This window comes from Bicyclus anynana, chromosome 10, assembly GCF_947172395.1.
Source record: "Bicyclus anynana chromosome 10, ilBicAnyn1.1, whole genome shotgun sequence".
Lineage (NCBI taxonomy): Eukaryota > Metazoa > Arthropoda > Insecta > Lepidoptera > Nymphalidae > Bicyclus > Bicyclus anynana.
Genome location: NC_069092.1, coordinates 16,558,370 through 16,702,548, shown reverse-complemented (window position 1 = coordinate 16,702,548; position 144,179 = coordinate 16,558,370). Strand labels below are relative to the sequence as shown.

The window sequence follows — 144,179 nt, the reverse complement described above, 5'->3', positions numbered from 1 at the left end:
GAAAAGTGTAATTGGGCGGCGAACGGACGTTGAGAGGGAGATAAAGGGTTTTATTTCAGTAGTGTAGTCCAAGACAGACTATATTATTCTTTAGCTTGATATGCTTGAGCTAGGCTTCGATCATGACTGAAAAAAATTAGACGTTGCAGGTCCCAATGTGCTGGAACCCTGTCATGGAAAATGCATTCTTTTGTCGACGTCCCACTTGGTAAATCAATTTTAAAAATTCCACCAATCGACAGTTACTTTATCAGCGCGTAATATAGACTATATTTAAACCCCGACGCAAACAGAGGGATCTCTCTGTCAGTCTGTCTGTCTGTCAGTCTGTCTGTGGCATCATAGCCCCCGAACGGATGCAGTGACGTCAATTTTTTTTATAAATATTAAATATCAAATATCAAATCCTTTATTTGCTGATACAGTTCACAAAGTTCTTAACAAATAAATATAATCTGTTCTGTATCAAAAGGTGACTTATGCGCGAGTGTTCTTAGACATATTTAATGAAAATCGGTTGAGCCGTTTAAAAGTTATGGGGATTAAAAATGGAGAACTAAGAACCAAAACTCGGGTAGTGTCTCAAATGAAAACGTAATGAAAGAGAATATTGATAACTTGTTCAAGAGAGTAATTAATATTTTATCAAAATTTTCAAATAAAAGTTATGTAAATATAAAGGATCTCCGCTAGTCTATAAAAAACGTGACTGCAATGTTAAACGACTCCATTAAAAGATATCAAAAATCTGTAAAACAATCCATCCATATAGATAACTGAAATACGTAAATATTTAGACAATCGGACATCTCGTCTGTATCTCGCAGGCTGAACAAGATGATTTGGCAAGTTATCTTGTCGAGCAATATCTCGCCAGATGTTGTGTTGCGCTGATTTGTAATAACGCGTTATCTGTTGATGCGTCACCCGGATACGTCTTCGATGGTGTTGGACAAACAAAAAGTTTGGTAAGGGAAAAATTTGTGTGGAAAATTTATTCGTGAAACGTTACTGTGTCAATTTTAATTTTACAGCATTTTCTGCGGTTCAGGAATTTTTCAGGCACTGTAGAAGATTTTCCAAATTGCTGAAAGGAGATACCTAGTCTCCATACAAACTCGGGCCCAAATTATACGAATGGTACAGAGCTGAAAATTAGTTATAAATTAGGACAATTAAGGACAACTCATGAGGCTAATTTTCAAAGAAATCTTTATTTGCCTAATCGGTTAAATTAAGTGTCACAGGTGGGCAATAATTTGTATACCTTTGACAAAAAAAAAAAAAATTGTATTATTAGTGTCAAACTGACAGGCAAAAGTTTTAATAAAGATTTGACAATAACTTGACACATTTAGTGAAAATACGATAATACATAATGTCAAAACCCTAGGAAAACTGACATAACATTTGACAATGACATTTCATTCATGGATTGACTTTGACATTGACAGCCCGCGTTGGCAAAGACAATTGACAATCAGTGAAATGCGCATCTAAGAGTAGGTATTCATAAATAACTACGGTTGGTGTGAAAATAATGAAATCAGCCTGTTTTCCCTGTTGGCGAATATTATTTCGGCTAAGAATCTAATGCAGTAATCTAGTAAAATATACAAGATCTTTAATCGTTTTTCAGTTCCGTATCGTTCTGAAAACTGGGCCCAATTTTGGACTCAATCTCTTTTTTAGGGTTTCGTAGTCCACAAGGAAACCCTATAGTTTCGCCATGTCCGTCTGTCTGTCCGTCCGTCCACTACTCTTTAGCTTTTAAGCGGTTGTTTATGTATACGTGAAAAAACGATTTAATATTTTTAGAACATGAAATATCTAACGTCTACTGAAAATGAAAATAGGACGTGGACACTTGCGCCCGAAATAATATATTTATCATTTTTACTTTATCGTAATTCCGTGATAAGATGTAAATGTCAAACAAATCTTCACATTTTATACATTTTGCACGCACGCACGTAGGTAGGTACCTATAGGTAGGTACTTATTGTACATTGATACTGGATATCTACTTCACATCGACAACAAAAATCACAGGTGATATAAAACATAAGATAATAATAAAAAAATAAAGATTACCGTAGACAGGAGATTACAGTTATTATTGGAGTTACACTCAATAAAGTATCGGAAATAACATTAAATAAAAAACCAATTACCTACTTATTAGATGCAATCGAATCATCCATTGATATTACAAGGTGTTGAGTGATCTTTCTGATTAAACATTAAAAACTTTGTCATACTGATCTTGGGATCTTACATTGACAATTTTAGACTTTTTGAAATTCAAACTTTTTGAAGACAAAACGAACCATGAACCGTATATCTTATTTGTAATTTTAATAACATGAGTACTTCTACAAAATTTTGAACCTAAAGCTAATTTTTGAATCATTGAGTGTTTGAATTTTCACTACAGTGAATTTGAGCTTGAGCCATTGTCACGATTACTTACCAAAACTAATTTATTTTTCTTAATTAGAAAATGTATTTCCAAGAAAGCTCTAAACAGTATGAAAGTATGTAAAAGATTGGAAGCCAGAATATGTACAATTTCGTATAAAAGGCAAAACTTATTTATCCCCTGAAGCCAGAAAAAAAAACACAAACATTTCGCGTCCCGCTATTGTCCGGAACGGAACAAGTTCATCCCACCGGAGGCGTCACGGACGATGGATGGCCTCTCGAGGGGTTCTCGGGCCTTTCATCCCTTAACAGAACCTGCCAACAACGGCTTACACGCGATTGTTAGCTCTAACACCCTCATCATACGTTGCATAATGGAATGATTGTGTTTGATTGACAGGCTGACCACTGTGTATTTTTTTCGTCAGTGCTTTTGGAAGCAACGTCTTTATTTATGGATATTTTTTTATTTAAGTGAAATGAGTGAATCCATTTCATTTCAAGCACAAAATATTTATCTCTAAAAGTACGGATAGCCGTGATAGCCCAGTGGATATGACCTCTGCCTCCGATTCCGGAGGGTGTGAATTTGAATCTGGCATGCACTTCCAACTTTTCAGTTGCGGCATTTTAAGAAATTAAATATCACGTGTCTCGAACGGTGAAGGAAAAACATCGTGAGGAAACCTGCATACCGGAGTATTTTCTTAATTCTCTGCGTGTGTGAAGTTTGCCAATCCGCATAGGTCATCCGTGGAGTATTGGCCTAACTCCTCTCATTCTGAGAGGAGATTCGAGCTCATCAATGAGCTGAATATGGGTTGGTAATGATGATGATGATAATGAATGAAAACGATTGGGACCAACAGCTGAACGTGCTCTCCAAGGCACGGGGATGTAACACCACCAACTTTTTCCCTAAGATATTTTACTGAATATGTCTTAAAAGAATGTCTCAAAACCCAGGATTCAAACAAAGGGACTCATGATCCGAAGCAATATAGGCTAAACCTAAAGGACCAACAATAAATTCAAAACTCCCGGAAACTGGTCTTCTTCTTTCCTGATCAGCCTTTTTATGAGCACCAAATGCTAAGAACTCTATGTAGGTATCATGTAGTTAGGTATAATTAGGATTTCTACTGTGAAGCTTATTTTTTTTTCAGTTTTAAACCTTTGTTTTCGTTATTATGAAATATAAAAGATAGTCCCAGTTTACGTAAGCTGTAGATCGTAAACATAAAGCAGTATTTTTTCCGCTCGGCGGTGATCCGTCACCGTCTACTGTCGGGTAACGCCGGGATGAAATTATTAATACTTTGCTACACCCCCGCACCCCGCACCCCGCACCCCTGCCTCTCCTCCCTGCACTCCCAGACCTGTCATATTGTATTTCGTTTTTTTTACTTCACTTTTTGTAAAGTAGCTATTTAGTATTTAATTAACTTAGCCACGTTTAATTAACTTGAGATTTAGCAGTGTAATTATGTAGGTATTGTGAGGATAAAAAACTTAAAGTAACGGAAAATACACGTGAAATCCTAATTATAGCTAATTACGTGATTAATTTAAATATAGCTAATTATAGCTAGAGTTCTTAATACTGTACTGTTGAATCTATTACGAAAGATCATTTTTACCCCATATTACATATCCTCTGACTTTTAAGTTTGAAACAAATACTTGTCCATCAAATACTTTCCAAATAAGTAAATACACTTCCACTTTTCTACTTGTTACTACTTTTTCCTATTAGACAACCTTCGGGAGTATAGGAGTAACTGGTAAAAATCTTTTTTAATAGAGAAATATCCTAATTGTTTAATAATTCACTGTCTCTTTTCTGTCACAAATTAGTTCTAATTTATTCTTTACAAGTTAGCCCGTGACTATAATCTCACCTGATGGTAAGGGATAAGATGGAAGCGGACTAACTTGTTAGGAGGAAAATGAAAATCTACACTCCTTTCGATTTCTACAGGACATCATACCGAAACGCTAAATTGCTTGGCGATACGTCGTTGTCGGTAGTGTGGTAACTAACCACGGCCGAAGCCTCCCTCCAGCCAGACCTGGACCAATTAAGAAAACCGCAATCGGTCCAGCCGGGGATCGAACCCAGGTCGGACTTGTAAATCCACCGCGCATACCCACTGGACATCGTCACCCAAATCTCTTTAGGAGAAATTGACCCGACAATTTTCTATGTAGCTACATCATGAATTTCTACAAAAAAAAAACTGCTACTCAGATTGCGCCTCATTATCAACACATTTTCGGCTCACTGCTGAGCTCGAGTCTCCTCTCAGAATGAGAGAGGTTAGGCCAATAACCACGCTGGCCCAATGCGGATTGGCAGACTTCACACACACAGAGGATTAAGAAAATCTCTGGTATGCAGGTTTCGTCACGATGTTTTCCTTCACCGTTTGAAACACGTGATATTTAATTTCTTAAAATGTACACAACTGAAAAATTGGAGGTGGCATGCCCCGGACCGGATTCGAACCCCACCCTCCGGAATCGGAGGCAGAGGTCATATCCACTGGGCTATCACGGCTTCGAGATGCAGATTCCACCACCATATTGTAATGTCGTTAACTGACATTTCCATGTCAAAGGCTTTTAACTATCGTGTTTAGTAACTTAGCCAATAAATTAATTAACAGGAGCAGTAGCGGCCCCACAGACCCCGTCCATCCCTCGGTGTAATCCTTTCGTCCCGACAAAGCAATCTGTTACAATGTAGCAGTAACATTCGTCGGCGGTGTCCGGTCCGATATTAATTCGTTTTATTGGACGCACTTTATTACATTTTGTGACAGACACATTCGCGGTGTTAGGAAATCCTTGTTAATACCAACATGTACAAAATACTATTGTATACACCTATTTGTTTTCGTTAAGATTTTAAAGACTTATGTCCGACATAATTAGGAAACACTTTCTTACATTTTCAGGAGATATTCAATTAAGCATAATACTATACTATCTCCAATATTTTGATAACTGAGCATGGTATTATAAAACAATGATAATATTTTGTAGGGTTTTTATTGCATGGATTTTGCTAGTAGGTAGTTCGGTCAATTAAGACATTCGAAGGTACATAAAATCTCAACAAGCTGAAAATCAGTAAAATTGTACAAAATATAATTATAAACAATGTTTAAACGTTCCCCATCATTCCCGTGTATAATTGTCACGGAACATAAGATAATTTGCCCGTCAATATGAATTGTAGCTCTCGTATTCGGCTCACTATTGACGAAACTCCTCTCAAAATAAAAAAAAATAATAATTTGAAGAAGACTTTTGAAACGTATGTTTGTAGTTATGAAAGCAAATGAATGAATGAAAAAGAAAGATTGATGTCCGATCCGACAAGAAATAAATCTGCCGATTTTTGCAAACTATTCAATTATAATTATAATTAAAATACTTAAAATTATAATTACAATAGCAGTATATCGCTGAATCGAACAGATATCCGTGTATTATACTTGTACGTAGTACACGGCATATGCTGAGCTGTACACCCTTTCTTTTTAAGGGTTACAGACAGACATGCTGTCATAAGGATAGGGTACTGACTGTCTGTAACTTTTAGATTTGAATAAATTTATTTTCTTTCTTTCTTTCTTCTTTCTTTCTGTTTTAATGTCGAATTTGATTAATTGTCGAATTTTTGTTACTTTTGAGGAAGTCTAGTTATTGGTTCTTATTTTTAGGATTGTTTAATTTATACCGAACATACCAATGATTATTCTAAACTATAGATCGGTTACGTCCCTACAAAATCACCGCAATAAGTGATCCGAATAATAGGATACAAAACTGAGCGTACACATGCAGAATTTTGTCTTTAATTCCATTATTTATATAAATACATATAGTTTTTACACTTCCTGAACACACAACTCGACATTGTAGAAGATATTCAGGTATTATTTGTTTAAATAACGTTCGTTGTTGACCACAACTAACATTGAGATGTGGAAATATCCTTTTTTGAGTGCCTCATTTTTCATCACCTGGTACCTACCACACATCTAACAATATTTAACATCATTATTTTATACTTCCTAAACACATAACTCGACATTATAGACAATATTTAGGTATTATGTGTCTAAATAACTTTCGTTGTTTAATAAGCGACTAAATGAAATTATTAAGACAATTATGCACATATTTTATCCGCCTCAGTTTTGATGCGCTAGTGCCCTGTCTCTAGTATAAAATATCATTCACGGAACCCCAAAAAGGTGTTGGTGAGATGAAGCAGGCCGCAGCCCGCACAGATCCCTTGTGCAAGCGCAGTGTTTGCGCATCAGCACAACCGGCCACATCACTCGGCCCGCTGTTTGCGCAGCGCACTGCGGCCGGCGGCACGTTTCCACTGTAGCACGAAAGTCTTACTACGCAAACTCAACGTCAAATCAGTGACGGTCTAACAGCCTGTTCGATGATCGACCAAAATATTACGTGTAGTAGCGTGAACTTTTGACATGCAAAAATGCACTGCCTATCCTGTACACAATACAAACCGATGGTGGACCACAGAATACATAGTTTGGTCAAGGAACTTCCCAATTTTTATTCAGAGTGCATACTCTGGTAAAAACCTTGTTATCGCCACTGGTAAAAATTATGTCCCAGTTGATAGACACTTATTAGCTTCGTGGCAAACGAAGTTTTTTGAATGGGTGCAACGAGGCTAAGCGACTGTCAAGTGGCAACTTCGTATGTGGTTTATTAACTTTTTATCACAAATTGGCTTTCGCTTGATTACAACGCAATGATGAGGTTTCAGTTAGAGAAAGTTGAATTTTTTTTTAATATATCCGGAAAATAAATAAAAAAATACGTTTTATATTTGAACAGTCGACGGTCTGGAATCTTAAAAACAGAATTCCACGCGGAGTTGCGAGCATCCGCTAGTATCTGCGGTCTCTGAATGAAAATGAATCAATACCATCAGAATGATTACGACATATTGACGTGTGTCAACGGAAACAAGCCCTTGGAGCGGCCGGCATGCGCACACGCAGGTCTACGTCAATATTGACAGTGACGCAAAACCAAAGACAAACTCTTCTGTTTCGTCTATGGCCTGTCCTCAGAGCTGGTGTCGTGTTTCTTTGTTTTATATCCACTCCAAGGATACTTGTTTATGGATCCAATATTTGGTCCTAATATTTGTATACTTTTATATTAATTCAAAAGTTGTGTTTATAGCATGAAAGATAAATAATTTTAAACCTTTGAAATGACTATCGTCATAATAACGAATTTTTCAATAGAATCTTCTATCATACAATAAGTCTTAGTTTCACCCGTGACTTCATTCGCAAGAAAATCGAACTGTGTTGTAGATTTATAAAAGAGAAATATCCATAACATGGAGAAGTTGAAGAGCAACGTTTTCGATGAAAGCTCCCAGACGTACGACTTGCCGATAATAGGTATTTGATACCGATGTCCACAGAAACTTCATAAATTATATACCTACTTAAACATTCCTAATCACTCTTAGGTCTTTAAAATCTATTCGACACGACGCGACGGAAAACTTTGTTTTATAGCATGTATATAGATCTTGTTTTTTTTACGAGGAGGTTAGGCCAAGCTTGAAGTAAAACACAGGCCTTGTTTTATTGATATTACAATAAGACAAAGCTTCTCCGATTTGCTTGCAACTACTTCTACGTCGGGGTATGGTTCGTACTCGTACGTAAACAACGTAGTTTTTCTAAACTAAAGAGGATTAAGATAGAAGATAGGGAAAGGACGATAAAATTTATTGTTTTTTATTACGAATTGGCTACTGGACTGATTTTAAAAATTCTTTCACCAGTGGAAAACTACATTTTCAGCGAGTCATGTACGTTGTTTTATCACTGTATTTCCACGGGAGAACGAATGTAAAACTGCGAGGGATCTGCTAGTTTGTTATCAAATTAAAATTGGTTTAGGTAATAAAATAAGTACAAACGACCAACGAGATTTGGAGAATAAAACGATAAATCTAAAGATACGATCATACAGATCTAGTGCCTAGTGATAAATCTAAAGATACGTGCCTAGTGGGAGTTTTCAATGTTTTCATATACCTTGACGATCGCGTAAACGTAAACGCGAATTTCTAAGGAATCAAAACAGCGCCATCTAGTGGCACAACTGTACAACTGTTTCAATTCCTCATAAATTCTCGTGTACGTATGTATAAGCGATAGTCACAGTATGAAAACATTGAAAACTGCCACAAGGCACACTGGCCATAACATACGATTATAAAGAGATTTAACATCAGGTGACCCGCATAATCGTTCGTCAGCAAAAACCGAACTCACAGATATTCAGTTCTCCACGCGGTCAACAGCGAGCGCGGCTCGTCAAAGGCGCCGCGTGTTTGTCTGTTTGTCTGTAACAGTAGAAGGCCAGCGCGACACCACTAATCCATTACGCGAATGTTTGCGTTGCGTAGCTTGCGCGCTTCGGCTGACGATTTGCGACCCCTGCCATCTCTATGATATGCGCTGTATTTTAATATCTGCGTAGATTTGAAACGGTTGTAGTACAGGGGTTTTTAAAGCTCGAGACATCATCATAAACTTTATCAGTTCATTTTTAATAGCCCATGAGACTTGGTCCTGTAAGTCTCTTCAGAGGGTGTATGGAGGTTGGACCCCACCATCTATCTGCTCTGTTCTGGTGGGCGGGCTTAGTATAGGGTGTTTATTTTGTATAGGACCACTATCATAGAATAGATTTGTTAAATTTATGGTGTTACTCTAAGCATGGTGGTGTAATACCACTTCAACTTTCGGGCTGAAATTAATTGGAATTTTTCCGAAAAAAGAAAATCTTTACATTTCATGGACCGACGCAGAATATGACTGCCTTCACTTAGGAGGACATAGGTTTGAAGTCAGAGGCATGCACCTCCAACATTTTATAAATTGAATATAACGTGTCTCAAACGGCAAAGGAAAAACATCGTAGACCTGTGTACTTGAGAATTTTCTTAATTCTCAGGTGTGTGATTTTTATCTATAGATAGGTACGCATTGGGTGAACGTGGTGGACTATTAGCCTAACCCCTCTTAATCTGAGAGGAGCCTCGTGTTCATTCATCAGTGAGACGAAAATAGGTGGTTAATGACGATGTTGACCCAAAACCTATAGTGATACGAAGCCACGTGTGCTAACTATTGGGCCGCGGAAGCAGTTTAAAAACCTTCATAATACGTAGCTGTATAAGTTAACCACTGCGCCATGGGGTAGCATGTGAGAGGTAACCCGACCGCGTCACCGTCAACGCCGAAGGTCGCTACAGCAGTAATCCATTACGCAGTGTTTGTTAACGCAGCTTGAGGTGACAGCGACGGTAACCCTCGCGCAGGGATTACGCAATGATGATATAGACCTTCTTCTAAAAATGCTTATGGTTTTTATGTATGTTTACTTATACATATCCATGACATCTCTCTCTCTCTCATTACTTAGATTCTAGTAATCGTTTCTTGCTATGCAAAATACATTAAACGCATTTTACAACAACAATCTTTCAAAGAAAGAGTCTGCTCTACGCCATGACGTATTTTCGGAAATTGTGTCTATTCAACTTAGCAGACCACGGTCTTGAGCCGCCTGCATCCTGCAATCGGCTCGATATCCTCGGTCAACCTAGTGACAGGTCAACCACTACACCATTTTCACTATTCCAGCACCTTGGGACCCCATCTTCGGCTCTTCGAACCATAAGCCCATTGCCACTTCTTCTTTGTGAAACATTGTCGGTAACTTTGGTTCCTCTGCGGATCTCCTCATCAAGCAGCGATCTCCATCGCGCGCTGAGAGATTCTGAATTAAAAGAGTAGTCCTTTAAACTAATGTAATTTTAAAAAGATCACAAATAAAATATAAAACAAGGACAAAATTTTGTTACTAAGATGTATTAATATGCCTATGTCTCAATTACGTACGGATACAAGGCTTTAAATAAATCCATTCAGATTTACATTCGAAACGCCAAATTCCTTAATTGAGCAACCCCATGTAACAATAACCCTTTATTTACCAACCAATGCGGGCACGCACTACACAGCCATCAATAACTTCAATATCTGAATTACGCGGGCCATTCCATCAGGCTGATTGTCGAACACTGCACAAAATGTATATTGTCAACGCCCTATACGAAAAAAGATTGAAGCGACTCGGACTGCGCGTTGGTACCGCCACAAACTAGACAGAGATGGAAATAGAACAACATAAATTATTGTATACAGCTCTAATAGCATCTATCTCTTTTGCGACCGATGTATAAATTGGACACGCCGCGCAGACAATGGTGTGTCATAAAGAATTCCAAATTCTGACAGCTAAATGACAGCTAGGGGAGCGCGAATGGATGTCATTGGTTGAAAATTGGACAATACGGCAGATGTGTCGTAATTTTTTTCGTCGTACCATCGCCGCCATATTTGCCTAAATTCTTTACCGAAAAATGGGTGTAAACAGAATGTGGATGAAAAAAATGACCAGCTGACGTCTCCATTTGGTACGGATCTGACATCTGATACATGCGATTACGCATTGAAAAGGTGTTTCAATTTTTGAATTGTTAAGTTCAAGACTGGTAGTGTAGGGACTGTCATTTGTGTTACGCGTCTCTGACATGTTGGAATAAATTACTAATTAGCTAATTAAAATTATCTGAATGTAACTTCATCAAATAATAATAAATTCTTACATAACCAGAATCGTAAAATGTATCACAGCTTCACGAGCGAAGACGTATCCGATTTTCATCATCATCCGAATGTTGAAAATTTTCACATTACATCTGTAACTAAATACCTATATTATATTATAGGTACTAGTTGAATCGTAAAAATTAATATTTTTGTCTCGTATTAGTTTGTATTTAAAGGGGAACTTTGTATGAAAGTCTATTCGTTAAAATTCGAAAGATTAGGGATTTCTACGCTCGACGTCATTAAATTATAATACCCACTTTAAAAACTCAAAAAATTCAAAATTCATTTATTTCAATTAGGCTTTAGTTTACAAGCAGTTTTGAAACGCCAAGTTATGTCATTATTTAATAATGACAATTAAAGTCAAACATTTACAATTAAACTACGCACCTACTAAGAGCCTACGAAGAGCCTAAGTCAAACTCAGGTTTGAAACTGAACTCAGATCAGGCCCACAAAAAATACTATAACACCCTACTATACTAACACGATATACCTACATCAAATATTAAAAAACTAACGGACGCCCGCGACATCGTCCGCGTGGAATTCAGTTTTTCAAAAATCCCACGGGAACCATGGATTTTTCCGGGATGAAAAATATATATGTGTTAATCCAGAGTAAAATCTATTTCCATTCCAAATTTCAGCCAAATCGCTTCTGTAGCCGCAGCGTAAAGGAGGAACAAACATACACACACAAAAACTTTCGCCTTTATAATATTTGTGTGATGTGATATATTAGATAAAATACTCTATTCATAGTAGCTACTTATCCAAAATTAATAAACAGAGCAAACAGGGGCTCCTACATACAGCACTGCAATATACGGCGCAGTACGTAATCCCTTAATCCCGCAGCCGCTCCCGAACTAATATCGCTGATACGCGGATAGTTGGCGAACCACTCAGCGTATCATATACACATATGCCTACAATACGCGCCAAAAAATAGGCAATAATATCTCTGGCACTTTGATAGAGAAACTATTCATCAATCGTTTAATTCTCACACCTTAACTTATGAGTATCATTGGATGGTCAAGCCGGAGCATCGCTTACCATCAGACCTATTAGGTAAGCGATCATGCATCGAACGATGTTGGTACTGTGTTTGTTTAGTTGTATTTAGTAGTAGCCTATATCATAAAAAATGTGAAATTCGCGACAGCTTTTCGAGAATCACCGTTAACAATAAAACTTTAAGCTAAGGGATCTGGCGACTGGAGGCATGATTTCTCATGATATTATTAGCTATATTTAGCTACCGTAATCACCTTCTGGGCTTCCAAACATTCAGCCTTTATAAAATGAAATATGTCTGATTCTTGTTCTAATATTCAGAATCTAGACCTCTATTAATGGACTTTTATAGCGAGAAAATACATGACATTTGACTCTAAAATTTAATCTACATAAAATGGCGCAGTGGGTAGTGACCCTGCTTTCTACTCGTATCTGCTATTATTAAAAGCAGCTCTATAGAAAAGTCTTAGATGATAAAAATAACTTGATTTTGAATTGCACTATACGTTATACGATATGACCTCTGCCCCCTTTTTTCTGGTGTGGGTTCGTATCCGGTCCGGGGCTTGCATCTCCAACTTTTCAGTTCTGTGCATGTTAAGAAATTAAATATCACATGTCTCAAACAGTGAAGGAAAACATCGTGTGGAAACCTGCATACCAGAGAATTTTCTTAATTCTCCATAGGTGTGAAGTCTACCAATCCGCATTGGGAAAGCGTGGTGGACTATTGGCCTAACATCTCTCATTCTGTGAGGAGACTCGAGCTCAGCAGTGAGCCGAATGTGGGTTGATAATGAGGATGATACAATTGTGTACTTAGTTCTATATAAATTTGTAAAATAAACAAAAAAGTAAACTCTGTCTGAGTTTGTTGTGGGCTCATGTCGCACAAGGCGCAATTGGAACCCTCGTAAATTTAATTTTAAGTTTACGACCAATTATTATCATCATTACCTAATAATAATAATAATAATAATAATTTCGAATTTGAATTTATCTCAGTAAGATAGTGATGTGTATTAATTGTGGCATACTATAGTGGCATTTACACGGCTCTGATGAAGCGTAAAAGTGAAACAACATGACCCCTCGCCCCGCGACCCCCTACCCCGTGCCCCGCACCGCTCGCTCAGACAGCACGACACGTAGAACTCAATCCGTGTTTACTTTTCTACAATAATAAACGTCAAAACTTCACATTTACCGTGAAGCGACTGCAGGTTAGGCACTCCTGCGCAGCGGGGCGCTGAGCTTAAGGTACGCTTTGCTGAGGACGTCCCGACAGTTTCCACACTTAAAACAACTAATACGCATTGAACACAGTATGATAAAAGATGCTCGTAAACTAAAAATCTATCTGATTGCATCCATCTTCGTTATCAAAATTGAAAGCCATTTCATTTCATTTCAACAAACCATTATTGATATTAGAACCTAATTCCTTCTGACTGCAATTATCAAGAACAGAATCAGCATTTCAATTTCAATGAATAATTTCTTTTTAACATTCATTCTGTACCAATAGTTGAAAATTATAGGTACATTTATACGTACATGTGAAACATTGTGCAGAAAATTAGAATTCAACGCGCGTGTAAACTATCCCATAAACAGATTCAAATAAATTACGCACGGTGCGTAATGTTAAAACATGGAGCTATTCTACAATATATATTATAAATATAACGTTCTTATAACGGATTGTCAAAAACCGTAATGTAAAGAAGTTGGATTTTTCTGCTTTGCCTTGACCAAAGTATAAACTGCCGCACAAGATTCCAAATCCAATATCTCAGGTTGACTAAAGACTGCATTGTGTGGCTTTTACTAATGTTAATGTAATGTTTATAAATATTGTTATCGTGTGCCTAATAACATGAGTGGTTAACTTAGGTTATAACATTAATATTGGTGGGTTGTACCTATACGAATGATAAACGGTACTTTGATAACCTATATGATAAAACTAGCGGACGCCCGCGACTTTCATAGCGGTCGCCTAATAACTAATTAGCTGATTATAAACCTTACCAAATTTCAAGTTTCTACGTCAAGCTGTTTTCAAAATATTGCGAAAGAGTGACCTCTCGCTTTTATGTCTTTAGATACATTTACTCTGTACTGCCCAGATTCCGTCGGTTTCCAAAAAACGCACCTTAACAGCCAATATCTTTTATCTTTTCCCCCCGGAATTAGAAAAAATTGACACCTGTCATTGTATGCGAGGCGACTGGCGAGCTCCCACCGACATCTCTTTGTAGCGTCGTAAACATATTATGAGACGTGCAAACAAACCCACGGACCTGCGACTGCAAAATTTTTTTTTATTATTTAAGCAGAAAAAGTTTGCGGAGCGACGGCTATTGACATTTCGTTGTGGTCAAATGACATCGACTATAAAAGCCACTATATTTTTTTTATACATCCTTCAGACGTTATCTTAGCCGAAAACTTAAATTATTGATAAAATTATGACTTTAATTTGAAACTACGATCCAATTGTGAATCTGTACCAAGTGGCACGACGATTTTATTACTACGATCGCAATCGCTTCGAAAACTAGAAAAGTGTATGACAGATCTTGACCACGTGACCTGTCGATAGCATGTCAATGCCATACATTTTTCTAGTTTTCGAAGCGTTTGCGATCGTAGAAAGAGAATGCCACTTGGCTACAGGGGCTGGTACCCTGAGACAGAAACGAAAGAACATTCCTAGAGCCCTCTAGCAATGCTACCTACCGAGTCAAACAGAAAACGATCGGTTCACCCGTTCAGAAAATCATTTTTTACAGAATAAGCTAGAAGAGACAGTTCAACTTCTAACATGCTTTCTATTTCTTTCCAGTGCCAAAACTGATGATCCCGCCCGCAGACTTCGTGACCCAGGGTGTACTGGGCAGCCCACAAGACGGCCTGCGAACTCCAACCGGAAACCAGATGCTGGCAAACCCCCTCCTCAACCTGAACAACACGGGGAGAACCAACTTCACAAACAAACAGCTAACAGAACTAGAGAAAGAGTTCCACTTTAACAAATATTTAACAAGAGCGAGGAGGATAGAGATAGCGTCCGCCCTGCAACTGAACGAGACGCAAGTCAAAATATGGTTCCAGAACAGACGAATGAAACAGAAGAAGAGAATCAAAGAAGGTCTTATCGTGGCTCCAGAAGTGGCACCGAGTACCAGTCATACTGCAGTAGGCTCAAATGAAAATAGTCGAGAGTCCAGCTAAATATTACTATACATTTTGGGTATCAATTTCAAAGACTATTTTCGAAGCATTTTGTGTTTTAGGAATTTCTAATTTCCATCTACGATTACTGTAGTCACAAGTTATGGGAAATGTAGATTTTGTCAAATAATTAGAAAATATGGGAAATAGTAAACATAATAATCCTAAACTTTAAAATCTTTGTTCCGAAATCATAACAGACATGAATTATGTTTCTATTTGCATAAAATAAGCAATAAATTTATGAACCTTGAATAATAGGAAAAGTGACAAACTTTCTTAACATAAATTCCAAAAATGTAATAATAATCGATAAGCCTATTATTTTGTAATTTTGAAACAATAATAAATAATTAAAAGGTACTTTATATATTTTAGCAAACTTCAAAAGGTTATTGAGATTACTTAAAAGTTACTTAGCGTAGATTATTTTTTTAAAACAAATGGTTTAAAAATAAGTTAGTAATTAATAAGTAACTGTAAATTATTATGAGATTTCGTAATAGACAACTCATCGTTTAATTTATTCTTTTTTTTACAATAATTTTAAACGTTAACGGTTAGATGTTTTCGTTCTTAAGTATAATTTATGTGACGTCATAAAACCAAAGCTCATTTTTTATTTATTTAGTTAAGGTCAGCAAACTTGAAACAGCAATTTTTGTTTTTAATTAACAAAGAATTATTTACTTCACAAATCCGTGAAGAGCTGAGGTATCCAAGCAAATATACAATGCTCAAGTAAAAAAAAACCTTCTCCTTTTTGAATGGTTTCGGAGTGAAACGTACGTAGAGGGATTTTGGTCAGGACTGGGCGATATTGCCTTTTGAATCAAAATAACGTCCGCGTATATTAAATATCGATTTTTTTAATTTTCATATTTTATAATTACCTATAATTTAGCAAATTATTGATGTAAGTACCTGTCAATACGTACCCATTATAAAAAAAATTGTAGCAAGTTTATAAAGAAAATTCTCGTATGTTATGCACCTACAAATAGAAATGAGTTATCTGCTGACCGTATTTGTTACATAGAATCATAGGTCATTTTCGACATAGAGAAAACCACATTTCTATATTTATTATTATTATGTTATTACTTATTTTCTTTCTGGTTGTGTTGTACTTAGGCTTGGTTTGTTTGTGAGCAGCAGCGCAGAAGTACTAAGATTCTAGAACTAGGCCTATAAAAATGTTGCTGTGTCGAGGTCCAAGTCTCACAGGGGACTCAGACCTCGACTTAGGGAACCTTTAAGACCTCTGGGGTTACTACAGTAATAATATTCATAATAAAAAAATAGAAAAAAAATAACTAATTTTATTTTGTGGATATTTTCAGTAAATAAAATAAAATTTTCCTTTAAAGAAAAATTGTATATTATCTTGTAAAAACATAATTCATTTGCTAACAGTTCGTTACATGTGGGATGGTGCGGGTGACAGTTCGTTTCATTCATGATATTTTTACGCGATTCACGATAATAGTACGTATAATGAACGTCATACAGGCGACTGTCACCGTACCCATGCTATTTGAAAAACACTTTCATTTCTATTTTTCTATTGAAAATGGCCGCATTTAGTATATAGTATTAATAAATAAGTAGGTAATTTCCTATTGTACAGTTTGTCATGATATAATTTATCGCTAATAGAGTAAACAAAATTAAATGTATATATAAACAGTGAAGTTGCAGTAGGTAGGTACGGTTGTGTGTAAATTTTTGTATCATTAAGCAACTAACTTTTAATCAGTAAATTAATTATAACTATTTTCAATTGAAAGTTTTTTATTTATGGTATTTTAACCTTTTATGGTCTTAATATATTATCAGCCCATTTTGACGGCGAACTACAAGGAGAGGGGATATGGGGCTTAGACCCACCACGCTACGCCAATGTGGGTTAGCGAGCTTAGGATGACAATGTTTCACTCCAATGACAATAACAGATGTAATGAATAACAAAGGCACGGGGTGTAACACCACCTACTTCCCATCAAGTGATAAGAAACTTCATTGAAAATTTCTTAAAAGAAAGGGACCTTCAGTACCTTCTAACACGACCCAGGACTTGAACCCAGAACCTAATGATCTCAAACCATATAGTCTAACCACTGGACCAATCGGGTAGTCATCCATACCAATATTATAAACAGGTATTATAGGGGGTTCTACTGAACTGATTTTGAAAATTCTTTTACCACTATCAGATCAGTCGGCATTTGTTTCTTGATTTTATATTTGCTAAATTGTCTAAGGTCCTGGTCTGCTGTGTATAGTTACCACCCTACCGCCACGCGATTTAGCATTCCGGCACGACCGACGACGATAAGTTTGTACCTCTCTCAAGCTAGTTCACTTCCATTTCAGACTGCAGCTTTACAAGTTAGCCCTTGACCACAACCTCACCTGATGGTAATTGATGATGCAATCTAAGATGGAAGCGGGCTAACTTGTTAGAAGGAGGAAGCAAATCCACATCACCCTTTTCGGTTTCTACACGACATCGTACCGAAACGCTAAATCGCTTAGCAATACGTCTTTGCCAATAAGGTTGTAACTATCCACGACCGAAGTCTACCACCAGCCAGACCTAGACTAATTAAGAAAACCTCAATTGGCTCAGCCGGGCATCAAACCCAGGACCTCCGTCTTGTAAGTATACCACTATGCCACGGAGGCCGTCAAAAACTCAGCTTTGGTACAGGGTTTGACATAATTGTGCTAACACGGAAAATTAAATGAAACGTAACTGTTCAATCTATAATAGAGCAAGAGCCCACGACAGCCAGACCTTCGTTATTTTATAAAAGTTGAAAGTTTCTCTGTAGATGTCTCCTATACAGGTAAGAACGACCAGCGACTATAAAGTTTGGATTGTGGTTACCTGGGCAGGTAACAGGTAGTAAAGGTGTATAAAATAGTACTTGAAATTCGTTAAAGTATAAAGCTCAATTTTTTAATATTTCCTTCGGGATAACTTTAAAAATCTCGTCATCCATTGCCGGACACTTATGACAGTTGCTACCCCCTGCCAGACACCCCTAAACTTTAATAAATTATAATTATACTTTCGTTATAGTATAAAAGCTAAATTTTATATATGTTACTTGGGGACTTATAAAAAGATGTTACCTCAATAGCCGGACAGTTTTCGTGGTTTTTACATCTTGCCAGACACATCGAAAGTCCACTATAGGTGCGAGTGCGAACACAAAAAATATTGCACAAGATTTCCTGACATAAATACAAAAAACAATCACGTCAAATCGATAAAGACTTAAGGAAAGTCAGCTAAATATGTGTTGTCATTGTCAACGGTCAGTGTGATGGATAGCTACTGTCCGCGGGAATCTAATCTTTTGTTGGACAGACTGATAACTGCAGACTTGCAGAGACCTTCGGAGTTATTTTAAAAAAATACCCAAAACATTGTACCTAATATCTTCTACAAGATTTCGTTTAAAAGCAATCGAGCGCATACGAGCGATATTTTCGTATATTTCATTAAAATTAAAAAATCGTAGAAGGCTCTGTAAGACGCACTTTTGAAACGTCAAAATTTGTTTGTAATGATTTTCCGTTTCAAATCGCCTTTGCTGAGAAGAGCCGGCAAGAAGCTCAAGAAATGCCCTTTTTAAAAATATTTTAGTTATAAGATTATTTTTTAAAATTTGCATGCTATTTTGTAGCAAATTGTATGCCAACATTCATTGTATCAAGATCTGTATTTAACAATTTGCAAATAAAGAATTATGAATTATAAAAATCACATAAAAAAATAATAAAATAAAATATGTTTATTTCAGGCATAGTTGTTAGTGTACAAAAACAAATATAACTTGTAATGTATGTTAATAATGTAAATACAAACATACGTGCCCCGCTCATTGCCACTTCAGCTTCGCAACTAAAATAATACTTACTTAATTTAAAATACCTGCCCCTACAGACAAACGCACAGGGCAAACAGGGATGTGTGTATACAGTGCCTAAGTATGGAGCAGTCAAACTTTACACTAATCACATAAATAATGAGGATACACACACAGCGCCTGATCTATTGGAATATAAGTTCCACAGCTTCGTCACTTAACATAAGATGAGGCCAAAGCATATGTTTTCTGTGGCCAAAGTCAAACACTAACGTGTTTACGTGTCACTGATGAACAAATAAATAGTCTCTTCTCACTCAATCACGGCTTTACGTTTTCTCTATGATATCAAATTGAAAATTATTTTTACAAAGATTTTTAATTAAACTAGTGTTTCGGAACGCCACTCCAGGAGTCATAAAACCGCATCTGTAAAACAAGAAAACTCACGTTTTAGGAAAATAAAGCAGTAGTTTATTGTCAACTCTGTAATATATATAGTTTCTATACTATAATATTTATAAAGAAGTAAAGTTTGTGGTATTGTCGGGGGGAATCTCTGGATCTACTAAACCGATTTTGAAAACTTATTTACTACTACAAAACCACGTTATTTGTGGGTGTCGTAGGCTATATTTTATTCCCATATTCTCACAGGAACAGGAACAACGTGGATGTATATAATATAATGATAGAGAAGATAGCATTTACGCGATGATGAAAATTTGCTGCATATTTAAGGTAGGCGCTGTAATAAATTTATACAAAATCACAATATTCGTGTAACAAGTCTCTCACGAGAACGGGAACTACACGGGTGAAATTGCGGGGCATCGGCTAATATTTAATAAACGCATTTAATACAAATTCACAGATTTACGTATTGTGTATGCATACATAATAAATAAGTAGTATATTTAGACGGTATTTTGATTATAACTTCATGTTGTCTAGTACCTATAAAAGGCGGACAATTTGTAATGTCGCTAAGTATTTTTAGGTTCTGTGAAACCCGATAATCATAGGAGTTTAGAACTTCATTTAACTGTCACAAGATGTACTTTCGCAAAATAACGCTTGCTTTTATTACTTACATAAAATATGGTGCTTACCTATTGGGTATTTTTTCCTGCTCCCGAAGTATAGCGAGAGCAGAGAATATGACGATCACAGCTGTGCCGACGAACGGTGCATCCCTTCCAAATACCTGAAGATTAGTAAATGTAGTTACCCCTTCTGTATGTATTATAAGTAGGTAAGTAGTTTTGGTTAATTACCCGACTACGTGGTAATAATTTGAAAATGAATAAATTAAGAAATCACCTTTCATCTCTGGATATTTATTAATAGTCGGTCAGTCGGGTCGGGGATTACCCAAAAATACGTACCTTCTTACTCGTAGGTACCAGCGGCGAAGGATTCATGCAAGCCGATTCCCGCTGGGTAATTTTCAAAAATACGTGCATATTCATTTTGTATTATCTAGGATATATGAGAAACCGGGGTTTGTATCACACTATATAAATATCCTTTTCTTTGGGATGGCTTACCTTCATCTAAATTACATCCTTCGCCACTGGTAGGTACGTATAATTCATACTTAACTAAGTCATACTTAACTAACTAAGTCATACTTAACTAAGTCATACTTAACTAAGTCATACTTAACTAAGTTAAAGATCTTGATTTTTATCAAAGGTCACAATTTTCATCTTGAAAAGGCATCATTTATGTTAGGGTATTTTTTTTTAAAACAAAGTAACATTCAACAACTAATGTTTAGTTTATATGTACAAATATTGACTTACTCTAATTCTCCCAACGACATTTCGATTAGGCGGAGTATTTTCAATATCAACCCCTTCGGTCCAACCTTCTCCTAACATATCATATTGGAGGCACAAATCATCCATTACTCCCTCTTTAGGGTGATTATACGTCACAATACCAAATGAACATAGCCTTGGATAATTCAATAGCAAATTCTTTGTACATGATACTTTGCTAAGAATAAATAAAATGGCACCAATAAAAATTAGGCCAATAGCATGGAAAATATTCAAAAAAGTTATGTAGGCTTTGTACTGGACTGGTCTTCTTTTGTCTGTAAATAATAAATTTAGTTGGGTTTTCTTGACAACTTCCACATCAGTGTTTGGAAAAAGAAGACACCATTTGTTTAGGTTTTTGTGGATGAAAAATCTGAAATTAATAAATTATAATTTACTATCTAACTACTTGACAAACAAGGAACAAAAGGTTTTATTTTGTTCACTAGTTGCTATGATTTTAAATCAAGAAATAATAAAGAAAAACTAAATCACAATTTACACTTTTACAAATTGCTACATCATAAGATAAATTAATTTCAAGTATTTTTACCTTTTCTTTAGTTCAGGTTTGAGCTTCGGTAGCAACGTTTTTTGAGGTTTTATAAGAGTCATAGCAGCCATGCTGAAAAACAGAACATAGTAATTTAAAAGCTGACTTTTGTTGTGGTTTTTCAAACATTTCGATTTTATTTATATATCAAAACTCACGCTGTACCTACCTGTTTATCATGGACTCCCAGCTGCTGTAGCGCACGGTTCCTTTCGTCCTCTCAGATGCCAATTTTTGTGGACACTCAATTGTTAAATACGACTCCACGGAATTCAATGTACCTAAAATACCACACACGAAAGATTTTCAATTTTTCTTTCTAACTAAAGTGTAAGAAACTACTTTTTTTAATAATAAATTAATTTTAAAAAAAGAAGTAATAAATAAATGAGAGAGATAATAAATTATCTAATAATAAATTACTTTTTTAACTCTCACTGCCTCGTAGACAGTGGAGGAAATCCAGAGAAGAGATGGTTGAAGTGTGTGAATGAAGTATGTGTGTAAAAAGATCAAGCGTATGATAGACGTAAAAGGACAAGGATGACAATTGTGCCAGCCGTACTTGGGTAACAGACAGTTTCTTCATGTAAAACTAAAGTAACAGTAAAAGTAGTAAGTAGTAAAGAAAACTTTATTTTTCAGTGAATAAGACCGTCACTTTTGATTTATGACGTTACTTTGATGTTGTTACTTGCGATGAAGAAACTGGCCGTAAGTGTCTACGAACAAAACGCCTTGTGGAATTATAAAGCAATCGCGCAGTTGTATGTTCGTGGCTAGGCAGCTTATTCAGGCGTTTTACCAAAAAAAAAAAGTAAAAGTCTTTCTGGACTACTTACTTGGCACCGTAAGACGCGTCTCTGTTTGCTATAATATGTAATTGCATTATATGCAATTGCTTAAAAATACAGTCATAGTTCAAGTTTGCTTTTGGCCATCTCATCCTTACAGTAAGTGATGTGATGATGAAGACTCACCACCGAAGTTGTCCTGCAAGTGCACGACGCCCAGGTCAGCCGGCACGCTGCTCAGGCCACACGTGGGCACCACACACACGCCCGCTGCGCGCGCAATTTTGTCGTACTTCTCCAAAATATCCACAAACTGCAAGAATCAAATTAACTAATGAACGAGATGAGTGCCAGTCGAAAAGCGAAATTATTCTTGACCATGCTGCTCAAACATTGTGAATTCGACATTCATGACGTTTTCGTTTCGTTAGGAAAACGCTATCTCCTAGACTTTGGTCCTATTAATAAATATGCCGCCTGAGAAATGTTCTTTAGCTAAGTATTTTTAAAATTCAACTGTGGTTGTAATTTTAATCAAACTAATAACAAACCTGAAGACGCTTGCATGCAGGCAAACGGATACTACGAGTACATACGTAAGCTAACAGATTTCTTAGATTTCTTAGATAAGCTTGACTATAACCTACCAACGTGGCTACATACATACTCTCGAAAACAACATTCGGCACTCAGGTAAACAATCGGCCAAGTGCGAATTCAACTCACGCACGAGGGTTCCTTATCTACCTTCCATTATTTATAAAAACGGCAAGTTGATAGAGGTACCCAGTAAAACAAATATTTTTTGTGTCTTTAGTATTTGTTTTATAGCGGCAACAGAAATCATCAATCATCTGTGAAAACTATTCAACTGTTTAACTACCATGGTAAATAGAAACAGCCTGGTGACAGACGGACGGACGGAGTTTTAGTTAAACTCACCATCTTTTCGCCACTGACGTCAACGTAGTGCGCGCCGCAGTCCACCGCCGCCGCCACCACGGGCTCCCCGAGCCGCACGAAGGGCCCGCAGCAGTTGACCAGCAGTCGCGCCTGGCTGCACATGCTGCGCAGGGACAGGTCGTCCGCCACGTCAGCTACCATCACGCGGACTGCTGATAGATCTATTCCTGAAAATCAAGGAAGCTTAAGCCGTGACTATAGGCAGTGCTGCTGGCGTGCACTTTTTTTTATGCTTTACAAGTTAGCACTTGACTACAATCTCATCTGAAGATTAGTGATGATGCAATCTAAGATGGAAGCGGGCTAATTTGTTAGGAATAGAATGAAAATCCACACCCCTTTCGGTTTCGGCTAAATTGTTCCGCGATACGTCTTTGTCGGTAGGGCGGTAAATACCCACTGCTAAAGCCTACCACCAGCCAGACCTGGACCAATTAACAAAACCTCAACTGGCCCAGCTGGGGATTGAACCCATGACCTCCGTCTTCATAGTTCTTCGTCGTTCATAGATGCAAAAAGCACTTCCTACCCTAAGGACTCAATACAAACCTATGTTGGACCACAGACTACATAATTGGACAAGGAATTTCCAATTTTTACTTTTAGTGCATACCCTAGTTAAAAACCTTATGCATGCCACTATCCCAATGCCTCGGGTCCAAGAGTTCGACGGGCCCTAGCTTGGTGAACGAATCTAACAAATGAAAAAAATTATCTGATGATTTTCTGGGCCCCATCCAACGAATCCGCCACAAGCTTCCAGTGATATATTGAGGCCACTGGAAGTAACTACCTCGGTAGGCCAGTGGTTGTCATTGTTTGCGTATTTTTCTTGGGCTATTTTCTCTTTGAGGAACTCTCAGTAGGTAGCACGAGACTTGGGAAGTTAGTACTATTACAATTCCGTGAATCGGAGAGCACATTAAGCCGGCGAATCTTAGCATCAACAAAGTGAAGGTCATTCCAATATACAGGACTAGATTTTTGCGCCGATATCACTGCTACCCAACACCGGCACTATGTCCTAGATTTTGGTTCGTCCAGTTTAATAAATATGCCGCTTGAGAAATGTTTGACAAGGTTACCGCTTGATTTTATATATCTTTCTTTAACTACTAGGCTAGAGTTTTGCGCCGATATCACTGCTATCTAACACCGGAGCGTTATTTGTAAACTCTATGGTTGTACCGCCTCTATCAGTCACCAGAGCTTCGACGGTCAGCAGGCTGCACCACAATCAGCAGGACTGATGCAACTAACGACATATCTCGCGTAGAAAAATAGAAAAATTTCAACCAATAGCGACGCAACCGGAACTACCGCCATCTCTTCCATTGGGCAAGAAAAATGTTTTACTATCGGAGAGCCGCGACTCCGTTAGCGTGAAGTTCTGTTTATTTTAATTCCCTGGGAACCATGTATAAGTATGGAATTGGTTGTTTCTTACCAGTTTTCAAGGAGACGTCCCGGAGAAGCGCGACCAGTCTCTCCCGGCAGCGACCAGCGACTGCCCAGCGCAGGCCGGGGTACTCCGGGGCGACGCGCGCTAGCTCCTGCACCACGAACTTGCCGGTGTAGCCAGTGGCGCCGAACACTACGATGTCCACTCGCTCAGACATCTTGACACAGTACAACAACTTGCTTTAATATTTAGAAAGAAATAAATATCATCATCATCATCATCATTATCAGCCAATGGACACACAGGACGTAGGCCTCTTGTATGTACTTCCAAACATCACGGTCTCGAGCCGCCAGCATCCAGCGGCTCCCTGCAATCCGCTTGATGTCCTCAGTCCATCTAGTGGGGGATCGACCAACGCCACGCTTTCCTGTGTACTTTTTAAATGGTCTTTTCAAGATCTTTTATGTGATATTTCAGAAACAACAACTTTATACAAAGAACATACAGACGGACAGACAGACAGACAAAAATTTTACTGATCGCATTTTTGGCGTCAGTATCGATTACTAATCACCCCCTGATAGTTATTTTGGAAATATATTTCATGTACAGAATTTACCTCTCTACAGGTTTATTATAAGTATTAGATAAGCACACTTATGAAGAATATTTGGGTATACATATGTACCGACTTAACTTTCAGTTCAGTTTCTAAAATAAAGGGCATTCAAAACTTAAATTATTATTAGTGTTTAGGAAAAAATAATTCATGTGAGTTTTGAGGACGATTATGACTTCTGATTTTATTCGTACATACCTACCGAGCTTCTAAGACAGACATCGAGCGGAAAATTCAAAATAACTTTTTTATGAAGGTCGTTTGGGATAAACAAAAAATGTACGGACAATATTTAGAACTATTAAAATCAAAAACGGCAAAAAGCTACCAATTATCTGTTTACTGCAAGGCTTCAAGATGCATTTTATGCTCACACAAACACAGTGCCCACTACATACCATTTCAGTTTTTATATTGGCATACGAGTAAAATGGCATCCAGGCTAAATTTTATTTTGAACTAGCGGACACCCACGACTTCGTCCGCGTGGAAATCAATGTTAACTTTCAAGCCCTATTTCACCACTTTAGAGTTTAAATTTTAAAAATTTTTGAATTCCATTATATTTCGTATTTTTTTTATCATTTATGAACAAATTTTTAAAACAAAAATGAAGAAATTTCCATACAAACTTTTAACCCCTGTTACACCCCCTTCTTATTTTATTTTCACAATATAAAGTATACGTATTATTGTCTTAAACCGTGCCAATTTTCATTTGAATTCATTCAGTAGTTTCAGCGTGATGCCCGAATAACAAAAAAACACGGACAGACGTCTGTCTGTCCGTGTTTTTTTGTTATTTAGACATTAGACAGAAAAAAAATCTAAAAAAAAAAATTTTTAGCTTCAGTATCGATTATATGTATAATGCCCCCAACACAACTTTCAAAATATCTTCAATGTACAAAATGTACAAAATTCGTATTATAAGTATAGATTCTGGCTGATTCTGATATGTGCTGGCGTCTGATAAGCCCTGGCTTGTACATATATTTTTTGTGGCACGGCACAGAAAACATATGTACAAACACACGGTAACGTTTGGTGTTACAAATGGTATAAGTGAAATCTCAAATTGCGAATTAATGTATACAATTCGACCAGTTTTAATTTTATTATTTTATTATAAGTAAAGTATAAGTAAAGATAGATAGACAGATATAGATTTTTTTATGTGACACTTACTAAAACAAAACATTTGTCTACTTTTTTAACCAACTGCAAAAAAAGGAGGTTCTCAATTCAACGCGTACCTATGTTTTATTTATTTTAAATTTTTTTTTAAATATTTGTTACCGCCATCGTCATTTCTTAACCAATTTTAAAAAAATCTTTTTTGTTTGAAAAAGTAAGTATACTTCCAGATTGGTCCTATTTAATTTTCATGAAAATCGGTTAAGTGCTTTGGGTTATAATGAAAATAACGAAATTGCACGTAATTAATTGCTCGTATTCTCATTTTAACACAAAATAGAAGATAAAATCTTTTGAACGAAAAAATTTAACCGATTTCAAAATCACAAAAATAAACATAAAAACGAAAAATAACATCGTATGTGCTCCCTTCTGATTACTTTGAAGGCGGTGCCAATACAGTGATGCATTCACTAAAGCCGATTAAATTGCGTGGTTCTTTCAGAATCGGCTTCAATTAACACATCACTGACTTGGCGCCACCTTCAAAGTGATTAGAAGGTAGCACTTATGATGTTATTTTTCGCTTTTTAGTATATTTTTGTGGTTTTGAAGTCGGTTAAATTTTTTTATTAAAAAGATTTTCGTTAGCAACCCATATTCGGCTCACTGCTGAGCTCGAGTCTCCTCTGAGGATGAGGTTAGGCCAATAGTCCACCACGCTGGCTCAATGCGGATTGGCAGACTTCACACAAGCAGAGAATTGTACAAATTCTCTGGTATGCAGGTTTCCTCACGATGTTTTCTTTCACCGTTTGAGACACGTGATATTTAATTTCTTAAAATACACACAACTGATAAGTTGGAGGTGCATGCTCCGGACCGGATTCGAACCCACACCCTCCTCCGTTTTTAACGTAAGTTAGCATGCTTATATAATCAAAAATCTGTCACAGATAGTTTTTGGCGAAACTTTAACCGATCACCATCGATCTCCTATTAAAAAGTGGATGCACAATCAGCTACCAAAAAACGTCCTCACTCAATGAGTGCAATACACAACTTCTTGGCACTCAATTCGAGTAGTCGCATTTGCAAATTCAACCTTAAACTAAATCCTTAAGGTTGAATTTGCTCTGGTTTTCTTTTAATTTCATATTTTACATGTTAGCCCTTGACTACAATCTCACCTGATAGTAAGTGATGATGCAGTCTAAGATACGAGCGGCCTAACAAGTTAGGAGGAGGATGAAAATCCACACCCCTATTCGGTTTCTACACGACATCGTACCGAAACGCTAAATCGCTTATCTTTGTCGGTAGGGTGGTAACTAGCCACGGCCGAAGCTTCCCACCAGCCAGACCTAGACCAATTTTTAGGTATAATTTTCTTTAACAATAATTCTAAAACTGTCAAAGTAAAATTGGCCAGTTTTTAGGTGAAATTTTCTACATGATTGTGCGTAATTTTATATTATAAGAGGTCAATGCCGATCACGCGCATCACAGCGCACGCAGCGGAAGCTCTCGAAAGGTTTATTTTAACGTTTTTGCTACATTTTTTATTGATACTCCGCTCCTGTTTGTCGTAGCGTTATGTTATATATTAGTACCAAGCTGAATTTTCAAAATCAGTTCAGTAGATCATGAGATTATCCCTACGACTCCATCACAAACACACAAAAACCTTAACTCTTTATAATGTTAGGTTAAAAGGTACTTACGAGTAAAAACTGCCACGAAAACTAATTCGATGTTTTTTGGGACAACTTAATATAATAGCACGTCATCTTACAATATCCGCACAGAACATAAAGCAGTTTTACTACCCGCTAATGATATTTTTTTCTTTCTGTTGTTACGTTTTTAGTGTTAAATATTGTATACATAATTGCTCGTAAATATAACAATTAACAACCAGTGCAAGGAAAACCAATTGTGGTTCATCTTGTTCTTTGGTTAGGCTTAATTTCATTATGTATTATAATTAATAAATGAAAAGAAAACACATTGGCATCTTTTGATCCCGGAAAAATAAATAGCTCCCGCGGGATTTATAAAACACTGAGTACACGGACTTAGTCGCGGAACACAGTTAGTCATAAATATATTACAAAAATATAAATGATTGCATTTAATCTTTCTGATTATTTATTGAATTTATTTATTGAAATATATGGTATTTGCAATGCACGTTGTTTATTTTTTCTAAAATGTGTATCTTGTATTGTTCTCAACGTTTTGTAATAACCATTCCTGTCCACAGAACCACAATAAGTGACGGCCTCACGTGGCGCAGTAAAACGGAGGTCCTGGGTTCGATCCCCGGCTGGGCAGATTGAGATTTTCTTAATTTGTCCAGGTCTGGCTGGTGGGAGTTCGGCCGTGGCTAGTTACCACCCTACCGACAAAGACTTACCGCCAAGCGATTTAGCGTTCCGGTACGATGCCGTGTAGAAACCGAAAGGGGTGTGGATTTTTATCCTCCTTCTAACAAGTTCCATCTTAGACTGCATCATCAGTTACCATCAGGTGAGATTGTAGTCAAGGGCTAACTTGTAAAGAATAAAAAAAAAAACAATAAGTGTGATTCAAAAATAGAGAAGAAAATTCGTAACTACTGTGAGCCCACGTTTGGTGCTGCGTTAAATATGGCGCGCTTTTCTCCAACAGCCAATTAAATAAGAGTTGAACACAGACTACAAGTTATTTCGAATGCTAAACCTACCAAAGAACAATAAGCGTTATTAGACATCAAAAGAGTAGAAAATGAACACCATTAGTTTTAAAACAAGCCCGAATTTTCTCAAGCTAAGCTAAGATGCGTAACAACGACTGACTATTAAGGAGGTAATAACCATAAAAAATAACATCAGCAATAAAACATTGCGTTTTTCTGAGTTACCTTGTACATATGTATTCTATGGTTATGGTACACAATTATGGGTTATTTTATGGTTTACGATCAGCGGTAATCCCATATTCTTATTAGTTTATTAGCAGACGCCCGCGACTTCGTTCGCGTGAAATTTAGGTTTCCACAAATCCCTCGGGTACCATGGATTTTTTCGGGACAAAAAGTAGCCTATGTGTTAATCCAGACCATAATCCATCACTACTTCAAATTTCAGGTAATTTGGTTCAGTAGCCGAGTCGTGAAAGAGTAACAAACATTTATTCCATCAAAATCATCAGGTTTTCGCAAACTTCGGTAATCCATGGATTTTGTCGTTATATAAAGTAGCCTATGTGTTAATCCAGAGTAAAATCTATGTCCATTCCAAATACAATAGTACCTAACAAACATCCGAACATAGATCCAATACATCCGTTTACAATACTCGTATTAGTAGGATTATCTTTTTTTATTTTCTCATTAAAAAAAAATAATGGGAAAGTTGCTTAAAAATTTTTGTTCCCAGCGACGTACCTACACAAAGTGTTTATCCAGGCTAGGCACTATGCGTACCATTTGTACAAAATGGAAAATTCCTTCTGCACTGCGGAAACTAGTCCTCAGGTAAGACAGTGTATTTTGTACCTATGGAGTGCAGGCCAGTACCTGTTCTTCCCTATTGTCCACTACCCGTGGACCCGTCACTTGCCCGTGACGAATAGGGTAGTTAACACTTTTTTTAGAAAACTAAATTTTTCATTATTATTATTCTACTAGATTGAAAAACAATATATTTTTTTTCGAGACATGAATATATGTCATAACATTATAATTTTTAAATATTTTTTGAAAATACGAGCCATAGCACTATCTGACACGATTGTCTTTATTTTATCTGTGTCATAAACCTTAAACCGAATAGTAAGTACTATATAGTAATTTGGGTACGATGCTCCTTCTATAATTATTTTGGGGTTATGATGGAAATCATTTCTGGGTCGTCAGTCGTTATTCTAGTTAATTTCGGGGGGTTTTTAACATTTTTTATTTTAGCTTGTTTGTTTTGTTACGTCAATTATTATCTACTTTAAAGAAATTCCTCAAACCGTAATCTGGTGAGTCAATTGTAATAGACAATAGTAAACGATGGAATTATCCCGACAAGATTACAATTATAGTTATTTTACCCATTTAGTATGGAAATTATACTGAGTGAATGGGATTGTTCAAGGCAGCAGGTACTACTACGGAAATAAAAACGTGCAAATAGACTCGTAAACAGTAAGTTCTTTTTTCTGATTGTGTAAGTGCATGCTAAGAGCCGCGATAGCCCTGTGGATTTAACCTCTGCCTCCGATTTCGGAGGGTGTGGGTTCGAATCCGGTCCGGTGCATGCGACTTTTCAGTTGTATGCATTAAATATCAAATATCACGTGTCTCAAACGGTGAAGAAAAAACATCATGAGGAAACCTGCATACCAGAAAATTTTCTTAATTCATTGCGTGTGTGAAGTCTGCCATTCCGCATTGGGCCAGCGTGGTGGCCTAACCCCTCATTCTGAGGAGTCTTGAGCTCAGCAGTGATCCGAATATGGGTTGATGATGATGAAGTGCCATGCTACATAATGTGACCTTACCGGCGTCACCGGGGGTTTAGGGCGTGTGCAGAACGACTCTGGGGCGTCTCCTGAGACTAGTATCTCGGCTTTTTATACTATTGCATTAAAAAAAAAGAACAAAATGTATATAGAACGACATACTTACCGTGTGTTACACGAAGCGTCCACTTCACAAAACAACCAAGATGATACTGCTGACTGCAGTTGTAGTGGATTAAGTTTGTAATTAACTGTAACGTTGTTTACAAACTGCCATAAAGAGCGCGGACTGCGTCACAGCCAATGCTTTTGCCCCATTGTCACACCGTGGCAGCGTCGACGCTGCGACGTTTTCCATATAGTAATTTTAAATGATGTACCACATCAAGGACGATGCCTCATTAGTACGTTGCTTTCAAAAAGTAAATTAATGTTGCGTTGCATCGCGTTGCCGCAACAGATGTCACACCTACGTTGCGGTGAAGCACGACGTCGCAGCGTAAAGGACGACGCACGCACCCAGTAAGTCTCAATGATACATACAAAAAAAATATTTTTCATGGAACACTGTCTGTCGTCGCACCAGAGCTCGACATCGATCCGTTGAATAGTTGCATGCAACGCAACACACTAATGAGGCTCGCCCTAATATCTAAGTCGTAAGCACTTAGGCTTGACCTATGCATCGTAAGCACTGTATGGGTAGGCAGAGGAAAACCTTGGATTACCTTTTTTCCTGTTGTCGTTTTTCTTTTCTTCCGATCTTGATGACGCGACGTTAATCCAAAATGTACAAAAATATTTCGTAGGGTTGAGAGATTTCTATTACAAAATCCCCATAGCGATGAACCTCACATGCATATATTTTAACAAACAAAAAACAAACCATAAAACATTATTAACTGCGCCATAGGTAGATTTCATGAAGGTGAGTCAAAAGATTAGCGCAAACAGAGTAGGGACCTTTAAAGAAATTTTAAAAATAGTTGTTTGTTTTGTTTCATTGCTCTTTTTCCACCGTCCTATTTCGATTTTTTTATCAAATCTATGATTTTTGACAATTTTATTCAAAGTAGGTAGCTAATAGCACTGATTATTTAAAATGTCTCGCTGCAGAGCAACACCAGGCTGTATTAGTTACAAAAAATAATATTTTAACTAATTACATAAATAATTAATTATAGATTTCAATAATGGGCATAATAATTATGTATATCAAACCCATTTTACCAAAGACAGATGTGGTAACTAACAGTAGCAAATTCCAAAGGGTCTACGTGCTGCTGGATTTTTTTTGGAACGAATAAAAGATCAACATTTCATAGCCCAACCAAGGGTGATTTTTTTTTATTCTTTACACATTAGTCCTTCACTATAATCTCATCTGATGATAAGTGATGATGCAAACTACGATGGAAGCGGACTATTCTTACTAGGAGGAGGATGAAAATCCACACACATATGACATGAATTGTATAGAATTGAATTTATTTATTTATTTATTTGGTCCACCAGTGACTGTTGCAGCATTTACACAAATACAATCTAAAAAAACACAAACACAAGGCTCTGCACAATCAAATGAAGGTAGACACGGCATGTACATTTCCCTAATACTAAAATAAATTGACGATTACATTAAATCAGTTTACATAAGAAAAAAAAGACATTTTACAGTAACAAGAAAAGGAAACATTTTACAACTACTATTTGAATATACTATATAATACAAAAAATAAAATGGAATTGGTAAAAACAAAAAGAAAAATTAGTTTAGCAAATCTAGCAGAACTAACTTGCGATATATCCTTGGTGAGTCTTTGTGGATATCTATAGACCGACTAAGTGCGTTATATAATTTACATAGCCTGGGCATAGTAGAATAGGCGCCAAAAACAGTTCTAGTGCGTTGCGGTAGGTACAAGTAAAGTAATAGCTTTGCGAGGGTATCTACTAGGTGCCCTAAAGTTAATTTTGCTTAGAAGATTTGGTGCGTCGATCTGGTTTCTCAGTAATTTGTATAAGAATGTGAGATCTAAAGTCCCTTCTTTTATCGAGCGTCAAAAATCTAAAGTGCCTTATACGGTCACTATAAGAGACGACTGTTTTGTGAATATTTGCTGCATAAGATAGATGCCACATAAATCTTTTTTGAACACACTCCAGTCTTAGATAGTGGGTAGCATAATGTGGTCGCCAAACCACACTGCAGTACTCTAGATGAGGGCGGACCAGAGAATTGTATAATATAACTTTAGTATTGAGTTGCTTGGAAGGGAAGGAAATAAATCCTAGTAATTTTGATGACTTTTTAATTACACTGTCCATATGATTAAAATAAGTTAACTTGCGATCTAACAGAACACCTAGGTCTCTGATGAGGTCTACTTCAGTAAGCGTATTACCATTTAAGGTGTATTGCGTTGTTGTGGTCGGCCTTGACGCATAATAAATCCTAGTAATTTTGATGACTTTTTAATAACACTGTCCATATGATTAAAATAAGTTAACTTGCGATCTAACAGAACACCTAGGTCTCTGATGAGGTCTACTTCAGTAAGCGTATTACCATTTAAGGTGTATTGCGTTGTTGTGGTCGGCCTTGACGCATAATAAATCCTAGTAATTTTGATGACTTTTTAATAACACTGTCCATATGATTAAAATAAGTTAACTTGCGATCTAACAGAACACCTAGGTCTCTGATGAGGTCTACTTCAGTAAGCGTATTACCATTTAAGGTGTATTGCGTTGTTGTGGTCGGCCTTGACGCATAATAAATCCTAGTAATTTTGATGACTTTTTAATAACACTGTCCATATGATTAAAATAAGTTAACTTGCGATCTAACAGAACACCTAGGTCTCTGATGAGGTCTACTTCAGTAAGCGTATTACCATTTAAGGTGTATTGCGTTGTTGTGGTCGGCCTTGACGCATAATAAATCCTAGTAATTTTGATGACTTTTTAATAACACTGTCCATATGATTAAAATAAGTTAACTTGCGATCTAACAGAACACCTAGGTCTCTGATGAGGTCTACTTCAGTAAGCGTATTACCATTTAAGGTGTATTGCGTTGGTATGATGTTACGATTACGTGTGAATTTGATATGCACACATTTGTTTAGATTGAGTTGCATACCATTTGATTTGCACCAAGTTGATAATCTGTAGATATCCTTTTGTAATAAGGTCGAATCAGACATGAGAATCAGATGTGTAGAATGTTCAAAACAAGAAATAATGTCATTCACAAATACGTTAAATAAGATTGGCCCGAGGTGGGAACCCTGTGGAATGCCTGATGTAATTGTATGCGATAGGGATGTGAAACCATTTACTACTACATAAAAAGATCGATTGTGTAGGTATGATGATAGCCACTGTAATAGTGTACCTGAGATTCCATAAAAGGAAAGTTTTTTAATAAGAATTTCGTGTGGCACTTTGTCAAATGCCTTCTTGAAGTCCGTGTAAATTGTATCTACCTGTTTTTGTGAATCAATAGCCTCTGATTATGAGGATGTGAAACTAACTAGGTTAGATGTTGTTGAACTGCCAGGTAGGAATCCATGTTGATGATCAGAAATATAATGTTTAAGATGCATTTGAATTGAAGGACAAACTAGAGATTCAAAAACTTTAGCAAATATAGAAAGTATTGATATAGGTCTGCAGTTACAAACGTTTTTTTCATCGTCGTTCTTGAAAATTGGTACGACTTTTGCTGTTTTCCAGATTGCTGGAAAGTTACCAGAGCGCAATGAGGCATTAAAGATTCGGTATAACGGTAAGGCCAGAGAAGTTGCACATCTTTTAATGAATATAGTGGGTATATTATCTGCTCCCGCGCCTTTATTTATATTCAGTCCCTTAAACTTATTCGAAATATCATTCTGACTTAGTTCAATATTAGCAAGATTGTCATTAAGACCCAGATAAAGAATATTTTGTAGATAAGAATAAGGGAGGTAGCGTGAATATTTATAAGTGTCATCATAGACTGACGCAAAATTGTTTGCAAACATGTTACATATGTCGGCTCCCTTACTAGAAGTTTTAATTCCATCACTCATAGTTGCCGGATATGAATTACTATTATTTCGTTTACCTTTAAGATAAGTCCAAAAATTTTTCGGATTTTTTTGTATTTGACTCTCAAGACCACATAATTATTGTAAGCCTCACGTGTAAGTTTATCACACCGATCGCGGAGTAATTTTAATTCTATTTCGTCCATCGGGTTCCTAAACATTTTAAATCGTTTTAGCATTTTATGTTTTTCTGCAATTTTTTTGACTACTTCATTTGTTATCCATACTGGATATTTATTTCCTCTAAATTTTTTTAGAGGAACATGTTTCAGATAATAGTTTGTAGAGTGTCATAAAAATTTGCAACCATTACATCGATGTCTATAACGTTTAACAGTGTTGTCCAATCAATGCCGTTTAATTTTTCGCTAATAGATGTATAATCAGCTTTATAAAAGTTAAAACTCTGTTTGAACGTATTGTCAGCTAGTCTTCCCGGTATTATATTAGGTATATTTATATCAAGCGGGGGGTGAAGAGGGTCAATGTTACAAATGTGACTATATGAGTAACTGACTGAGCATATAGGAAGATTAACGAGGACAAGATCAAGTATTTTTTCCTTATTGTTTAATATTGAGTTACATTGACGCATACCATTTTCAGATACAAAATCAAGTAGCGTTTACGCCACGGGTGTAAGTTTTATATCAGTTGAGTTTGTATGCGTATTCCAGTCAATACAACTTAAATTTAAATCTCCGATGATACATGTCGGCATGTTATGTAGTTCTGACATTCTGTTACAATTATTTAAGAAGTGATTTAATATAATATATATTTAATAGTGGCGCAGATTACAAATCGACCTATGTTCTTAAGATTAGGTGCTTCTATTACTATCCACAAATCTTCACAATCGCTGTCCCAATTGCTCATTCTATTCGAAATTTTAAGCTTTTTTACGGCGATTAAAATTCCACCCCCGTCTGAATTTTTACTAAAATTAGAAGCCTCCCTGTCTCTTCTATAAACAATATAGCGTTTATCAAAAAGTTCATTACTAATAATAGTGCTATTTCCGTTAAGATAATAATGTCGTAATTATTTATCACTATGTTACGAAAGACATCATGTGTTTTAGTCCTAAGCCCGCGTACATTTTGGTAATACAATGTTATTGAGGCGAATATGATTAATGTTGTGACACCAGTACAATCTTTAACTTACTCACTAAATTAAGCTATTTCCCATGTCATACAAATTGGTAGAAATTGTATGACATGGGAAACGGCATGCCTTCTGCGTCCTCTCTGTTAAAAGAAATCTATACTTATAATAAATCTGTAGAGAGGTCAATTCTGTACATGAAATATATCTCCAAAAAAATATATACGGTCGAATTGAGAAACCTCCTCCTTTTTTTTGAAGTCGGTTAATAACTATCAGGGGGGTGATTAGTGGTCGATACTGATGCCAAAAATGCAATCAGAAAATTTTTTATCTGTCTGTCTGTATGTATGTTTTTTATAGAAACAAAAACTACTCGACGGATTTTAACGAAACTTGGTACAATTATTCTTGATACTCCTGGGCAGGTTATAGTATACTTTTCATCACGCTACGATCAATAGGAGCAGAGCAGTGAAGGGAAATGTTGGGAAAACGGGAGATGTTACTCAATTTTTTAACCTTTCGCCGAGTGGTATGTTCGTTATTGAAACAAAAACTACTCGACGGATTTTAACGAAACTTGGTACAATTATTTTTCACACTCCTGGGCAGGTTACAGTATACTTTTCATCACGCTGCACTCAACAGGAGCAGAGCAGTGAAGGTGAGAAAACAGGAGAAGTTACTCCATTTTTTAAGCTTCCGTCGCGGTCGCGTGGTAGGGTAGGGGTAGAGTAAGGGTAGGGTAGGGTTAGGGTAGTGATAGGGTAAGCATAGGATAGAGTAGCCTACGGTAGGGGTAGGATAGGGGTACGGCAGGGATAGAGTAGGGGTAAGGTTGGGGTAGGGTAGGGGTAAGGAGGGGTAAAAGTAGGGTTTCACGCGGACGAAGTCGCGGGCGTCCGCTAGTTATCAATAAATAAATATAATAATAAAACAACAAATTTTATTTTACAAACATTTATTTTACTAAAATATTTATAGGCCTACCTACTTAGGCTGTTACATAAAATGTGCGCTCCATAGAAACTTTCAGGCATTTAGAAAACTAAGTAAGAACATTGTGACATAAATAATACGCGTAGTGTTGTATTAATTTGTACTCTATGCTAGAGTACTTACTATAACAACTTGACATGGTATACAAATTGGGAATACAAGTCTCTCTTATGGCAAATCTTTAAGAGCTTGTTCATGTTGAGTGGCGGGCGAGGTGGCGGGCGCGGTGGCGGGCGCGGTAGCGGACGCGGTGGCGGGAGCGGTAGCGGGCGCGGCAGCGGGCGCGGTCTCCAAATACAAAACTAGCGGGCGCTCGCGGGCATATCAATTATGATCTTCGTGTTAAGACAATCCATTATCCATTTCCTTGACTGGATATTTTTAGCCAATCCATTAGCAATTATATTTATTGACATATTTAATTCGATACAAAATACTTTTCCCCCCGCAACCCACTAACCAGATCGGTGAGGGTCATCGTTATTATACGGGATCTTAGACAATGTCAATTTGAGCGGAACCTAACTGTGTTTGAATTGATCTGCCGGGTTCGGGTAAATTAAATCCCTCCTTCCTCATAATATCTCTTATCAATACTCGCCACAAGTAGGTACTTACACAAAAAACGTTATTTATTAGGCGAATATATTGTTTCTAGTAAGTATTTATTTGTTATTATTAACGATTTCAAACTTCAAGTTATTCTCGCACAAGCGTTGTATAAGATTCGTGTTTCGGAACGCGACTCCTGTGGTCATCACGCCGGCTCTGAAAATAAAAACAATGATCTATGGTTTGTTGTGAATTAATAAAAGGCTTATATTGTATTGAAAAAAAATTATAGTATAACAGATGAACATTCGAGCAGACATCGCTTATAGTATAAGCAATACTGTACAGAACTGGAGGCAAAAGTATAACCCCCATGCGTCTGTTAATTAAGGCACATAAGGCATATGTTTACAACCGGGAACCATACTCTTAAAATAATGCTGACTGGTGAAAATAAATATGTCTATATAGTTGGACTTAACTTATTTCTTGTTTGGTCTCATGAATAATGATCACTTTTTTTAAAGTTTGTAGGGAATGTATAAAATCACAATTTATAAGATCAATTTGCAGAAAAATACAATTTCAGGAAGCCCACACACGTGCAATATTTTGCAATATTGTCGATAATCACAAAATTACGCCTTAATAGTTCCGCGGTTTCGGCCGGACACCTACTAATTATCACCTACCTATTATACTTAAAAGATAATTTGGCAAAATGCAAATATATACATACTTATTAAAAAAATCATATAACCTAGAGAGCTTAGTCTTAAACTCTTGACTCTCTTATAAAGGGATCCCGTGTAATGTTAAAAATTAGCAAAATTACGCTGACTTTTATTTGCTGCACTCTCTGTGTAAGGCAATTCAATGAAATTGAGCCTTAACTGAAGCTATTATGAAGAAGAATAATATGGTAAATCTTATTGGATATCTAATTGTATTGAACAGTAAATTTTCATCTGTAGTTATAATAAACTAAACAGAAACGTTACTGTTTGGGCATGTTGTCCGTCTCCCGCAGGATGGTGAGCGCGGCCCACAGCAGCGCGACCACGGTGGCGCCGTAGCCGGGGTTCACTCCCGACACCTGACCAACAAGGCAATAAACTAAACAGAAACGTTACTGTTTGGGCATGTTGTCCGTCTCCCGCAGGATGGTGAGCGCGGCCCACAGCAGCGCGACCACGGTGGCGCCGTAGCCGGGGTTCACTCCCGACACCTGACCAACAAGGCAATAAACTAAACAGAAACGTTACTGTTTGGGCATGTTGTCCGTCTCCCGCAGGATGGTGAGCGCGGCCCACAGCAGCGCGACCACGGTGGCGCCGTAGCCGGGGTTCACTCCCGACACCTGACCAACAAGGCAATAAACTAAACAGAAACGTTACTGTTTGGGCATGTTGTCCGTCTCCCGCAGGATGGTGAGCGCGGCCCACAGCAGCGCGACCACGGTGGCGCCGTAGCCGGGGTTCACTCCCGACACCTGACCAACAAGGCAAGGGTCGATATATACATACAGCCTAAGTAATCTATTACTTTTTAAGGGCTAATTTCATCAAGTTTCCAGGGCCTGGAGCCATGTGGCACGTCGATTCTCTTTTTACAAACGCTAACGCTTCGAAACTTGAAAAATGTATGGCTACAGTACCAGGTCTAGTATCCAGGATAATCTCTTTAAAGGCCAAGTAATAGAGTACCCTAAACTGACGAACTTGTATGAAAGGATTAAAGAGAATGAAATAGCAAGGGAGAAAGTGGAAGGACGCGGTCTCTACCTACTCGTATGGGAAAGCGGCTTGTGTACGCACAAATAGTGCGTAAATACAAGGTATACAATGCAAATTCTAAAGTGTACATACAAATTAATACAAAACGCAATATTTGTATAAAGTAATGTCATCGAGCAAACCAGCAGCGGCCGGTCGACATTGACTCGAGCCGTTGCTGTATCACTGACAACTTGAGAAGTCACAGAGTTATATGCTAGCTATAGATATGATGATAATTAATAACTTGATATTATAATAAAGTTGAGTGTTTTAAAGACAACTAATCATCACTGACCTGAACCTTAACCTTCTTATTGGGCGGAGTAGCGTTCACATCAGCTCCCGCCTCCCAACCCTCGCCGAACAGCTCGAACTTGAAGGTGGTGTTGTTGGTCACCTCCTCGCTCGGGCCCTGGTCCTTCACCACCGCGCCCAGGGAGAAGATGTGCGGGTAGCTCAGCAGGAGCTGCCTGGTGAGGCTGGTCTTGGACATGAGGTAGAGCAGGGTGGCGCAGAGAGCCACGCCGAGGGTGGTGAGGAGCGAGGGGATCTTGACGTAGGTCTTGATCTGCGCGGGGCGAATGTGTTCGTGTTCGTACAGCTGGCGCTGCGTGCGGTACACCACGGAGCTGTCGGCGCCGGGGAACGGCAGGCACCAGCCGTCCTCACGCGCGTGGACGATGGACCTAACAATATTATATGGATCATCATTATCAGCCTCATGGACTTCCAAACAAAACGGTCTCAAGCCGCCAGCATCCAGTGGCTCCCTGCAACCCGCTTGATGTCTTCACTCTGTCACTGAGCCTTCTGGTGCGGGGTCGCCATTTCAGCACCTTATGATCCCAACGCCCATCGGCTCTAAGAACTATGTGGCCTGCCCATTGCCACTTCAGTTTCGCGACTCGCTGACTATATCAGTGACTTTAGTTCTTCTGCGGATCTCCTCATTTCTGATTCGATCACGCAGAGAAACCCCAAGCATAACTCGCTCCATTGCCCGCTGAGTGACTTTGAGCCTTCTAATAAGACCCATAGTTAGCGATCAACATGGATAATATGAATATAACAACATAAATACTTAAAATTAGAAGATAAAGATGAAAAAGATGGGTGTGGCTGTGTCATAGACACGGTTTGTTATTTGTACATGAGTCAATGAAGTTTATGAAATGTCGTCGCATTAATTCTTTCACATATCTGGCACTTTGTTTGTACAAATTATGTTTTTTTGTATTGGTAATGGTTTGATTGCTCTTGTGAAGACCATAAAAATTGTTTTTTTTTGAAAGACTACAACTCTTGATTGAAAAAAACTAAGAAATGTACTTAAGTTAGATAGCCGTGTTTTTTTCGCCATACAATCTAAGACAAATTTTAGATTATAGCTTTAAAAACGCCTGTCCGTTACACAACGTTTGCAGGGAGCTTTTTCGCCTACAACTCGCCTGGGCTTCAACTTGGGCTTGAAGGTGGGCAGTCTCTCGGGATACATCTTCTTCCTCAGAGCCGTCAGGTCTCCGTGGTGCGCCATACTGAAAACAATACAATAGATTTATATTAGTCTCCTAGAAGCACTGTAAGGTCATAGCCTGAGAAAGCTGTGACGACTGAGTGAGTGCATTTAAGAACATCAAATTCATTCTTTCTGTAGGCAGAGGTAATATCCACTAGGCTACCTTCTCCTTAGCGGGCGAATATTTTTTCACGTGTTATCCTTGTGAATTTCCACTGCTTTTGTTTTGCAGTTTCTCTTAGTAGTAAGTAGAATAGGTGCTTATTTGTTCTAGTTAGTCTCTCGTTTATGTATAACGCCTACGGGGAGGGTTGTATTCTATACCTTCGGATATACCGCGGTGGTGGTACCGCGTCGCTTACTTGCACAACGGAAAAAGTCATCTTCAGAAATCTTCAGAGCTTTCCTATTTTTTCTACTAACACTATATTATTTTGGCTGAGGACAGCTCCTAATTTAGTCGCCACCGCCGTATGACAAGGATTTTATCCGCAGGTTTCCGGTAAAGATGAGATCTTAATATCTGCTCTGCTGTGTGGGAGAGATCCTCATCGCAGTCGTTTATATCCACTTTGAGCATAGCAATGGTGCATTCAAGATTCTCGATCTCTAAATAATGATCAGGCGCAGGACCGACGGCTTTGCGTGCTCTCCGAGGCACGAGGTATTATCGACGCCGCCAACTTTCCAACTGGCTACTAGTGAGATTTTTTTGTAAGAAAAATGCGTTTAACGTACGTACGTAACGTATATACAACGTATTTTTTTGTTGGACTGACCCGAGATTCGAACCCTGGACCTCATTGTCTGTAGCCGAACTAGCTTACCACGGAACCAATGACCAATTAAGCAGTTATCATGTAGAAATATAGAATACCCATAGACGGCAGACTCAAAGGTGCCGTAGTTGATGACGCTAGAGCCGGTGTTGGCCGGCGCGCGGCACGACAGGTACGACTCCACCGAGTTCAAAGTGCCTGCAACAAGCATGCACTTCAGTGAACCGAAAATCCGAATGTTTCGTAATTCAAAGACTTTATTAAATAGGTTGTATAAGTGAGATTTTAGTCACGTGAGTCTCATCATCGTCATCATTATCAGCCGATGGTCATCCACTGCTGAACATAAGTCCTGTTGGGACCTCCAAACACCACGGTCCCGTGTTCAACTGCTCCCCGTAGCCCGCTTGAATGCGATCCTCACCATTAGGTGATGGGTTGAGGAACACTGTGCAAGAACATTGTGAGCCGTCTAATAGGACCTCATGCTTCATGACTTATGTAGCCTGTTCTTCTGCAGATGTCCTCATTTCTGACTGGATCTCGGAATGTTGACAATTTCACTGTCTGTCTATTTCATGACTAACCGACGCCCCGCGGTTCCCCTAAGAATACGGGAATAAAAAAGTGGTAAAAGATTTTTAAAAATCGGTTCAGTAGATCTAGGGATTGTCCCCTACAATACCGCCTTACCTCTTTATAATATTAGTAGCTTTACACACGAACCTCCGAAGTTCTGCTGCAGGAAGATGACGCCCAAGTCGTTGGGGATGCTGTCGAACCCGCACGCGCTCACCACGTACACGCCCGCGTCGCGCGCCTGCGCGCCGTACTCCAGCTGCATCGTCTCCATGAACTGCAACACAGTGCCGGTGGTGTTCGCAGCTGGGCTCAGGAAGGCTTTCAAATTAAACGTGTCTTCAAGATTAAACCATTTAATTATAATAGTAATTGTACACGTAAAGCCCGATAGTTTTACGTTATAACGTCATATGTAAAAAATTGCCCATCGTCGCAAAACAGTTCGATTAATTTTTGTGCCATCTAGTATCTTAATACTAAACTACACCGTTCCACGAACTTTTATCTTGTGCTACTTCGTGAACTCTCATAGTCCCGCTAGATGGCGCTATATTACAATGTTAAGGTAGATACTCAAAACACAATACCGGTCTGTCCAGGGCCAAAAATACAATTATTTAATCTAGACAGGAAAACCAAACTCTTTTGGAGGTAGCAGGTTTTAAGGATCCAGACCCTCGCCCATCTAAGTACTAAGTGAATATCTAATCAGAAATCTGAACCTTGAGGCCTGACACGGACTTGGTCGGTTTTTAATTAATTTATTAGAATTATGATCTATCTACTTGTATTTTTATACAAGATGCATTTGGTACATAAGACAATACAGTAGCAAGTAGGTATACAAGACCTACTTGCTTCTGGTTTTGCATTTTTTCCATTTCCATTCCATTACGAATCGCGTGATATTGGCCATGCTTACATCCAAGTGACTAAGTATTTAGTGACACCACGAGGCTCGGTCTATACCTGAATGATTTTAAAAATAAAATTTACTTATACAGAAACTAGACTATGGAACTCTAGGTATATGTGATTCTACACAACAAAGTCAGATTAAATTCAGGTGTGGTTCTATTACTAAATAATTGTAATAACAGTTGTCAGAACAAGTATTGTAAGTACAGCTAGTAAAGCTATAATACAATACACCAGGATCAGGAAATGCCTAATTATGATATAATCGATGTACGACTAAACACACGAGTCACTGCATGATGTGGCGCTGGATTATCGTTTTTGCGATCATCTAACATAATTATTTCAACGGAATGATGGCAATAACGTCATTTTACATCAATTGTTATTAGGATGGCAACGGTAAAGGCAAGATTTAGCGTTCCATTATGGTGTTGCGCAGAAAATATCAGAATGTGGGTACCTAGTATGAACTTGTAGCTTTTCCAAGTGATTTTAGACTGCAGTCTGCATCGTCACTTAACATTTCTACTACTTCTATTTCAACGACTATCGTTGCCTTCTTGGACAGAGTTATTAAAGAAAAGGAGAAGGAGATGAAATAGACAACAATGGTTGCCGTGTAGCGGGTAGGCGGACAACAGGGCGACAGGAGGGAATTTCGCCGTTAAGAGTCCGGCACTACCAGACTCAACCAGTTGTCCATTAGTCCCGTAGGCTCGCCGTAGTGGCGGTACGGTCCGCAGCAGTTCACCAGCACGCGCGTCTGCGCGCACATCTCCTGCAGCGACTTCTCGTCCGCCACGTCCGCTACTATGATCTACACGCTACGCCACTTACCTGCGGCTCCCCGCTGACGTCCACGTAGTGCGCTTTGGCGTCGATGGCGGCCCGCACCACCGGCTCGCCGTAGTGGCGGTACGGTCCGCAGCAGTTCACCAGCACGCGCGTCTGCGCGCACATCTCCTGCAGCGACTTCTCGTCCGACACGTCCGCTACTATGATCTACACGCTACGCCACTGTTACCTGCGGCTCCCCGCTGACGTCCACGTAGTGCGCCTTGGCGTCGATGGCGGCCCGCACCACCGGCTCGCCGTAGTGGCGGTACGGTCCGCAGCAGTTCACCAGCACGCGCGTCTGCGCGCACATCTCCTGCAGCGACTTCTCGTCCGACACGTCCGCTACTATGATCTACACGCTACGCCACTGTTACCTGCGGCTCCCCGCTGACGTCCACGTAGTGCGCCTTGGCGTCGATGGCGGCCCGCACCACCGGCTCGCCGTAGTGGCGGTACGGTCCGCAGCAGTTCACCAGCACGCGCGTCTGCGCGCACATCTCCTGCAGCGACTTCTCGTCCGACACGTCCGCTACTATGATCTACACGCTACGCCACTGTTACCTGCGGCTCCCCGCTGACGTCCACGTAGTGCGCCTTGGCGTCGATGGCGGCCCGCACCACCGGCTCGCCGTAGTGGCGGTACGGTCCGCAGCAGTTCACCAGCACGCACGTCTGCGCGCACATCTCCTGCAGCGACTTCTCGTCCGACACGTCCGCTACTATGATCTACACGCTACGCCACTGTTACCTGCGGCTCCCCGCTGACGTCCACGTAGTGCGCCTTGGCGTCGATGGCGGCCCGCACCACCGGCTCGCCGTAGTGGCGGTACGGTCCGCAGCAGTTCACCAGCACGCGCGTCTGCGCGCACATCTCCTGTAGCGACTTCTCGTCCGACACGTCCGCTACTATGATCTTCACAGATGACAAATCGATACCTGTAAATTGTAAATTAGTTTGTCTTTACACTTACAGTAAAATTTCTTCACACTTTACTTGGGGAGTTAATTGATAAATCAATATTTTTTTTTTAAATATAATCGGGCAAGGCTTTTAGGATGCCATCTACAGTATAGGCATAATGAAAGTGTAGATGGTCGTCTTGGAGAACTTTGAAACAATACCCATTTTGTACACTTCGAGACCCTGTAGCGATGCAGTTATGCCTGAGGCTCATAGATGGGGCTGTTTTATTCATTTTTGAAAGAAGTTTTACTTCAGTCGTTTGATCTAAAGCACACTCGTTGATCACATTACGATTGCACATTCACAATTGCAGGACCTTGTGTTCCAGAGTTTATGGATAAACAAACGAAGTATGTACTTTGTTTATTAATGACTAGCGGACGCCCGCGACTTCGTCTGCGTAAAATTCGATGTCAATTTTACTACTACCCCCTAACCTAACCTAACCTACCCTACCCCTACCATACCCCTACCCTATCACTACCCCAACCCTACCACTGCCCCGACCCTACCCCTACCCTACCCCTACCTTACCTATACCCTACCCCAATCCTACCCGTACCCTCCCCGTACCCTATCCCTTTCCTACCCCTATCCCACCCGTACCCCTATCTCACGCCTATCCTACCCCTACCCTGCCACTTCCCTATCCTACCCGTACCTCTACCCTACCACTACCCTACCTCTACCCCGACCCTACCACTACCCTAAACCCGGCCCTAAACCTACCCTACCCCTACACTACCCCTACGCTTCCCTACCCGTACCCTAACCTACCCTGTAAGTTCTCTATCTTACTCCTACCCTTAGCAAAATCGGTCCAGTCCTTCGAGAGTGGTGGTATGACCAAGAGAAATAGAGACTTCTATGCTAATAATATAAAGAGGTAAAGTTCGTGTGGTTGTAGGAGGTAATCTCTGGATCTACTGGACCGATTTGGAAAATTGTTTTACCAATAGAAAGCTACGTTATTTGCAAGTGTCCAAGGCTATGTTTGATCCCCATATTCACACGGGAACGGTAACTACGTAAATGAAAGCGCCGGGCGTCATATAGTGGAATTTCAGCGTCTTTTAGAAATTTTGTATTATCTCCGAAACTATTTAAGTAATTAACATACTGTAAAGGGCAAATCTTATCTCCATAATACCCTTGTGATTATTAAATAATTTATTTTAATAAGGATTAAAGTTTAGTTGTATAAATAATGACGTAAACCTCAGTATATAAAATTAATAATTTTTAAAACACAAAAGGCCTTTTTTCTTCTATATATCAGCTAATATATAGAAGATAGATATATGGTGTCGCGGACTTTTTTGTAGAACTTTTAAAGATACATAAAGTCTCCATATATTAATTTTAATTTTACACAATAGTTAAGGCAGCGCATGCGAATAAGTCTGTATAAGAGGATTTTCAGTCCGACCTGTATGACAAAAACTGTGATAACTCGGCTAATATATATGATACCAATATAAAATATAACCTATAGCACTCCCCGATAATGTAGCATTCTACTGGTGAAAGAATTTTTAAAATCGGACCAGTAGTTCCGAAGATTACCCCATTAAAAAAATGTGACAAACTTACAAACCTACAAACTTACAAACCTACAAACTTTACCTCTTTATAATATTAGTATAGACTACGTATGTATATCTTTTACAAAATTTAGTTAACACAAAACACTATAATTACACTTACTAAGTTTTAATTAATTTATATACACAACAATCGAAATAATACCATAAAACGAAATAATAACTAATTACACGAAATACGTATGACGAAAGTCGAAAGTCGAAACGAAACGAATAAAATAAAATTACAAATTATTTATTTGAATTTAAAGTTTAAACCTGATTACCTGAACCTGGTCCTGAACCTAAACAAAGAAAGTACGACGTATCTAAAGTCTAAACTATAAATTAAAACTTAAAGTATGTCTCTAATCTCTATTTCTAAATCTAAAAAGCAAATACGTAAATACTAAATAGACAGAGTCAGATAAACAGTACCTACTACCTAGCTAACTTTAACTACCTACGTGGTACGTGCCTAGAAGTAGAACTTAATCATTAATAATTAACATCGACTTGCCAAAATCTAAGTAAATTTTTCACCACCAACATCAATGTATGAACAATCAATTTCGATCATCATGTATTACGGCATAAATCTCCCTAGCGCCGTACAAAAATATGGTGTTTTTGCTCAATGCCATCTATTGGTAAATGGATAAAACGCCTACATAGAGTTTAGTAACCAAAAATGCTGATCCCTATAAAATACGTAGAAACCTATAGAAGAAGGTTCAACTTAATTTGGCGGTTGGCGCTTAAACATAAGCGGCATTCCGCCTTTTAGAAATTTTGTATTATCTCCGAAACTATTTAACTAATTAACATACTATAAAGGGCAAATCTTATCTCCATAACATCCTTGTGATTATTAAATAATTTATTTTAATAAGGATTTAAGTTAAGTAGCATAAATAATGACGCAAACCTAAGTATATAAAATTAATAATTTTTAAAACATAAAAGGTACTATATCTGCTAATGTATAGAAGATAGGTATATGGTGTCGCGGACTTTTTTGTAGAACTTTTAAAGATACATAAAGCCTCCATACATTAATTTCAATTTTACACAATGGTTAAGGCAGCGCATGCGAATAAGTCTGCCTAAGAGGATTTTCGGTCCGACCTGTATGACAAAAACTGTGATAACTCGGCTAATATATATGATACCAATATAAAATATAGCCTATAGCACTCCCCGATAATGTAGCATTCTACTGGTGAAAGAATTTTTAAAATCGGACCAGTAGTTCCGAAGATTACCCCATTTAAAAAATGTGACAAACTTACAAACTTACAAACTTTACCTCTTTATAATATTAGTTTAGAAGTATAGATTTCGTTGCATTTACTTTTAAGCTACAATTAACCTTACTGCGTCAGTCATAAACGTTTGTTTTTTAGGTCAATTGATTGAGCTTTAATACAGTACCCATCAGTCATCAATTTATTCATCATTTATTCATCGAGTATTTACCTACCATCGCACTGCAAGACACTAAGCGGGTTTTCGTCCCTATGTTAAGTTTTGCGTTCTTCTTCATAAGAAATTAGAAATTTCTCCTATGACGTTCCCTCTCCGCGAGATATGTGGTGTCGGGTATCTTAATACCCAGTGCTGGATTAAGGTGACTGGATGCCCTAAGCAATCTTCTCTTCTAGACCCCTCCCCTATCCTTAAGTAAACTACAAAGAGTTAGTGAAAAAATATGGTAATAAATATACATAACATGTGTAAATATGTACTCGTATCAATGAACGTCTATTTAACTTTCTTGCGCTCGTTTTTTTTCTCGGTCGTCTCTGATGCCACCCTAGACGGGATACCCTCAGCAATTGCTTAATTAGCTTGCAGACTGATTTGGTGTCATCAGGGGAGATCATAGTAGGACGCGAGCCGATTGCGTATAAAAAAGAAGTCGGTTTAAACATTACATTCTAATAGATCTGATATGAGGAAATCCGCAGAAGAACCAAAGTCATCGACATAGCTCAACGAGTTGCGAAGCTGAAGTAGCAATGGGCGGGGCACATAGTACGAAGAGCCGATGGACGTTGAGGTCCCAAAGTGCTGGAATGGCGACCCCGCACTAGTAAGCGCATTATTGGCCGACCCCCCACCAGGTGGACTGACGACATCAAGCGAGTCGCAGGGATTCGCTGGATGCAGGTGGCTAAGTATCGTGATGTTTGGAAGTCCCTACAAAAGGCTTATGTCCTGCAGTGGACGTCCATCGGCTGATATGATGATTATGATGATGATATCTGATAGTTTGAATTAATGTTTACGCGAATCTGATACGTTTATTTTTAAAATAGTTAAGTAAGCGAATAGACGCGATAGGTATAATATGAGTACCTATTAGAATACTGTTACAAAACTACACGTGATAAGCTTGACCTTTGGTACTTAGTAACCAAAAGATCATTCTTATCAACTGCAGTAAACTGCAAATGCGGCATAAAATTACTCGTATAATATTCTGCATCATTCTCATCATCAATGTACCTAACCCATCACAGGGTTTCCTTCCTATATGTGAGATGATACGGATTATAGCAACTTTAATAAATCTATACCTACTAATATTAAAGGTAAAACTGAAGAGTTTGTTTGTTTGTTAGCTTGAACGCGCTAATCTCACGAACTATTCGTCCGATTTGAAAACTTCTTTCAGTGTTAGATAGCCCATTTATCGAGGAAGGCTATACGAGTATATTATCCCCGTATTCATATGAGAACGGGAACCTCGCGGATGAAACCGCACGGCGTTAGCTAGTTAGTCAATATTTAAAATGCTATTTCATCCGCGCTTTGGTAAGCATAACTTTTGAGCAAGAGGAGTGAAGAAATTGATTGTTTTGAGTTAAGTAGTCTCGCTGAATCACGTTCTTAGTTGGTACCTATTGGCTCAGGGCTCTTTATTTTGGTCTCACGCGCATGAGTGTATTTACACTCGTGGCAGTTTATGTAAATACGGCTGGCCTTCGTCAGTACGAACCCCTTAGCTTGCCTGTGGCCGCGGTGTTCGCTTCTTTTTGTATAGTATGTGCCATACTTCTAGTTCACTCTGAACACGATGCTAAGTACAAGTACTCCAGCCAGGTTTTAATATAGCTCGGCGTGTTCCAATATCAGAGAGGACTCGAAGTATGGCACATACTTTACTTACTCGTTATATTGTGTTACTTACCTAAGGCTTAAGTAGGCCTACTTCGGACTACTTTGGTATTTTAGTAGCCCCTTTTAATCTTTCAGGGGCGACATTTGAAATAGTACCCCTTTAAATCTTTTAGGGGCGGATTTGAAATATTTTTGAATCACGTTAAGTATATTTTTCATTTAACACATTTTTTTATAAAAAAGGACACGTACAAACTTTTAACCCCCTTTTTCAACTCCAAAAGAGTCATCAAAATTGGTACAACGGTTTATGCGTGAAGACACAGACAGACTTGCTTTCGCATTTATAATATTAGTATGAATTAATTCAGTAGACGTATTGATTTTTAAGCAGGAAAGTAAGTAAATGAATAATACATAACCAGTTTATCTATTTCGTAAAAGTTCAAGGCATTTAAGTTTCGGCATGTACATATTTGTTTACCATACTTGTATATATGTTTTATGGTTACTATCTAAGATAATAATTATGTTTTCATCGCGAAATTTCAAAACCACTTGACGTAAAAAGATGAAGTATGGCAGTTCCCAGTTAGTAGATGTCAGCTAAGAGTAGAAAGGATTGTGGATTTTCCTCCTCCTCCTAACAAGTTAGCCCGCTTCCATCTTAGATTGCATCATCACTTACTATCAGGTGAGATTGTAGTCAAGGGCTAACTTGTAAACAATAAAAAAAAGAGTGGACGGGGGTCGTGACCGGGACGTTGCAAGAGGGGTCCGATTAAGGAAGGACAAAGTCGCGGGCGTCCGCTAGTATATTATACTGTTGAAGAAATAATTTATGTATTATGGTAAATACAGTAGCTGGCACTTCATAGACGCAAAAATGCACTGCCTGTGTAACTTTGTTAATACTCATACGACCCGTTCCATGCATACCCGCGAAGTTTTGTTGTTCACACGCAATGGTTTCCACCTACCATCAGGTGGACCATCATACTTGGTCTGTCAATTTAGTAGATACTTACTTACTCATAGGTTGCATTTCCAATAAGAGCTTATAGAAGTTTTACTTCTAAAACGAAGCTATCACTTACCGGTGGACTTGGCGGCTTCATCTAGAACGTTCTGCAGCTTGCTCCGTGCTCTGCCGGCCACGCCCCACGTGAGGCCGCTGTCGGCCTTGCTCAAGCGCGCAAGTTCCGCTACTGCATGCTTGCCTGTGAAGCCCGTCGCGCCGAATATCACAATGCTTAGTCGAGACATCTGAAATATAAAAAAAGCATAGTGTTAGGTATTATAAATATTAAGACAAGTAATTGTAGCATTGACGAGTAGCAAAATGCAATGTGCGGGGTACATAGTTCGAAGAGCCGAAGGACGTTAGTTTGCTAAGGTACTAGGTACCTACAGTTCGTTTCATTTAGGAAGGGCGGGTGACAGTTCGTTTCATTCTTGAAAGTTTGCCGCGATTTACGATAACAGTACGTATTATTAACGTCATACAGGCGACTGTCGGCCTGAAACGGCGACCCCGCACCAGAAAGCGCAGTGTTGGTCGACCATCTACTAAATGAACTGACGATATGAAAAGTGTCACTAGAGCCGCTGGTTACAGGCGGCTCAGGGTCCATTGTGTGTGTTTATCTCCTCTATGAGACGCCGACGCGCGGTACCAACCGCGTAGTTCCCATTCCCGTTAGATTACAGAGATAACATAGTCTATGTCACTCGCAAATAACGTGGCTTTCTATTGGTATACCTCTAAGTAGTCATATATATATATATATATATACTAGCGGATGCCCGCGACTTCGTCCGCGTGAAACTCGATGTAAACTTTCAACTACCGCTACCCTACCCCTACCCTACCCCTACCCTACCCCTACCCTACCCCTACCCTACCCCTACCCTACCCCTACCCTACCCCTACCCTACCCCTACCCTACCCCTACCCTACCCCTACCCTACCCCTACCCTACCCCTACCCTACCCCTACCCTACCCTACCCCTACCCTACCCCTACCCTACCCCTACCCTACCCCTACCCTAAAACCTAACCTACCCCGACTACCTAACGACTTGCTCTGCTGTAGTGATAGCTTGGAATTCTAGGAAAGCGTTTATGACATGATCTAGGGGGCCACTCGGTTCCCTGAGCACAGGAGGTACTACTTGACCTTTTTCTGCCATGGTGCTTGTTGAACTAGATGTTGTTTGTGTTGTGTTTGGTTGTTTCTGTGTAAATGTCTGTAAGGCCTTTTCTACTCTTGTTGTTGTGTTTGTGATGTTTATTTGCTCTCTATTGCCGGAAATACTCTGCATGGCTGCAGAAAACCTGCTCACTGCGGTTCTGAACGTGCTCTTCATTCGTTCTGTTGTCGAGCTAGATTTTGGTTGGTTTTCCAGTGACCTTTTTAGTTGTAGTTTTTCCGAGCCGCTTGGTGCTTCAGGTGTTCCCGTGGCCGCGGGTGGGTGTTGTTTGTTTGGTTTAAGAAAACTGAGGTCTTCCCCTCTGTTTTCGTACACCACTACCTCATGTTTTACTGAAGCTTCCAAACAACCTACGTAGTCATCCACCGTGCCCTTCACATATCCTACCGCCATTGCATCCACGCTTATGCGTTTCGGAGTTACTATATTTATTGTGCTGAGTTCTTTGAGAACTTTGCTCGCCTGAGCAAATGGAGTCACCAGATTGTTCCATTTGAATAGTACGATCTCTTTGTTTCTTGATCTTACTATTCTGCAGTGCGTATCGGCCACTGCTGTCTCAGGCAATGCGTTATAAGTTCTTCTCCTCATGGTGTTTCTAGAGGTGCTTCCGTTAAGTAGGGTCGCCAGGCCTGGTGAAATCACCACTCTGCCTCTGGCATCTGCGTTGCAGAAGCTTATACCCAGCCTTTCCGTGTTGTTATCCATGAAGAGGGCCACTCCACGGAGCCGTATTCCCGGCTCACCTTGCCCTCCATAGTGCAGCAGCTGGATGATCGGCAGCTGTCGAACTTCAACTGTGGGGGCGTCGATGGTCTGTGTGGTCGGTGAACGGCTTCTTGTGGAGGAACCCTGATCTTGTGTTCCGGGTCTGTTGTTGGATATAGAGCTGTTTCTATTGGCAGCAGTCCTAAAAACTCTATTATAATTATGTATATTGTGTTAGATTAGGTTCGGTAAGATAAATAGGACCTTGAGGAGAAATAGGGAAGTGTACTCGTATAAGTATAACAGAGACAACCTTTTTATGTTTGTTTCCGTGAAAATATTACACAGAACAGAGTGAAATTGGGGTTAAAAAGGATTTGCTAGCGTACGTTACTTTTATCGCAGACGAAGCCGCGTGTGTCGGCTAGCTATACCTATAACGTTTCAACGCTGCTTTATAGCACTTCCGGCGCAGAACATCTGTTTTTAACGTTCTTCGCTGACGTACATTGGGGCTCGCGATTCTCAGGTCAGCTGGTAATGTAAGTAACAAGTTAAAAATAACATTAGATTATGAAACTGTTAAAAATATGGTTTATTAAAACTCGAGTACCTACATTTTATAAAACAAATAGGTGAATTTTTATTTATATTAGAGACACCTGTTCCTGTGACAATTGAAAGAAAGAAAGAAAAAACATTTATTTAAAAAATTGTGCCATACACCACAATGCCTAAGAAAGCACTATTGTAGTGTCTGATGCTTCAACCACCTGATCAATTGAAAATTAAAACTAAAGTAGTTAAAGCATCAAAAACCACTTCGTCATGTTTGGCACAACCTTGAAAAAAGGTAACAGCTCAGCATTGTGCCGCATAAACCAAGCAAAATATTTGGCCAAGCGGCGCTGATTTTCAGCTGCTACCTAGATCCAGGTGACACCACGGATATACATAGCCACAGTGACATTATACTCTAATATTACCTTTAAATTAATAAAAACAAAAGCAAACAACCTTCAATTAATATGCTAAATAATAGGACTACGCTAAACAAATAAAAGTATTTCAACAAATTAAGCAACAATATAAAATTAAAATGTATAAATAAAACACACACACACACACATACACATTTAATAAGGGGAAAATGGTAATGTACCCCACATTCACAAATACGTGGCTTTCTATTCAAAAAAAACCTATTGATAAAATAATTTTCAAAATCGGATCAGTAGATCCAAAGATGACCCTCTACAACCTCACCAACAAAATAGGTATAATAATTATAGCTACTATAAAATTTAGTACCTATACAGGGTGATTCGGTCTTTAGTGCGGATATTTTTTTTCGTGGTTCTGTATCATTAATAGAATATAAATCTACAAACAGTTCGATACATTTTATGTAATTTTTTTTTAAATTTATGTCTCTAAAATAACAAAATAATGTACATATTATTACTAAACAAGATATATTCAGCTTAAAAGTGATCTGGTGACGTCCTTTAGGTATCAAACGAAAATAAAATAAACGCACAATAGGGTGACCCTAAAATTCTGTTCAAAAGTAAATAACTTTAGCTAACGATAATTTTGTTATTTTTGAGTTAAAAAAAAAAAGAAAAAATATGTGATCATTAAATTTTGTTTATGTACAAAATATAAAAATATCCGCACTAAAAAAAATTTCTTCCTGTATAGAAAAACATGAAAAAATAGGTGAATAAAATCGGTTAAGTTATGGCGTTGTAGTGGATATAATCTCTGCCTTCGATTCGGAGGGTGTATGTTCGAGTCCGGTCCGGCACATTCACCTCAACTCACAACAACAACAAGAAATTAAATATCACGTGTCATAAACAATGCAGGGAAAACCTCGTGAGAAAACGTGCATACCTGACAATTTTCTTAATTCTTTATGTGTGTGAAGTCAGCCAATCCGCATTGGGCCAGAATGGTGGACTAGGTATTAACCTAACCGTTCCCAATCTGAGAGGAGACTCTAACTCAACAGTAATCCGAGTATGTAAAGACAAACAGGATATTTATAAATAATACCTACCTACCTACCTATAGCTATAGAGTATAGATAGATTATCATAAGAACAAACAAGTCATCAACGGTCATTTCAAGCGAAGCGGCGACTAAGTGGTCAGTAATTACACATAACTAATGAGTACCAGTAACCAGTCCATAGGTCGCGATTTACATGTTTGATATTGATTGTTAGCCAATGATCTGTAGGTATTGTCTGTGTATTTCGTATATTATACTCTTTGAGCGCAAAGATCTGACAGGTGGATTCACAGACACTATTGTTCCATTGTACTCATAATTATGCTCAAGAAAACTACTGACATTTTTTTACTCAGCAAGTGTGAACTAAGCCACCTGTACTCGTAAAAAGGTAATCGATTTTTCATACATAGCCCCCGGTATGAAAAAAATATGAGTAATAAAATTCGATAAACGAATGACAGCGTTACGTTTTTGCGCAACCTATTCTGCGCACCTTACACCATGCGCTGCTCCCAATAGCGTGCACTAGCATGAGGGCGCGCCTGTTCGATCGATCGATCTGGAAGTGTAAACTTGCTTCGCGCATCGGAGATGACACACACTTTTTTTTTAGAAACGGCGTGCTCTACTCGAAGGATAATCGTTATCTTATAAACTTATCACCAAAATCTTCCGTAGGGTTGGATGTATTATTTTCTATAGAGATCCCCTAAACAGTTTTATCACAGGAGAACCTACCTAATTTCCAAAATTTTATGAAACGCAAGTCTAAAGTCCTATACTGACTTCATCAGTTTATAATTTCTGATGAGTCAATGTACAAAATAGAGTTAATTTATTGAGTACCATATTAGTAATGTTCGGCCTTCCAGCCGTCATCTATGAATGACCTTCAAGTCAGAGCGAGATACATTGCGTGGGCACTAGGTACAATACCTTCGTACTAGGGTTGCCACAGAGTAGTGGTTCGTAACATTTTATTATCACACATATGACTTAGCTATAAGGGTACCGATTTTTACAAACAAACGCCGAAACTGTTTGACCGATTATTATAAAAAAGGATTAGAAAAGGCCTTAGAAAGATAATGTGTGACAATAAAAACATATCAAACCTCGGGATTATGGGCAGTGAGTTGATATGTCGCAGATTTAAAAAACCCACATTTTTTAATGTAATAAAGATTAGCCGTGATTGTCAGTTATATATTTTTAAATTTTCAGAAAAGGTGATAACCCTACTCCGATATTTGATTATGAAAAAACCATTGATCGCAACTAATAATTCACCTTTGAACGCGGGCGCGGGTTTTGGAAAAGAGGTTTTTGGTAAAAGAATAAAGCCTGGAACACACGCGCGTTCCACATAATCAGTAGCGAGAAAATATTAAACCAGAAATATACTGTAAAGTGACATTATTTAAAACAATACCTATATGTATACATAAGTATCTACTTAATTTTACAATCTTGTGAGACTACAAACTTAATAATTAGGTATAACGCGTCGCAAGCACTTGCAGCAAATTAGTTTGATTTGTGTCAAAAGACCGGGTCAAAATTTGGATTTGAAAGGATTTTTAAAAATAGCAAACGTGGGGTATTAGTGCTTGGAGTATAATCAATATTAAAATATCTACATTTTGCGCTAATAACTTTGCCGCTCCGCAAAAGTATGGCTATTTTGCTTATAGTTTATTTTGATTACAGCGAACGGCACACTCGTTAATTTTTTCCAACTCTAGAAGCGGTGATATAAATAAAAAGCCGACTAAATGCCACGATTCAAAGGGGCCCCAAAGACTGATAACCTCTCAGAGCTTAGAAGAAATCTGCTAAATATATAAAAAAAATGCAAAACGACCAGTTTTCTAGGTCTATCCGATGAATAATTCTTCACGGGTCTCAGATGGTACAGTAACGCCAAACTCACTTAGGTGAACTGTGCGAATATTACGTAAATAAATCCCTATGTACTGCAACCTAAATATATTGATTAATATTTGAATTTCTTAAGTCTCGTACACCAAAGTATTTGCAGTTGCGTTCGAGGATGCGTTTTTGCGGTTCAATCTCTATCACACAACAATATTTAGTCATACCGATAGGTAGGTATTTTCTTTTTATTGATAGTGATAGGATGTGAATGCAGACAGATACGATGGTCTGTTCAGAGCCTAACATTGACCGGACAAGATATAACTCGAATGTGGCAAAGCAAAAAATAGTTTGTCATATGCACCAATGATAATTTTATACTATAGATCGGTTATGTCCCTACAAAATCACTGCAAAAAGTGATCCGAATCCGAAAGTGTGGCTTCAACACTGAGCGCACACATCCACAAATTTGTCTTTAATTCCATTATTTATTTAATTATTAGTTTAATATCTTTAAATTATTAGTTTACTTTATAAGTATTTGTTGTATTTTGTTTCTTATGTGTGTGTGTCCAAATAAAATGTTTTTTTTTCTTTCTATTTATTTTTGACGGCCTCCGTGGCGCAGTGGTATGCGCGGTGGATATACAAGACGGAGGTCCTGGGTTCGACCCCCGGCTGGGCAGATTGAGATATTCTTAATTTGTTCAGGTCTGGCTGGTGGGAGGCTTCGGCCGTGGTTAGTTACCACCCTACCGGCAAAGACGTACCGCCAAGCGATTTAGCGTTCTGGTACGATGCCGTGTAGAAACCGAAAAGTGTGTGGATTTTCCTCCTCCTCCTAACACGTTAGCCCGCTTCCATCGTAGACTGCATCATCACTTACCATCCGGTGAGATTGTAGTCAAGGGCTAATTTGTAAAGAATAAAAAAAAATGTATAATGTATATATAGTTTTTACACTTTCTAAACACAAATCGACATTCTAGACGATATTTAGGTATTATTTGTTTAAATAACGTTTGTTGTTGACCACAACTTACATTGAGATGTGTAAATTTCCTCTTTTGAGCGCCTCATTTTTCATGACCTAGTAACACATCTAACAGTATTTTTAACATCATTGATACGCACACACTAATGAAAATCGAAACCGATTTGTAGCTATACAAATAATAATCTAATTTATGCGAATTAGTATACCTACCTATAATAATGGGACCAGAGAATAAAGACTTTAATGTCAGATATTTTTTCCACCATAATGAAAACGACGATTTCTTCGGATTGGTTTAAAATGGATCTGCATCGTACATAGCTAAGAAGTAAGAACCATCTCGCCTTAAGTCAGCCTTCTAACAAAAACTGCATCATTATGATGCGATGGTTTTTTGTTTGACAGCAGGTTCATTCGATTAGAAGCCACGATGCCAGACAAGACAAAAGTATGCTAAACCCCGTTTTTTACATACATCAAGGGTAAGTAAAAAGCACCACTGCAATTTACTGTTAAAAGACTAAATAAAAATCAGCCAAGTGCGAGTCGGACTCGCGTACGAAGGCGCCGTACCATTTAAACTAATATTATAAATGCAAAAGTAGGTAAATCTGTCTGTCTGTTATCTTTCACGGCTAAACGGCGGTCATGGTGAATTTTGGCATAATGATAAATGTGACCTTGGAACAAAACAAAGGGTACTTTTTGAATACTTATGAATAAAAATAGAATAGGCGAAATAGGGGTTGAAAGTTTTGTATGGAAAGTCCTTCATTAAAAATGAAGGACTTTCCATACATTTTCAAAAGTTTGTTCATAAATCATAAAAAAAAAATACGAAATATAATGTGATTCAAAAAAATTAAAATACAACCCCTAAAGTGGTGAAATAGGGGTTGCAAGTTTACATTGATTTCCACGCGGACGAAGTTGCGGGCGTTTGTTAGTTAACTATAAAAAAACGGCAATAAATCACCTTTGTTTTATGGGAGCCCCGTCACAGTAGATATATTACAAGCAGTATAATAACTCGGCCATATTTTTGAAATAAATACCTACAGCCGCGCGCTCCGTAAACATGTGATAGGGCTGCCTGCCTCCAGCATTTTAATTACATTTGCCAACTTTGTGTTTCCATTTAGTTATGTGATTGTAAATATACTTTTTTTTAAATAAACAAATAAAATACTTTGTAAATTGTAGTAAAATAGGAAGTGATCAATAAAATGCGTTTTTTGATTGGTAGATTTAAATAAGGCTGATACTAATCAATGATCTTGAAGGACCTTCATATATTTATTTTGGTGATGCCATCTATCTATTACCACCACACTAGGTGACCAAATAATAAAAAATCGGTCAAGTGCGTGTCGGGCCACGCGCAGTGTAGGGTTCCATAGATTATGTTAGCACTTTAACCCCTTATGTAATGTACAAAAATACCGATAACGATACCCCCCACACTATAGAATAGACGATAAAAAATTGACCCTAACTTGGCATGTAGGGAAGGAACTACAAAAAACAAATTGAGATTGACCGGGTTCGCTAGTAGTTTAATAAAAAAATCTGGATAGGTATATTGATATCAGCTGGCTCTTTACTTTTTTTATTCAAATACATTAAAGTATGAGCAACACAATAATGTTGTTAAATTCAAACAACTTCTTTACGTAACTTCTTTATTACCTTAAAATACAGGTATACAAAACATACATGTCATAAGATTTAAATCTATGTATTACATAATAATCAAAGAAAACAACCTAAATGAAGAAGTTAATAAATAATTATTTAATAATATTATATTAACGTTTACGTCATTTACCTATTTACACAATTTTATCATTTAAGCATTTATTTATATATATATTTATTAAATTATGCCTTTAGAATACAAAATATTAATCAAACTTTATAAAAATAATAACTTTTTTCCTAGTCGTCATAATTAAAAAATCCAATACACTGCGTTCGTCACCGCGGCACAGTCGCAACGGTCTTCACCCCACGATCACCCCACGTACGAGCTGCGTAGGTATAGCTCGCGTTTCGACCTTTAGTATGAAGTCCAACTACTGCTTGTAATATATCTACTGTGGCCCCGTTAAAGTTAAATAATATTATTTTTTTGTTTTTCAGTATTTTATATTATAGCAGCAGAGACAGAACTACCTACCTACATTACTGTGAAAACTTCAATTGTCTATCACGGTCGGATAGCGAAGTCTTAAAATAGTAATAGGCTCCCGTTTTACCCTTTGGTTACGGAACCTTAAAAATACGAATTTTGCAGGTTTTTGAATAAAAATTAGCTTTGACGATTTTTATTCGTAAAAATGTAGGTATTTTATAGCATTAAATGTACTATGTACCACATTCAGAACTCAGTATTCAATGTTTCAGGGTTCAAAGTTATCTCAGGTTTCCAGGAACGCGACGAAAACCCCATCAATACGTACGTCGCTAGTTTTTCGATCCTACCATAACACACGAAATATTTTTTTTTTTAAATATAAGGTATCTAAAAAAGAACATTCTAAAAATAAAAGTAGTATAAAGAAAGAGAAAGAATTTTGTTTTACAGTTTTTTAAACTATTCGTATTACCTCATACTGTGCCTATCAATGAGTTATAAGGCCGTTGGTGCATCATGTTATCATGCATACCGTGAAACAGGGAAAATAGATCAATAAATACGCTGCAGTACTTAGAATACTTACCTACACTGCTGATACTAAATGGACTTCCAGATTATTCCAGATACTAAACAATGCACAGTAACAACCAATTAACCTAATTTTTCAGGAAATTGTCAATAAAGTTTTGTTATTAAAATATATTACGCTGAAAATATACTCACATTTTACACCGGCGACATAAATTTACGACTTCTGCTACGAGCTTACGAGCTGCGATAACGTTAAAATTAACTGATTGTTTGAGAATTATGTACCAAATTCCACAAAAGCCGGCCGGTATATCACCAATACTAGATACGAATAATTTCTAGCGCGCAGTGCACTGCGCTACGTTATCACAACACAAACGAAATTATTGATAGAAAATATTTTCTTTCACAGTGCGACAAGATTCTATTACAAAACGCGCGCCAATGGAAGTGTTGTTGGTTTGAGTTTGCGCCAATAGAATTCAAAAGAGTAACGTATTGATGACGTTAAAATGTAGACCTCGTCTACACTATCAATTTCAATTAGACATAGACTAAAAGAATGTATTTATTTGTCTCTGATATTTAAATGAAACGAGAACGAATTATTAATATAACAGTTGTTCTGTCTACTTCTTTTAAAAAATCAATAAAACGATTTTATTTCCGGTCAACCCGTTACACGAAATACAGTGTGTATGTGTATGCACAAAAAACAAAAATACATAAAACTAGCGGACGCCCGCGACTTCGTCCACGTGGTATTCAGATTTTTAAAAATCGCACGGGAGCCATAGATTTTTCCGGGATGAAAAGTAGCATACGTGTTAATCCAGAGTAAAACCTATTTCCATTTCAAATTTCAGCCAAACCGCTTCTGTAGCCGCAGCGTAAAAGAGGAACAAACATACACACTTACTTACACACTTTGCCTTTATAATATTAGTGTGATTGTAATAGGTAAAGTTTGTGTGGTTGTAGGGGTTAATCTCTGGATCTACTAAACTGATTTTGAAAATTCTTTCACCGATAGAAAGCCACGTTATTTGCAAGTGTCATAGGGTATGTTTTTATCCCGTATTCTCATAGGAACGGGAACTATGCGGATGAAGCCGCGATGCGTCCTTTAGCGGCATTTTTCCGTCTTTTAGAAATTTTGTATTATCTCCGAAACTATATGACTAATTAACATATTGTAAAAAGGCAAATCTTATCTCTATAATATCCTCTTGATTATTAAGTAATTCATTTTGATAAGGATTTAAGTTTAACTGTGTACCTAAATAATGACATAAACCTTAGTATATTTAAAATAATTTATTAAACTACAAAAGTAAAATACTACTACAAATATCTGCTAAAATATAGAAGGTAGATAAATGCTGTCGCAGCATTTTCTGTAGAAAATGATGTGTTCTGCAATATTGTAGTACATTATGTTACTCTAACATCAATAGTTTTTGCAGCGCATGCCATGTAAACCAAATTTTGTACACCTTGGGTTACATTATTTGAGTTCAAGGAAGGATCCCTATTTTTTTGAAAATATAATAAAGCCTATAGCCTTTCTCGATAAATGGGCTATCTATTACTAAAAGTATTTTTCAAATCGGACCAGTAGCACCTGAGATTAGCGCGTTCAATCAAACAAACTCTTCGCTTTATAATATTAGTATAGATATAAGCGGACGCTCGCGACTTCGTCCGTGTGAATGTATTTGTATTTTCGCATGTTTTTATAATAAATTGTGTGTAACAGGTCCAATTGTGACATCCAGTTCAGTATTACAGTTTTGTTGTAAGTATTTATGGCTTTGTTTTATTTTAAACTGAACCATTTACTCTATTGTTTATAGCCCTCTTAATATTTTAGCTTTAACTAATTATATTTTTAATGTGAAAAAACTCGACCATTGCTGCTAGTGTAAAAGGGCCCTAAACTAAAATGTCATATTGACATTGACTGAATTCGACTTGTCTTGACTTGTCTAAACTGTCACTGTCAGCGTCACTACCGGTTGATACTTGACATCTTGTTCATACGTAGTTTGGGTCTTGTTTATGTTGGTATAACGTAGTGACCAAAGAGTATAAAGTAGTAATATACTACTCTTTGGTCTTGTTCACGTTCAATATTCATGACGTCATCATGAGTTTGTGATTGATTTGGTTCAGAGCAATACATTCTACTCTATGGTTCAGAGATTAATTTGCTCTTTGCAGAGTATAGGGGTTCGATTGTAATTAGTATTGAAAAAATTTACACTCATTACAGAAAGAAAGAATAAAAGCTAAACGAAGTGGCGATATTTAATTTAAAATGACTAAGTAATTGCTAAAAACAACTTTAAACCAATAAATGAATAACTGCAGAAAATACTTAAAGACTTATGGAAACTGTCCGTACGGCTGGTACGGTAATCTAAAATTTTCAAAATCCACCGTACAAAAACTCAGACCATACAATACACTCGAGCTCATGGAAGAGTGACGAGAAATGAGATTGCAGTCTTCAAGAGACGCGTTATAATATCGTCGGATTAATGGACAGAACAGAACAGACGAACCAAGTCACGATGCTAGCGGCTTGAGACTGTTGTGTTTGTAAGTCCATGCAGTGGATGTCCATTAGCTAACACTGATGATGATGATGAGAGATGGTTAATCCTTAAGGTTAAGAAACGGGAAATCTGATGAGGAAAAGCTAGTTGCTGAAAAGGGAAGTCAGTAAATCAAAAAATCCCCTCTTGGGCCCTCCTCCCTCTAAATGTCACGATACTCTCAAAGGAGATGTAATTGTAATAATTTACAATTATCTACTTTTATTTTTTATAGGTTCATTTATTCATTATTAACAATTTCGAATTTTAAATTGTTCTCGCACAAGCGTTGTATTAGACTCGTGTTCCGGAACGCAACTCCTGTGGTCAACACGCCAGCTCTGAAATAAAAATAAAATGAATGTCCATGGTGTATAGTTTGCAGACTGCCAATGCATGCAAGAAACATACGCTTCTCGGCGCCCTTCAGTGTGAAGCTTACGTATAAGCCTTACGTGATTGTAATTAGACCATCAACATACTCTTCGGACTGGAATAATGCTGGTTGGTGGCAGAAACCAGTACGACGAGAGTGGTGTTCCCAGGCCACAGCAGCGCGACCACGGTGGCGCCGTAGCCGGGGTTCACTCCCGACACCTGACCAACAAGGCAATAAACTAAACAGAAACGTTACTGTTTGGGCATGTTGTCCGTCTCCCGCAGGATGGTGAGCGCGGCCCACAGCAGCGCGACCACGGTGGCGCCGTAGCCGGGGTTCACTCCCGACACCTGACCAACAAGGCAATAAACTAAACAGAAACGTTACTGTTTGGGCATGTTGTCCGTCTCCCGCAGGATGGTGAGCGCGGCCCACAGCAGCGCGACCACGGTGGCGCCGTAGCCGGGGTTCACTCCCGACACCTGACCAACAAGGCAATAAACTAAACAGAAACGTTAATGTTTGGGCATGTTGTCCGTCTCCCGCAGGATGGTGAGCGCGGCCCACAGCAGCGCGACCACGGTGGCGCCGTAGCCGGGGTTCACTCCCGACACCTGACCAACAAGGCAATAAACTAAACAGAAACGTTACTGTTTGGGAATGTTGTCCGTCTCCCGCAGGATGGTGAGCGCGGCCCACAGCAGCGCGACCACGGTGGCGCCGTAGCCGGGGTTCACTCCCGACACCTGACCAACAAGGCAATAAACTAAACAGAAACGTTAATGTTTGGGCATGTTGTCCGTCTCCCGCAGGATGGTGAGCGCGGCCCACAGCAGAGCGACCACGGTGGCGCCGTAGCCGGGGTTCACTCCCGACACCTGACTAACAAGGCAATAAACTAAACAGAAACGTTACTGTTTGGGAATGTTGTCCGTCTCCCGCAGGATGGTGAGCGCGGCCCACAGCAGCGCGACCACGGTGGCGCCGTAGCCGGGGTTCACTCCCGACACCTGACCAACAAGGCAAAATATGAAATAATCTTCTTATGATATAATATTAGTATTTGTTAATTCTCTCAAGTGTTAAAATCAACGAGGACTCTAGTGCTTGTGTCAAACTAATTTGGGCGTACTGATTGGTTTCCAGTCAAGAGAGGTGTTCGACAGGGATTTGTTGCGTCACCATGGTTGTTCAACCTATTCATACATAACTGCCTGACAGATTTGATAGAGGTTATATAACAAATAAGTATGATTCTATTATCAAATGTTTACTATACGCTGATGATCAAGTAATACTTGCATCATTTGCTAATGAGCTACAGGAGAAGGTAAACAATATAAAAGAAAACGAATGAAAGTAAAAATAAGCAAAACGAAACATGATTTTTGAAAGACATGGATGTATGACAAATTGTGATATTTTGATAAAGGGTAAACAAGTAGTAGAATTAAAAGAATTAGAAAAAAAATCGTTCTAAATTTACGAAAGATGGAACGTGCGAAAGTGATATTAAGAGGTGAGTAAATGTTGGGAATGTGGTAAATGGCGTTCTGCATGCCTTTTTGTGTCTCAAAAGGCAAGACTGGCTTTGCAAATTTGTTCAACAATTGTTAGTGCTAACACTAGTACGGTACGGTTGTACGGTAGTGAAAGAATAGCACGAGAGCATAGAAGTAAAATCAATGGACTGGAGGTGAGAGCATATGAATGGAGTATTACTGCATGAGAGTAAGGAATTGTCTGTGAGAGAGAGAGAGAGAGTAAGAGAACGTCGTGGTATGCTTAGATGGTTTTGGCATGTGACAGGATGAATGAAAGTAGATGGACAAAAGGGATTTATAAAGCGAGTATGAACTAAAATATAGGAAGAAGAAGGCAAAGGTTAACTTTCCTGGACAAAATGCAGGACATTCTCTTTAAAGGCTAGGTCAAGAGGACCCTACACCGATGAACTTGTTTAAAACTATTGATGAAAATGGAAGAAGCAATGGAGATGAATGGTAAGTTTTGATTCCACTTTAGATTCAAGATATATTGGAGATTAATCAAAGTCTAATCATCACTAACCTGAACTTTGACCTTCTTATTGGGGAGAGTAGCGTTCACATCATCACCCGCCTCCCAACCCTCGCCATACAGCTCGAACTTGAAGGTGGTTTTGTTGGTCACCTCCTCGCTCGGGCCCTGGTCCTTCACCACCGCGCCCAGGGTGAAGATGTGCGAGTAGCTCAGCAGGAGCTGCCGGGTGAGGCTGGTCTTGGACATGAGGTAGAGGAAGGTGGCGCAGAGAGCCACGCCGAGGGTGGTGAGGAGCGAGGGAAACTTGACGTAGGTCTTTATCTGCGCGGGGCGCGTGTGCTGACTCTCGTACAGCTGGCGCTGCGTGCGGTACACTACGGAGCTGTCAGCGCCGGGGAACGGCAGGCACCACCCGTCCTTACGTGCGTGAATTATAAACCTGGATTTATCAAAAAATCATTTATTATGAAAATCCAAGATATAAAGGGTCCCAAACGTAGCTAATAATTACAAGTATTGAAAAACATATAGTTATAATGACTTAAGTTACAAACAAGAGAAACAAAGTTGCTACAACATTTTTTTTGTAACAATTAACTGACCAAGCAATTGAATGGATTATATTAACAGAATGGTATCTTGGCTAGAGAAGGCAAAAAAAAACGGACAAAAAAAATGGGAGGACGAAATCAGGAATATGGCGGGTCCAACATTGACTCCTACTACAAAAGACATGTAAGGAACGTGCGCTTCAGAGTGCCGCTCTGTTTCCTAAATCTGAGTTGTAAGTGTTTAGTCTCATTTGCTTGTAAATACACCGACAACCATGCGCTTCAGACCAGAACACAGCAGCAAATGAGCAAGATGTATGATCACATTAATCATACTCCATACTCCAGTCCCGTGAGGACGTTCTGTCCGTGATAAAAACGTATGGTTAGCGAGCTTTATCGCCTACAACTCACCTGTGCTTCAACTTGGGCTTGAAGGTGGGCAGCCTCTCGGGATACATCTTCTTCCTCAGATCGAAGCGGTCACCGTATTGTGCCAGACTTAAAACAATGTTGACAATTTGATTATTGCGGGAGTTTTTAATTTCTTACAAGTGCACAATGTTGAGTAATATAACATACCCGTAGACGACAGACTCCCAGGTGCCGTAGTTGACGGCACTAGAGCCGATGTTGAACGGCACGTGGCACGACATGTACGACTCCACCGAGTTCAAAGTGCCTGAAACATAAATACATAGTCTTAAACACAACGTAATCTATAATTTTCTACACCTTCGAGTAAACACACGCTTCCCCATACAGTGATAAGATTTTACTGCCCTGGATGTCACGTCAGTATAGGCAGCCCACGTAAATGAGACTTCGTCTGCACAGTAGGCGTGTGCGATATAACAACAAAGGGTAAAGGATAAGAGGTGTGGGCGGAAATACGCGCGCTTGAATAATTAAATAAAAAAAAACCGCCGGTTTCCGTCTTTCACTTCACAGACACTATAACAGAGAGACAGATGTAGTTGTAGCTTTACATTAAAAAAACGTTTCTTTTAAAATCATGCCACATATTTCAAATTACAATGCCTTAACACTGTTGTAGTCTGAAGCTTCAACCACTTGGAAAAGTCATGACCAAAACCTAAGGAGTAGAAGCATCAATATCAGTCTGACATGATTGGTTAAAACAAGTCGCAATCAAACCTCCGAAGTTCTGCTGCAGGAAGATGACGCCCAAGTCGTTGGGGATGCTGTCGAAGCCGCACGCGCTCACCACGTACACGCCCGCGTCGCGCGCCTGCGCACCGTACTCCAGCTGCATCGTCTCGATGAACTGCAACAGAGTACCAGTACGTCAGTGCCACCTGCAAGTGTCATTTTGAGAGAGCAGTCACCAACCCTAACCAAATAGAGGTTGAGACAACTACACCCCTGATCCCAACGCCGATGGTAGATTACAGACGTCCAGAAAACGTCCTTTACGATCCTGACGTTGACATAACGAACGACTGACAAAGCTTCCCAGGCAACACAAACACAAGCTACATAGCGCTATCGTCGGTGAAGACGAGGTCATTGACATCTGACGTGATCCTGGCGTGGGCAGTTATTGAGACACTTGTATGTCAACGTTACCTGCGGCTCCCCGCTGACGTCCACGTAGTGCGCCTTGGCGTCGATGGCGGCCCGCACCACCGGCTCGCCGTAGTGGCGGTACGGTCCGCAGCAGTTCACCAGCACGCGCGTCTGCGCGCACATCTCCTGCAGCGACTTCTCGTCCGACACGTCCGCTACTATGATCTACACGCTACGCCACTGTTACCTGCGGCTTCCCGCTGACGTCCACGTAGTGCGCCTTGGCGTCGATGGCGGCCCGCACCACCGGCTCGCCGTAGTGGCGGTACGGTCCGCAGCAGTTCACCAGCACGCGCGTCTGCGCGCACATCTCCTGCAGCGACTTCTCGTCCGACACGTCCGCTACTATGATCTACACGCTACGCCACTGTTACCTGCGGCTCCCCGCTGACGTCCACGTAGTGCGCCTTGGCGTCGATGGCGGCCCGCACCACCGGCTCGCCGTAGTGGCGGTACGGTCCGCAGCAGTTCACCAGCACGCGCGTCTGCGCGCACATCTCCTGCAGCGACTTCTCGTCCGACACGTCCGCTACTATGATCTACACGCTACGCCACTGTTACCTGCGGCTCCCCGCTGACGTCCACGTAGTGCGCCTTGGCGTCGATGGCGGCCCGCACCACCGGCTCGCCGTAGTGGCGGTACGGTCCGCAGCAGTTCACCAGCACGCGCGTCTGCGCGCACATCTCCTGCAGCGACTTCTCGTCCGACACGTCCGCTACTATGATCTTTACGGAAGACAAATCGATACCTGAAAATTAGTAAGTACGTACTTTTATCTATCATCGAAAAAAGCTGATACGTATTTACTGATTTACACTTTGGCCGCGGATTTTGAAGTTCTTTGGCTACATCTCCAGAAATCATGATTCAATTGAGCGGTTGGCAGGGAAAAGTTGAAGGCAAAAGATCCAGAGGTTGATCTCAGACCCGCTGGACGGATTTAGTCAAGGCTTCTACAAAATCATCCATGGTGGAGTGTACTGCAGCCAATCGCCAAAAGTGGAGTAGCATTGCACAGAAGGCGTCGTTCATTGCTGCAACCAAGACTACTCCGCCAAGAGTGAAAGTTTAAGAATTGATAACAAATATCATCCCCATATATTTTTTAAGTTGTTGAGGTGTTATCGTTTGTAGAAAGAGAATTACCACTTACCAGTGGTTTCCGCGGCTTCATCTAGAACGTTCTGCAGCTTGCTCCGTGCTCTGCCGGCCACGCCCCACGTGAGGCCGCTGTCGGCCTTGCTCAAGCGCGCAAGTTCCGCTACTGCATGCTTGCCTGTGAAGCCCGTCGCGCCGAATATCACAATGCTTAACCGAGACATCTAGAAAAAAAATTTAATCTAAATCATCTAAATTGAAACAATTGGAAGCTGAAGTGACAATGGACTGGGCAAAGAGCTAGAATGGCGACCCTGCACCAAAAAGCGCATTGTGGCTTGACCCCTCACTGAATGGACTGATGACATTAAATGTGTTGCATATAACCACTGGTTACAGGCGTCTCAGGTCCGTTGTTTGAAAGTTCCTACAAAGGGCTCTTGTCCAGCTGTGGGCCATTTATCGGCTCTTACTCGTATGACGAAGAAAAGTAGATTAAACAGCCAGCCTAGACTGGCACCGTAGGAAAACAAAAACTTCAACAAGTCAGTCAATCTTGCGGTTTAACATTGAGAGCGCGGAAGCGGACTTTGGAAAGTGATTTTTTTGTTTTAAATAATAAAACCTCGTAAACACGCGTTCTACAGCTCAGTGCCAAATTAATCTAATTATGTAATACTTATTAGGTAAACCTAACCGAAATCTTCCTCATGAATCGACTTACAGTAGAAACCTACGTGAAAGTCCGTTCAGTAAGTTTCGACAGTGTACATAAAGGCTTTTCGAAGCCTTGGCCGATGGACGTACTAGTAAGCGCAGTGTTATTCATATTACGTGTGGATAAAGGGGAGTGAAATTTTGTAAAAAAACAACATCTTACCTATGTGCTACCTTCTGATCAGTTTGAAGGCGGAGCCAATACAGTGTCCTGTTTTAATTAAAGCCGTTTCTGAAAGATCCACAGATCTTGCCGGCTCTTTTTTTTGAAAGAACCTGCCTTCTCAACCGTCTAAGAAATATATTTCAATACCCTTCTTGGCAGTCGGGTAAATAGTCAAACAAACGTTTTTTAAGTGCTTGTAGACTTAAGGCTACTAGAAATAAACGATTTTGAATGTGAATTTCATTACAACGAACTGCACACTCGTTGAAGCAGCTTCAGTAGTATCTCAGTGTTAATTACCATTCAAATAATTAATTAGTCACTAAGTAGGTAGGAACCACCGTATTTCGTTTTTGTGATCATCTAATTATTTACTTATTTCAAGGTCCTTGACTATGTCATATTATTTACCTACGAGTACCTACTTAAAGTGGCAGTGATTTTTTGTTTTTACGTGTAGGTATCTAGCGAAAAAAATCATGATTATTTCAGCGAAATTTAATGGCTGGTTTTCGTTAAAATAACGTTACTACTTGCTACTGATACACCTTTTTTCAGGAGGAAAAAAATCCTCATGGACGTCCTGAACCGGATAGTGCCGGACTCCTACCGGCTAAAAAAAGTCCCTCCTGACCCCAAGGCGTTGGTGTTCCTGCCAATTCGACCTACCACCAACACCCTTGTCTATGTATCACCGAGCTCTATTTCTTTCTCTTTCGTCCTTCTCTTTACACTTTATTATTCCTTCCAGATAAAATATTATAGCTTCCCATTTCTCCTTCGTCTCTAGCATTATGCTGCTTGGATTTCCAACTTCTATTTCGCTCCCAACCTGACGTTTTACTAATTCTCTCTGTTGTTCAAAATTTGGGCAGTGGAATAAAGTGTGTTCCGCATGAATGATACACCTACTTAGGTACTTACATAATAATAACTCTGTCAGAGAAAAATATAATATGTACCTATACTGTGACTCTGTGATGTGAGCGTTAAACTTGCTGAAGGCGCACTTTATGTAGGTACTAGGTACCTACATATTAATTATCGTTAATGAATACCTACGTACCGTGACCAAGTGAAAAATATTGATCCAAATAGTTAAACTTGTTGTTTACCGGTGCGCTACTTACGAGTAACATAACGAATTCAATCATTTTAATTAGTTAAGCCTCGGACACAGTGATGCGTTTGCTTTTGCATTCATAATAATAAGAATTTCCCTGAACATAACGATATTTTAAAAGCAATGTTATTTTTTAATATACCTAATTACTAACTACCATAAATAAATGATAGAAAAAAAGTGGCCAATAGTACTTAGGTAATATTTAATGATATGGTACAGAAAACATATGTACAAGTATTATGGTGCTGATAGACTTGAGCAATCATTTGTAATGAGCATTCGTGCAAATTGTTCATCATAGAAACATAATACAAATTAATACGAGAACATTTTAGCGAGCATTCTATCGAGTGTTCTGGCAGAGTAAAGATCTGGCGAGCAGTCTACGGAGCTGATTTGTTTGGCATGGAAACATCGAATAGAGCGGTCGCTAGAATTATAGAGACGTTCATAGCAATTTTTGGCTCTATGCTTGGCTCGGTTCGTTGTTTAGCTCGACAAAATATATAAAAACGGCGAAAGCTCGATCTTCTGTTAGAAGAGAATGCTCCATCAGCACCTTTAAGTACAATAAGGCACTCGACACCGATAACGCGAAATATTGTCTTTCTAGCATAGACCTCATAAATAGGCTGGTTCTAAGTGCTTGGTCAAGTGTGATCTTAAGAAACAGCATCAAAATCGAATTAGTATAGTAGGTACTTACAATATAAACGAAATTATTGATACTTGATAGAAAATGTTTTTCTTTCTCACGGTGCGACAAGACTATTTAATTGAAATAAACAAAATGCGCGCCAACGGTAGTATTGTTGGTATGACTGCGCCAATTTAATAGAAAAACGTATTGAAAACGTTGAAATTTAGACCTTGTGTACACACTATCAACTGTTGTATCTAGTGGAAGTTCCACTGAGTTGGCAACACTGGTGAGATGAGTGGGACGACCAAGGGGCCAAAATTCAGTACAAAGACTTTTGGAGTTATGAGATTATGCATGGTTAGTTGCGGAAATAAATTAGTAGATACTAAGTTAGAAAAATGTTCTGAATTATTTATTAGAGGTGAGTCGTACTTGGTGATACACGTGCTGAGTATTACTATTATTTTTATTTTTGTTAAGTATTAGTTATTATTATAGACACGTACTCCTGAATACTCAGTGACCAGCAATATTACATCATAACAAACAGTTATGCGTACATTAATTTCAGCTAAGTTTTACATAGTCATTTGGCTTTGTAGTGTTTATCCAATTTAACTTACATTTTTGTCTGTTTTTGTGTTTGTCTCAATTGGTTTCTTTAACTTTATTAAAAGTAAGTGTTTTATTAAGCCTATTATTTAAAATTACCGCTGATTTTAACTCAAAAATATTTTGTATGCGGAAATAAAGTCGCTGTTATGTTCAACGTATTCATGTATGTGTTTTAAACTTAAAGTTCGTAAAAAAGTTGACGGCACTGCGAAAAATCCCTTGCAATCTTTTTATTTGTTCCTTTCACTTGCAAAAGACCGACACCGACCTGAAAAAAACACAAATATTCGTGTCAAGTATCGAACATACCCCATTATGCCGTTTTTTTATTCTTTTCAAGTCAGCCCTTGACTACAATCTTACCTGATGGTAAGTGATGATGCAGTCTAAGATGGAAGCAGGCTACACGGCATCATGCCGAAACGCTAAATCGCTTGGCGATACGTAACTAACCTTTGAGTGGTAACTAACCACAGCCGAAGCCTCCCACCAGCCAAATACTTAAAAAAAAGCCGTTTACACTTTACATACTCTTACTCCCTGTTTGTTTGTACTCAGCAATAATAATAAATACTGTTAGATGTGTTAATAACGCATGAAAAATGAGGCACTTAAAAGAGGAAATTTATACACAACTCAATGTTAGTTACCAAACACATCCATACAAACACAGTAGGTACAAACATGATTCGAGCCAGGTGTCAAGTTAATCGGCACAAGCTGTATACTTTAATTGCCCTAGAAATAAAAAATAAATACTATTGATGTTATAATACACACAATGTGTGAGAACATTACTCTCATTAAAAAAATATTAAATTATAATTATCAGACTGAGTTATTTCAATATCTGCACTGTTTTTAAGTGTCTAATTTCATTAGCCAAAAATCAAAACTGCTAGTGCAGAAAGGCCCTAAACTAAAAATGTCATGTTGACAGACTTGGAGTCGTGTCAAATGTCACTGTCAATTCCAATCCAATTTGAAAGTGAAGTGGCGATAACCTTAAAAATTTAAATTTTTCAAAAAAAATCTCTATACAATTACGTTTTTAATAAATTTTTCAAAAAAACATCTTTGATACAATAATGGAGCTTAATGAAAAAATTCTAAAATATATAGAGGAGAAAGTTACGGTAGACACTTTAGATTTAGCAGACGAATTCAATGAAGATCATCAAAAAATTGTTGGTGCAGTTAAAAGTTTAGAAGCTCTAGAGATGGTTATTTCCGAAGGTGTTAAAAGTACGAAATGGGAGTTATCTGATGAGGGAAAGTTAGTCGCTGAGAAAGGGAGTCATGAAGCAGTGTTATATCGCAGTATTCCTGAGGCTGGGATTTTACAAGCCGAAGTTATGAAGGTATGAAGTATATTGATACTTACACGTAGACTTATCGTTAAAATTTGTGAATTTTAAAGTGAAATACTATACAGACTGTTTTCTATAGAAACTGCATACTACTGGAAAATTATGCACTTATGCAAGTAAAAAACCACCATAATATACTTTTATTTATAATAGATACCAGTATATAAAGAGGATTTTAATTATTTATCTATGAAATTACAACTTTTTGTTAACAATATTACATAAATTATATTTAAATTAGGCAAAATGCCAGTATTATTACTACAATGACCTCACAACAGTTGTTAGGTAATATCCAAAACTGATGCATTTTTTTCAGACTGTACCAAACGCAAAGGTTGGTTTTAGCAAAGCCATGTCATTAGGGTGGATTGTAATTGATAAATCCAGTGGTGCACCATTAGTCAAAAGAAAAACAGAAAGCATCACTGATCTTGTGCAGGAACACCTGAATGAAATAAGAAAGGGCATAGACAATTTACCTGACAATGTAAAGAGTGACTATAAAAAAAGAAAACTACTACAAGAAATCACATTAAAGAGTTTTGTGCTAACTAAGGGACCACAGTTTGCCACAACAGTCAAGAAGTTAGAAACCGATTTAACAAGTGAAATGTTATTAACAGGCTCATGGAAGGAACTGCAGTTCAAACCTTACAATTTTGATGCACTAGGTAATGTGTTTTTATTTTTTGAGTTGTACAGTTTAGTCGCCGTAAAAGTAGGTGTAGGGATTACCAGCATAATAACTTGCCTTAAGACCTACACCTCACTAGGAATGCAGCAGGTTCTATATTAGAACAAAAGCTGCTCTAGTAGGATCATATTAAATTTGGCTAGGCAGGGAGAACAACATGAGCACAGAAGGGTAGTATTAATCAATTGTCAAGGAATTTTTTAACCCTACACTCATAGGCCATGAGTATGTGGATCTGCTCAGTTTTCTCTCTGCCAAACAATGGACCCGGCACCTGCTTGGCGAATCCATGAAATGCTAAGATATTTGTCTCTCTTGTCTGGAAAGTATTACCCGAGTTGTTATTGCTATATCTGTATCTTGGTTCATCAGTCAGAGAGCATTAGATTCATATATATCTTTTTTATAGTGCCTGGTTTTGCAGTAGTTTTGTCATGATTACATTGACTGCTATTGTTTATGTAACTTTGATGAAATTATTATTAAAAAGTATTCAAGTAAGATAACAGCTTTTATAAATGGACTTTATTGCGACCTTTAGATAAAATATTTAAGCAAAAATGTGGAGTCTGTTATTACAACAAAAAACGAGTGTGCTTTAAACCAAACAACTGAAGTAAAACTTCTTTGAACTTTTCTTAACACATTCACTAGCTTGCACCTCAAATCAAGTGTAGGTAAAGAAGTTTTTTTACTTTATTAATCAAGGAACTCCTTGGTTTCTGGCTAACCAATGATTTCAGGATTTAAAACTTGTACCATTTATGCCAAGTTCATCAAAAGTAAACCAATAGTTTTGACTTCAAAAAATTACAAACGTCCATCTGTTTTCACAAACTTTTACAGTACAGTCAAGCAGAACATTCTATAGTAACTGTAAATTTTCAATACAGGGCAACCACCAGAATGTGGTCACCTCCATCCACTCCTCAAAGTCCGTTCAGAGTTCAGAGAGATCTTTCTCGAGATGGGTTTCACAGAGATGCCAACCAACCAGTATGTGGAGAGTTCCTTCTGGAACTTCGATGCACTATTCCAGCCGCAGCAGCATCCAGCGCGCGACGCTCACGACACCTTCTTCATATCCTCACCAGCAAACTCCACAGAGTTTCCTATGGAATACTTGGAAAGGGTCAAGAAAGTTCACAGCGAAGGAGGTTATGGCTCACAAGTAAGTTAACGGCTAATAAATTAACATTTTCATTAAAATTGGATATTTTTGATAGTTTATAATCACAAAATTGGCAGAATTATTGACGGCTTTGGCAGTTAAGACTTTTATTTTATTAGCTGACTGATGTACTTCTGTGTCATGTGTTGAATTAGTACAAAACTATAATGGGAAGCATGCATTAATTGCAGAATTTCAATATGAAAAATTATTTATTGATATATGTTGCAACTAGGGCATGCTCACAATATGCAGAAACCATGAATTTTTCCATGATAAAATTTGTTATCTAGGCCAAATCCATTTATTAGCTTTTGTGTGAAAAACATCACATCTATACAAACTTTCGTGTTTATAATATTACTCATAGTAGGATCGGAGATCTGCTTGGGGTTTTCTCTGTTCTACACAATGGACCTGGCACCCACACTGTGAATCCCATGGAATGCTAAGATATTTCGTCTCTTAACAGATATATTTATATACTACATATAAATACTTATATAAATATATATTGTATATACACCCAAGCACTGGAAAACACCCAAATATTTCCATGAATGCATAGATCAGGGTCTTTCTGAAGGCCGTCGGTAGTGACCAGCTCACGGTGACCATTCGGCAGACTCCCTCCATTGATTGACCAGCTCACGGTGCGCAGGGCTACCGCTACTCGTGGAAGCTGTCGGAGGCGCAGAAGAACCTGCTGCGCACGCACACCACGGCGGTGAGCGCGCGCATGCTGTACCAGCTGGCGCAGCAGAAGCACTTCACGCCGCAGAAGTATTTCAGTATCGATAAAGTGAGTATATAGCTTCAATAATGTCTTCTTCCTCAAGTGCCAACTAAAGGTTGACGACTATTAAGGAATTTAAAAACTACAGCTGTGAACAATTTTGTGCTCAGCTCCTTACAAAGATTTCTTAAAGATTGTCAGCATAAAGACAGGTTTTCTAGCAAAGGTAAACCAACTGACAAGTACTCTTTTACGACTTATTAAAACTATGGTACTGTTCTGTTGTTGTAATATGCCAAATTGGCTTTACAGAAGACCCTACTTATATGAACTCTAAAGATGACACAGGCGATTCTTGCATGGAACAAATTATTACTTTTACTGGAGGTACTGACCAGCTCAGAAAGATGACTTCTTTCTTCAGGGCATTATCCACATTTGATCAGGTGATTGGGCGTTGTGCTTCTTACACATACACTATGTTATGCGCAGGTGTTCCGCAACGAGACGCTGGACGCCACGCACCTGGCGGAGTTCCACCAGGTGGAGGGCGTGGCGTGCGCGCGCGGGCTGGGGCTGGCCGACCTCATCAGCACGCTGGACGCGTTCTTCGCGCGCCTCGGCTTCCGGCGCCTGCAGTTTAAGCCGGCCTACAACCCCTACACCGAGCCCAGCATGGAGATCTTCGCCTTCCACGAGGGTATGTCACCACCATATCAGGTGTCTCCACCAGCAGAGGGTACAACGTTTTCCAATCGCCACTCCAACCTCACAGCAATACGGACCGAATCATGAGAAGGCGACCCGATACTTGCTTTTTGTGTGTTTCCTGGCTGCCATCTTCACTCCCTACAAGGTATTTAAACGTCACCCTTTACGGATTCCCCTTACCAATGTGCTCTGAGCCACTACCTCTTATGGTACACCTGGCACAATATACAAGGAACTGGTTCTGAAGTTGGACTATGAGTAGGTAATAGGTATATGTGACTAGGCCTCTTTGAATTATAGGTTTTTCGTGGAATATCCACTTTATTTAAATGTGAAAGTATGAACTGATTTTAGTGAATTTTGGTAGAGATAAGCGTGAGCTTTGAAAGGACCATAGGTTACTTTTTATCACGAAAATTTCTGTGAAAATTGTGACGTTTTATTTAAATTCATTCACAGGCCTCGGTAAATGGATAGAGATCGGCAACTCTGGGGTGTTCCGCCCAGAGATGCTGCTGCCCATGGGCCTGCCCGAGGACGTGTCGGTGATTGCTTGGGGACTGTCCTTGGAGAGGCCCACCATGATCAAGTACGGGCTGAACAACATCCGTGACCTCGTGGGCCCGAAGGTGGACCTTCAGATGGTGATGGACAACCCCATTTGTAGACTTGACAAATAATTAATTGAATATATTGTTTAAATTATTATATTGAGTGTTTTATTTTATACTAGCGGATGCTCGCGACTTCGTCCGCGTGAAACTCTACTACTACCCCTACCCCGACCCTACCCTACTCTATCCTTACCCTACCACTACCCTACCCCTAACCTAACCCTACCCTACCACGCGACGGCGACCGAAAAGATGGAGTAACTTCTTCCGTTTTCTCAACATTTCCCTTTACTGCTCTGCTCCTATTGATTGTAGCGTGATGAAAAGTATACTATAACCTGCCCAGGAGTATGAAGAATCATTGTACCAAGTTTCGTTAAAATACATCAAGTAGTTTTTGTTTCTATAAAAAACAGACAGACAGTCAAAAATTTTACTGATTGCATTTTTGGCATCAGTATCGACCACTAATCACCCCGTGATAGTTATTTTGGAAATATATTTCATGTACAGAATTGACCTCTCTACAGATTTATTATAAGTAGGTATAGATTATACAACAAGTCATCAGCATTCATACTCCAAATCTCTCTTGTACAAGGATGTTCCTTTTTTATATTTGGTTCTGTGGGTAGATGGGGTAGATACATCTTGCAAAATATTTGAAAACATAACAATGTTAACTTCAGAATATTGTATAAAACAATTAATAAAAGTTAAATTATATTGAGAAGATTTCTTAGTGCAAAAATGGTACAAAATTTTATTTAAAAAAGTTTTTTGACTGACAATAACTTTAGGTATCTCTATGCCATTGTGCTGTCCTTGTTGGTTCAACTCTGCCACTGTTACAAGTAAATCTATGGTTACAACCGCAAAGGAATAGATTTAATCGCCTTATAAATAAAGTTCAATTTCTTTACAAGAACGCGATCCTAATAGAATACAACAAACATCCTTGCTCTTGCCTCATTCATTGCGTAATCGTACGACATGCTACAGATCTGATTAAAGAGTAGAAAAGCTTTTTAACTTTTTGAGTTTAGGCAATTGGGCAGATATTGTAAAACATTTTGAAGATTTAACCTTCAAGGAGAACTAACATCATCAACATTCTGAGAATAGATTACTAATTTCTCGAGAAAAACCTTTTTTTTTCACTTAACCCTGGTTTCGAATCCAGGGACCTATCTGGCCATAGTTGACCAAGTTAAAACGCAGAATCAGTATGACCTTGGAAAATTTTAGATTCTTGAGTACCTACCTATTAAATTAAACAAATTTTAATAAATAATAATTCTTTATTTCAATACAGTCTAAACTATAAATATTATTGTAATATTATTTCTAGACTGCGTTTAACGCATAAATAAATACAAATTAAATAATAACCTTTTCTCTCTTCACCCAAAAATTCAAATTACTTAAGTATTAAGAGTCTGTACATATGTACAGAATAATAAAATTTACAGCTTAAGATTTTGTGGCATTTTGAGAAACTCAAATTCATCAAATTTATATTCCTGTCGTATATTTCCGTATCTATTACCTATTTCATACAAAAAACATATTTTCAAAGCACGCTTCATTTTTGTACCGTTTTGACATTGACTTTGATTTTAATATAAAATTCCTCTTATTCCAAGAATATTAATAAACAACATAACAAAAAAAAATCTGATACATTATTATATAAATAAACATAGTATGGTCATAACCCATTAGAGCAACCCGTTACCCTACCAGTACACAACCCACACCTCTTGTGTTTCTTTCGATCTTCGATCAATATTGCGCATTGAAACGTAGTGTAGGACTGTTAGACGTTTACCTTACTACATTCAGTCGTCATAGCACTACCACTAACCATAGGGTTTTGTACTTAATACATACATAATTTAGTTTTAGTATCTTTGTATCTACTTTTATTGCGTAACCGCAAGCCCAAGTCATTACCGACTTACACATATTAATAACTTATTTATGATCCAAATTAGCAACAATCTTAATCAATTGCACGTTTGCTTCTGAGGATACTCTGGTTTCGGGGTGAAACATAGAGACCTAGTGAAACATAGATTGTCGGACCTGGGTGACGTCGCATGGTTTCGTCAGCTTTTCGCGGATGATAGCAAAATAAATGAATTATTATTTATTCTTAATCCATTTGTTTATTGGATCAAATTTCAGGAAAAAATCTGGCTTAACTATTTATTGATAGTTACAGTCATAAGACGTCAGTATATAAGAGGAAGTCTGAAGGTGGCGCCAGTGACACAAAAATTTAGGAGTAGAAGGTTAGCTTGGTATGGACATGTAATACGTAGGGAGGAAAGTAATATTACTAGAAAAATGTTGAATGTGCAAGTGGAAGGACATAAGAGGAGAGGAAGGCCAAAGAAGAGATGGTTGGATTGTGTGAAAGAAGACATGTGTGTAAAAGGAGTGGATGATGAGTTGACGAGCATTAGAGACGAATGGAAAAGATTGACATATTTTTCCGATTCCATTTAAGTGGGATAAGGGTAAGGAGATGATGATGACAGTCATAAGACATCAGGTGCGGGGTGGCTGCAATGAGATATGACCTTTAAGCCTTATTTTTGCTAACATTTGTGTAGACATCTGGCTATTTTCTAGCAACAGCTCTATTCTCTTTATACCACGCCACCGTAGCGCGCATCGCTTCATCGAAGGGCGTGAATTCGAAGTCCTTGTGAAGAGCCCTCAGCTTGCTGTTGGAGGCAGTCTTCTTGTACTGTCCGTCTGCCTTGCTGGTGTCAAACACTATCTCGCCGTGGAAACCGTGGGCTTTCTTGATAGCTTCGGCCACTTCGCTTATTGTCACTTCGTCTTTTTCGTCCACTGGAAAACGTGAAATTCGACATCAAACCCTATAAATTGTTTTCAATGTTTTGAAGTACAGATTGTTTTTTTTTATATAACTAGTTTGAAAATATCTTTTCTCGGCGAGCAAGTCTACATATAAGACCGGTCGTATACATTCGTTTTCCTAATCCGTTTTCCCAGTTTCAAAAAACCAATTTTCTACATGGCATCGTACCGGAACGCTAAATCGCTTGGCGGTACGTCTTTGCCGGTGTGGTGGTAACTAGCCACGGCCGAAGCCTCCCACCAGCCAGACCTGGACAAATTAAGAAAATCTCAATCTGCCCAGCCGGGGATCGAACCCAGGACCTCCGTCTTGTAAATCCACCGCGCATACCACTGCGCCACGAAGGCCGTCAAAACAAATATAAAATAATGCGTGAAATAAATATAAAACAATAAGACGCACATATACCTACGTTTAATCCGATCGGAACAAAATCTGCGCGTACGTGATGAATGCGAGTCCTTCCCATAATATACATTCCGAATCAAGAAAAAGGTGTCCAACTTTTAGTTCTGTGCATTTTAAGAAATTAAATATCACGTAGGTACCTCAACCTTCATTCTGAGAGGAGACTCGTGGTCAACAGTGAGACGAATATGGGTTGTTGATGGATGATGATGTATAAATGCAGACCTGATAGTATAATAGGGTCCACGCTGTCGTAGTAGCGCAGCACCCACACGAAGAGTCGCGCGAGGTCCAGCGAGTAGATGAACTGGCGCAGGGGCTTGCCGCTGCCCCACACTGTGAATGTTTTGTCACCTGGAGATCAACAGAGACAAATCCGGTTAAATTGGCTTAGTAAAAATATGTTTCTTGAAGAAAAATACATTTCTTCTTATCACTCTGACATTTGAAGCTGTATTTATTGTTTTCTGTTACCAACAAACTTAATACACAAGCAAACGAACAAACGAACCAATCATAAGTAGTTAATGATCTTTACTATCCGCATAGCAACGGCTTACGGTACGGATGGCTTCAGTGCTCGTGGCGTTCGAGCCTTTCACATCTCTTGTTGTGTAATTTTTTATGGGTTACTTGGGATAGGCGGGATAGGCGGGGACAGTGACTTGAGTGAAAAAGGGGAGTGTTAGTCGACTATGAATGGATCCTTTAACCCTACACACATCGTTCACAAGTGCGTGACTCCACTCAAGGTCATTCTCTGCCATTCTAGGGTCTTATTTTGGTTAGGTTACAGTTTCATTTGTTAATTAAGTTGTCCTGACAAGTGTTGTGAATCATAATTTGTTCGACATTAGTTTTCCTATATTTGTAATCACTTTTGAGTCCTATAATAGGCAGTATTTCCAGTAACCCTGTACTCACCGCTCACTATGGCGTCGTCCATGCGGCGGATGAGCGCGGGTATGACGTGGCTGGACTGCAGCGAGAAGTTGTCGTGCGGCCCGAACACGTTGCACGGCACCACCGACGTGTACGAGCGCCCGTGCTGCTCGCTGTAGCCCCTGCACACAACGAGAGATAGATAGATAGATAGATAGATATAAACACATGTAAGGGGGTCTTCTACGAGCACGGATTTTTTTCACGGATTTACGGATTGTTATTGTAAATTAAACAACTTTTGATGGGACATAGACGATTCACTAATGGCACTTAACATTCGTACTTACATTGATTTAGGTAGGTACTATTTTATACACGTTCGGAGCATTGAGCCTCACGAATGCCCGGCTAGCTCAGTCGGTAGAGAATGAGACTCTTAATCTCAGGGTCGTGGGTTCGGGCCCGACGTTGGGCGCCACTTGTAAGGGGGATCTTCTACGAGCACTGAACCTTACGGATTGTTATTGTAAATTAAACAACTTTTGATGGGACATAGACGATTTACTAATGACACTCAACATTCGTACATTGATTTAGGTAGGTACAATTTAATATACGTTCGGGGCATTGAGCCTTACGAATGCGCGGGTAGCGTTAAGAGCGGTCGCAGGCGCACTGAATTGGACTCTACTTCTATTTTACGATCGGGTTCTTACCCCTCTCGCGTCCCGCGTCTCGCCTGTTCGGAATCATTCGACAGGGATAGGTAAGTAGGTACTGAGAGATGTATCATATTGACGCGACCAAAAATATTGAGTTTGCCGCGTTACACACATAATTTAGATAGATAGATCGATAGATTAGTTAATACTGCGTTTGTTGTGATTAGAAGGCTCAAAGTCACTCAGCGGGCGATGGAGCTAGTTAGGATTGGAGTTATTCTGAGTGATCGAATCAGAAATGAGGAGATCCGCAGACGAACCAAAGTCACTGACATAGCTCAGCGAATAATAATAATAAATAATAAAACATAATAAGTCAGGAATTACCTTATTAAATGAACAAATAGAGTTATCGAAGTCACCACTAATAAAAATGTTTGAATGCGATGCGAGATAAATCGCTTATATTATGAGTATCTTGGCAACGCCCACCTCTTGCCCCACCTACTTTTTGGTCTATAAAAGACGAAGCAAAGGTCGAAAACGACACTTTGCAATTGCACGTTGTAGAGTCAACATCTCCTGAGGATGCTCCGGTTTCGGGGTGAAACGTACGTAGAGAGTATTTTGTCGGACCTGGGTGACGTTGTCGCATGGGTTCGCCGAATTTTCGCGGATGATAGCAAAATAAATAAATCATTATATAATAGCTCAGCGAGTCGTGAAGCTGAAGTGGCAAAGTGGACCGAGGATATCAAGCGGGTTGCTGGGAGCCGCTGAATGCTGGCGGCTCCAGATCTTTGTGCTTGGAAGTCCATGCAGGCCTATGTCCAGCAATAAACGTCTATCGGCTGATAATTATGATGATTCCCACAGGAACGGTAACTACTTGGGTAAAACCGCAAGGGCGTCTACTAGTTTACAAATAAACTATGTCTAATACTAGAAACAGTAGAGTTAATGAATTTCCATTTAGCCACAAAACATGTTATAAATGTTAATCTTATCTTACATTCATTGTACAATGTTAAAACACAATTAACGTTTTTACAAAGCAATTAGTAATACATGAAATTACTGTTAAACTACATTGGTGCAATCTACCTATTCCGACCAATTATTGTATAGGACCTGCCTCGCTAGACGTTACTTTTATGTCAAAGTATATGATCAATGATCTAATGTGACCAAAAAAATGCCCAAAAACTGCTAGTTTTTACAAGGTATAATATACAAAATATAAGCTTGTTTTCCTCAGAAAATTACAGACAATTTTGCTTGTGAATTTGGGAGTGATAGTAGTTCTTCTATAATTGGTTTGAGCTTTAACCAAATCTGATTAGGTAATATATCAATCTGTGTCAGGACAATAAGCAAATGTACTGCGAGAGCCTTGTGGAGTTTAATCCTCATTAGGAGCCAGAGTTTATTTAATAAGCAAATGTTCTTGAAGATATTTTGACTTTGTTTTTTGGTTAGTCTTGGCTTCAAATGTCAAGTATATATTTACATATTAGATCATTCAAATAATGTTTAGAGTCTGATTAGTAAGATATTAAGATGAATGGGGAATTGCTTGTTGTAATTATTATTAAAAAAATGTATATTTATCTAGATCTGATCTAGATTACTCACAATAAATTCTTACCTGTTAAGTACGTCTATCATTCTTTTAGCATAACTGTACCCATAGTTTGAAGAGTGTGGCGGGCCATTGTGTATCTAAAATTAAATTATTTATTAATTTGCATATCATCCTCATGGTCAAGAGCCATTTTAGCATCATCGTCATTTAGATCTTCACCATTAATATTTACACAGTCTGATGGGTCTAAGACCCAAATAGATTTTAAGTAAACTCTTATATACTCATAAAAAAAGGAGGATTAAGTCCTGCAGCCAAGAATGTGTAATACAAGATAACCTGTCTGAAAGACTTTAATTTACATATAGTTCGTTTGAAGATTTTGTCTAAGATCAATATTAAAAAAGACCTTCACCCCTCTGTTTAATGGATGGAAAGTGTTTTATATCAAATTTAGTATGTCAAAAAATATATTTGCGAGTAGGTTGCCTCAAAAACGGTTGACCAAACTATCATTAATGATAGATAATAATAGTTTGGCCAGGAAATTTTTAGGCAACCTACTTGCAGTATATTTTTTAACATACATACTAAATTTGACACTTTTCACCCTTTAAACATATGGGTGAAGGTTGTTTCTAATACAGAACTACTTCTACTGCTTCTTTTTATTTTTATTATGACTATATTGCTATTGGTTGACAATACATCTCTCTAGTCACAAGATATATTGTTGATACATGCTAAGAGTACTGCAGTCTGCAGTGAGTAAAAGTAAAAATACATGATGATGATGAAGATAAAAATTTATGGCTGAAGTAAGAAAGTTTTTATGTTGTATCATCAGGATTTTGAGCGCTTATTCTATTCAAAACTTTGTGCACACCATAGGTTATTACTCACCATAGTCTCGTCAATGGGGTATGTGACTTTGTCTGGGAAGATACATGTAGACAGACAAGACACAACCTTGCTCACATTATGTTTGTGGCTTGCATTCAACACATTATCATTTATTGCCATGTTCTCTCTCTGAAATTCAATAATGTGATTTAGGAATATAAATATAATTTACATTTTTTATATTATTTAGCCTGCCTGATAAGTAAAGGTAAAGTTTGTGGCATTGAAGGGGATAATCTCTTGATCTACAAAACCGATTTTGAAATTAATTCTTTTACCACTAGAAAGCCACATTATAAGTGTTACAGGCTATATTATACCCCTGTATTCTCACAGGAACAGAAACTATGTGAGTGAAACTGCAGGTCATTGGCTAATATATTTATATGGAACAGGAAATTACCATTCCTTATGAAATTATTGGGAACTGATTGACATTCAAAGATGTAATTTGGCAGTGAGGATGTTTATACATGTCATATAGCAAACATACACTAAAAATATTTTGCAACAGGGCCGGAATAAGGACCCTAAGGGCTTATGTGGATGAAGTCACAGGCATCCGTTGGGTCATGAGAAAATATGATATTACAGGAAATGCCCCACATTCACCATTAGTATTGTTATGAAATAAATGGTTTTATTTCACTAAACTTTCTCATTAAATATTTTTCTGTGAAGTTCTTAAAATTTACTAAATTACTTACAAAGAAGTCCAGATTGTGGGCCATGTTGTGAAACAGTCCACCCACCATTGCAGCCAGGTGCACCACATGGGTGGGTTTGTGTTTATCAAACAGGGCTTCAGTTTGAGCTCTGTCTCTGTAAAGAAAAGACTGCATTATATACAAGCACAGTAGATACTCGATTAACCAGATTAATTGATGTCATCAGGCATTCAGATAATCAAGTCTGGATAATTTAATGTTTAAAAAATTGATTTTTGACATACATATATCCTGTTCAAAGCTGTTTTTAAGGCTGGAAATGTGGGAATATTTATAAATAAATGAATAAAAATAAATTTATGCAAAAAATCCACCCATCACTATCTAACCCCAAAGAAAGCATAGCCTGTGTTATGGGTACTAAGATAATTTCATCATATAAATTTATATATACTACATGACACTGGAAAACATCCAAAGTCATCACACAAATATTTTCCAATAGTGGGAATCAAATCCACGGCCATGGATCCAGAAGGCAGGGTCACACACTGCGTCCCGCAGCCCCGCAGCCGTCATTTGATATTCATATTTTATTACTGTTTTGTAAAATAAATAAATGATTTATAAAACGAGACAGAAATCAAGTACATTGCTTTCGTGTCTGTATTATATTACTGTTGGCATATTGTACACAATTTACCTAAGATCACCATCTTTGGAACCACAGAAAATCCACGTCTCACCAGCACCTAACCCAGACTTCTTTTCTTCGTCAATTACAGTTTTTATCGCCTGGCCCACGAGCCCAGAGCCTCCGGTAACCAGGATCGTGCTGTTTTCGCCACTCATCTAAACAATATTCGTTATTTTAGATATAAACACTACAAAATTGTAAAAATACTTGAGAGTATTTTTCATTGTAATCTTCCTAGAATAATTATCAATTACCGTTTTGATTTATTATTATCTCAGTTTAGAAGTAACACCATATAAATAATTTAAGGATCATGAAATTGTAAGAAAGAAAAATACTACGTATGCAAAGTAATACTACAATTAAAATAACTTTATCTAATCAGGCCAGACACAACAGCCGGTTTTTTATTTTTGTATTTAAAAAGAAATGTCAAAGTCAAACAACAATGCAATGACGTGACGTTAAATTTTAGGTCACTTGTCAATGTTAAAATAAAAAAAAAATATCACTGTGGTATTGTAGTTCATATTTTCAATTTCATACAATTTTATTAATAAACTAGCGGACGCCCGCGACTTCGTCCGCGTAAATTTCGATGTCAACTTTACTACTACCCCTACTCTACCCTACCCCTACCCTACCCTACCCCTACCCTACCACTACCCCAACCCTACCCTACCTAACCCCTACATCTACCCTACCCCTACCCTACCCTACCCCTACCCCCACCCTACCCCTACCCTACCCCTACCCTACCCCTACCTTACCTACACCCTACCCCCTACCCTCCCCGTACTCTATCCCTTTCCTACCCCTATCCCACCCGTACCCCTATCTCACGCCTATCCTACCCCTACCCTATCACTTCCCTATCCTACCCGTACCTCTACCCTACCACTACCCTACCTCTACCCCTACCCTACCACTACCCTAAACCCGGCCCTAAACCTACCCTACCCCTACACTACCCCTACGCTTCCCTACCCGTACCCTACACTACCCCTACGCTTCCCTACCCGTACCCTACCCTACCCTGTAACTTCTCTATCTTACTCCTACCCTTAGCAAAATCGGTCCAGTCCTTCGAAAGTGGTGGTATGACCAACAGAAATAGAGACTTCTATGCTAATAATATAAAGAGGTAAAGCTCGTGTGGTTGTAGGAGGTAATATCTGGATCTACTGGACCGATTTGGAAGATTGTTTTACCAATAGAGAGCTACGTTATTTGCGAGTGTCATAGGCTATGTTTGATCCCCATATTCACACGGGAACGGGAACTTCGTAAATGAAAGCGCCGGGCGTCATATAGCGGAATTTCTGCGTCTTTTAGAAATTTTGTATTATCTCCGAAACTATTTAAGTAATTAACATACTGTAAAGGGCAAATCTTATCTCCATAATATCCTTGTGATTATTAAATAATTTATTTTGATAAGGATTAAAGTTTAGTAGTATAAATAATGACGTAAACCTAAGTATATAAAATTAATAATTTTTAAAACACAAAAGGTACTATATCTGCTAATATATAGAAGATAGATATATGGCGTCGCGGACTTTTTTGTAGAACTTTTAAAGATACATAAAGTCTCTATACATTAATTTCAATTTTACACAATGGTTAAGGCAGCGCATGCGAATAAGTCTGTTTAAAAGGTTTTTAGTCCGACCTGTATGACAAAAACTGTGATAACTCGGCTAATATATATGATACCAATATAAAATATAGCCTATAGCACTCCCCGATAATGTAGCATTCTACTGGTGAAAGAATTTTTAAAATCGGTCCAGTAGTTCCGAAGATTACCCCATTTCAAAAAATTGTTACAAACTTACAAACTTACAAACATTACCTCTTTATAATATTAGTATAGATATATTAGAGTCAAAAAGATGTTGGACTATTTTAATGATTGTTAAATTTTTTAGAACTTCCTTCAAAAATATTATGCAGAAATTTACGACTTTTTATTATCGAATTACCGATTTTTGTTTTATCTGCTAACTCCTTTGAAAATTTCAAGTTGCCAGCATTTTTAAAAAGCAAAACAATATTGTCTATGACTGAATTCTCAACTGCGATTGGATAACAGTTTCTGATCGCGCTTCATTCTCGCTCTGAAAACGCCAAATACGCTTTCAAACCAAAATGGAGGATTTGTCGGTCGAGGTGTACGGTGAAAATGGTGCTTATTATAAGGTTTGTAAATTGTGAAGTACGGTCGAGTTCTACATAAAACGAATCATTTATATTAGTGGTTTAAATATTCAGTTATACCGAGTCGTCCTTTTCGAGTTTTGTCACATACTTACAAAAATATTTTTCCGGGAAGATCATCGCGGCTGGAATGGACGCCATGTCCGACTGACAGGGCGTGAATTTTCCATGTGTTTTAATCCTTTCTACTATCTTTACTCACAACCGTAATTGTAAAACAGTATTAAGCTTTGTGGTGTTCAGTTTCGTCGCATGCGTTTTTACTGTTTGACCCGAAGAATAGTAAAAGAAATATTTATATATCTATCGCATTACCAAGTTAATGGATCATCACTTCTAAAATTCTTCTATATTTTTAGGCCATTGTCACCGACGTGCTCGACAACGAGGTTCTCGTAGCCTTTGAAAATGAGTGAGTTAATATTTTGTTGATTTGACTTCTTATTGGGTCGGTGAAAACTTTATTTATATAAACTAATCGGTTTCAGCTGGCAGCCAGAATCCAAGTTTCCGTTTTCCCAAGTGTTCCTGCCGCCCAAGGATAGTGGCAAACACACAGAATTCGTGGACAATCAAGAGGTCGAAGTATTTGCGAGGTCAAATGAGAAGGAAGCATGTGGGTGGTGGACTGCAAATATCAAGGTATTGAATTACGATGTTTTATTGTGAACAAAGATTGACACTTTCAAAGATTATTTAAACTTCATTAAAGATGTTTCTACACAATTATCATGTATTGTGAGATTCATATTGGACATTTTAAACATTGAAACAAAAAAGATTTCAATTTTTTTTTATATTTTATATACTAGGACTTTGCGTAAAATCCAGTATTTCATAAAACTCGCGGGAACCATGATTAAAAAAGTAGTCTCTATGTTGCTCAATATTAATTCTACCACTCAATGTCCCATTAAAATCCATTCAGCCTGGACAAAAAAACATACACGAAAATTTCAAAAAGCTTTATTGTGTTTTAGTATCAATAAATATAAGCACTTGAGAGAACAGTTATCTTGAACAGACACTCCAGTTTTATTTATGTTAGTGGCATGCACTTCATTATGCATAAAAGTATACCATAACAAATGTTTTGTTAATGCTTATCCAATGCACATATTCTCAGTTTAGTTAAATTGTCTTACTAGTTATTAGTTAAGGTCATACCCTGACTAACAACCTTATGCATGCCACTGATTTATATGTATTAATAAACTTAATCATGGTATTGACCATGTATATTGTAGAACTCCCATAGCAGGCTGTTGTAACTAATAATAAAAACTCATACACAAACTGTTACTGGTCAGATTTTACAAAACTATTCTTGTAAGGTCACCTGCATTGGACACAAAGAAATACAGTCTCAAAAGAAACCTGTATTTTTGCCCAGCACATGAATACTTGAGTCTTTATTTGTTTAATGCACTTAACTGTTTTACTAGGGATACATCTCTTGGTTTTATGTTTTTATATACAACTAGCGGACGCCCGCGACTTCGTCCGCGTAAATTTCGATGTACTACTTTACTGTCTCTACCCCTACCCTACCCTACCCATACCCTACAACTACCCCAACCTTACCCTACCCAATCCCTACGTCTACCCTACCCTTACCCTACTCTACCCCTACCCCCACCCTACCCCTACCCTACCCCAAACCTACCCCTACCTTACCTACACCCTACCCCCATCCTACCCCTACCCTCCCCGTACCCTATCCCTTTCCTAACCCTATCCCACCCGTACCCCTATCTCACGTCTATCCTACCCCTACCCTACCACTTCCCTATCCTACCCGTACCTCTACCCTACCACTACCCTACCTCTACCCCTACCCTACCACTACCCTAAATCCGGCCCTAAACCTACCCTACCCCTACACTACCCCTTCGCTTCCCTACCCGTACCCTACTCTACCCTGTAACTTCTCTATCTTATTCCTACCCTTAGCAAAATCGGTCCAGTCCTTCGAGAGTGGTGGTATGACCAAGAGAAATAGAGACTTCTATGCTAATAATATAAAGAGGTAAAGTTCGTGAAGTAATCTCTGTATCTACTGGACCGATTTTGAAAATTGTTTTACCAATAGAAAGCTACGTTATTTGCGAGTGTCATAGGCTATGTTTGATCCCCCTATTCACTCGGGAACGGGAACTACGTAAATGAAAGCGCCGGGCGTCATATTGCGGAATTTCTGCGTCTTTTAGAAATTTTGTATTATCTCCGAAACTATTTAAGTAATTAACATACTGCAAAGGGCAAATCTTATCTCCATAATATCCTTGTGATCATTAAATAATTTATTTTAATAAGGATTAAAGTTTAGTTGTATAAATAATGACGTAAACCTAAGTATATAAAATTAACTAGCAGACGCCCGCGACTTCGTCCGCGTGGAATTCAGTTTTTCACAAATCCCGCGGGAACCATGGGGTTTTCAGAGATGATAAGTATCCTATATGTTAATCCTAAAAAAATCTATTACCATTCCAAATTTCAGCCAAATCGCTTCAGTAGCCACAGCGTAAAGGAGAAACAAACACATATACACACAAACTTTCGCCTTTATAATATTAGCGTGATATCACATTTAAACCACAACTATGCAAGCTAATCAACGAACCATGAAGGCTAATGTCTCTGGTGCAAGTAAAACTGCCCAGGGGCGTAGTTCGTTTACCAGTTTGACCTGCGGCAACGAAATGCCGTTGGATGGAGACAGCTAAGACCGTGTTGTTTGGAAGTCCATATGGCGTAGTGCATCGGCTGATAATGATGATTTTAATGAATGACATACCATCAAAAAATTCAGTGTTCCGATATAACGCCGAACCCACAGTGGTTCTGCACAACGTATTTAAATAGGGTACGCACTATTCGTACATCTTGTATCAATACTATTAGTTGTCACCAGCGTGACGAAAGTGAGCCGGACTAAAGTGGCTAATTGTCTTAATTTCATTTGTCGTATTGGGTACTACGAAAGTTTTTTTACAAATAATACCTAACTGCAATATCTACAATGTCGATTTGTGTGTTCAAAAAGTGTAAAAAGTATATATACATAAATGTATATATATATATATATATATATATATAGAGCCGTGATAGCCCAGTGGATATGACCTCTGGCTCCGATTCCGGAGGGTGTGGGTTCGAATCCGGCCCGGGGCATGCACCTCCAACTTTTCAGTTGTGAGCATTTTAAGAAATTAAAAATCACGTGTCTCAAACGTTGAAGGAAAACATCGTGAGGAAACCTGCATACCAGAGAATTTTCTTAATTCTCTGCGCGTGTGAAGTCTGCCAATCCGCATTGGGCCAGCGTGGTGGACTATTGGCCTAACCCCTCTCATTCTAAGAGGAGACTCGAGCTCAGCAGTGAGCCGAATATGGGTTGATAATGATGATGACATAAATGTAGGATGTAATTAATCAAACAATTGTGCATGTGTGCCCTCAGTGTAGCTAAATTTGGATCACTTTTTGCGGTGATTTTGTAGACACGTAAACTTAACATATTAATCTAATAAGTAACGTAGAAAATCTTTGTGTTATCGCCGCGTTGCAACGACTTGCGGTACGGACGGCTTCAATGCTCGTGGCGTTCGAGCCGTCCACATCTCTTGTTGTGTAATTCTTTATTGGTTACTTGGGATAGGCGGGGAGAGTGACTTGAGTGGAAAAGGGGAGTGTTAGATATCTGTCAAAGGCGCCTTTAACCCTACACACATCGTTCACAAGTGCGTGACTCCACTCACTCTCATCTCATCATTCTCTGCCACTCAGGGTTTATTAGTAACATTCTTAGTGGGAGTTGTTGGACCTGACAGACTTTCATTCAATAATTGTGTTTGCGGACAACCGCTTCTGATGTGAAACCCCTTACACTCCGACATTTGTATAAAATGGAGATTTTCTTCTCCAAACAATGCATCATGAGGGTAAGCAGTTAATTTTTGCATTTATGACGTCCACGCCAATGAAATTCATAACCTCGTTATTAGTAAGTTGTTACATTTCAAAGGCTAACGTGATCGTAATCGTCGTCAAATCGAAGTCGTTTAGTACAAATGTCTCCAAATATACTGTTATATTAATTCATTCTTCCACTACCTACAATCTCAGACCAATTTTTGTATAGGACCTGCCTCGCTAGACGTTACTTTTCTGTCAAAGTATATGATCAACGATCTAATGCGATTATAAAAACTGTCTCTATAGAATCGATGTTAAATAGTTGTAATCGTGTTCGTCGGTTAAAGAGCTCCGTAAAAATACCTTTTTGTGTAATTGAGTTGTGTAAAAAACGGGCAAAAAGTTCTAGTTTAGTATAAGATACATACAAAATCTAAGCTCGTTTTCCTCAGAAAATTACAGACAATTTTGTTCGTGACTATAAGTGCGATACAGGTCCTTTTATAATTGGTCTGAGCCTACAATTTGACATTTAATTACGTGTACGACAGTTAGACGGTAACGTGTTAAAAACCGTTTATTTATAACAAATAGCGGACGCCCGCGACTTCGTCCGCGTAAAAATTGATGTAAACTTCTCTACCTCTACCTTACCCAACCCTACCCTACCCTACCCCTACCTTACTCCTATCCTACCGCTAACGCTAACCCTACCATCCCCCCACCTTACCCCTACCCTAACCCTACCCGTAACCTATCCATACCCTACCCTACCCTAACCCTAATCTACCCCTACCCTACCCCTACCTTACCCCTACCCTAACCCTACCCTACCCGTACCCTACCCGTACCCTACCCCTATCCTACTCCTCCCCTACCCTATACGTTCCATACCCTTCCCCTACCTCTACCTCGCCCCTACCCTACACTACCCCTACCTTATTCGTACCCTACCCTACCCTACCCTACCCTACACTTTCCCTAAATTACCCCTACCCTACCTCTATCCTACCCCTTCCCTACCCCTATCCTATCCCTACCCTCAGCAAAATTGGTCCAGTCTTTTGTGCGTGGTGCAATGACCAAAAGACTATAATTTCCCAAGCGACTTCTATGCTAATACTATAAAGAGGTAAAGTTTGTGTGGTTGTCGGGGGTAATCTCTGGATCTACTGGACCGATTTGGAAAATTCTTTTACCAATAGAAAGCTACATTATTTGCGAGTGTCATAGGCTATGTTTGGTTCTCATATTCACACGGGAACGGGAACCACGTAATTGAAACCGCGGGGCGTCATATAGCGGCATTTCTGCGACTTTCAGAAATTTTGTATTATCTCCGAAACTATTTAACTAATTAACATACTGTAAAGGGCAAATCTTATCTCTAAAATATCCTTGTGATTATTAAATAATTTATTTGGATAAGGATTTAAGTTTAGTTGTGTAAATAATGACGTAAACCTCAATTAAAAATTTTAATAATTTATTAAAGTACTAAAGGTACTATATCTGCTAAAATATAAAAGATAGATATATGGTGTCGCGGACTTTTTTGTAGAACTTTTAAAGGTTCAAAAAGCCTCCATACATTTATTTCAGTTATACGCAATGGTTGAGGCAGCGCATGCGAATAAGTAAGTTTTTCGGTCCGACCTGTAAGAGAAAACCCGCGATAACTCAGTAGTTATAAATGATAGAAATATAAAATATAGCCTATAGCACTCCCCGATAACGTAGCATTCTACTGGTGAAAGAATTTTTAAAATCGGACCAGTAGTTCCGAAGATTACCCCATTTCAAAAAATTGTTACAAACTTACAAACTTACAAACTTACAAACTTACAAACTTTACCTCTTTATAATATTAGTATAGATAATTTTTAAAACACAAAAGGTACTATATCTGCTAATATATAGAAGATAGATATATGGTGTCGCGGACTTTTTTGTAGAACTTTTAAAGATACATAAAGTCTCCATACATTAATTTCAATATTACACAATAGTTAAGGCAGCGCATGCAAATAAGTCTGTTTAAGAGGATTTTCAGTCCGACCTGTATGACAAAAACTGTGATAACTCGGCTAATATATATGATACCAATATAAAATATAGCCTATAGCACTCCCCGATAATGTAGCATTCTACTGGTGAAAGAATTTTTAAAATCGGACCAGTAGTTCCGAAGATTACCCCATTTAAAAAATGTGACAAACTTACAAACTTACAAACTTTACCTCTTTATAATATTAGTATAGATTTTAACAATACAAAACACAAAGAAATATGAATTGAACTAAATTATAAATATAATTTTATAAATAAGAATTACTTTTTTTAAATTGAATTGTGTGCACAAAATTTCAAGCATTTATAGTAGTTATTTAAGTTGATTTTTCAAACAAAATTCTTGAATATAATCTGTTTTATAAGTTACTACTACTAAAAATTGCGCTTTTACTATGAAAAAGTGATTTTTGATTTTATTTTTTGTCTTTGAAATAAGAATTTATTTTGTAGTGAAATTAAAACTATTTGAATTCATGTTGTCCATTGATATACCATAGCTTTTTGTCTTATTGGCTGAGGGGTTAACTCATTGAGGCCTATGATGCCACAGACAGATACATAACATTTCTCTTTTGCAAAAAAATCATCATCATCATCATTATCAACCCATATTCGGCTCATTGCTGAGCTTGAGTCTCCTCTCAGATTGAGAGGGGTTATGCCATAAGTGGATTGGCAGTGTTCACACATGCACAGCATTGAGAAAATTCTCAGTTATGCAGGTTTCCTCACAATGTTTTTCCTTCACTGTTTAAAACATGTGATATTTAATTTCTTAAAATGCACACAACTGGAAAGTTGGAGGTGCAAGCCCTGGGCCAGGTTTGAACCCACTCTCCGGAATCTGAGGTAGAGGTCATACTCACTGGGCTATCACAGCTCTCCTCATTGTTACTATTGTATAAACTTGTGAAAAAATTCATCAATTCATCTTGGAATATTTAAGATTTTTACTTTCTTGGAATATTTAAGATAATGAATCTCACTTGGTCCTACTCTGTGTTAGGAAAATTCATGTTTGATATGACACAGCTTTTAAATAAACCTAAATAGCTCAATGGTAAAGGGACTCATTACCAGTAGGTGGTGGTTCAATCACCACTTGCTGGACATGACAAATCCACCCCTGTCTTTTCTGTTTATTTATAGGGAATCGGTTGTATTTAAAAGAAGTAGCAAATATTAAAAAAAAGTGATTAAAATACATTATTTAAATTACTTTTTTTAATATTTTATGGTGATATTGTGGTGAAAAAAGAATCTTGTAATTTTCAAATTGTAAACAAATAAAAATGTCCTATACAGGAAATAATATTGCACAAATGAATGTGCAGACAAATCTGTGCTATGACATTAAACTGTATCTTCAGATACTTTTTTGTAGAAGTACAAAGTACCTCATGAATGAGGTATTTGTGCATGGTTAGTGGCAACAAATTTTTCAAGACTCAAAAATCCCTGAGAATTGCATTGTTTTTATAGTTTTTATAGCAAATAGTAGGGGGCTACAAAGAACTGGTTTCAAAAGTGGATACTGTTTGAGATACAATGTTTTGTCACTGTAAGGCAGAGATGGTCTCTCTCTATTTCTTCACTCAATGCTGCAGTAAAACAATCTGACAGAGATTAGGTACTCAAACAATTTAAAGGCTTTATGTGCTATTATTAGCATGGAGCAAACTAAAAGCTTCATCCTGCAATCACAATTGTGTTTACCTGAACCCTGGACCATTTTGGCTATAGATCATTACCTGGCATCCATACTTGTTAACCATATAACTAATTCATCATCATCAACAACCCATATTCGGCTCACTGTTCAGCACGAGTCTCCTCTCAGAATGGGAGGGGTGAGGCTAATAGTCCCACCACACTGGTCCAATGCATAATTAAGAGAAATAAGAAAATTCTCAGACATGTAAGTTTCCTCACAATGTTTTTCCTTCAATGTTTAAGACATGTGATATTTAATTTCTTTAAATGCACATATATGAAAAGTTGAGGAGGTGCCTGCCCCGGACTGGATTCGAACTTACGCCCACCGAATCTCAGGAAGAAGTCATATCCACTGGGCTATCATGTCATAGCTTAGATAACAATTTAATTAGCAAAAAAATATTACAAAATGATGACAAAGACAAGTGAAATTAATTATTATTAAAGTATTTTGTGTTTATTTATTTTGTAAAAACAGTCACGAGGACTGTTTTTATATAATTACAAATTCAAAAATACAGTTACCATGCTCTGTACAGTCTTATGAGAGCAGTCACTGCAAGCTTATTTCTGTGCGATTAAAAAGACAAATGAATTGATAATGTATTGAAAAGAATGATGATTTAAAATGTACAACTTTTGATTGGAGGTTCTATATATTACCCCATTTAACAGAAGGCAGGCCTTCTGAATTGGTGATAGAGTCTCTACAAATAGTAAAACTAGATGTTTCAAAAGTGTTTGTAAACAAAGCCAACTTGAAATAAACAAATTTAAATTGATTGTTAATGAGTTCAAGTACCCCATTAATTTATTAACTGGCTTCTATATGGTACAAAGGCTAGAGATAATGAGGTATTTTGTCTGCAAACTCTGCTCTCTTTCGTATTATCGCAAAAAAGAGATAAATATCTAAATATATATGTTTAAGCAAAACGTCTTATCGCAAAATCTCGAAAACTCAAAATTCATTTGTTTCAAGTATGCTTAGTTTTGAAGGGTCATAGGGATAGTGCGTTTGTAATTGACTACTAACTCTACCACTGGTTCGGAAGGCAGGATCTGGTGAGATAAGCAGACCAGATACTCAAAAATCATGCATTATCATTGTTTATAGGTTATTATTATTTTCTTTATATTTTACTAGCGGACGCCCGCGACTTCGTCTGCGTGGACTTTAGTCTTTCATAAATCCCTCGGAATCCATGATTTTTTCCGGGATATAAAGTAGCCTAGTTAATCCAAGCTATAATATATCAATATCAAATTTCAGCCAAATCGCTTCAGTAGTAGCGGCGTTAAAGAGTAACAAACATCCAAACATCCATACAAACTTTCGCGTTTATAATATTAGTAGGATTAGCCGATGCCCCGCGGTTTCACCCTTTTAGTTCCCGTTCCCGTGACTGAACGGGGATGAAGTATACCTTATGACACTCAAATAACGTGGCTTTCGTGGTGTAAAAGAATTTTCAAAACCAGTGTAATAGATCCAGAGATTACCTACAATACCACGAATTTTACCTCTTTATTGTATTAATATAGTATCAGATATAGATTTAATTAATTTCTCTATATTGCATATTCATCTAATATTTTTTATTTTTTATGTAAGTTTTGCATAAAAATTAAAAAATATTGCTCTCTCAGATTATTATTTGAAAAAATAGCTCACAACTAGTGGTTTAACCAATTATTAGGTATATCTTGCATTTTTTACCCAAAAAGGGTTGTTTTTCGTGCATATCTTGTATGTATGTATGTATGTAATATTCTTTAATACCTCATACCTTCCATATCGCTGAACGGATTCACGTTATTCACGTAATTGTTACAGTCCTCTTAAACCCAAGAGTTCTTAGATAGGTGAAAATAAAAAAAATCAACACAATGCCTATGAGGCAGATTGTGTATGAACATTAAAATGTAACAATATATGTATATGACCACATTCTGGCAATAATTTATGAATGACTGACACAAGGTAAAAAAAAATTTTTTTTTCGAATATCACTAGGGGTGTCAAATTAAAGAGCTCATCATGATGATTTTAAAATAGTACTTATATCATGATCATTTTGAAAAAAAAATTACTTTTATTTGACTCTAATAATTTAATTCCATTCAAAATGTTTCTTTGGAGTGCACGCCACTGCCACTGAGTTAGAGACATCGTCAAATAGGTTTATATCACAGTTTAAAGTGATAAACATCAGGAAAATAGGACGCGAACTGTTTCTCTTTCTTACCAACTATTAGGTGCTCTACACATTTGCTAAGGCATTAAAATATGTAAATAACACTGAGTTTTTAAATTTAGTTAACCACTTAATTGTGTCGGAAATCCGGAACCTTTGTCGGACCTTTCACAAACCACCGCGCAATAAAATTTAAAAGTGTGACTGTAAGAGCAAAAGCAAAGACAGACTGCACGAACGTCAGATGCTTCTAGACAATGCTAATGGTGGTTAACAAAATATTTTCTTAAAAAAAGACGAGACACTCATCCGAAGTGACAAGCTAAACCTGCTGCTGTATGCGTGAACTCTTACGCACAAGGGAAGCCAGACAGTGGAGCCGTAACGCGTTACGTTACGAAACAGTTTACCCTCCTATAAGAAGTTATCACTTAAATTAATTAAACAAATCAAAAAACTCGACTGCATAAAGTATAAAAAAACTGAAAAGAAAAAAAACAAGCTCAGTCCAGAAGTGTAGAAAGCAATTAGAAAACAGTCGGGACCTATTATATAATGTAGAAGAAAATCATTCTATCCAATATCGAAGGTCCCGACTGTTTTCTAATTGCTTTCTACACTGCTGGACTGAGCTTTTTTTTTTTTCTTTTCAGTTTTTTTATACTTTATGCAGTCGGGTTTTTTGATTTGTTTAATTAATTTATTTATTTTACACTTTTTAGTTACGATAGATGATTAATTTTTATTTATTACGTTTATTACAAAGTACGATAATTTATACGTCCAACCGAGGTTAAGCAATAATTCAAAAAAATCTACGGAACGCTCGGTGGGCGAATCACACTCGCACTTAGCCGATTATTATAATCAATATATTTAATTTAGTCTATTTTATAACTTCACTTCACAAACCTGCTCGCACCTATAGTCATCCGCCTCGCGTATTTTGTATAGACAACTGATTTTTTTAAATATGGCCATGATATACCATTTTAGAATCCTCAGAAAAAGCTCTTGAATTTGATACCCATATAGTTTCACCTATCTAAGAACACTTGGGTTATTGAGACAAATCTAACGATATCCTAATTACGTAAATCCGTTCAGTGGTTCGGAAGATATGAGGTAATAAAGAATATTACATACATACATACAAGATACGTGCGAAAAACATAACCCTTCTTGCAGTCGGGTAAAAATCCCTACAGTTGCAAATTATATACATTTTATGAGTAGATAAGAATAACGCCTACAAATTCTTTACATCTTAATATAAAATACGCGAATATCTTAGAACTGGCTTATAGATCTTCATCATATACGAGCAGTTTCGATGACGTCAAAAATTAAAAACCGCATCATTATTGGTAAATTGGTTTAAAAGCTACAATGTCACAAAGATGCAGAGAAACGTGAAACAATATTACAATCCTTTTTTACGTCGAGGCTTAAAAATAAATTGTAATATGAAGACGCTCTTAGCGTTTGCTCGCCTAGCCATAGATGCCACATCCACCCACGCTATCTTTTTAATCTCAAACTAACTACGAAAATATCGCCTTTGAAATAAACTCGCTACTCCGTCAAGTTAGATCGAATGTATTCATGTAACAGTATCACAATAATATTATAAAGGCAATAGTTCGTGTGTGTGTATGTTTATTCCTCCTTTACGCTGCGGCTACTGAAGCGATTTGGCTGAAATTTGGAATGGAAGTAGATTTTCCTCTGGATTAACACATAGGCTTTTCATCTCGGGAAAATCCATGGTTCCCGCTAATCCATGTCCGCTAGTAAACTATAGGTCTACGTTCTAACAATTATTTAAACTAGTTATGCCTCGCAGAATATCCCGAGCATTCTTTCTGAGATAAAAAGTTGCTACTCAAAATCAAAATAAATCATTGTGTTATATCAGACGAGGTATATAACAAATACACTATAATAGGTATAATATAAGTATAATATAAATACACTACAATTTTCTACCACCTTTACGTGGGTAACTAAGTCGAGATAAATGGCCTACATCATCGCATACCATCAGACGTGTTTGCAATTTAGCATTACAGTTCGTTTCATGTAGGATGGTGCGGGTGACAGTTCGTTTCACTCTTGAAAGTTTACCACAATTCACGATAATAGTACGTGTTATGAACGTCATACAGGCAACTGTCACCGTACTCATGCTATCTTAATGGAGCGCGCTTGCCTTTTTTGTCTTGAGTGTGCAAATCATACACCGTGTCAGGGAAACATAATTTACAGAGAAATTCGTAAATCAATGCTAAAATAGCAATGTTAACACATAAGTGGTACTTAAGCGCATGTAAGAATTTGTATGAAATAGGTCGCGTTCCATTTTTGAGCCAAGGTCATTGCAGCAAGAGTTGGCAAAATGCGAGTGAAATGTCGATTCTATTCTATAACTTTTTTATAACTCTGTGACTTTTTTTTATTAAAATAAAATCCACTACTGACAAATACAAAGATAGACTCAGAAATCATCCGAATCATCTGGCTGTCCAGTTAACGATACCACAGGCGATTCGACGTTTGAAAAGACGGCAAATTCTTGATTGAAAGCCACATATGCCATACATATATATAGAGCTTCTCCCGCTGGGGAAGGTTGCTTCTAACCGCCAAATCTCCCTACAACTCCTCTGCTTATAGTCTATCGACTGATCGCACGAGATCAATAGAACAAAAAAAAATACTCTATGGCAGATCTCACCTAATCGTCATTTTACATTAATGACCACCACATTAATGTTTCTTGAAGAAAACATTTTTTTATCACTCTTCTTGCTCAAAAAGCTCGTCGGTGTACCGAAACGACGTCACATTTGAGGCTACCAACAAGATTAACAAACGAGAAAACGAATAAACAAAGCCATGCTAAGTCTTTAAAATATGTCGTAAAACGTAACGAACTTTTTTTAAGTAACGATTTCACTATTAAAGTATTAATTTTTTTAGATATAAGTAAATCAGACAATTTCCTTATATCTAAAAATGGTAGATAGGTGGTTAGGGTAGCCCAGGGCCGGGCTGGGCAACCCCTTTTAATGTTATTGCTTTAAATCGTAGATTAGTAAACAGAAACTGAATAAAGTATAAAACATAATTATAATACATTTGCTGCAGGATCTCTTTCTAACTACTACCTAGTAAAATGATAAGCGTTTTACGAGTGTGTGATTTATTATACATAGTTTATGTATGACGTATAGTATTGGCAAAGCGGGGAATACCCCGATTTGTAGCTATATTCTTTTATTAAATGTTGCTAGTATTCTCTCATCTATATATCTATGGTAGTATATCCCGAGCCGTGATAGCCCAGTGGATAAGAAAATGACCTCTGCCTTTGATTCGGAGGCAATAGGTTATTATCTGGTCCGGGACATGCACCTCTAATTTTTCAGAATTTTTTCATTAAAATATATTAAATATCACGTGCCTCAAACGTTTAAGGGAAATCATCGTAAGGGAACATGCATACCAAAGAATTTTCTTAATTTACGTGTGTAAAGTCTACCAGCATTGAGCCAGTGTGGTGGACTATTAACCTAACCCCTGTCATTCTGAAAATAGACTCGTGCTCAACAGTGAGCTGAATATGGGTTGTTAATGATGATGATGAGTATATTCCAACACTAGGCTACATCAAATTAATTATACGCTAAGTGTAAAGGCCTCAGCAGTTATACTAAACATTATTTCCTGCAGGACTAGGATCAATCAACGACATAAATCTCTAGACTAGACAACGACCGAATAAGACATCACAATAATCGAAAAACATCGATCTTTCTTTAACGACAACGAAATATTTCCGATTTCACCGCTATTGGTCGTCAATATTTGTCTCTTGTCATAAGATGCCTCGTGTCACGCCTTCTAGGCCTTACTATTTGCTAAGCTATCCCAGGCGCACAATCTATATGAAGCCTATTTTTTAGCCCTATGATTTTTGTAATCACCATATTTATAAACAGCGCGCTGCGTATACACCCATGTATTTATGATAGTCGCTGAAAATTTAGCTTTTCATTGGTGAAAGAATTTTCGAAGTAACTTCTTTACTTCTTTATGTACGCTTGGTTTGGAGAGTAAGCTGATGAATGCGTTACGAAAAGTGTGATCGGGTGAGGCGACGGAAGTTCACAGAGATAGCTAAAGAAGTTTTACTTCAGTCGTGTGGTCTAATTTAACTTATCTTTATCTATCTCTCTTTAATTTTTAAAATTTAATTAAATATTTTCAAATAATTTTGCCGTCAAAGCATAACAAACTGGCAAAAGACGTACCGCCAAGTTAGCCCGCTTCCATCTTAGATTGTATCATCACTTACCGTCAGGTGAGATTGTAGTCAAGGGCTAACTTGTAAGAAATTTAAAAAAAAAACAATCTGTTGACGCGCTTGGTTTGTTCCACAGATGATAAGGGGCGAATTCCTAGTGATAGAGTACCTGGAGTGGGACAACTGCTACACGGAGATAGTGCCAAAGGACCGGCTGCGCGTCAAGACGCCCAAGACGCCCATCGACAAGACCACCTTCCACAAATTCGAGATCGCCGTGCCCGACGAACTTAAGGACTAGTGAGTATATCATCCGTTTCGCTGCATATGTTAAGGTAGCATTCCGATCTTGACGACTGTGACGCGCGATCGCGACCTGCGACCGCGACAGTGTCGCACGACCTACTGCTTACTATGCATTTATATAGAGCACTAAACAACGCGGTCGCGCGACGCGGTCTCGGGGTTTGTTTAGTGCTCCATATAAATTCAAACAACAAGCAGTGGGTCGCGCGGTCGCTGGTCGCAGTCGCGCATCGCGTTCGCCAAGAATGATGGACGGATGTGATTTATCGTGGACGGACTACCGTGCTGTGAAATGACACTGTATCTTTAAATACAGTATTTTGTGCTAACTCTATTATGAGTTTGCTCGGTGTTATAATCTGTAAAGCGGCGGAAAAAGGTTTTTGTTTATTTTTTAGACAGCAGGTTTACTTGTCAGCTGTCGGTCCTAGTTATTAACATTAACATCTGATAGCGATTGGTACAGATTAGAGTCAAACATGATCGCCCTAAGGCTTCTGCCCTGTTAGTGCGATGCGTTACTTAGCGTTGATGCTACATCGTTTTCCATGTATTTTAGTTACATGCCACATTAACAGCCAGTTTCTTCATGTAAAGCTAAAGTAACAGTAAGAGTAGTAAGTAGTAAAGAAGACTTTATTGTACAGTGAATAAGACCGTCACTTTTGATTTATGACCTTACTTTGACTGTTACTTGTGATGAAGAAACTGGCCGTAAGTGTCACCGCACATGGGAGCCACACCACAACTATAAACGCCGTCACTTAATGGCTAGCGTCCACTGGTCCGCATCGAACGGATTTTATGTACCGTTAAATTAAAAATCCGTATGATATAGTGCGTCCATAAGCTAGCTAGATTTAGGTGGCGGCGTCACCGGTCTGTGAGACTGAAAAGAGGTCGGTGACGGCGTTTTGTGGCTGTGACGCGGCTCCCGGTGTGTTGGGACACTAAAGCATTGTGTCATCGCACGCGACGTTTCAACGAATCGACAGACGAGTGACGAAGAGGGGAGACGGGTTACTGCTCTGTCGTAGCTCCGTTGCGACGACGTACAGAGGGCCTAGTGGCAGTTTGATACTGTTACTATCACGTAACGTAAACGCGAATTTCTAAGGAATTGAAACAGCGCCATCTAGTGGCACTACTGCACAACTGTCTCAATTCCATATAAATTTTCGTAAACGTCAACGTGATAGTAACAGTATGAAAATATTGAAAACTCCCACTAGGCACACAGTTCATTTTACTTGTTTCAATGCATTGTTGAGACTGATTGGGAGCGTTCATCGTCCTCTTGCACTGTGTGCGTTGTAAGTCGTCGCAACGCATTTTTGGCATACCTACGACGCACGTGTTGCGGGCTGACGATGATGTAATGAAGTTGTGTGCGCAGTGCGAAGGTGGAGAACGCGCACAAGGAGTTCCAGAAGGCGATCGGCGCCGCGCTGGTGTGGTTCGTGCCCGAGCGCGGCGTGCTGTGTGTCATCTCGCGCTGCGAGACCTCGCAGAAGCGCGCGCAGATGCTGCAGGAGATGCACTTCAGGTGACGCGTTCATATCATTCTTGTACGAGTACAGTGTAAACTCTATATAAAGTCCGGCCGCTCAGAGATTGCGTTTCTGACAACACCCTAGAGTTTAAGTAAAATACGATATTTTCGAGGAAGCCGCTATTGGTCTACACTAGTCTTTTTCTCGTCTAGACGTAATAGGTCGCATGTCCTGAAGTATTTATTGGCTTACCGTGCATTGCAACAGGAACAGGTAATGAAAATGTTTGTTCTCTAGAAAATTTATTAGTTTTAATGTACCTAATTAATTAATTATTATAATATGAGGATTAGGTAGATTCTTTAATTAAGTATTGTTATTTCTCTGTATTTTTTTCCTTTTTTTTAATTTTTAACAATGTTTATAAAATACAAAATAAATAATACTAAACACTTAAAAATTATAAAAAATTCAACCCTCCTGCTGCGTTATTATTATTAAGCCTACAGCACTACAACAGGATCTCGTTTGTGGAGCACACATGTGCGGTCCCAGTTGCACAGGCAGCAGACTCACTGCCTGTGCGACACCTGTGCTCATATTGTAGGAAGCTCTTCAGGGCCAGCGGCAAAGAGACTCTTGTCGTCGTGGTAGTATAAGACTTCCAACATTTGTTTCTCATTTGTACCCCAATGTGAAGAGATGCTATAAGTACCCTGTGTATCTGTGGGTCTATTTATTTATCTGTCTTTATCTAACTACTCTAACAGTTTCATCATTCGCATCCATAAAGGTCTATACATATGGATGCGAATTTTTAAAAATGTGAAAGCTCATTTTTGGGGAAGTTTTTTTTTAACATAGCGTGAAAACATAGCATAACTGAGTCAATCCACAAACATAGGGTGCTGGGATGTATTTCCCATAACTCTGGGGTTATATTCTTTACCCAAAATTAATTAAAAATGTTCAAAGAACATGTGTTCTAAAATTAATATTTCCGGAGTAAATAATATTTCATTTGTAAATAGATCATAAAATGTGTTCCTTATATGCATCCTTTTAATCTGACGTAGCCAAACTTCAAAATTTTAAAATGCAATGATATATAAAGGTGTGTGTTACATGGATATTCGGAATTATTTGAATTTATTATTTGAAAAAGTTTTTATTCTTTTGTAAAAAAATTTTATAGTTACGCTGTTTGGTTCCAATAAGTGTGGACTCGTCAACCCTGAAGTTATGGGAAATACTCCCCAGCATCCTGTATGTGGATTTTCCCAAAAAAAATCTGATTCAAAATCATCATCAATCATAAAAAATAATTGCCTTAATTGGCCTCAGGAATTGTATTTGTTAACTGATTGAAACAATGTAATGTCTGTTGCAGAAATTTAACGCAAAAGCAGTTACTACTCAAAAAGACTGAAGAGGCGGCGCGGCAGCTAGAGTCCACTAAAATACACAACCAGGGAGGGTGAGTGAATATTACTTGTTAATCTTTTTTTTACAAAAATAATATTAATTAAAAGTATATAATATCTAATAGCTACTGAGTTTTACAAACAGACAAATACTGAACTTATCAACCAGCATCTTATTGAAGAGTTCCGTGCCATGTGCCATTAAAAATTTGCAGATGACGATAATTTAAAGCTATATTACAATGATCCCTGACATTCTTTTAAAACAGTCAAACTTTACAAATTGCATAGGTTAGTGAAATGCAATAGTTAACTTGCATGTGTGGGACTTATCAAAGTGTCTCAGGTAGTTTGGATATAGGGTGGTTGTACAAAAGGCATAAATTAAGATGTTTTTTTTAAATATCCTGTACAGGTTAGCCCTTGACTACAATCTCAAACCTGATGGTAAGTGATGATGCAATCTAAGATGGAAGCTAACTTGTTAGGAGCATGAAATCCACACCCGTTTCGGCTTGGCGGTACGCCTTTGCCGGTTGTAATCCATCAGCCGAGGATCGAACTCAGGTACTCTGTCTTGTAAATCTACCGCGCATACCACTGTGACACCGATGCCGTTAAATAATAGGCTACAAATGTTGAGCTATATGTCTCGTTTGCAGCTACTCGGACGAGTTCAGCGTGCGCGAGGACCTGATGGGGCTGGCCATCGGCACGCACGGCGCCAATATCCAGCAGGCGCGCAAGGTGCTCGGCATCACCAACATCGAGCTGGAGGAGGTGTCCTGCACCTTCAAGATTTGCGGGGAGGTGAGGGACGCCAACGAGCCTTAATAACTTACTCACCCATACCCACTCGTAACACAGTCTTTTCCGACTCGTTAGAGGTGAATGGGAGTACTTATAGTATAAAAATTAATGTATGAATTGTGTTGCTAAGCTCAAATCTTGAGAACTGGTACTTGGAGAAGCTAAGTTGCAATTACGAGTAGAAAGTCCTTTGACATAGGTCTCCTCTAAATTCACTATCAGTCATGGTTTCAACATCATCCCATCTTTCATGTGGCCGTTCTTTTTGTCACTTATCTCTGAGCGTACCAATATGTGACTTGTTTGGTCCTTCTTTCTGAGGATTCAATTGAAATAAAGATATAACAATGAAATGCTCATGTATGTGTCAGTCGGCGGAGGCGGTGCGCGCGGCGCGCACGCTGCTGGAGTACGCGGAGGAGTCCATCAAGGTGCCGCGCGCGCTGGTCGGGAAGGTCATCGGCAAGAACGGCAAGGTCATCCAGGAGATCGTCGACAAGAGCGGCGTCGTGCGGGTGAGTCTACAACCTACCCTTGACTGCACTCTCATCTGATCTCACCGTCTCCAAAGAGTAAAAAAATCTTTTGTAGGTGTGGGTGTACTCTTCTATGATAAGATCCCCAAGACTGATGGACCTGCCAATGCAAAGCTTTAAGCAATGTGTTAAAAAACATTTACTTAGTCGAGGGTACTACAACATTGATGAGTTCCTTAATGATAAAAATGCTTGGAGGCCGTTGGATCAGCTTCCACCTTCACACAGGAAGTAAAACTGTAAGAAATGTAAACAGTAATTGTTATAAATTGTAAATTATAAGTATGACTTTTTCAAAAGAGCAACTGTTGAGTTTCTTGCCGGTATCTTCTCAGCAGAACCTGCCTTCCGAACCGGTGGTAGAATCTTTACAAATAGTCAACTGACGTGTCAAAAGTGCTTGTAAACTGAGCCTACTTGAAATAAATGATTTTTGATTTTGATTGATTTTGATGGCAAGCGATGATGCAATCTAAGTTGGAAGCAGGCTAACTTGTTAGGACTAGGACGACAATCCACATGCCTTTCGGTTTCTACAGGACATCGTGCCGGAACGCTTAATCGCTTGGCGGTACGTCTTTGTCGGTAGGGTGATAACTAACCATGGCAGAAGTCTCACTTGTTCTCTCACTCTTGTCTGCCATTTCACCGGATGATAACTGATGATACAGTCGAAAGTCAAAATTCATTTACATATTTCAATCAGGCTTAGTTTACAAGCACTTTTGAAACATCAGGCTATGCTATGATGATAGTAGTGATAATGAAAATCTAAAACTTAAAATTAAAGTTAAAAATGCATGAAAATCGGTCAATCACATTATTGCAGGTATGAGGAACCAAACTGCTTATTACGCAGTGGTGCAGATGTCTAAAATATATTCCAGGGAGTGCACTGCAATTGGTTGAAAATGTCTTTGTTTCTCTCCATGAGACACGTTGATGTAATTTGGGTTTACTGGTCAGTTCTATGATAGAGTGAAGAAGTAGATCTACTATATAAAAATAAGTCGGGTTTTCCTTCTTGACACTATAACTCCAGAACGCACGGACCGATTTCCACGGTTTTGCATTCGTTGGAAAGGTCTTGGGCTCCGTGAGGTTTTTAGCAAAAAAAAATCAGCAAAAATTTCAACGTAGGGTAGGGGTAAGGTAGGGTAGAGGTAGGGAAGGGGTAGGGTAGGGGTAAGGTAGGGTAGAGGTAGGGTAAGGGTAGGGTAAAGGTAGGGTAGGGGTAGGGTAGAGGTAGTTGAAAGTTTACATCGAGGTTCACGCGGACGAAGTCGCGGGCGTCCACTAGTCATTTGTAAATACTTTTAGGAATCAGTTGGGAAGTTTAATAAAAATTACGACATACAAATAATTTATTTGCACACATATGTGCTTTGTAATAAGAATTTAAACAAAATCAAAGGTCTAACTCGTTAATAATTTTAGCTGAGTATTACAACAAATTATAACAAATCTTAAACCAATTTCTCAAACTCAAATGGACAGTTTCCACCTAACTTGTTATCGCTATACGAAAATTGTCCAGAATGAGGTGCGCATCGACTTATATAGACTTGCTAGCTTGTACCGCCAGTTTCAACCCTACTTTTATGATGTCATCTTCGTATTCTCCTAACAATACATATATTTCAGAAGTTGCAGTGGACGTCCGTCATCTGATAAAGTGACGATATTTGCAGGTGAAGGTGGAGGGCGACAACGAGCCGCAGCCGTCGACGCCGCGCGAGGAGGGCATGGTGCCCTTCGTGTTCGTCGGCACGCGCGAGAACATCGCCAACGCCAAAGTGCTGGTCGAGTACCACGTGGCGCACCTCAAGGTGATCCTCTCGCCACTGGTTCCAATTGGAAAATTATAATTGAAGGAATCGCGACCCCGAACTAGAAAACGCAGTGTTGGTCGACCCTCCACCAAGTGGACTGACGACATCAAGCAAGTCGCAGGGATTCGCTGGATGCAGGCGGCTCAAGAGCGTGATGTTTGGAAGTCCCTACAAACTGCAGTGGACGTCCATTGGCTGATGATGATGAATTATAGTAATTTGTGTTGAATATCAAGAAAGGATAAAAATATATATACTACATAACATCAGTCGTCCTTCGATTATTCAGTAAAGAAAAATGTGGCGAAAACGGAAAGAAAATATTTCTTTTGAGAAATTCCGATATATGCGCTGCGTAAAGGGTTACATTTATGCAAATAATATATATCACGGAATTGAGCTCTATTAAAGTTTTAAAAACAAATTGTGAAAATATGACTGCCTTTTCAAATTAACTCACTTTAAATTATTGTAATCAAATTTGTTGTAAAATATTTACAACATTCATAACAAGTATTTCATTTTCAATAAATATTTTTGTAGATATTGTATTAGAGAAGTTAGTGTACATTTGCGATGGGAGTGGTCTGGGCGGGCCGCCCGTAGCGAGCTACTATGCCGTGCGTACACGGCCACGTCGTCAGCTAGTCCTCACTGTGGTGCGTGTGCAGGAGGTGGAGCAGCTGCGCGTGCAGAAGCTGGAGATCGACCAGCAGCTGCGCGTGGTGATGGGCGGCAGCTCCTCCTCGTACCCGCCGCCGCGCGGCGCGCCCGCCGCCCGCGCGCGCCGCCCGCGCCCGCCGCAGCAGAGATACCCGCCCGGTGAGATTTTTTTTTTATTATTTCATCTCCTATCCTTCCTGGTACCGCAGTAAACGTGCGTTAACTTCAGGAAGGGGGTGGTCTATCAAACTTCGATGTTTGCTTTCTGGCGATCCCATTCGTCTCTCACGCGTCATCCCATAATCATCATTATCATCATTATCAACCCATATTCGGCTCTCTACTGAGCTCGAGTCTCCTCTCAGAATGAGACCACGCTGACCCAATGTGGATTGGCAGACTTCACACACGCAGAGAATTAAGAAAATTCTCTGGTATGCAGGTTTCCTCACGATGTTTTCCTTCACCGTTTGAGACATGTGATATTTAATTTTTTAAAATGCACACAACTGAAAAATTGGAGGTGCATGCCCCGGATCGGATTCGAACCTACGCCCTTTGGAATCGGAGGCAAAGGTCATATCCACTAGGCTATCACGGCTCCACACTATAATAAGAGTTTTAGAAGGTTGCATTAAGTAAAAGTTTTGTAATAATGAGAGTGGTCCTGCAGGCGCGCGGCGAACGACGCCCGAGCTGGGCGAGGAGCGCGGCGACGGCTCGTACCGCGGCGGGCGCGCGCGGCCCCCGCGGCCCAACAGGTGAGCTGATGTCTTCACTGGAGTACTACTCACTAATATGGCCTTTATTATCAACCTATTTATTTATTTACGTACACTCAAATATACATATAGAGACATACACAAATAATATATAACTAGCTCACATTGACTTACATCTATGACAAGTGCACACAACATTCACTAAAAAAAAAACACCTAAGAAACCTATTGAAATAATCATTCAAATCAATTGACAAAATGACATTTACGAGTACCTACTGTATCGACCAGTAAGCTCCAGATGACATTTTTACATATAAACGTCGATTTCGTATATGTCAACTAGTGAACATGTCGAAAGATAGTGACTTAGGCTGCTGGAGGCTATTCTGTAACGATGTGCTGTATGTAACACACCTCACAATTGCGAGCTTCGAATTTACCTTTTTCTCTCTATGTCTAAAACCATACAGACAGCGATAGAAATGATTTCGAAGCTTACACTGTCGAAGTGATAAAAAAGTATTTACAGAATAGTCCTGCTGATACATACCATCACCATCACTTGTGATGTGTATTTTCTAAATAAACCTACTTTTTCGAACTAATATTTATTAATGTAGGTGTGCTATACTCTGTTGCCTGCGGAAATCTGGGGAATCACTGATAACCAGATAACAGTAGGCCTATTCGTATGTACGTACGTACCACGAAATATCTCGAGACGGGCGAAACAATCATACATAAGTGGACATTTCTCTTTCTCTCGTCTTGATATATATTGTGGTGCGCATTATAGGCATACATAAGAAAAAAAAAATACCGACCGAATTGAGAACCTCCTCCTTTTTGAAGTTGGTTAATAAATAAGATTTCATTAATAAAGGCTATTTTATTTTATTTATTTTATTTATTTAATAAATAAGATAATTGTGGCTACATTTTACTCCCTCTTTCATCCCAAAGCAATGCCGTATGTCTTTCGATGCAGTGGAATATAATATCTCGCGTTCTATGCCTACATAACAATGTACAAAATGATAAACTGTATTGTTCAATGTGTGCACAGATCAAGTGAGAGGCGCGGCGAGGAGAGGCGCGTCCCCTTGGAGAACGGGCGCGCGCACCCTCGCCCGCCGCGAGACGCGCGCGAGCCCAGGGACAACCGAGACGGGCGAGACAACCGGGACGCGCGGGACAACAGGGACGGGCGGGACAATCGGGACGCACGAGACAACCGCGACGCGCGGGACGCGGTGAGTTTACCGTCCTCGGCTTCAACGTGTAGAATAAGTACTTTTGACGTAAAACTTGACGCACGCTTGATTTGAGGCTTTTAAAATGCGTGCTGCCATCTACCGGCATAATGAAGTAGTGTTTGTTATATTATTTACCAGTAGATGGCGTTTTTGGACAACTTAGAAACAGACCCTTTTTGTATAAGCAAGGACCTATTATGATGCAGTTATGCCTAAAGCTCATAGATGGCGCTTTGTTTTTTTTATTTTTAAATAAAGTTTTACTTCAGTTATTTAACCTAATGCACACCCTTTTATATATTTTGTAAATGAGAATATATGCCATATCTTTTAAATATGACCATTGTTACCATTTCCTCTCTTGACTAGTTGTAATAGACTGTTACGATGCGTCCGGTGCAACCGTTGGCGATCAGATCACGCTGTTGCGTTAGAATGTTGCACGAGACCAATATTGACTTTAAACTGTCTTTCATAAATTAAAATATATTACAAATGAAAAATCTGTATTTGACAACATTGTGATCAGGCGTAAAGATGTTCTCTCGCCAGAACTTGGGACATAACGTTCAATGTCTTGGAACTAGCATCTTACACAGTTAAAATTATAGAAAAATTTCGAGTCCCAGACTAAGAGAAGATATACTTATATTGTACAGCTATGTTTGATCGACAAATATGGAGTCAGATCAAGTTAAGGACTGACCGCGTTACTTGCTTTCAAAGTAATAATGGTGTATTAACACCGCTGGTTTCATAACTCCAGGCTGTGCTTTTCAGATTTAGTCTGAAAAAAGTGAATAGAAATAAATTAATAAAATAATGTTATAATTTGCAGAGCGGGCGGCGACGTGACGACCGACGAAGGCAAACCGACGACGAGAGCTCCGTGCTGGACAGTCAGGACGTGTCCAGCGCCGACAGAGGTACGTCGCCGTAGCTGCACCCTGCATCCTACACCCTACACCCTACACCCTCGGCCGCCGACTGGGACGTTACGAGGCTTACTCGACTTGTTTGAAATGGTTAGGCTAGCGCTTGATAAATTGAAAGCCTTGATTTTATAAAAGACTAGCGGACTAAGTAAACTGTTAAAACCATCTACCTATGGTTGGAGCTAAAAAACTTTCAGCCTTTCTAAACTGACGAAGGTCTAACCATGACTGATGGAAATAGTCAGGGATCCGTAGAACTTTTTGTGCAACTGATTACTATCAAGTAAATTTTTCGTGAGTAGCTTCATCTCAACGAGACGATCAACATTTTTATTAACGAAAATTCTTGATTCTGATAGCTAACTGAGCTACCAGGAAATGATAATTTCTGAGCGTCGGAACGAGATAATGCACCACGCAATTTGTAGGACATTGTGGCTGTTAAGTTGTATAACTGTTAATTAATCAACAGTAAAAAAACATCTGGTTAGCAACAAGTTTTGATAAACTACCCTACTCCCAACTTGTATCAATAAAGAGGTTATTAAAAGTTTTTACTAACCAGCTGTTTCTTTTACTGTTTCTTAATTAATAGTTACACCTTAACGAAACGGGTTAGTGTTTGTCAAAATTATTATTAGTTTGACGTTTATTCCTTTAGTACATCAAGTAAAATTGTAACGTCACAAAATGGACGAATGCGTTTTTGACGTCTGGAAAAATTAATATTTAAATTGAGTTGTCTGTGAAATCCTTAACTTTTATTAAATTGAAATTAAAATTGATATTGTTATCTACCCCCCTATTGCTATCTCATTGCTCGTATTTTAGGTCGAGTGAGCCTTTACACCGTCGGCAGTTGATTTTGCGCCACATCCATCTACACGTGGTATATAAATGCCAACTTCAGTTGGTATTTCCTATCATTTGTGTTACGTTACAAGTACGTCTCCGGCATTATACCTTCATATTTGGATTCTCCAAAGTACTTTCATGTGAGTTGTTCATGAGCCATTTTCCTCCATAAGAGTAACATAATGACCGTGAAATTATAGTAAGTGATACTTTTATCATATATGTTTACAATATGCAGTGCAAGTAACTAAAAAAGTAAATAAAAATTTTATAATTAGTTTTACTACCGCTAAAGTTTTAATGTAACCGACAGTAATATCTTTTTTGCTTTATGGATTTTATAATTTTTAGCGCAAGTGACATTCGTTCAAAGGGAATTAATAGACTATTTTTATTTTCATTAATAATACTCTGAGTACACAATTATTTATACATAATTGTTTATTATATAAAATAATAAAATAATATTAAATTAGCCTACTATTGTCGTTTATGCTAAAATTTAAAATTGCCATTGTTTATTGTAAGTGAAATTGCAAACGCCTAAGAGTTATAAAATTCCTTGAAAAATTATCAAATTCTTAATCAACATAATACCACAAAAATCCTTTTCCTGTATAATATTGTTTTAGGTCGGTATAGCGTTTAGCGTTTGATTTGTTTTGAAATCTCCATGGCAACAACGTCAAACGTATCAAAACGTATAAAATTATAATTGAATTTACGGAAGATCATGTACCTAAAAAAATCCAGAAATTGCAGAATAAATCGCAAACTGTAATGAAAACAAAATGTCCTTGGCATTGATGGTGATTTCAATAGAAAATTCAACACATTTGTACCTTCAGTGCTGCCCCTAGCGGATGTTTTTAATACCTTTAGAGAAAAATGGCTCATTCAGAAATCATGAACATTTGATTTGACTATTCATCCTTTTTATTTAAGGGAATCCAAACATTGCCGACGATCGTATCTGTTTTTATAAGTAATCATATAACATTAATGTACAATTTTCGTAGTTTTTACTCATTTATCTTTTTAATTTGTTAATTGAAATGCTAACGTGTTTTCTTATTTTGGACCAAATTGCCAAGGTAATGATGAATCTGAAAATATTACTGAATGTGCTAGTTAAAATGTAGTGTGTAGTTGTTATGTTATATTATAAATTATAATTATATGAAATATTATTTATGTTATCTAAGTATTTATTATGCATCATAGTAACTATTATTTTATGTTTGTTTTTGCACCCTATTTATTACATTTTAATTAGTACAGTATTTGCAATTCGTGAATGCGCGTGATTTTTTTTGAATATTTGTGAAGTTTTTCACTTTGAGAACCTTCTGTAATGTCCAACGTTGTTTAAAGTAACAGTAAAGTTTGTTAAATTATTGTTTGTCATACATACACTACTTCTTGTCAAAAAGTTTGGATAAATTCAGATCCAATGAGATGCCATTTATGTATCCACTCTTATATTAATTCATAACATGTTAAACAATAACCCTGTATATATTAATGCTATAAATAAATGTTGTGATCAAAATTTGCGTTTGTATTATAAAATTGAAAGGGGAGATGCAATGATGAAATATGAATATATGATTCATAAAATCCAGGACACGAAAAACCCTGGATTTAAATATTACCTTTGTTACTAAACAAAATAAAAGGTTTGCTAATTATATCACAAAAAATCATAATTTTAATGATTTTCTTTTTGAATATCTGGTAAACCCACCAGTTTTTTAATTGCGATTTTATTAAAAATAAATATTACATAGCAGTTTCAACGTTTGCCGGGTAGATAATAATAAAAAACTCACGCGCATTCATATATTATGAATTGCATTGGTTTGACATATAGCATATAGTTAGTTTAGGAGGGGGGTTTATTTTTTAATCTATCTAGATATCTTCTATGATATTTCTTAAAGAAATAAATTAATGATAAATGCTATTTCTAAACGACTAAGTCACATTACAAAAATATTTAATGATTTAAAGAAGAGAAATACAGATATTAATAGATTTTATGTAGCAAATAATATGTTAACGATAAAATAAAAATGTCTACAAAGATGCTACATAGATATATTATACTAGCTTGAATAATTATAAGATATATTTCATTTATAAACGATTAGGAATGAGGGTAACTAACTGAGGTGATGGTTGTAGTAAGAATGGGCTATTGTGGCTTACCTAATAGCTCTGCTTATTTTTTTTATAAACGGAATGTCATTAATCTAAGTCTTTAATTAAACCGAAACCCTCATTATAAATTTGAAATCTTTTATCATTTCATTTAAATTATTGTAATAGTCAAGGTTTCTTAACTCGGCATGCGTAAGATTTTAATTTTGAAAGGGTTTTAGGTATATGAATTGGGTGTGTCTTAGCATTGTCGAATGTTTTTGTATATTAGTTAAAGTTATAGCAGTTATATAGTTTTTCTACTTTTTGAAGTCTATTTGGCTTTGGATGTAATGGTACACAAAGAATCTTTTGACAGTGGACAGTTGGAAACGGCACGTTTTTAAAACATTATTTATCAAAACAAACCGCCCACGTTTGGTATGTGTTTTTACCAATACATCCAAAGGACTTTCCACAATAAAGTGACTATACTATACAGCCTTTCTTGATGAGTCCTGTTTATCAACAAAATAATTAGAAATGAAGGTAGAAAACGCCTGTCATTTCATAACCTATTTATTTTAAATTATGTATGTTTTGTTTATAAAATGTTATATAAAATATATTAACCATATCTAATTGTTCTAAGATTATTAATCAAATTTATTATAAGAGCAAGTTAATTAGAATTATTATTATAGGTGTGAAATTACTAGTGATTAATACCCTCATTTTTAATTTGTTTGTCGGTAAACAGTACTCATCAAGAAAGGCTGTAGTAAATATTTGAATTTGGTATGCATATATAGTAGCAGTTTGGTTATCAGGAGTAGCATTTATTATTTATTTATAACTTGATTGCATTTTTTTGCTATACCTGATCTTGACGGATCAAACTTTTTGATAGAATTGAAAGAAAGTTTGGGCTACTTGGATTGCTAGTAGAGGGTGGGTGGACTACAACACCCAGGTGGGTCGGTTGGGTATTTTAGTAGGGCGTGGGGAGGTTGAACACCCGGGAGGGTCAGTAGGATAGATAGGCGTGGGGTGAGTGAACACCCAGGTGGGTCGGGTGCGAGTGATGCCTGTGCTGTGCAGAGTCCGCGTCTTCGGAGGACGGCCGCGCCGCCGGCGACGCGACCGGCGCCCGCCGCCGGCGCAGGAGGCGGCAAGGTACACCACACACGCACACACACACACACTACATTACATTACACGTACATTAGTACGAGAGCCGGCATAACAAATATATACCCTCATCTGTTATTTTATTGGGATGAGAAGTATTCACATTGACACATTGGACACATAGGTTGCCTAGTTAAATTGCGACCGGATAGTATTAAGTGATTCTTTGTTTTATTTATTTAATCTCCTCTCATTGATTTATTGAAAAACATACACGTACACTAGCTAATAGAATATAACCAAAATAACTGAAGGTTGCTTTCACACTGCAACAGTGAGATTGCCAGATATAAACAGTAAAGTAATGTTATTTTTATACCCTTTGTAATGTTTCTATAACTTTTCTAATAAGAACAGTGCAGATGTGGAATGCCCTTCCGGCTTCTCTGTTTCCTAAAACTTATAATTTGTGCACCTTCAAGGTAAAATAGGCATTTTCTAGGCAAGCGCGTTTCAACCTAGACCTCATCATTGCTTTCCACCAGGCATGATTGTAGTCAAGTGCAAGTCTATTAAGAATAAAAAAAAAAGAAAAAAAAACCTGCATCAGTTATTTTATTTAGTTGTCCAATATGTTAAATGAAAGGTTATTTAAATCAATCAATCAATCAATCAATTTATTTCTTTGCAGATACATGCATTATTTATTTAACTGTATTAGATTGCCTTTCATTTAGTTCTTGGTTTCCCAGATTGTGTATGAAAAATATGTTTGGCCACAATTTAACTAGGCAACCTTTATGCAATGTATCAGGTGAGGGTATATATTTCTAATGCAGGATTTGTTCCGATTTAGAAGTCCTCCAAATGATTAATCACCTTAATAATATATTACCAGTTACTACTCACAATTTTCTCCGACCGTTAATCGTCTTGTCTAAATATTTAGGAATTTATGAAAATCAAAATTAAAAAAAACTCATTCGCAATTTCGACATGGAGAGTTACAAATACTTTTTCACCTCTCTAGCTCAAAAATAGAGCGATGAAAAAACTGTGATGTTTATTCAATCAAAAAAATAGACACATTCTTTTGTTGTTAGCTTTTTTTAATGCCTCAGTTGCCATGTACGAATCATAAAAAAGAAATATTTAAAAAAATATACCTTGGTTTCGGATCTATATAAAACTAAAAGAAAATTTTAATGATTTTATTGCATATTCATTTTGCTTTTTTCTTTTAATATATTATATTATATGGCAGGAGCATGGATCTGAAAAACTTTCAGCTTTATTATTATATTATAATGACAAAGGTCTAGTCTGGCCATCACAGGATCTAAGTATATTAGTTACTTAGTCTGTGTATTTGTCCAAAGTATACATATTGTCTCTTTCTATTGGAAAATTTCTAAATCAGATCAAATGATTACAGACTCACACACACTTGCATGCTTTCACGACAACAGCACTTACACACATATAGCACCAGCCATATTTGTTGATCGCCTCCCCCCTAACAAACATAAAAGGCAATACAATAATCATTAACATATAATGATTATTGTATTGCCTTTTATTTTTATTACATTTTGAACTGAAACCAGGTTTTGCTTTGCATAAATCGTTCACTTTTATGTTGCTGGCATAAATGTTTACACAGATTATGTATATAAAAATGTGGCGTCACAGAACTTTGGACCCAACCCTTGTAATAATCTTACACTTTGCAAATCCACCCTCTCTCCTTTAACAATAATTAACGGATGAATTGTAGATTAGGCACAGCTACAAAACAAAGAGAAACAAGAGAGAATATCTTAGCATTCCATGGATCCACTGTGTGGGGGGTGTCAGGTCCATTGTGTGGCAGAGTAGAGCCCTGGACTTGTGGCCAATGGGCCAAATATATCCATATCATATATATATATATATATCATATCATAGCATATCCTTGACAGTTGACTAAATCTAGGCTTTTGAAATCACATGTAGGAAAACAAAAAAACTGAATTTCACAATTACTAAATCACTGCGTCCAAAAAGCCAGCTTTTTATTTAATTTATTAATTTTTATACAATGTTTTTTTTATAATGTATTCATTTTTCATTTATTATGTTTGTCTCTAACACTTGCATGTTTACTAACCTTGGTTGTAATAAGTGTTGCACGCCCTTCACCTATTTCTATGTATACATACACATGATGTAAAATTTTCAGATTAATAAGTGTAATAAGTTGAGAGATGTATAATTATGACTATGTCACACAAATTTCTCGAATGCTTTATTGGTAGACTATCTTATTCCCTAGTGTGAAAAATGTTAGGAGTTTTGCCTCTCGAGCAATCACTGTCCAGTCTTCTTAATAAAAGAGTAAATAATTTTATGCGAGTTTTTGTTCCGTAGGCATTACATATATTATACAAAATAGAAAATACCTTTTAATATAGTTTGTAATGAGTCGTCAGGGATAAGTAGTGTATTTTTGCATATATGACGTGAAATAAACTATTCCCTTTCTAAGATATTGGAGCTACTATCTTAGATTGCCTTGTCTTTTTTAAACTTCGTTAATTCTATTGTGTTGATAACAGCAAGCTACCCTAACTCAGTTGACATGTAATGGTTTTCTGAAGAATATTTTCATGTTCAATGAAAACTTACTAAAGTCTGTTGAGCTTATTTTCTGAATGATACTGAGTTCACGAATTATAAATTAATAAATTCTGTTAAAGCAGTTCATCGTTATTGATGACTGAGACAGGTGTCCCACTTTTTTTCTGTGTTCAATGCTATTTATTAAAGTATTTCTTCGGTCTATTGGGAAATAATAAAGAGATCTGTTTGGAAATACGTATTTAATTAAATAATTATTTTACATAAATTTGTCATTTTCATAGTAGTACTAAATTTACAAGACAGTACATTTACATTAATATGAACAATATTTCTCTTCCCCCTTGAATACGCACGAACAGGTACGACTATAGCATCATCTCTGCACAGGTGTATGTTGACACAGTATGTATGTTCTGGTAGTGACGTAGAGCGTGTGTGCAGGTGGCGGGTGGAAGAACGGCGTGAGCGGCCCCGCGCCCGCGCCCGCCGCCACGCCCGCGCCCGCGCCCGCGCCCGCCGCCGCCAAGCCGCGCCGCGACGCGCCCAAGCCCAAGGCCGAGCCGCTGCTCAACGGCACGGCGTAGTGCCGCCGGCGCCTGCCCGCCCGCCCCCGCCGGCCGCCCCCGCCGCCGCGCGCCGCCGCCCGCCCCGGCGGCCTACACTTACTCGTATTATGCTTTTGTAAGATTTGTGATTTGTATTCCTGATTACTCGATATTGAAAATTACACTCGTGTACGTCCCGCCCGCGCCAGGGATCCCCGTCAAGCAAACACTCTGTACATATTTGGAATCGTATTTATTAGTACGAGGTGGGTGTACGGACACATTCAGCTTATAAAACACTAGGACTAGTCAGGACGTTACACAGCGACGACTAAATTATGACTAAAAAATTCTCGGATGGGTCACGGGAGTCTGGGGTACGTTTATTGTGACACTCAGAGCTGATAAACGTTACGAGATATCGATTACAAATTATGTACCTACTCTATAAGATTTCACTTAGCCTATACGAAATTCGAGCTAATACAGTTAACTGCAGTCGGAATATAAACTCCACTAGGCAGCGTTACGATATTTATTTACAAGGATACCTACATCAGTCGTTACGATACTGTGATATGCATTATTGCCGGGATATCACGCTACTATGTACAAGTACAGATATGCTTCAGGACTTAGAGCTCGTGGATTCACTGACGGACTCTCGGCACCTCAGCGTATAGTACGAGAGCCGGCGGCACAAATGTGTACCCTCATCTGTTATTTATTTGGAATAACAAATACATTATATAAAATATTCACATGCACTATTATATTAAATTGCGGCCGAATTAAATGTTTTTTTTTTTTAAATTTATTAAATCTTTCCTCATTGGTTAATTTAAAAAATTGTACCCTAGTTAATAGATATCCAAAAGAGTTAAAAAAGTTAAGGGTGCATGCTTTCACACTGCAGCTATGGGGTTGTCAGATATAAAGCTTATTCTATGCTTATATTAAATTTATTAGGTTGTCTTTGATCTAGTTCATAGTTTCCTAAATTTTGTATGAAAAATGTGTTTGGCCGCAATTTAACTAGGCAAACGCAGATTCAGTGACACAAATGTCACTGAATCTATAATTTATTTGATAGCATACATGACTAACAGATGAGGGTGTGTATTTGCGACGCCGGCTCTCCGAGCAGTATAGCGGCGACAGCGCGCGGCGTCTAATATGTTATCTGCCGCGCGGGTGTCGCAGTCGCGCATGCCGCGTCACGCCGCGGAGCTCAACTGATGTTAAATGTCTTATGTTAAGGCGCTTATACAAGCCCGTTGTGATTATGTTGTGTTGGCCATCGCGCCGGGCGGCCGCGTGACGAGGCATTTACAGTTACTGAATTATACGGTCAGGTGCCTTAATGTTACTAATTGTATCGAAAACATCGTATGGAAAAAAAAACAATGTATCAAGCGAATCCACTATTAGGTATGAATTGTAAATGCAACTAGTGTATTTTGATATGTTTCTACGGATACTTGATTTTGTTTTAACATTTTTCATCTTTGATTAGATTTACGTAAGTTCGAATTTTGGACAATTTTGTAGGACGTTCATAGTTTGTAGGAACGGAATACATGATATTTTAACAGCGAAACGGTTCATTTATTTAAACTTCAATAAAGTTGACAGTGATAAATTACTGACGTTTTTTCTTTTAACACATTATTTGTAATAAAAAAAGTAACAAGTTGTGTTGTTTCTTTCTTTCTTTTTTAAGTAGAAATATGTCGCCTTTATTTATTTCTCTTTACATAATAAAACCGTACTCTGATTTGTTTAGAACTATTATATCTAATAAACTTTGGAACTGATGAACAAGTCTTGTTTTTCTGTACATGTGGGGTCATGATATGGAGGGCGCTGTGCGGGTAGCATACTTATTCTTGCATTCTCTTAAACGCCAGATAGTTATAATACAAACTGAAATTTTCGAAAGTTAAATTAATCCAAAACTTCCAGATTGATCATCGCAAAATTTGTTATAAATAGTTTCGAAAATAAATAAAAGGAATAAATTGCATAAAAATTTATCCAATGTTAAGATTTTTTAATCTGGAATCTTATGGATTCGTTATTAATTTCGAGGATTAAGAGATAATGGCGTAGCGAAATAGACTGGTAGTACTCGTAGATTCCTGATGTGATAGAAACTGAGTTGTAGACTTCGTTAGAAAATGAAAAACTCTTCTGTCATTTTCCATATATCCAATTTAGTTGCAATGTGAAATGTAGTAAAGGCGTTTTTTGAATAATTTAATAATACATAAAAAATAGTCAGCCAGCCGTTGGACATTATCGTCGTTGGGCTTGGGCACAGGAATAATATATTTATTCATAACCATATTTGTGCATGGTGGTGGTGGGAGATCCTGTTGTACTACAGAAGAAAATAGAACCTCATTTTTGGAGGTCGGTTAAAAACGAATTGCACACTGCTGCATCTGAACTTTAATAGTACGAGATCCGGCATAAGGAAAATGAATATATACCCTCATCTATTGTTTATTTATCCCTATTTGGGATAAGAAATAAACAATATAGAAAATATTCACATTGACACATTGTAAATAGGTTGAATAGTAAAATTGCGCCCGGTGAGTTGCCTAGTCAAATTAAATGATTAAGGAACGTGGTCCAAAATTGTATGGAGCCCAGGATCAGTCATTGTACCCTGGCGGAAATAAATTAACTATTAAATTAAATAAACTATTTTCTATTATGCAAATGTACGAATTTACTTTAAAAACTCAAATATTTGGGTTTTATTTTATTTATTACTTTTTGTTTAGTTAGATTTATCGCTTATTTAAATTTTAATAAATCCTTGCATTTTTTAGATTTTAATGATACGGGGTACAAAAGTGGACCTGAAACGGACCATCTCCTTTATTTAATCTACTTCCCTCTTTGATTAATGATTTAAAACCGTACACTAGTTATAAGAATATACCCTATAGAATTGAAAGCGTAAAGGTTGTCTGCTTTCAAACTGCAACTATGGGGTTGCCAGATAAATATAAACAGTTGGCCGCAATTTAACTAGGCAACCTATTTGCAATGTGCCACTGAATATTATCTATCATTTATTTCTTATCACTAACAAATAACAGATGAGGGTATATATTTGTAATACCGGATCTTAGACTATAAGTATATCTCAAGTCGTGAGGTGGCGAATGAAGAAGTGATAAAAAGTGCAAATAGAATTTAAACGGAACCACGCGCATGTCTCTACACGCACTTTGACGGTTTTTTTTTTTAACTTTCTATCGCGTGTTGTAAATCTGAACATAACATGCATGATGTAAGGTTGATAGGGAAAGTTGTGTGCATTCACATACATGAGTACAAAATAAGTATAGTTATATTCTATTTTCGGAAGACTGTTTGGCTTTGGTTGTAGTGGTAAGATAAAGACAGGCGCGTTTATGTGAAGGATGGAACGTCAGCAAAACGGAAACTTCTCACGTTGCACGCCTCCCCCACTCTAATCACAATAATATTATAGAGGCGAAAGTTTGTGTGTGTGTGTATGTTTGTTCCTACTTTGCGCTGCGGTTACTGAAGCGATTTTACTCCGGATAATTTAATAGAATAACTCTACTACGAGTAGAATAGGTTGCTTACTGGCATCAGATCACAGAAACATTCAGATCTCAGTCACATGGATAGGTAATTGATATATTATCACCCTAAGCCCTCATTCGCACGAGAGTTTTTTAACGGACTTTAAAAAAGCGTTCAAATATAGAATGAAAAAAAAGTGTGTCAGCTCCGTCGCACGAATGGAGTTTACTCTTTTCAATAGCAACGCCTGAAAAGTGAAAGGTGCGCAACCGAGGTGCAGCGCTGCGTGCGCGCCCGCCAACAGCGTGCACGTGCGTGCGGACGCGCTAGGCATGTGCACGCTATGGCGGCTACGTAAAATGCAACACTGCTTGAACAAAAGCGTCGTGCTTTAAAAACTCAGTCGTGTAAACGTGTAGTTGATAATGCATTTGTTGTATTTGAACGCTTTTTAACGTCCCGTTAAATAAGCTCTCGTGTTGATGAGGGCTAAGACCGCCAACATTGGAGCAGCATGGTCTGAACCCTATATCTTCTATAAGTGTGGCCAGTAGGCTTATTATGCGACCCACTACATAAATATCGGTAAGAGAAAAAGACATAATCGATGGGTCGCATGTTAGGCCTACTGGATACTGTTAGGCAGTTAATGTCGATACAAGTATCCGCATACAGAATGTGTATCTACCCGCACATCGCCTTACAAGCTAGTCTAAACGAAAGTGCCCAGCTCGGTGGGCCTGTCCCCGGCAATAATGAGGTGGTGGCATTAGAGCAGCCGGTGCTTGTCCTCGTGGCACTCGCTGCTGTCGTCGCTGTCGCTGCGCGAGCACGAGGAGTCGCTCCAGTGCTGGAACTCCTCCTTGTGGTGCTCCAGCGCCATCAGCGACGGGAACAGGCTGTCGCACGCGCCGCATCTGGAACACAGGCCCGTAGCGTCACAAACAGAACCAAGATTACCTTTAGTCTGTCCACAGGCAGGTATCCAATAAACATTCTGTGACTGTACCATTCCGACAGCCCACCCGAAGGCCGCGTCAAGCAAACGGGACATTTGAATTATTGGTCTAGAGGGAGACTTTTTCAAATTAACATAATATTGATTTGATAATATTGTCTGTAGTAAAGCTATTCGTCGCTAATAAATGAATAAAAGGTTCTGCACCACTTCACCAGCCCATCTGTGGGCCACGTCGAACAAGCGAGACATACCCATTGCACATATGAAAAAGGTCGAGTGCCAAGGGATTTGAAGGATCAAAGTAATCGTTGCAAATGGAGAGCATTTTGCTGTCTGTCACAATAGATAAACCCAGTTGGTTGCACAAATTTTTTGACAGGGTAGGCACTATACGAACAAATTTTACAAAACGGAACATTCTCTAATGCAGATTCGTATAGGTAATGAGTCCTCGAGGTAGTCAGTACATTTTTTGCATTTATTAGCGACGTGCTTGGTGGCATGAACTGTTAACTGTAATGAACCTGTAACCCAAGCAACTTATAGTTACAAATACCTAAGACACAGCTGTGTGACTTTCGACATAGGTAGGTACGACCTATAGCTTGGCAAAGTTCGTTGATGACATTCCTATGATATGCGGGCGACGGGGGGAAGGACTGGACATCGATACCCCCATCCCGGCCCACGCGGACCTGGGCCGGGATGGGGGTATCGATGCAACGCGCGCTCGACATCAAACCCTCGCAGTCAGTCCTTCCCCCCATCGCCCGCATATCATGGGAATGTCACGAACGAATTTGCCAAGCTATACTTATGTTACATTGGAGCATCTTACCCGAAATGTCTTTTTTTCTGTTGATGGTCACTCAGCTGGCGGCGCGTCGAGAACGACCGGTCGCACACGTTGCATGTAAGAGCTTCATCTGTAACACAATACATGATACATGAGGCTTAGGTAGTTTAGGTACCTACTGTTTGACGAGGTCCATTAGTGTACAAGAAAATGATTTTTTTATATTCTAGATAGGCTCACGTTTGACCATGATTTCACTTGATTTTAAGTGTTAGTAGATATGGTGTAAGATGGGCTACGCTTATCCAATTTACTCTTTGCGCTTACCTAGAAAATGCCTATTGCCTACCTGCTCTAGTTTTAATGTGTAATAATGCAAAGTGCCCAATCTAGAAGAATCAGTCTACATTTCACTGCCAAGTATTTTTTTTCGATTGACTTCGTTGTCTGACTGTGATAAAGAACCTTTTCGTTCGCGTAGATGTACCTATCCTCCATAAACTACATAACAAATACATTTATGGGTATCAAGTTGAAATAAATTACAAAATTGACTTTTGATAGGAATCTACACAATAGAAAAATAGAACCTTGGTTTGGTTGGGGTTAGTTAGGGTGCCCATTTTAATTTACCCTCTGGGGGCGCCTTATGTACCTACTTTTTAGCAGTCTATGCTGTAATCTATGCTCGACTAGGAATAGAAACTGGATGGGGACGTCACACATTTTTTATATGCCAATGGAGAAATCAGTTTTTTTCTTTAGGTTTCATTATGTTTCTAGTCAGGCTTAGAGTTGGTGGCAGGCGGCAGCTCCACTAACAAAATACTTATTTTGGAAAAACTTAAAAAAGGTGTTTTTTTGGATGTCAATGAAAAAGTAAATGAGATTTTAAAGTTTTATTATAAAGTTAAATACCACAGAATCTTTCATAACCTAAATAGATAAAAATAGTAACATTCCAGGCAAAATTTTTATAAATGTTCACACAAAGATTTGTTTAGTAACATTGATATAAAAATACGTTACAGATTTAAATAAGTAGGTAATCTCAAAAGAAGATTTTTTTATTACAATAGTCAGGGCAAGATTTTACGGTATAGTTCCATGCAGCTCGAAAATTGAAAATTTCGGAAGAACAATTTAGAATAAATTGTAGGACATCTCTAGATTCGCCAGTCACATAAAATAGTAATAAACGTACAAAGTTTCAAGTTAAAAGGCACTGAACATTTATCTTGAAGTCTGACATCTCTTCTGTCAGCCATTTTGAGTAATTTTTCTAAATAAAAATAAATTCAGTAACAGTTATCAATACAAACATTTTCGTTTATCATTTCCAAATATCGCAACCTAGGCTTACTGGTGCAGTCATTTACTGTCTGCGTCAGAATCATTACGTTGCTAGTCCGTCAGTATCATCGATCAGCTATTAAAAAGTGGATGCACAATCAGCGACCAAAAAACGTCCCCACTCAATGAGTGCCAAACACAAGTCACAACTTCTTGGCACTCAATGCAAGTAGTCGCATTTGCAAATTCAACCTTAAACTTAATCCTTAAGGCTGAATTTGCTTTGAATTTGAGATTTTATTGAATATTGGACTATATCTAAAGGTCTTTAGATATAATTTTATTTACCAATAATTCTAAAAATGCCAAAGCAAAATTGGCCAGTTTTTAAATGATATTTTCTACATGATTGTGCGTCCTTTTATTAAAAGAGGCCAATGGTCAGTATAGATGGCGTCATTTCGCGGAACCTTTGTGAAGTTTTGCTTTCATTCGCACTCAGGAACATGACCTTGATTTCATACACTACACATTCTCTGACCGCTTTTGAATTTCCCAATTTAATTTCAGATTAATCAGAAATAAATTAAAATTATTCTAAAATAACCTCAATAAAAAATATTTCATCTCTTGATTTCAGATATTGTTTGCAAGTATCTCGCTTGGGCGTTTTTTAAGTAAAATTAAATCAAAATAGCAGAAAGTTAGTGCCAAATGTTCAATGTAGTCTGACGAATACAATGTTTATAGACAGCAACAAGGACACAAATGTCACTCCTGTGGACCTACGATGCGCACCACGACAACCTCGTGAAGAGAAACAGACAAATGTCGAGCAATAGCAGCGTATTGATCGATATTTGTTAATTTTTCTTCACGAGATATTATGTCGTCGGCGCATGGTAGGCCTACATAGGCTTAAAATGCCCGTCAAAGGGATATTTCATATTACCTCTTGGCGCACATTTTAGGACTAATGGTTTTTTTTTTGCCAATTTTCGAAGGGAGATTTTTTACTGCATATCCATTAAATACAAAATACAAAGTTGTGCGTTAGTGTTATACTTTTAAGTTATAGATAAGGATCTTAAGAATTTTAAATGCCTAACCACATGGAGATGATATTACCCCAAGAATTCGGAGTGGTTTGCTATTAGTGTATTTATTAATAATGCACATTAAAAGATTTTTTATTTTGAATCTAAGTTTATGTACAAATAAACTTTTTAAAAATAAAAACATAGTTCACCTCCACATCTCTGTACCCCCTGGTTGGTTCGTTACAAGTTATCTCTTGACTACAATCTCACCTAATGGTAAGTGATGATGCAATCTAAGATGGAAGCGGGCTAACTTGTTAGGAGTAGGATGATCTCAGAATCATTTAAATTAAAATCACATTGATTTGATAATAGTCTGTAGTAAAGCTATTATATATGCTATGGAGTGCTGTCTAATCTAGGTGTAATAACATCTCACTGTATGTAATTTATTAAGTTATAAAAATGCATTTCATAACATCACAAAGAATCATAATTAAGTATATAATTTAGATTATTTTACAATTACAATATAAACCTAATTAGCAATATAGTCTTCATAATCAATAATATAACATTTTTTAATAAGGATTTTGGTTCATATTACAAAGAGTGAAATTTTTGAGCTTCGAACCATTAGTCAGCTAAAAGGGCATATTACTACCCACACATATTGTAAAACTCAGCAAAGTCATGTTAGTTGTTTAATTAAAAAATATATAAATAAATAACAAAGTAGCAGATAGCCATTGATATTATATTTAAGAGATAAGTACATGTTTCTATACATACATAAATTTTGTTTATAATCTCAGGATACAGAAAACCCCAAAAGGTGTAAATGCATAGGAATGAAGCTGTTGAATTTACTCTCTTTTTGATGTAATATCACGAAGAAGCGATTTGTCACTCTGTGTGCTGTGTTGTGCATAGACAGTTACAATTTTTGAACACAATGCGTGCTTAATAATGACAACTGAACATGGTTTCTGTATTCTGAGTTTCTAACATGACCAATATGGTAAATATTGGACATGTTAGAAACATGACTATTTTATCACAATAATATATTTTACACAATAGGGCAGGGAACAAACTCAAGCCTCAAAAGTGTAGGTAATCAAAAAATTGACACCCAAACTTTATCAGAAGTCTTTTAACAGCATATTTTCTTGAGAATTTAAGAGGCTAAGGATAATTTCAAAATATCATTTAGAAATTCTTTTAACTTTAGCTACCTTTGAAGTGATATGAGGAGAATCACTAGTTTATATAATTTGCCATAAACCCTTTCATATTCTGAAATTACATAGGTTACTCCTAAATTTAAATTAAATAGATTTAAATGTAAAATACTTACAATAAAAGTAATTACAGTGCACATGATGATATTTTGACGTGCAGTAAATACAACTTCATGTTTAGACCATTTTGATATACAAAGCCTGTGAATATGAAAGTTTCAAAATATTTCTTATTTATTAGAGGGAAATATAATGTAGAGTGTATTGTATATAAAGTGATCATAAAGAGTAGCAAAGTAAACATATTATTATTTTGCTGATCCTCATGAGACTGTGCTGTAGTTATCTGTATGAACTTGGAATATTTTACTATACCACAGGAATTCCCCTTGGCCAAGAGGGAATTTGTAAAATCCTTTCATGCTGATTTCCTTGGCCTTATATTATAATAATTATCTGTGCTTTCATAAATCATAGCTATTCATAGATCATAGAGTTGATAGATCAGTCAGTAAAAGTTGCCTTTTATATTTACAGATTTGAGAACTATGTACATATTATGCGAACCTACACCTGCTTATATCTATTTACAGCTTATAAAGCCTAACAGTAAAATCCATATTCACAATTTTGACTAACAAACAATATTATATTGTATTTCAATTAGTTGTGCAATGACTGTGGAAAATGTCATCATGTGCAAAAATCCTTAAAAATAATAAAGGTGAGCACACATTCAACCAAATGTGTTGACTTATCTGTTATATGGGCAAAGTATTTGATACTGAGGACTTGAACATGCTCCCTATCACCCTGGCGCCGGATGAGCCTCCCGGTATAGATCCGAGCATCATCCACATGAGTGCTAGCACTTGTGCAACTGCACAGATGATAGTCAGGGCTGTGCTCTGTAGATGTAGTGCACAGTACAGCGTGGCAACTAGAGTGAAACCGTACAGCACTGTGGTGACTGCTCGCTCCTTGGAAAACAGTGACTTCATGTGAGCCCATGGGCCATACAGGAAACTGAAGCTGGAAATTATAGGAGAAAATAAGTTGCTAATATACTAATATTATTAACTAGAATATACGACAAAGTGGGTGAAATATTTAATTTCACTCACATATCTCACACGTATATCATCTCAAATGGTGAAGGAAATACATTGTGAGGGAACCTGCATTCCTGAAAAATTTTCTTAAATATCTGAGTGTGTGAAGTCTACCAATCTACATTAGGCCAGTGTGGTCAAATAATCCATTATTTGGCCTAACCCCTCTCATTTTGAGACAAAACTCGTGCTCAGCAGTGAGCCGAATATGGGTTAATAAAGATAATAGAGCATTACTGTTTTTCTTTTTAGTCAGTTTTCTAAGCATCACAAAGTTCTAACAAAATCTTTCTTAATATAAAACTTACCTAAATATAAAGAAGACACTCCCCAAAGTAAACAAAAGGGCAAATTTCCTGGCTTGCAGCAGTAGGAAGGGTATGTACAAGAATGACAATATGAAGCAGAGGATTCCCAGCGACAAGCATATGCCAAAGCCCATGAACCTCTGTGTTCGACTCTGAAATATTGGAAAGAGAACATTAAGTATATATTACTATTAGCGGACACCACTTCATCCACCCTAAACCCTCTTTAATCCAGCCCTATCACAAAATCTGTTCTTAGTAAATACCTAATAACGATAGTCTACCTTCCTGCCAAATTTCATCTTTGTATGACAAGCGGTTATCAAGATTTTGTGATGACCTTTCACATTTATATATTAAGTTACACATTATAGTGATATTAATTTTACAGTACAGTGAAAAAAGTAAACTGAAATATTGGAAGGCTGTTTTTATTGAGATATTATTGTCATTATTATTGCCATTATTGGTGGGTATCCTTTACTGTACATAGAACTCTTGCATGGACTTCCAAATATCAGTCTCGAGCTGCATCAAACAGCTCTCTATGACCCATTTGATGTTATCCACATGGATCAATCAACACTGAGCTATCGGCTGCGGGGTAGCCATTGGGATGGTGGACATAGTCATTATATGGTGTCTCAAATTTGTTATTAGTAATATTTAATACCAATCAATTTATTACAAGTAGGCTCAGCTTAGAAACACTTTTAAAGTATCAAACAAACTAATATTGTACACACTTGATATTTTAATGAGCAACTGATGTTTTCTGCTGGTTGTTCTTTGTAGATCTGTCTTTCAGTTTGCCAATAGTCTCTAAAGTTTGTCTATTTCAAATAAACAATGTCGAATTGTACATAATTAGTTAACAATTGCTCAGCAAATGTTTCTTTAGATGATGCCATTGTAGTTCAGTTTTCATTATAGAGTTTGAGTGACTATCAGAGCAATAGTAATCGTTGAGTCAACACAGTTTTCGGCAATAATCTTAATGACAACAACTTTAACGTATCTAGGATGAACAATTATTCAATGATGGATTTTACAATAAAAAAACAACGTACTTACCAAGGTGAAATATTCTTTCTGTACGTTCTCAAACCAAGTTCCGGTTGAGCTGGTGCTGGTGGGAGTTTCCTCATTACTGCGAGAGAAAAAACTAGGAGTCGAGAATGGTAAACTGATTTTATAGCTCCTTCGATTCTCGTTCTGTAGCAAGTATTGATCCAAATCCGATTTCAGATTCGCCATTTTGCACTGTGATCGCTATTGCAATATTCTACGTTTATTTTTCACGAAATAATGCCGAGATATGTATTTAATAAAAATCAGTTCAAATTTTCGTCAAAACAAGAACAATGTTTCGTCGACTTTTACAATTTGACAGAATTGAGTCATAAAAGTTGAACTGTCAAACTATCTAGCAGTTGGTAGCGTATCTTCCAAGTTGTCTATTGACACATAGTGATGTAAACGTGAAGGGTCGAAAAACCGTAAAGTACGAATTTTATCATTAAAATAATTATTTATTTATTGTGTTTTGTGTTAAATTAAAACTCATATAAATGGAAAGTTTCGCTCACCGTAATCTGTGTCGTCACTGAAATCGTCGTGGGCGTGCCGGCGGATGTTGTTGTTGTACCGGTCATGCGCACAAGGCGGGCAAACATTTCTCGTATCCCGCTCTTCTAAGTCAGTACTACTAGCATCTGAATCTATGTCAGCCTCTTCTATGTGAATGTCTTCAATTTGCCTGTTGTCAAGTTTTTCATTTGACGCCAGTTGATTGTAGTTTTTGCGTTGTGGCCGGGCTTCTGGAACAAAATAAATCTATTTTTACTGACGATAAGAATGTAAGTATATTTTTTTACCTAGTGTTATCGTATTTAACATTACTAAATTAAAAAAGTATTATTACCAACTTATTATTAAGATTAAATTAATTTTATTATAAAGTATAATACATATTATTTTTAATATTTTAATACTTAAATAATTTAATTCAAAAACAATAAAACAAATTATGTGTAAAATGTAGATCAAAAATAATTAGAATCAGATTTCTGTCATCATATTTTTTTTAACGGCTCACTACAGGGGCAGATTTAATAAGATGATATTTTTCCATTAAAGAGGGTCAGACCTCCCTCTTTAATAGAGAGGGGCTCCATTAAAGAGGGAGGTCTGACCCTCTTATTAAATTATGATACTATGCGAGTAAAAACTTTGTTTATTTTGTCGCCAATAGCTTTCCTGCGATTGGTTGGATGCGTAACTGTCAAAGCAAAGCTTGACTGGATTCCCTAGATATAATTAGATTATAATGATAAATGATTGAAAAATCAGCTAAATCAAAAATTAATGTCTATTAGAACACGATTAAATTTTGTAACTGTCGAAAAATATACATGTATATCGCCAATTAATGTAACGCATCAAATCTATGAACGCATCAAAAGAAAATAATATGGCATTTCATTAATTTGAATTATTTCTTCTAATTTACGACCCATTAATTATATGTATACACTTGAAATTATTATTAAATAAGTTATGGCTATGTTCATAACTTATTTAATAGTAATTTTAAGTTAATTAATAGGTCTAAGATAAGTAATTAAAAAACATCTACCTATAGGTATTTTTTTTAATAGTTTATATTGTACATGATAAATACTAATTATTATCTCTTTTTCACGATTATTACTCCCTCAATTTAGGCGAAAAGCATGTGATAGGAGTGGGTGCGACGTTAGTCCTAAGAACGGGGTCGAACCTTGAACGTCTTGAATTTAAACTAAAACTTGAATTAAACTTAAAGTTTGAACCTTAACCGTCAATACAGAGCATATGTCATCAGTCAGCGTTTGCGCTGCAGAAACGTGAGAATAATTTGATTGTCAATGGTGTGCATTACAAAACACTATTTCTGTATATCGTATAATATTGTGTAATACTGGTATTATGTAATAATTTAAATTATGTGAGTATATTATGACTATCAAATTGTTATTTATCGTCACGTTAATACAGTTCATTAATATTAATTTGCTTGATGTATTATATACAACTCCAAGGTCATTCATTCGTGTTTTGTTTTTGCGAATAAACCAGTATTTGTGGACACAGCTTGAGCAATACGGAAATGTTACAGAGCAAGTATTATGAATGTGAGCCTGCCGGTTTGTATAAAGGGATATAGTTTCCTCTAAAAGATTCAGCGGAGTTTTGGTATTGTTATGTTACAGCACTGTGCCTAGAAGAGCACTTTAAACCGTCGTTCCCGGTCATTATCATTAAAATGTAATAGAGATCGTCACAGAGTTACAAACATCTTTCTGCGCCCGCCAAGCTTCATTAGAGCAGCGTGGTGCGTCTAGTCTCTAAATTCTAGAAGGAGAGATGCCTGTCAGGCTATTTTGTAACGAGGCTTTGTATGTCTCGCAAGAGCGAGTTTTAAATTCAACTCTATTTTTCTCATTCTATACTTACACTTACTTTTGTGTATTGTCCATATTGGCCAAATTATTTAAGTTTTTTATATACAGGTTAAATTACTACATACATAAAATAGTAGTAAGTAGGTCACCGTTTTAACGGGTACAAGTATAATTAGGTATCTGATTCGCATCGGGAGATCCGGGGTTCGAGTCCTAAGTCGATGTGAGAAATGCTAAGCTTTTATTTCTTCTAAAATATTTTAGTGTACAATCTCAGCTCAAAGTTTGTTGGTGGTGTTACACCTCCGTGCCTAAAAAAGCACTTTGTTGTTCTATTTTGTGTATTTCAAACTAAAGGTTAGATATATTTTATCGTTCATAATGTAATTAGTAGCACCTAAGTAGCACAAGACCGAGCTTTCCACCATCAGTGGTATGTAGATATAATCAATAAATTAGTTGTTATTTGATATCAAAATTATTGCCATCATAAATAGTGGTGATCAAACAATCAAGTGATTGACGACAATAATTGCCAGGGGACCGTCGTATACTAGTACAGATTAAGTAGATAGTTTAAAAATGTTGCAATATCAAGTGGGTTGGGTTACGCATTGATATTAATAATTGTTATCATGCCATTTAATTATACAATCCTGATGATGACCTTTCGCATTGAATGTATTAAGTTATATATAAATGCGAAATGTTATTAATCACGAAATCGAAAAGTTCAAAGATGAAATTAGGCAGGGAGGTAGTATATAGTTAGTAACTATCCGCTAAGAACGGATTTTGCGATTGAACTAGATTAAGGAGATCAAAGGACGAATGAAGTCGCGAGCGTCCGCTAGTATTAGTATATAACAAAGGATTTAATGGATGCAAATAACGAGACCAATATTGACTACATTGATGATAGGCATTATTTATATAACTTATCTTTATTGTTTCAGATAAACATGGACAGCAACAATCCGAAAATAGCAGTGATAGGGGCCGGCGTGATCGGTATGACGGTGGGCGCGATGTTGCAGCAAGAGTTGAGAAATACTAATATTACTGTTATAGCCGAAGGATTTAAAGAAGACACAGTCAGCTGTGTTGCAGCGGGTATCTTCAGACCTGGCACGAGTTTCAAGGGACCCACGAAAGAAGTTACTAAAAAATGGATAAACGAGTCCTGGTACTATTGGCAAGACATTTTAAAAACACCTGAAGCACCTCTAGCTGGTATCATGCCTGTATCTAGTTATATATTTTCAAAAGAAAATTATTTCATTACCCGAAACCATTTGATAGAAGACTTGGTGCCTATTTACAGACCCGTAGAAAAAGATGAGCTCAAATTATGCGGCGAAGGATGGAAATACGGGTCATATTTCTCAACGATAAAAATTGGTTGCGATAGATATTTGCCGTGGGTTGAGAAATCGTTTATTGAAAAGGGTGGAAAAATCGAAAATGGAAGAATCGATTCGTTCGCGTCACTACGTTCTAAATATGATTTAGTGTTCAATTGCACTGGTTTGGGCGCAAAGGTGTTATGCAATGACCACGACTTAGTTTCTGTGCGTGGACAAATTGCAAAAGCTAAGGCGCCGTGGTTGAAAATGGCATTCTATGGGGACTATGATACTTATATAATCCCTGGTATAGATGGCGTTGCAACGTTGGGAGGTGTTCGGCAATACGACAGCTATAACAAAGAGGTTTGCAAATACGATGCGGCAGCCATTTTGGAACGCTGTTACGACTTTATACCCTCATTGAGGAAGGCGGAAATCGTCGCGCATAGAGTAGGTTTACGACCGCATAGAATGCCCGTGAGGGTGGAACCGGAAGTGGTCGACGGCGTCAAGGTGGTACACTGCTACGGACATGGCGGTTACGGAGTTATGTGCGCTCCTGGAACCGCGAGAGACGCAATCAAGATGGGTGTTGATATATTAAGGAGTAATGCCAGAAGTAAAATTTAATAATTACCTATTGTTTGACAGAATAGATTTATTTTATATAATCTTATTGTTAAAAATGATTTATCGTTATACATGTTAACAATTTCTTCTATTTTTTTACGATTCATTCATCCCAACCCTACCTCCTTGTGCCTTTTTTCTGCGGGGTCGAACTGGACCGGAAGTTAGAATTAAAATAAAGCCAAATGAAGATATAAATTCCTTCAACTTCAACCGTAATTGAACTACTAGTACTACTTTAAGTTCTACTATAAGTTGCGAGTACTTTCTTCAAATATTTTGACGTGCAACTTCATAAAATTCGATGGAGCCAATTCGAAAAATGATGACGTCATGCGTCATTCCCTCGCTCTAGCGTTGCCAACTTTTTTTTACAAGAAATAAAGTATATTGTGGTTTATGAATATTATTAAACAGTATTTTAGAAAAACGAATATTGTCTTTTGAAAAATGCAAACATTCCATCAGTATTATCTTATGACGTTGTCACGTTCAACTATCGTCAGTAAACCGACTTTACAGACAACCGGTTTTTTTCTATAAAAAGTGTGTATGTAGCCAAATTTGATTAAAAGATCTATGTTACTGATCCCGTGGGGATAGGTAGATTATACATATTTGGTCTATGTTGTAATTATTCTTCTATTTCGAGATCGAAGCGAAAAATATAGAGTTTGACGAGCGCACAAAATTGTGTAAGAGATTGATGTTTTTTTGTGGACACATTATGTTTTTTGTAAGGTCTTCCAAGCACCACGATCTTGGGCCAGCTTCTAGCAACTCTCTGGAGCCCATTGGATACCGGACATTGGATCAGTTCATCTAGTGGTTCTGTTATATAAATAAAGTAAACCATGAACAAGTAATACTCGATTTATCAACTTTTTTCAAATAAAGTGTTATTCAACATAATTACGAAAATTTATAAATAATTTGAGCTACTTCTTCCGAATAAATCAAAGCACCTGCACAACACTGCACTATTCAAATTACTTTCATACATTTGCCATTTGCGGGTTGCGAGGGGGTGACGCGGGGTAGTGAGGGGGCGGTATCGCAGGGGAGTTCGCGGTCTAGATACTGTTACACATGTCAAATGCATTTGTTGATTAGGCCGACCCAGATAACGTCTGCCTGACTGCCTCATTGGACCAGTGGCTTCGAATTGTTCACACATTGCAAGTCTGAGTCGAAATGTCGTTGGATCAGCTTCCACCTTCACACAGGAAGTAAAACTATAAGAAATTGTAATGTTGTCATAAATTGTAATTATAATATTATTGTATGATTTTTTTTAAAAAAGAGCAACTGTTGAGTTTCTTGCCGGTTTCTTCTCAGCAGAATCTGCCTTCCGAACCGGTGGTAGAATCTTTACAAATAGTTAACTGACGTATCAAAAGTGCTTGTATACTGAGCCTACTTGATATAAATTCATTTTTGACTTTTTTACTTTTAATGTCAGACCTAGGTTCCATTCCAGGGTCTATCTTCCATTCCACTAATTTCTGTAAATTTTTACTATAACAAAATGGTTATTTATGTCACTGTCATGTAATGAGTCATATGTGCACAAATGAATTGCATAAAAAGCTACCGAGTGCTACTATGGCTAATTAGGTGCAGTGACATACAACAGGTAGGTACTTTTTTTACGACCACAAAAAAAATTAACAAGGCTTGGTAAATAATATTAAACTTGGCGTTGGGCATGGTCCCCTCGATTTTGTACCGGCGTGGCCTCCTAGATTTAGTCTCGGCGTTGCCTCTTACAATTTGCCTCTTCTATTAGACTTAGCCTGACTGGCTATTAGACATCCGCTAAGAACGAATGCCGGGGCCGAGTTAAAGAGGTCTAACAGCGGACGAAGTCGCCAGCGTCCGCTAGTTTATTATAAAAACACGGTAGTAAAGTAAATAAAAAATCCATTTAAAGAGTCTCGCGCAAGAAATATGTACGAAAGCGTAAACTTCTTATTGCGAGTACTAAAGAGGCTCTCAAGTTGGGGCTGCTTTTTGCAATTTGAGAAAAGAATGAATTTCCGACAAATATTTTGTCGCGATTTTATTTTCGCGTGTACCTAACGTTGAATTACCTGGGTAAGATTTACGTTTCCCGATTTTCCTCTTTAATATTTGATTCAGAAAAAAAATGTGATTTCGGAAATTGAAACATTTTCAACATGATTGAACAGAGTACAGACTGTATCTTCAAATACCTGTCCCTTGTTGAGGACTAATAAAAAAAATCGATATTCATACGAAGGCCTGCAAAATAAGGTTGAGATCCTTCTTAAAAATGGCTTCTTCCTTAATCTATACAGCCGAAGAGTTTGTTTGTTTGCTTGAACGCGCTAATCTCAGGAACTTCTGGTCCGATTTGAAAAATTCTTTCAATATTAGATAGCCCATTTATCGAGGAAGGCTATAGGCTATATTTTATCCCGTGTTCCTATGAGAACGGGAACCACGTGGGTGAAACTACGCGGCATCTACGAGTACTCCTAATAAATGCTAATGTAAACCAAACATAAACGGCCGTAAGAAACTAATTGGAACTAAAATCCGATCCCAAGTTAATTCTAACTAAACTAATAACACGCGACTAATCTAATTCTACCTATCTCGGTTCGCTGGGTAATAAAAGAACTTGCCTACCCAACCAAACTTCCCTTCCCCTAACATAAAGTTTGTTAAGATATTTGGAGGAAAATGTACACACTAAGCCCCCATTCGCATAAGAGTTTTTTTAACGGACGTTAAAAAAGCGTTCAAATACAACAAATGCATTCCCAATTCACATGATAAAGTTTTTAAAACACGACGTTTTTTTTCGAGCAGTGTTGTATTTTCAATTTTAGGCGTTGAAAATAGACCTTGGCGAATGAGGGCTAAGACCATCAGAATATCTTTCATTTAGGTACCCACTAAACCTAATTTATCGGATTTAAGGAATAAATCGATAATACTGATAAAGAGATACAGTTTTCGATTAAAAGTTTCCGATTGAAATTAATTATTGAATTATGTTTAATTTATTTAATTGTTGTTTGATGAACATGATAAATAAATATATGCCCCGAGTAGTTCGAGAAGCCATTGAAATTCGAAAATACAATAACTTCAATCGGGAAGATGGTTTCAAACTAGCCAGCGATTGGAATCCGGTGTAGAAATTGTGCAAACCAAGAGGGCGCCACGAAAAACCTAATAACAAAAGCGATGTTGTGAGTGTGGTTTGCCTAGACAGACAAAAACGTGAGGTTGTTGAAAAAAGAGAAAAAAGAACAAGAAAGAGGGTAGATCGATTCTGCCCCTAACAGCTGATGTCAACGTCGCATCTCGCAACTTCAGTCCCGTCGTGACCACGATCCATGAAACTGGGTCGAAATATCGACATTAAAAATCTCGTCGTTTTATGGTGGTACCCGTTTAAAATTATATTATTGTTTTTGTAAAAAATAACACTCTCTGACTGGTGACTATTTAACGCCAAAAATGCTTCGATAGCTTAAGGCAGGACTGTAAGGGATCTTAACTGGTTATTTGAACGGGAATAGACAGGAATAACTTAGTTTGGTTCTTCTCCGTGCCCACCGGCGTTTTCACCATATTCGAAGAAGCGGCGTGCGATGCGGGAAATTGTCCAAGAGCACTGGTAAATCACTATAGGTCTTTATACACAATATCATCATCATCATATTCGGCTCACTGCTGAGCTCGAGCCTCCTCTAAGAATGAGAGGGGTTAGGCCAATAGTCCACCACACTGGCCCAATGCGGATTGGCAGACTTCACACACGCAGAGAATTAAGAAAATTCTCTGGTTTGCAGGTTTCCTCACGATATTTTCCTTCACCGTTTGATACACGTGATATTTAATTTCTTAAATATATGACATATTAATTAATAGTTCACAAGGATTTATATGTCCTTTTAGCGGTTAGCGGAACTGAGCTCGTGATTCGCGGTAATTAAGTTTGCGCGGAATAGGTAGCACGCGGTTGATTTCATAGCAATGCGTGAGACAAAGAGAGGTAAAGAGTTAGAGGATATTAAATATATAGGATTTCGGGAAAATGAAAAAGACAGGTAGCTTTCTTAACATTTTTTAAGCTGACCACGGTCAATCAGTCCGCCAAACGGTGAAGCTTGAACTTTGAAACGCGCATCGTTCAAAAACATTTTCAGCGGAAAGTTTAATGAAAAGAAACCTTTAAAGCTTTGAAGAAAACTTTCTTCAGGTGCCCGCCCCGAACACGGATGGTTTTTTACAGAAATATTTTTATTTCCTTCTTGGTAGAGAGGAAGATTTCTTATTGAAATTAAAGAAAGCTTTTTGATAGATTTCACATTAGACCACATTGAAACCACATTTTAAAAGACCCGCTGCCCTGTTTAGTTGTAGATACAATCGCAAAGATTGTTATGCTATGATATTGGTAGATATATCTTTAATAAATAATTATTTATATAAATATGTTTTCTACATAGTGTGCAATTCAAAAAATATATGGGTTAGGGTCTAGTCGCACATAATTCAACAAAAATCAATCATATACGACGGGACGGGACAGTTATTAAACTATATAATACTAGCGGACGCCCGCGACTTCGTCCGCGTGGAAAGCAATGTAAACTTTCAAACCCTATTTTACCACTTTAGGGGTTGAATTTTAAAAATTCTTGAGTCAAATTATATTTCACATTTTTTTATGATTTATGAAATTTTATAATTGTAACTCTTTAAATGATGGACTTTCTTTAGAAACTTTCAACCCCCATTTCACCCCCTTCTATTTTTATTTTAGGGTCGAAAAGTACCCTATGTTTTGCTCCAAGGTCCCATTTATCAATATACCAAAATTCATCTTGATCGGTTCAACCGTTCAGACGTCAACAGACAGACAGACAGACTTACTTTCGCATTTATAGTATAGATTACACTAGTGCCTATAAGTAAAAGGACCGGTAAGTTCTCATCCCGTGGTCGGTTAAAAATATCTAATTCAATTTGCGTCGAGGAAACCCTAACGTTTGCCAGGATGTTGGCGGCAAATTGCCTCGACGCGTTTTGGAGTAAATTTAATCGGCTTACCCTTGAGACTTAATCTCTGTTTTATTAAATCTTTCCTGCCTTGTTTCGTGCCTATTTGAAAATGTATTTACGCAACTCGGCAAATCTCTACTCAAGTTCTAAAACAAAAATAAAGTGAACGGGTCTGCTATATTTGTAGCACCGGTTTCGTTTGCCACAGATGTCTACAAAGAAAATACTTCAACAGAGTTTTTGCAGAAATTAAGGCGTATCGAAGAAAGTGGATATCCATAATTGGAATGTTGTATTTTTAGTAGATACTTTAATTATTCATTCATGCTATGAATACCTGAGTTTTCTTTGTTGTCGTACATAACTTTTTTGTATATTAATTGTACGATTTTGATAAATCCATTTATTTGTGGCCTCAGATATTATGTCTCATATTGCTAGATACTTAGCTTCGAGGCAAATCTTTTAAAAACATCGCAATGATTAGCTTTTTAAGGGTGTATTGCGAAGGGGGGACATACCTACATGGGATATCTTTTATCATATTTCATATTTTTTTCATATTTTCTTCAGAAAAAATTACTTGGATTACCTACTTTTTTACTTGAACGTTTCGACTTCTACCTACTAAAGTATCCATGGTCCGAACTCTACAGTTACCGCACTACCTACGATTATACGTATGTTTTAATTCATTCCGCGACCCATATGAAACCAAGATTCAATGTGGACCAACTGAATGTTTTTTATATTAATTTTACGATTTCTTGCAAAATCTCATCTATACAAATACTTATATTATGAGTATATATCTAATCTGCTTATTTACACACGCGTATCACGCTGTTGCAGACATTTAAATATTATTAGATCGGCGAAGGCATCGGTGGCAAATTGATTCCATTACCTGAGGCGAGGTAACCTCCACGAGCTGCGATGGTAATTGTGTAGAGGGAATTTAATTTACGCCACGAACGCCGATATGTATCTTTATCCATACTTTACTGAGCAAAAGAAGCTTACGCAAACCGTTTCAGAGGATAATATGAAGAGGCTGAGAACAATTGATTGGTTTTTTTTTAATTTTTACGCACATCTAGCGACACATTCTGGATTCGTATACAAATCTAATTATCGGGGTGGTTAGGATGAGTCAACTGACGAAGTTCTGTCATATTATCCATAAAAATGTAGCGAAAAAGCACATTACAAGTAGGTACAATACCTAGTCTTAAAATACTTTACTTTAACACTGTTTCTATACAAGTATTTTAAGAAAGTCAAGTCTATCATTTCCTACCTAAATAGTTACTGCCATTGGCTTGATCAAATTCTACAAGGAAACCACTCTTCTGGAAAGACGAAACTTAACTAGTACTTTTTATTTTAAAATAGTAAATTGCGGGTTATTTTCTAAACTAGAAGAAACTATGGAGCGTTATTTTGTTACACATTCACAGAAGCAAAATTTTTATAAATTAACACAAAGGTACCACGACGGGTAAACCAGTGAAAAATTCAAGGTACATTTAACATTCAATGTTTGGGGTTATTCCATAACGAATGTTGTATGTTGGATCATAAAAGCAAACGAGGGAAGTAGGGTAGTTGCTCCGACAAACGGCCCGGAACCGACACGTCGCCGAGCGCATTACGAGAGCCATTACATTTAGATCCGCGGGTGAGGGTAGCTACCTCGCTGTAGGTTACGTTACGCCAGTCACACACGGTCAAGGAAAATATCGAAATATGATTTTGTGATCATAATAGTGGCTGACTTTTTTTTTTTTTTTTTTTTTTTTTTTTTATTTTTTTTATTTTGTATAAGCAAGCGCTTAGCTGCAATCACGCCTGATGGTAAGCAGTGATGCAGCCTATGGTGGAACGCGCTTGCCTAGAAGATGCCTATTCACTCTTGACTTGAAGGTACCCATGTTGTAGGAGGTGGGGAAAACGGAAGCTGGAAGAGCATTCCACATCTTTGCAGTGCGTATAAGAAACGAGGAACTAAACCGCTTAGTACGGGTCCGAGGAATATTGATGACGTAGCGGTGTAGATCTCTGCGATGCCTAGCAGTCCTGTGGTAGAACGGCTGACGTTACGATGAAGTGATACAATTCTTCAGAATTGAAAAATAGTAGTATTTTACATAAAATTTAGACCATCAGGAGGAAAAAGTAGAACTGGACAATGTAAGACTCATTATCATCATCATTAACAACTCATATTCGGCTTTTAAGCACGAGTCTCGTCTAAGAATGAGAGAGGATACGCTAATAGACAATCACGCTGGCCTTATGGCAGACTTCACACACCTAGAGAATAAAGAAAATTCTCAGGTATGAAGGTAAACTGCATAAAAAAATTACCAAAGTTTTGTGACTCATTTCATTCCTTACATGACATCCCGTTCTAACATGTTACGTTTTGTCCACACCTTTTTAAGGTAGCGATTTTAATGATGTAATTATAAATAAATACTGCTGATAGCTGATGACAGCTGTAATGAAAAGGAAAATAGTCTTTCTGGGGCAAAGTGGATTCTCTTAGGTTGATTCCAGAAGACATGATGAAACGTTCTACTCGGAGACAGCACAGCGGAGCCGAGAAAAAATAATGGACGATGCCAGAAGTGGACCAAGTTTAACTTCAGTTAGCTGGAAAACAATTCACAGGATCGGAAGAGTTTTCTCCACCAGACTGTAATCTCACGAACGCATCTGATGAAGTTTTTTTTTATTCTTTACAATTTAGCTCGTGACTACAATCTCATCTGTGTGTAAGTGATGATGCAATCTAAGATGGAAGAGGGCTAACTTGTTAGACGTAGGATGAAAATCCAAACCCATTTCGGTTTCTACACGACATCGTATCGACACGCTAAATCGCTTGGCGGTACATCTTTGCCGGGAATAACTGTTAATAATCAGAATTACGGAACAGAATTATTAATTAGATGACATACGGATCCGAGACTTGGTCGCTGACTATGGGCCTTATTAGAAGGCTCAAAGTCACTCAGCGGGCGATGGAGCGAGCTATGCTTGGAGTTTCTCTGCGTGATCGAATCAGGAATGAGGAGATCCGCAGACGAACCAAAGTCACTGACATAGCTCAGCGAGTCGCGAAGCTGAAGTGGCAATGGGCGGGCCACATAGTTCGAAGAGCCGATGGACGTTGGGGCCCCAAGGTGCTGGAATGGCGACCCCGCACCGGAAAGCGCAGTGTTGGGCGACCCCCCACTAGGTGGACCGAGTATATTAAGCGGGTTGCAGGGAGCCGCTGGATGCTGGCGGCTCGAGATCGTTGTGCTTGGAGGTCCATGCAAGAGGCCTATGTCTAGCAGTGGACGTCTATCGGCTGATAAGGTAATCAGAATTACAGGCATATGAGATCATCCAGTGTATGTAGATAACGCATCTTCAGTTAAATATTATTGCCCGTAAAATTAGGTATCGAATATCAGACCTTTTACCTTAATTAACAAAGTAAAAACAAAATGATTAAGCATTCATCCAGGTGGCTGGAGCTTGTCAGAATGCTGGCGAACCTCGACTTCGTAATCTGTCTCAATTTAACGGATTCCGCTCCCGAGAGAATTTCGTATTAGTTAATTAGGCATGCCATGTTTGCAAGAAAACATAATAACTTTGGATAAAATTATTACAAACTCAGGTTAT

At 37.9% G+C, this 144,179-nt stretch overlaps 10 protein-coding genes and 1 non-coding gene across 16 annotated transcripts in view; 5 read left to right on the top strand and 6 right to left on the bottom strand.

The window, feature by feature from the left end:
- The window catches only part of LOC112046991 (homeobox protein Hox-B1b-like), a 49,527-nt gene extending 32,286 nt beyond the window's left edge, over nucleotides 1–17,241 (top strand). The window contains exon 2 of the mRNA XM_024083874.2: nucleotides 15,070–17,241. Within this exon, the coding sequence (XP_023939642.1) occupies nucleotides 15,070–15,458 (389 nt within the window). The 3' untranslated portion in view covers nucleotides 15,459–17,241. The remainder of the gene's footprint in view (nucleotides 1–15,069) is intronic.
- Nucleotides 17,242–19,238: 1,997 nt separating this feature from the next.
- Nucleotides 19,239–31,658, bottom strand: LOC112046966 (saccharopine dehydrogenase-like oxidoreductase). Of its 2 annotated transcripts, XM_024083841.2 has the most exons (9): nucleotides 31,300–31,658; nucleotides 24,926–25,097; nucleotides 23,458–23,645; nucleotides 22,702–22,828; nucleotides 21,891–22,002; nucleotides 21,722–21,793; nucleotides 21,148–21,541; nucleotides 20,452–20,546; nucleotides 19,239–19,768 (listed from the first exon to the last, which is right to left on the bottom strand). In XM_024083841.2, exons 2-9 carry the CDS (start codon nucleotides 25,095–25,097, stop codon nucleotides 19,669–19,671), a joined length of 1,260 nt encoding a protein of 419 aa, XP_023939609.1. In that variant the 5' UTR covers nucleotides 31,300–31,658; the 3' UTR covers nucleotides 19,239–19,668. The 2 variants fall into 2 exon arrangements, with proteins under 2 accessions (XP_023939609.1, XP_023939610.1); XM_024083842.2 differs by lacking the exon at nucleotides 31,300–31,658 and having other exon boundaries at nucleotides 24,926–26,204.
- Nucleotides 31,659–37,287: 5,629 nt separating this feature from the next.
- On the bottom strand, nucleotides 37,288–60,945 carry LOC112046975 (saccharopine dehydrogenase-like oxidoreductase). The gene is given in 9 exon segments (XM_052883760.1): nucleotides 37,288–38,108; nucleotides 39,287–39,386; nucleotides 39,968–40,358; nucleotides 41,121–41,207; nucleotides 42,066–42,165; nucleotides 42,694–42,823; nucleotides 45,056–45,243; nucleotides 51,078–51,246; nucleotides 60,667–60,945. Coding segments are annotated over 8 exon segments (1,266 nt in total). The 5' UTR covers nucleotides 60,667–60,945; the 3' UTR covers nucleotides 37,288–38,007.
- Nucleotides 60,946–63,294: 2,349 nt separating this feature from the next.
- On the bottom strand, nucleotides 63,295–69,581 carry LOC112046976 (saccharopine dehydrogenase-like oxidoreductase). Its single transcript, XM_052883761.1, has 9 exons — nucleotides 69,066–69,581; nucleotides 68,771–68,939; nucleotides 68,178–68,365; nucleotides 67,185–67,314; nucleotides 66,609–66,708; nucleotides 66,441–66,527; nucleotides 65,524–65,914; nucleotides 63,841–63,935; nucleotides 63,295–63,415 (listed from the first exon to the last, which is right to left on the bottom strand). The coding sequence occupies exons 1-9, from the start codon at nucleotides 69,081–69,083 to the stop codon at nucleotides 63,316–63,318; spliced, it is 1,278 nt and encodes a 425-aa protein (XP_052739721.1). The 5' UTR covers nucleotides 69,084–69,581; the 3' UTR covers nucleotides 63,295–63,315.
- A 323-nt stretch (nucleotides 69,582–69,904) lies between these two features.
- LOC112046974 (phenylalanine--tRNA ligase alpha subunit) lies at nucleotides 69,905–77,375 on the top strand. Its single transcript, XM_024083849.2, has 6 exons — nucleotides 69,905–73,343; nucleotides 73,672–74,026; nucleotides 74,943–75,220; nucleotides 75,882–76,022; nucleotides 76,449–76,656; nucleotides 77,127–77,375. The coding sequence occupies exons 1-6, from the start codon at nucleotides 73,071–73,073 to the stop codon at nucleotides 77,345–77,347; spliced, it is 1,476 nt and encodes a 491-aa protein (XP_023939617.1). The 5' UTR covers nucleotides 69,905–73,070; the 3' UTR covers nucleotides 77,348–77,375.
- Nucleotides 77,376–78,562: 1,187 nt separating this feature from the next.
- LOC112046972 (GDP-L-fucose synthase) lies at nucleotides 78,563–86,410 on the bottom strand. The gene is made up of 8 exons (XM_024083848.2): nucleotides 86,240–86,410; nucleotides 85,992–86,140; nucleotides 85,328–85,442; nucleotides 84,621–84,749; nucleotides 83,781–83,854; nucleotides 81,510–81,649; nucleotides 80,811–80,939; nucleotides 78,563–80,146 (listed from the first exon to the last, which is right to left on the bottom strand). Exons 2-8 carry the CDS (start codon nucleotides 86,138–86,140, stop codon nucleotides 79,911–79,913), a joined length of 972 nt encoding a protein of 323 aa, XP_023939616.1. The 5' UTR covers nucleotides 86,240–86,410; the 3' UTR covers nucleotides 78,563–79,910.
- Nucleotides 81,873–81,945, top strand: Trnak-cuu (transfer RNA lysine (anticodon CUU)). The gene has a single exon. It is a non-coding gene; the product is annotated as a tRNA-Lys (tRNA).
- A 1,672-nt stretch (nucleotides 86,411–88,082) lies between the features above and the next one.
- LOC112046986 (FMR1 autosomal homolog 1) lies at nucleotides 88,083–121,345 on the top strand. Of its 4 annotated transcripts, none has more exons than XM_052883751.1 (15): nucleotides 88,083–88,190; nucleotides 88,568–88,620; nucleotides 88,697–88,850; nucleotides 102,562–102,725; nucleotides 104,128–104,277; nucleotides 105,615–105,701; nucleotides 106,311–106,458; nucleotides 106,830–106,973; nucleotides 108,686–108,823; nucleotides 109,498–109,648; nucleotides 110,163–110,250; nucleotides 111,281–111,467; nucleotides 112,309–112,396; nucleotides 116,504–116,578; nucleotides 119,597–121,345. In XM_052883751.1, the coding sequence occupies exons 1-15, from the start codon at nucleotides 88,140–88,142 to the stop codon at nucleotides 119,737–119,739; spliced, it is 1,821 nt and encodes a 606-aa protein (XP_052739711.1). In that variant the 5' UTR covers nucleotides 88,083–88,139; the 3' UTR covers nucleotides 119,740–121,345. The 4 variants fall into 4 exon arrangements, with proteins under 4 accessions (XP_052739711.1, XP_052739709.1, XP_023939636.1 ...); XM_052883749.1 differs by having other exon boundaries at nucleotides 104,116–104,277; XM_024083868.2 differs by lacking the exon at nucleotides 116,504–116,578 and having other exon boundaries at nucleotides 104,116–104,277.
- Nucleotides 121,287–132,204, bottom strand: LOC112046968 (uncharacterized). The gene is made up of 4 exons (XM_052884022.1): nucleotides 132,177–132,204; nucleotides 131,617–131,847; nucleotides 125,073–125,160; nucleotides 121,287–124,190 (listed from the first exon to the last, which is right to left on the bottom strand). The coding sequence occupies exons 1-4, from the start codon at nucleotides 132,202–132,204 to the stop codon at nucleotides 124,043–124,045; spliced, it is 495 nt and encodes a 164-aa protein (XP_052739982.1). The 3' UTR covers nucleotides 121,287–124,042.
- Nucleotides 125,915–131,428, bottom strand: LOC112046960 (uncharacterized). The gene is made up of 3 exons (XM_052883756.1): nucleotides 131,102–131,428; nucleotides 130,028–130,179; nucleotides 125,915–129,639 (listed from the first exon to the last, which is right to left on the bottom strand). Exons 1-3 carry the CDS (start codon nucleotides 131,282–131,284, stop codon nucleotides 129,369–129,371), a joined length of 606 nt encoding a protein of 201 aa, XP_052739716.1. The 5' UTR covers nucleotides 131,285–131,428; the 3' UTR covers nucleotides 125,915–129,368.
- On the top strand, nucleotides 131,723–135,543 carry LOC112046958 (D-aspartate oxidase). Of its 2 annotated transcripts, none has more exons than XM_024083828.2 (2): nucleotides 131,723–131,886; nucleotides 134,430–135,543. In XM_024083828.2, the coding sequence occupies exon 2, from the start codon at nucleotides 134,436–134,438 to the stop codon at nucleotides 135,450–135,452; it is 1,017 nt and encodes a 338-aa protein (XP_023939596.1). In that variant the 5' UTR covers nucleotides 131,723–131,886; nucleotides 134,430–134,435; the 3' UTR covers nucleotides 135,453–135,543. The 2 variants fall into 2 exon arrangements, with proteins under 2 accessions (XP_023939596.1, XP_023939597.1); XM_024083829.2 differs by lacking the exon at nucleotides 131,723–131,886 and adding an exon at nucleotides 132,860–133,016.
- The last annotated feature ends 8,636 nt before the right edge of the window (nucleotides 135,544–144,179 follow it).

Bases quoted from the DNA above. Each gene is read 5' to 3' on its own strand.
- LOC112046960 (XM_052883756.1), bottom strand. From the start codon at position 131,284: ATGGCGAATCTGAAATCGGATTTGGATCAATACTTGCTACAGAACGAG. The intron at 130,180-131,101 runs GTAAGTACGTTG...CCAATATTTCAG, and splicing joins AGAAAGAATATTTCACCTTG to AGTCGAACACAGAGGTTCAT. The intron at 129,640-130,027 runs GTAAGTTTTATA...TATAATTTCCAG, and splicing joins AGTGTCTTCTTTATATTTAG to CTTCAGTTTCCTGTATGGCC.
- LOC112046986 (XM_052883749.1), top strand. From the start codon at position 88,140: ATGGAGGATTTGTCGGTCGAGGTGTACGGTGAAAATGGTGCTTATTAT. The intron at 102,726-104,115 runs GTGAGTATATCA...GATGTAATGAAG, and splicing joins CCCGACGAACTTAAGGACTA to TTGTGTGCGCAGTGCGAAGG. The intron at 109,649-110,162 runs GTGAGATTTTTT...GTGGTCCTGCAG, and splicing joins GCAGCAGAGATACCCGCCCG to GCGCGCGGCGAACGACGCCC.
- LOC112046976 (XM_052883761.1), bottom strand. The intron at 65,915-66,440 runs GTGAGTTGTAGG...TGATAAATCCAG, and splicing joins AAGCCCAAGTTGAAGCACAG to GTTTATAATTCACGCACGTA. The intron at 63,936-65,523 runs GTTAGTGATGAT...CTTGTTGGTCAG, and splicing joins ATAAGAAGGTCAAAGTTCAG to GTGTCGGGAGTGAACCCCGG.
- LOC112046968 (XM_052884022.1), bottom strand. From the start codon at position 132,204: ATGGAGCCCCTCTCTATTAAAGAGGGAG. The intron at 131,848-132,176 runs GTCTGACCCTCT...ATTTTGTTCCAG, and splicing joins CCTCTCTATTAAAGAGGGAG to AAGCCCGGCCACAACGCAAA. The intron at 124,191-125,072 runs GTAAGATGCTCC...CCTGTGTTCCAG, and splicing joins CAGAAAAAAAGACATTTCGG to ATGCGGCGCGTGCGACAGCC.
- LOC112046972 (XM_024083848.2), bottom strand. From the start codon at position 86,140: ATGAGTGGCGAAAACAGCACGATCCTGGTTACCGGAGGCTCTGGGCTC. The intron at 84,750-85,327 runs GTAAGTAATTTA...ATTGAATTTCAG, and splicing joins CCCACAATCTGGACTTCTTT to AGAGAGAACATGGCAATAAA. The intron at 81,650-83,780 runs GTAAGAATTTAT...CGTTGTGTGCAG, and splicing joins ATGATAGACGTACTTAACAG to GGGCTACAGCGAGCAGCACG.
- LOC112046974 (XM_024083849.2), top strand. From the start codon at position 73,071: ATGGAGCTTAATGAAAAAATTCTAAAATATATAGAGGAGAAAGTTACG. The intron at 73,344-73,671 runs GTATGAAGTATA...CATTTTTTTCAG, and splicing joins TACAAGCCGAAGTTATGAAG to ACTGTACCAAACGCAAAGGT. The intron at 74,027-74,942 runs GTAATGTGTTTT...TTTTCAATACAG, and splicing joins TTACAATTTTGATGCACTAG to GGCAACCACCAGAATGTGGT.
- LOC112046958 (XM_024083828.2), top strand. From the start codon at position 134,436: ATGGACAGCAACAATCCGAAAATAGCAGTGATAGGGGCCGGCGTGATC.
- LOC112046966 (XM_024083841.2), bottom strand. From the start codon at position 25,097: ATGTCTGAGCGAGTGGACATCGTAGTGTTCGGCGCCACTGGCTACACC. The intron at 23,646-24,925 runs GTAAGAAACAAC...CTTGATTTTCAG, and splicing joins GGACGTCTCCTTGAAAACTG to GAATAGATCTATCAGCAGTC. The intron at 21,542-21,721 runs GTAAAAATACTT...TATTAATTTCAG, and splicing joins AAACCTGAACTAAAGAAAAG to ATTTTTCATCCACAAAAACC.